This window comes from Chlamydotis macqueenii, chromosome 3 (assembly GCF_036417535.1).
Source record: "Chlamydotis macqueenii isolate bChlMac1 chromosome 3, bChlMac1.mat, whole genome shotgun sequence".
NCBI lineage: Eukaryota > Metazoa > Chordata > Aves > Otidiformes > Otididae > Chlamydotis > Chlamydotis macqueenii.
In genome coordinates, this window is record NC_141558.1 from 125,041,959 (window position 1) to 125,186,137 (window position 144,179).

General features: G+C 43.2%; 1 protein-coding gene across 3 annotated transcripts; it reads right to left on the minus strand.

The window, feature by feature from the left end:
• Positions 1-49,043: 49,043 nt before the first annotated feature.
• Positions 49,044-119,917, minus strand: CCDC85A (coiled-coil domain containing 85A). 3 transcript variants are annotated; one of them, XM_086745730.1, is made up of 5 exons: positions 119,236-119,917; positions 115,845-116,760; positions 66,995-67,071; positions 57,522-57,641; positions 49,044-51,075 (listed from the first exon to the last, which is right to left on the minus strand). In XM_086745730.1, exons 1-5 carry the CDS (start codon positions 119,452-119,454, stop codon positions 50,986-50,988), a joined length of 1,422 nt encoding a protein of 473 aa, XP_086601856.1. In that variant the 5' UTR covers positions 119,455-119,917; the 3' UTR covers positions 49,044-50,985. The 3 variants fall into 3 exon arrangements, with proteins under 3 accessions (XP_086601856.1, XP_086601853.1, XP_086601854.1); XM_086745727.1 differs by lacking the exon at positions 57,522-57,641; XM_086745728.1 differs by lacking the exons at positions 57,522-57,641; positions 66,995-67,071.
• Positions 119,918-144,179: the final 24,262 nt, after the last annotated feature.

Sequence of the window (144,179 nt, forward strand, 5' to 3'; positions counted from 1 at the left end):
GATTCAGACAGCTACAAGTGCTGCCTTAGTGCTTGATCAGGTGGCAAATTTGGAGTTATTTATTCCAATCATTCTTTTAATTTGAATTACAATGGAATCTTTCAAATAACTGAGTTCAACCTGTGCTTTTAAGGCCTGAACGCTCATACTGAGTCAGGCCTGTCTATAAAAGCGGTAAATTGAATATTCTTATTAGGTTCTTGGGATGCTTTTTTCTCCTGAGTTCAAACAGTGGCAACTTATTATGCGGCAGCTTCTCTCCTGAGCCGCTGGAAGAATCAGCCTTTTGTCAGTACACGGTACCGCCGGCACGCTCATTTTCCCCACAAAACTCCCTCGTTTCAAAATACCAGCTTGACTCACAACTGCACGCTAGATCTGGAAACCGCTTGTACGGCGAGGGTAATGAATATACAATATATGCACAATAACATACAGCTGATGAGTCATTCCCAAATTTGTCACACATTTCACAGCCAGTCTCCACTGGGGACCGGCAAGGTGGTGCTTTAGGAGAGCTTTAGAAAAACTCAGGGGACACACGGAGCTTCCAGCTTGTTCACCAAAAGCTATAATTTGGCAATATTGGCACTGTTCAGAAAACATCGGGTTGAGGCGTTTAATTTCTCAAGGTTTTCTTTGCCATAGTGAGAAAATATCCAGTCACCCAGAGTCGCAAATAAAATAGTACCTCAGATACGCTTACCTAAAGCTGCCTCCAAAACTACCACAAAAGTTGAATAAGCCTACAGAAGGTACTTTCTCAGCTTACTGGGATGTCTGATAGTAATAGCACAAATTAATTGGCTTATTCTTCCATTTAAAAAAAACCCCTCTTCAGCCTTAGCAAGCTGGCAAGTTGAAATCACTAAGACTGAATTCCCATACAAGCACTGGGCTTTGATAAAAATCAGAATATCCCAGTGACTTTGGGTGACAGCGTTTTGGTTTAATCCTCACTTCCTCTATCGCCTGTGTGCCTGAGTACATGTGCACACAAGGGACAATGACAGTCTGTTACCATCACTTCATTTTTAGCCCCTTATCCTAAAAAAAATAACGTTAATGTAAATACATTGCATGGAAAACTGACTTGATTATTTTCCTCACCAAATTTTGAGCTCAGTGCTCAGCTCCAACAAGATCTGTCTGAACAGTGGCAGTCTTCAAGGTATCATGTGGCAGCAGGAGGCTGCAGGCAGCTCATAAATGCACTGGAAATGAGAAATCCTGTTATTTACATCACCATTTATCAGGTTAGTTTGTTCGAGGATGTTTGCAACTATTTGTGCTGTACACTAAGACAATTTTTTTAAAGAGTAACAACAGCATTTGGCCCATGTTTCCAAGGTGTAAATACAAAATCTGAAAGGAAAGCTTTCCCCTGCCTCAAACACAGAGAACTGATAATGGCAATTAGTTAAAAATAGTTAATGTGTTTGTTGCCATTTGTTTTGGTTTTTTTTTCACAGAAACTCACCGGTTGCTCGCTCACTCCTATGCCTGAGTTCATGCAGGTTAGATCACAGATGGCCTGGCAAAAAACCTCATGCCTTTTATCACAGCGTTTTCACCCTGCAAGTTGGTGTCGGACAGTATGATACAGGCCGTTCTTCCCCAAATCTTATCCATATCAGCTTCAGTCCTTCTTCTGCAGGTCCATTTTCACCCAGTGGCGCTGCCGCTATCGCTCCCTCTCAGGCTTTGTTTATTCAGTGCCCTAGAATTAAAATAGCTTTATAGAAATAAAGGCTTTTCTTCTGGAACGATTCAAATTAGGATCTATGTTGGAGCATGTAATTATCCTACATGTGTCTGACATCAAGGAGAGCCAGTCAGATGCCTATCTGTTATTTTCACAGCATATAATTTTCAGATCACGCACATCAATATTATAATTGGGTTATGGGAGCAGAGGGTATCTTTATTTACATACACTTCTTTTAACTCACAGAAGTGCTGTCATTTCCCTTCTCCTTAGCAGATATTTTTCTCTCACAACCTGCACCATGTTATAATGACTGCATGGCTGCGTTTTGTGTTCGCGATGGATGGCCTATGGCTGTGAAAGCCCCGCTTGCTACATAGGTGATTTCATTTGGTCAATTCATTCTAATTGCAGGCGTATTTCCCGCAAGGCTTGTTGGATGGAAAGCTTAGTAGATTGAAATGATTTTGTGATTTTAATCAGAAAACATTCCAAACCTAAACATTCACAATTCCCAGAAATATAATGAGATTATCTGCTTAAAAAAAAAAAAATACAAGAAAAGGAAAAAAAACCCACAAGACTTGACTTGCAAAACAGCAATACATAGTTTTCAGGACCACTCTGTTTCAGGACTCGATGAAGTTCTGTTTCATATCGATTTGTACCTTTTGGTGGACCGACAGAGATATCAGTGGGGCCTTTTCCCCAGCTACATTGATCAAGTTTGCCAAAACAGGATTTTTGGTGTCCAGAAACAATTCTTACCGGAGTCTTATATTTGAGTTGGACTTTTCTAGCAGGTTACTTCCATCTGCTTAGTTTCACAAAATTTGTATAAACATAATCATTTGTGAGACTTTTGCTCTTCTTCCTTGTAAACTTTGGTTGGAAATGGCCAATGAGTTTAGAAGTTATAAACCTATGGAGAAGCAGGAGAGAGGCAAAAAGAGTTTTCCTTAGAAAAAAAAAAGGGGAGAAAAGATAAATGCACACTATGACTTCTTTGTCCTCTGGTTGCAGAGCTGTTAGAAAGTACTCAGGTCAGGTTATCAATTTGTTTTCAACGTGAAGACTTGTTATTTATTTTCTTGGGAAAAATGTCATCTTAAATTCAAAAGCCTCTGGAGCACGATTGCAAGCAAAACACACAAGAAGCCACAAAATGTTTGAGCTCATTAACAACTCTAAAATAGGTGATACACTGGTAGCATTTGTGCATACCTAATACAGTAGCCACAAGCTTGCTCAGCTAAGTTTTATTTCTGGTTTGTTCATATCTTAGTGCTACAGATTCTGAGATTATGTTAATGTTAGTGTCAGCTGAAATCACGTGCAGTTTTGGTACAAAATTAATAGTAATTTATTGGGAACTGGTTTAAAATAAAAACTGCCCAAGAAAGCAAAAATAATACCAAAAAAAAAGGACAAAAAGTAAAGATAAGCAGAATCTGATTTTTTTTTTTGTTTTGGCAAACCAGCTATACTGAGATTTCTGTGTGATTAAATACAGAGGGGTTGTTTTCATTCCAGCACCTATGAAAACCATATGTGCAAAGGAAAACATCATAAATAGAGCTGGGGTTTCTTTCGCTGAGTACCAGAACGATGCATTAGTCGCAATTTCAGATGAACCCATTACGGAAGATTTCCAAACTATTTTTTGTTTTTCCACTGTTCTGCTGATATTTTCATCGAAGTTTGCCCCTGCCTTTCCAGCAGCATGTTCCTTGCCTAAGGAGCTTTCGGCTCACCAAGTTTTCTAGCCTGACCTTACTGCTGTCCTTGCCATCTTGTGCATCTCTCACACAAGAGCCCATTGCTCTGATAACGCCATTAAGCAGATCTCTGGGCTCGGTAAACGACGTCTTTTTTTGCGGTGGGGTAACTCCGTGTCTAAATAAAATCTTCAAGATTCAGCCTATGCGGAGCATCTATCTGTTCCCAAATGTTACTGTTTCCCTTCAAGAAATAATGACTAATAACAATAAAGTATTTTCATAAGTGGTCTGGTTTGTGAAGAATAAAAATACGTCAAATCACGTCACAGAAGTGTGCCTATAGTGCCAAGTCCCATGCTGAAAATAAAAGCAAAAAACTCTTTGAGTAGTCTAAGCAGCTTTTCCAATGTTCTTGTTCTCAAAGATTTGGAATTGTCTTTCAATTTCATTTGGGTTTTCACTTAGAAATGTCCATTTTCTTTTATTTTTTAAAAAAATACATTCTTGCAATCAAGCCTATACCTTCCATTTTAGTTTGACTTGAAGCTGTTTTTGAAAATTTTTGAAATTCTTATTATGACATTCATAACTGCCAGTGAACTGAAAAAAAAAAGTTTCCAAACAGCTCTGATTCACTTATTGTTATTCTGCAAGTCTGGCTATTACAGATGTTTCAGAATTTTCCGCTGGGAGTCTCTGATCACCGGAATGAAATGATCAATTGCTCTAATTTAGCTTTTAAACTGAACTGAATCAGATTCTCTGTGATGCCCTTGTTCATGGGTTTTCAAAACACAGCCTTTTAGAAGAGGGGAGGGGAAAGCTACTTATAAATAAGAGGCGGCTGCAACACAGCAGGCCAATTTCCTGCCATTTAACATCACAATAGTGGAGTCACTGCTAATAACAAATTCAATTTATAAATCCATTAAAACAACAAAACAGCCTTATTTGCTATATGAAAGGTAATGGGTTTGTCCTAGAAGAAAAGATGTTTGCTACAACAAGAGGGGGAAGAGGGTTGTTCTTGCGATCACTGTCCTTGTTGCCCCCTCTGCTTATACAACACACCAGATTTGTAAATGTTCCTACTTCCAGCAGCTTTCCAGGGACAGTTTCTGCCCTCAGCTGTTCTCATGAAAACCTGCTCAAAGCAAGAACCGAGCCAACATCTAATTGACGGCAGAAGCTGACCCAGTTATGTTCAAGCAGAAAGACTCAGGGGTTCGGCAGGAATTCAAACAAAACCAGGAATAAGTAGCAAAGGAGGGACCCACGTTGGCGTGGGCTTTGTGCTCCCTGCTTGCCGAACCTGGAGGGGTTTTGCCCCGTCTGAGCTGCCAGTGCCAGAGGCTGCAACAAGCGCTGGACACACACGGCTCCTGCAGGTATCTCCTCACCAGATTTTATTTCTGGTGCAGCAGTCCCCATAGGCAGGGCACGGAAAAGTTTCTGCAATGCTGACAGTGATGCTAACAGTACAGTGGGTCAGAGTCAGTTACGGCTACAGATTCTGACTGCAGAGATTCCGTATTCAAAACATCACAGTAAAGATTTTGAAGGCAAATATCAAAACCCTGTATCATTTTACATGTCTTTAAGCAGAAATCTTTGAGCTTTGCAAACCAAATTACAGGAATGAAACATGCAGACATTTGATAGGGTAATTATTCTTAATTAGATTTTGACACAATCTTTGGGAGACAGGCATTTGAGTCATATGAAGAGATGTTCTTGTATCAAAATCCACAAAAACGGCAGTTATTGTGTTGAAAAGCCAAATACAGCAGTGCAGTGTGAAGAGAGATGATTCCACACAAGCAAGAGGTGAGGAGCCCTGGAGCCACCTCAGCTCCTTCCATCCCTGGGAAGCCCCTTCCTGCCCCGCCGCGTTCCCAGTGCAGCAGCAGTGCTGTCTTGCAGACTCCTTCCATCCCCTCCGCTAAATACCCCACGGATATTTCAGAGTCACACTCCCATTTTTCTCACAGTCCTGTTTGCTGCTATATGCCCACCTCATCACGGGTTTTGTGCTAGTCTGTACCTTACCCCACCCTAAAAACAGTCGTATCCTGACACCCGCAATAAACCAACGCAAGCATTCAATAACAAGGATGAGAACAAACGAGCGACCTCGTTATTCCAGGTGGGTGCCATGCCCTGCGCTGCCTGTGTAAGCATAGAAGGGGCATTTCCACCTTATAAACAGTAGAGAAAACACTGCTAGCATATAACAAAAAGCCAGCAGGTACTCATTTATCAGACCTGGACCAGACAAGCAAAGATGAGGAAAAAAGAGGAGGAAAAGGTAGATTTTAGTCCAAAAATCAGAAGTAAGGGAGAAAGGTTCATGCTTTCCCTCATTCCTGCCTGGCAGTGAGGAGGAATTCTCCACTTTTTATTCCACTAAATAGAATCATATTTTCATGCAAACTGAAAATACATTTGACCTGCTCTTTATGACTGCATATTCTAATTTCCAGTTTCCTTCCTTTATGCCTTTTGCTTGAATAAATTGCATGGAGTGGTTGGTTTAATGTGTAGTATAGACATGTTTTCCCTTCTTCATGAAGATCCCTCCCCAGGGAACACAGCCTCCTCATCTATTACTTTTTTTGGCTTTGAATAGCTGAGAGCCACATTAGCATCCCCTTGACTGGAGCGTGGACTGGGGCATCGCTCTGCTGGTTCTCACTTTCTTTCATCTGCCTCCTGAACAGCCTTTGGTAATCCTTCTATTTGAAACTTCCTTTTCAAGTGGTTGAATTTCCCTTTAACTCATTTCCACTCTCTGAGGAAGATTAGCACTGAGGAATCAGCCACATTCTCTCTTTTTCTTTTCTCCTGCCTCCCTTTAGCACTGTATTTGTTACCTAATAATTCTCTAGTGACTCCTGTGAGAGCAAGGGCAGCAAACACACCGAAAAAGGAAAGAGAAAAGCAGGTCCCTTTGCTCCGCCCTTGGTACAGAAGAGAGCAAGCAAAACTGAAATATTTGGAAATCCACAGCTTCACCAAGCCAGCCCCGCCAAGGCCTCCTCTTGCTTCAGACTGGAGATGGTTGCTTTCTCCAGTCATCTTCAAGCCTCTACCATGCAGCAGGGGCAAACATCCTGCTTGTAGGAAGCATCTAGAAAATAAAATACAATCTATGCACATACACGTAAACCCTGAAATAAATGAGCCAGTCATCTTTTCATGTCCTGCAGTGAAATAGGAGAAATTTTATCTCCTGTGATTAAATTAGTGCTTGGCCTGCAAAAAAAAAAAGTTGTAGCATATGATTTCCCTGGATTACTTCTGTGTAAAACACTTTTCTTATTTTCTCTCTAATTCCTCAGTTGCAACTAGACTCCCATTTTGGGACACAACCATGTACTCTTACACATGTCACTCTGCAGATTACATCCTCTCCAAGAGTTTCTAATTCATTGCAGCTTTAAGTGTATTTTTGTTTTCTAATCCATTTCGCTGCTACTACCCTAACATATTAGGAACCAAATTATCAAAGGTAAATAGCAAAGGGGACAAATTCAGATGTGTGCAAATGCTCAGATTTCTACATGTCACAGCAGGAGGTCCAGTAGAAACACATACATTTTTCAAGAGATCAATAATGCCGTTTTTGCTGCTTGCATTCTCAGTGCAGTATTTCCCCCTTATTCCCGTAGCATAGCAAAGGCTCAAGTCTTACTAAGGTACCACCAAGCAACAGGTGGATGTTTATGCGCAGGCTTCAGGGAGGTTTAAAACTAAGACAAAACAAACTCTTGTCTGACAGTAAACATGGAAACAATAAATTGTCTTAACACAGACCAGTGGTCATGGCCAGTGGAAAGTAATGAGCTTCCCTGTCTGGTTTTGAGGGATTCCCTAGGGATGCTATGTAACCAGCAAATGCTTTTTTGTCTAACCAAGAAAAATCAAGCTGCAGCCCTGTCAGCCTTTCCTGTAGAAAAAATGAGACAGAAATACTGAAATAGCAATTATCAGTAGACCCATGAATTATTGAAAAAGCTGAATGTTGGTGAGCCCTCCATTCACCGAAGTAGACCGTTTTGAATGCACTGACTTTATCACAGCTGCTCCTGCGTGTAACACCCAGGATAAGCATCCCATAAAGTCAGCCTAAGCCGTGCCCCGTGCTGCTGCAGATGCAACCTGTCCCCCGAATCCCACGTACCTGCTGGCTGAGCTGAAAATCTGGCCCGGCGTATTTAATGGGATTACACATGTGTGACTGAGGAGTCTCCCCGCTATACCCCAGTGCTAGCCAGGAAAAATGACAGACTCAATGGAGAGCTAGAAAAATTAAGACTAATTACCGAGTCTGACCTCTGAAACCCTGAAATGAAATTCCCCAGTTTAGCACCAGGCTGTCAGAAAGGGGCATAATTTAGCCCTTTCTGATCCATGGGTAAATCTATAGAAGTCATCGCAAAGTCATTAAAAGAGAGCAGCTTGAGTGCAGACCAATATCTTGAGCGACATTCCAACAACACATTTAGGCACAAGCTTTGCCTCATTCCTACATCCCCAAAACTTAGTGCTATGTCTTCCTGACCGTGCTGGCAAACCCTGGCTTGGCACACGATGCCAGCGGCTGCTTTCAGCTGCGTGACTGGCAGTTCGAAGGTGTAAAGCGCTATTTCTGCACTAACCTGATTTGGGGCTGGAATGAATTATATAAGGTTTGCAGATAGATATTCATCAGTGCAGGCTGACAACATTTGATCTTGCACAATTCCATAGCAGAAACTAATGAGAAATTTAAAAAAGAAGATGAAAAGGAAGAAAGAGGAGATAAAAGAAAGAAATTTACTGTTTCTTTAAAAAACAAAACAAAACAAACAAACAAGCAAGCAATAAGTAGAAAAACTGGAAAGTAAAAGAAAGAACATTTTTCTGATACCCTTTGGCTTTTTTTGTCCCAAGGTGTAGGCACTGGTGTTTGTGCCTCCCCTGAGTTTTCTTACCCTTCTCACTACCTCTGCATTATCAGTGTCTCTAACTGCAAAGAGCAAAAAAACCAGAGTACATTAGATCTGATTTCTCATTTCAGTCCATTTTCCCAGTATACCTTTGCAGACTGTATTATTTACTGTTAAACAATTTTATATTCAACACTTCAGGAGACATTTTCTTCAGTAACAGTTTTGTTTGTCACTCTAAGATGCAGCTGCTGACTTTAAAGCAGAGGGGATTTTACCAGCAGTCAGCAGTAATGTCACCAGGTATAAGTAACTCCTCCATAATAAACACAGAAAAGTCTCGTTAATTGGCATAGATTGGTAGAATCAGAGTGCTGGCAGCTAAGGGCTGTCCTCTCCGTGTAAAAGGGGAACATGTGGCAGCCAGCGGGAAGCGAAGGGAGGCTGGAAAAGACATCTCACGTTACTCTGCTACCCTATTGCACCTCTTACAGAGATGGGCAGTAAAGGGCTTTATTGAGTTGTTTTTCTTGTATGTCCTGAAACCAGTGTTGACCAGGGAACAGAAAGAGGCAACGAAAATTTTCAGGTACATTTCTTGCGGTTAAAAGCTCAAGTTAACGATGTCAAATAAAAATACTTCAATAACTTCTGCCAATGCATCTCTAAGACTTGGCTGAACCTGTTTTGCCTGTAGTAACCTTCTCTCAGGCTGATTTAAAGATGCAAAATGCTGCGCAGGTTTGGGTCCCAGAGGATCAGAATGATAACGGTATTGCGGGAAGAGATCCTACAAGGTCAGTTACTCCCTTCCCTTCCCCAAGGCAGGATCAGCTCTGCTAAATCAATCCTGACATTATTTGCTTAAAGCATTCTGAAAAACTAAACAGCAGACCTTAAATTTGCAATGCCAGAGTCTGATCTTTAATACCTCTCCCATGAGCGACTCACTGTGCGCAGCCTTACCGGTAGCTGAGCAGGACAGCGGTGCACCCCCCTGCAGCAGTAATTTTGAGGTGTTTGAGACTTCAAAGCAGGATAACCACATGGTTCCTCTAAAGACCGGCTCCCAGACAAGGGTGGATGTTTAGGACTTACCATTTGCATTCTGTAATTTTCTTTCCGTACTGTCATAATTATTTTTATCATTTCTCTGCTAAACAAGAAAATGCTTAATCCTTGTGTTAACCTTCTTTTGATATTCTTGGATTCTCATTTATTTCGGTCCCTCACAGCTTAAAGGCAACAACGAATAAAAAGCCCCATGGAACACTCTTAATGAAAGGCTAATGAATTTAAACCAGTCTCTGTCCTACAAAAGCAACATAAACCATAGGATTGATGCGAAAATACCACTAGGCATGTTCATACCAACAAATAGCTTTGCTTCGTGCAACACTTTCACACTTCAACAAAATGTGTCCATGTTGCAAGGCTGAGGGCAGGGGCTGACACCCTGAGGCCGGAGAGCGAGAAGAGCGTGTGCCCACCACTCCCCTTTCCCACTTCTTGCTTTTCCTGTCACAGCTACTAACCGGATTTGGAAAGAACTGAAAAACTCATTTATCCACCACACCAGAGCAATGGCTCCTACCAGCGGCTGCACACATGGAAGGTTTTCAGAGATCCTTTAAATCCCAAGAAGACTTAAAGTGATTGCAAAAACAAACAGAGAGAGGGGTTCAAGTACAGCTGTATTTTTCCATATTATGGCAGTAATAACTATGTCTCTTCAAGGCTGCTAAAATAACAGCAATGCTTTTTCTTGAAAAAGAGTAATGTTCAAATTTAATTTAAAATCACCCAATACACACTCAGTTAGAGGTGATAAGAAGGTTAAAAAGTTAAAGCAGGAAGAAAAAAAAGCTGATGAAAAATGGAGAATTCTACCAACTGTTGATAAAACAAATCAGTCATAGTATATCCATGGACTGAGGAGAAATTTCGTGTACCTTTGAGAGAAATCATAATGTTCAAACATTCGTGGACCATTTTGACGCTTCCTATCACCCCTTTTCAAAGTGACTTTGAGCTGATGCTTTTCACAGGTCAAATACACGAGGAAAAAGCAAGTATCAAACAAGTTTTCTGCTCCCAAGTGCTTGTGCATTAAGCTCTTCAGTCCATGAATATGTTATCCCATTCTTCTGTAACAATATCTGCTACTTTATCCTGCCCGTCCCTGTAAGGGAGAGAGCTTGGACAGAGGCCAGCCTCCAGCTGAGAGCTCTCCTTGCCAAGTCTGTCAAAGGAATTGATTTTCCTCCAAGATCTTTGGGCCTCTTCGAGCAAAAAGAAGCCACATTTTATCTCCTTTTTGCTCAAAAATCTCGAATCTGGACCAGAGGACACAAAATGCCACCCAGGTACCGCTGGTCACCTACAAAACTTTTGGATGTGGCCTAAGTTTGTCCCATCTTGACAGAACAAGCTGCTCACACAGACAGTTGCACCGTCCTCTGCAGTTGTGCTGGGCCGTGGTTGAGTTGTCTGGTCACTCAGGGGACCAGAGATGTCAATCAAAGTCCAGAAAACTTGCTATTCCTCAAAAATATAGTCAAAATCCAACGGGTGGCATATTGCACGGCAGCAGGTCATGAGCGAGGTGAGTCCCGGTGTATAAGTCTCCTCACGCTGAAGATGAACTGTGCTAACACAGCCCCCATGTCTGTTGTCCCAGCTGCTATCGAGCCTACTGTAAGCAGGATTTTGGGAACCTTTACTCCTGGAGCTGAAAGCTTGTGTAGACAGCAATGCTGTCCAGGACCAGCCGATGAAGGATCAGCTGTGAAGGATCTCACTCATTTCTGAGATACAAATGCATTGGTCTGCCTGCTTGTTCACTGCAGATATTTTTAAGGTACCATGCTTGGGGTTTTTTTTTTTTTAATTTTCCTTTCCATCATACAGCTGTTCCTCAGTTCATAAACAGTTCTGGAAATCCATAAAAATTAGTAGGCTTGTAAAAAAGTAAATTGAAGATATTTGTTGCAGCAGGGTAAGCTATAACATATCACTCTGGTGCATCGTTGCCTCAAGTGAAAATAACTAGGGAAGATTTATCATGTACCCTCACGAGCAGTGGAAGAAATAAAATCTGAAGCCAAAGGTTTTCCACTGAAAATACCCATATTTCTGCCTTTGTCCAGGCAGCTCTTATGACCTCTCCTGAGTGTTGCAAGAAGGGAAGCATAGTAAAAACAACAGCTTTCATAACGTAAGAGAGGTCACATCTCTGGTTTAAGGACCTATTATACCCCAGAGCTTCCATACAAGCTGTGGGGAGCTAATTAATGTAATTTCTATCATGCAATGGCTGTCAGTCCCATGTTTGCAATCACTCCTCGCCCTGGCCAGGGAGCGACTCCGTTCCCCAGGTCTTCAGCAAAACCTTTGCCCCAGCACGGCCCTTTGCTCAGTGGCACCAAATGGATCAATAAGCAAAAAGGAAGCAGCCTTGTAGCGATCCCGTTATTTTTACCATTTCAAAAGGCGTTGTGTGCCTAGTCCTGGCACTGCTCAGACTTTGGAATAACCTTTTTAGTCCCGATATTTCACATACAGCTCTTCTTAGCAACTGATTGCTGTGAAATAAAGCTTCCTATAGTCTTAATGCCTTTTTAATGGAAGTCAATGCTAAACACATAACATTTTAGCAGAAATACATCTGCAGTGTAATGAAGGAAGAAAACTAACCTCTGCAAACTGTGGTTGAACTCTAAATGGTTTTGTTTAAAACAAACCTAAATGCTTTTGTTTAAAACCTAAATGGTTTTGTTTTAATTACAATTACTGTTGCCAATTTCATTAGGACAATCCCTCCGCCTTCCCTGACTTTGATCTAGATTTCCAGAAACAGAAGAAATAAATATATACTCCCGTGAACTGCAGCATTTCTGTGGAGCTTTCTTCACTTTATGCTGAATTCTGAGAACTTCACGTTACCTCGTTTACATGAGAAAGGAGAATGAGCTATGATATCATTGACCGCACTTTGAACACTGCCAAGTTTTGGATCCAAGATTTTGGTTTAGTCTATGCTAAAAACCAGCTGTGAAATCTAGGTTTGCATCTGGGCTTAAATGTAAATCATCTATAGGGAGAGAGAGGGAAAGGTCATTTCATCTCAGCGTTTTACCTTGGATTTCCTACTCCCTCAGCTGGAACAGCAATCTGCTAGGTGTGATCAAAATCTTGTCTGGAAGCACTTAGATAAGAACAACTCACCACTGTTTATGTTACAAACTTAAAATATGATAAAGTATATTGTACCTTAACTCCATACGGCTTAATATGAGCTCTAATACTTCCCTTACTGATTGTAAATCCAGTCCCTGGGAGAGTTCAGAGTGCTCCAGGTCAAGCAGTGTATTGACCTCAGGAAGATGGTTGCTCCTGAACTCCAGCGAGTCCCTCAAAAGTGGCACTGGCAACGGTTGGGGAGGATTAGGGACCGATGCTTGGGCTCTGTCTTTCACGAGTACTGGGGAGAGCTGTTCGTGCTTTGCTCAAGCGTAATTTAGTGCATCAGCTCTGCAGGATGCACCCACTAATACAGTCTCATACAGACACAATATTTGCAGCTTTTCTATGTAAAAGCCAGGCTGATTCTTTGCCCCTTCAAATTTACACATCTGTCCATGGTGGGCATTGTGGAGAGGAGTAATTGGGAATGGTGAGGAATTAAGATCTTTTTCTTAATTACAGATGGGAAAAATTCCAGCATAAAGGACAGACATAATGCTTCTCACAGCCAGTAAGCAAAAGTGCTTGCAAATAGCCCTGCTCGTCCCAGAAACTCACCACTGGCCTTGGACAGGGAATGAATCAGACTTCTTCGAAGCCCTGTTCTCCTGCCCAGCCCAGGACAGACCCCGTCAGCAAGCGGAAGAGCTTGCAAACATCACCACTATCCTCTGCAATTTTGTAATTTTGCAATTGCAGAGGAATCAATCTATCCTCTGCAATTTTGTAATTTTTTGTTTTACATCTTCTGTTTTCAAAAGCCTTCATCAGAAAGGCTTGTTAGCAATTAATATGAAAATACAAGGACAAAGTTAAGCAGATTGTTGGTGCAGAGTAACACTGCCTGCTCCTGCAGAAGCTCTGCTTACAAGAAGATGCAGCGGGAGAAGAATGTGTGGTGCTCAATTACCAAAGTGTGCAACCACATAAATGAAACCACATTGCAATCACTTGGTGGACAAGGCGACTCCAACCCTTCCTCCCACACTTGGGAGGACACTGTTCCTCACCATGCGCAGACCCCCAGATCAAAGTGAGGACAGTCTAAACCTATTGCAACCATTCAGCTATTAGTGAAAAGCTTCCCAAAGCACAAAGAATTGGGTACTACCGATATACAGCACATTTACAACCTTCTAGAAAAAAAGGATGTTAATAAAAGCAGTAAAGTGCCATGAATTTTGTATATCTGTGCATTCAAGAGGGATGAGAGGAAAAAAACTTAGCACAAATGGTCATAAATCCATGGGCCAGATCTGCAGTTAGCAGATGTGGAAAAGTTTGTTTCCACCTGAGTATTTCAATGCATTATTACAGCCTTGACAAGAGACGGGATGCACAAGGGGCTGTCTCTGTTTCGGGAAACTAGTTGTGGACATAAAGAAAAACCAGCACAGATGGAGTTCAGCCATGCCTGAGTTCTGCAAAAGCTCCTTTGGGTAGTACTCACTGTGGCTTTCTGTAAACCGAGGGGGCAGGGATTGGATGCGGGGTTGTGGCTGCTGGTGGCCCCGCGTGATGAGGTGGTCACCATTATGACGAGCTGGCCAGTGTCCCTCCCATCAAGACAACCCTGCGGTGCAGTGGTGTGGGTCTTGCATCACGCTCCAGCCTCCTGGTTTGCATTTTCTGGCACGAGTCTGCTCTGCTGCTGAATCCAGCCAGAGCGCTGCGTCCAACGGCTGTGTTGCCAAGTGTGTGGAGATCAAACAGGTTTTGTGATACGCTCTGTAAAATTAGGCTAAATCATTGGTGCATTTGATCATCTCTCACTTGAAAACAGCCACAGCTTTCACAGACTGTGGTCTATTCCCCGGCCTGGGAATCACCGGCTTTCTGTGCTCTTCTCGGGTAGAAAGCGCGTGACAAAGCAGCAGGAAAAGCAGAGTGCTTACACCTTAAATACAATCATCTGCAGGAAGAACAAGTATCAATGGGTGTATTGAACGATTTCAGCTGTAAATTTTATGCTCTTTCTCCCCGGAGTGGCCCTTCCTTCATGGCAGCAAGTCTCTAGTCCCGTCCGAGACCGTCACTTCAAAGCCACGCATCTTTTGCGAGCACATCACGTCCCAAACCCCACTGCACTGCCTGCCACCGGCTCCGCAGCGTTAAAAGCCATTTACAAAGTGCGCTTTTTTGTGTGTAGCGCCCTAAAGCACTTATCAGGTGAGATACCATCCTGGCTTGTATGTGGGGGAAGTGGACCCTCCCCGCTTGAAGACTGGAAAAATGCCAAAATCACTTCTAATCGTATTGCATTGCATTGGTTGTATCTACCTGAGCGCGCACATTCATTTAAATGCAAGGCTGATGGCATTGATTTGCCTTAAAAAAAAAGAGAAGTGCTATAACAAGTCATAAAAACCCACCACCTGAACTGCGAGAAAAAAATTGGCAGAGATGTGGAAAGCTTGTCAGAGTAGATTTGCACTGGAAGCTGGGTGTGCTGATAGCCCCAAATCCGCTGGGAGTGCAGGTCAGAGCACTGCAAATAGGTTTCCTTGAGACACCCACTTTTCACTTGCAAAGGGAGAACATTTCGGCTGAGAGCAGGAGTGAAATAATCCAATCAGTCAGGAATAAGTGACATCCCTCTCCCACTGCAGATGCAGATCCAAGCAGAAATCTGGTATTTACTTTCAACAAAGACCACTTCCTCGACACAGCAGAGCAAGCAGAGTGATCCCCCACACATACATGTTGCCCTGGTATCTGCCATTTGCCGCGCTCAAGTCCTCCAAGCATGCTGATCACAGGAAGAATCACAGCAGGGCAAAAGGTGAGAGACCAGGAGCAGGGGATGATCCAAACCTACAGAGATCTGTGGGAAAATCCCTGCTTCCTTCAGCGCGTACTGGGTACTCCAAAGCTGGGTGGGCAGGTAACACCTCGGCATAATTCAACCAGTCCCTGCCCGGCACCTTCACTCTAAAAAGGCAACTCCAAATTGACAAAAACGTGTCTGACATTTTAACAAGTAATCCATAATGACAGGCAGGATGGAGGCAAACAGGCCTATTTTATGCTTGCATTCGAATAAACATGCACAATTTTAAAAGTATCTTTTTGTTGTTCTTTAGTTCAAATATTAATTAGCCATTTGGTGGAATATCATGCAAATTTCCTTTGCTCTGCATCTTAAGCAGCACCTTATAGTATACAAAGAAGGAGGTAAAATATTTAGAAATCACCATTGATTTAACACCATCCAACAGGGAATCTATGTTTGATTTGATGCAGTTTATAGTTTGCCCCATGCTTACTAAATATGAATACAAATAAATGTATTTTTAATTTTCTGTTAGATAGCAGCCTCTCCAGAGATAATCTTCATAAACCAAGGCGCAGTTTACCGTACCTGGCACATCAGTACAGAATGAGGCTTCGTGGCTGTTCAAGCCGATAGCTGCACGTTTGCTGTCGGGAGGGCAGGAGCCAGCCCAGACCTGTTCCCACCAGCCAACGCCACATCACGAGACCCAAATCTGCCCGGCGCTGGTTTACAAAGCAAAGCAAAGCTCCTTCATGAAACACCAACTCATGGAGAATTCAAGCCAGCCGAAAGAAAACTTTTATTTCATCACAGAACCTCACTGACCTCTGAAATCAGCTCCACAAGACAGCAGAGGTCAGCAGTTGGTGGAAACAAGAAGTCATTTAATGTGACTCCCAGGTAATAACAAAATTCATGTGTAAAATTCACCTGTAACAATAGGAGCAGAATGGAAATTGCCAACAGAAGTATGGAGCCCAGGCACTGCATATTCAATGTCTGTGGATTAAAAAAAAAAAACACTGTACAGTACTTTTCTTTTTTGCCTCTCAAAAATGTCAAGACCTTTTTTTCCCAAAGTATTCTCCAAGAGTTTTTTGTCTCCAAAAATGAAAAAAAGATTTCCACAGACAATTCTGTAGAAAGCTCATCACGGTCTTGCCAGCAGAACTGATTGCATATGTAATCAGTATTCTTTCCCTTCTTTAGTGACTGCAAAGGACTGACTTTCTCACAAGCCTCATGCCATATCAATGGCTGTGCTGCAGGAAAGGCTTTGCTGAAGCCCACAATCAACTATGAGGTATAAATCCACGAGCAATCAGGCTTTATTACTTCCCAGCTCAGGTAACCGCTCCTTTTTTAGCTGCCTTTGCAAAGCTGAGCCGAGCCCGGCGCAGCTGAAGCTGTCTTTCTAACGTCCCAAAGCTTTACTGATCTGCCATCCTGACGGCCCAGCATATTGTTCCCACCGTAGTGCTCAACAGCGTGGTTCCTACTATAGGCTGTCAGCATAAGGGAAAAAGTCAGAAACTTAAGAGATTTTTTAAGAGGTACGTATTTGGCTCAAAATTATTGATTGTTTTCTTAATGCACTTAATTTTGCATGTCTGTGTGTGTGCCCAATGCATGTAACCTTTCACTCTAAGATAATAACATAATATCCCAAGCTTTGAGAATGTACTGAAAAAAAAGTCAACTGTCAAAACTTTACTCATTTTCATAGTCTGTCACTATAATCAGATCAGTGTCTTCATCTCCCTGCACTATCCCTAAGTTTTGCCTTGACAGTAACAGTAGTTCATAATAACAACGCGCATCAGAAAGACATCAAAGAGACTCCGAGGTACGGCACAGAGTCCGTCCCCAGTGTATGGCTGTGCCCATCTGCTGCACTTCAAACCAGCTTCCCTGGGAACTCCCTGCGGAGGAGCGGCTGCGCTACTGAGGCGCTCAGGCGCATTTTAAAAACTCGAGCTTCATCCTGAAGTCCAAAATCCCTGGCTTTTGCAGGTTCAGACCACTGATGTTATCTTAATGCACTTTCCACTCTTGAAAATGTGTGGGAACCTTCTGAGAGCACGGTGCAATCCATTTCATCTCCTTCAGGTGGGCTGTGCCCACTCTATTCACCTTCTCCTTGCAAGATATTGGCTTGCAATGGTTGCTAATATGCCGGGCCTAAAGCACCACGATGCCAGAAAACCACCCCAAATAAAGCCAACACGCTGCTCAGTGTTCCTGTTAACAGCACTTCGGGACTGCAAGGGAAGGCAACCCAAGAGAGAAGGGCACTGACTCCAGCTAAGGCACAGGTGTATATTTAAACAGGCCCCAAAGTGATGGCTGAGGGCAGATTTTGGGGTGTTTCTAAAACCTCATAGCTCTCGGAGAATGACATAAATCCCCCTGAGGAGAAAAAAAAAACCAAAAAACGTTTCCTACCCCCAAACGCTTGAGCTCCAACAAGGATACCAGAAACAAATATATCAAGATTAGTCCCTTAAAAGGAGCTGCAGCTCCTCTTCCCTGCCGAAAGCTTCACCAAGGAAACTGGCTTTCCGAGACCAATACAAAATAATTTTGGTGAAAAGGGCTTCGCCAAAACATTTTTCAAATCTCTTCCTTGATGAACTTTAACAAGTAGACTGCAGATATTGCAGGCAGAAAGTGAGCAAAGCTCCATCAGACTCTCAGTAGTGGCAGATCTGACCGGTAAAGCCTTTGGTCAAAGGCCTGAGCGTTCATCAGCTGCAGCAGCGCAAAATAGGTGAGATCAGAATCAGATCCCATCTAACAAATGGCAAATATCCTTGAAAAGGGGGCAGAGAAGAGACCACTTCTTTGTTCAGCATTTGGCTTTATTTGTGGGAGACTCTTAAAAGAGCAGTTTCTGTGCACTTCCCTCATTGCTTCTGGGAGGGGAAATCCCTACGGACAAGTCTGGAGTCAAGCTGGGAGCACAGCCCAGAGCAAGAGTGAATTCCCCCAGCACAGGATGACCCTGCCTGCCAGCTGTAGGAGCCCATGTATTTCAGCAAGGTCTCTCCTTATTTTTCAAAGTGCAATAGAAGAATTAGGCCTATTGTTCACACTTTATTTTTTTAGCGCTCTGTGAGATATGCCTTCTTCTAGAAAGCATCTTCTTTTAACAAAGACTATTCCTTAGCAGAGCTTCTCTCTGATTCATCATTTTTCATCACCGTTTGTGGGTTTATAAAACTCGTATCACCCTTTAAACAATCATTTTGCCACCAGACCCTGAGAGTCTCAGCTCAATCCTTTACACAGATCTCTCTTCTTTTTTTTTTTTTTTTCCAAAGTGTAGAGCTCCACAAAAGATATTGGCTTAACATCAGAACGGCTTGAACTTCCCTGGCTTGAACAGCCTGGACCCAGCTGATTTCCAGCAGCAGCCAGAGGAAGCTGGGAAGGAGATCAGCCGTCCCAGCACTGAAATGAAGCTAACAGAGGCAGAGGTGCAACTCTCATTTAATCCAGCATCCTGTCATCAGGGGTATTAAGGATTCATCTTCAAGCACTCATGCTCTTTTATTTAATCTTCCCTTATCTCCCAAGTGGTCATAGAGCAGCTTCTTTGAATTAATAGGGCTCAGTGCTAACGAGCTGGGGAATCGCTCTGGAGCACACTGGTTTGGAAAGGTCAAACAAGACACTCCTCAGCCCTCTCCCAAAGCACCTAATGCAACCTCTGCTCTTCGCAATGAAACATCCACAGATTCAACTCCTACGCGCTCAGCAATCGCACTCAGATAATCAGTCGAAAGCAGAGGACAAACCAGCTTTCAGTGGGCACCCAGTCAGGGGACACTGGTCCCACGGTTGGCTGCTGCACTGGATGGGAGCAAGGGCAGCACAGTCCAGCGCCATAGTCTCGCAGAGAGTGAAGAGGCTGGGTGAAGAGGCTGGTGCCTTAAATCCCACGGTTACCGGAGATCTTTGGCTGGAGCATTTACTTCCTTCTGCTGTGGGGTGCAGCTGGGGTTGTTGGGTTTTTTTACCTCTATGCTTTAGTTAGGCTGCAAGGCTGCAATGTTTCTCTGCTCTCACACTGGGGCTCAGAAGGCAATTTCCCGGAGACAAAGCTCTAGTCAAAACCAGTAAATCTCTTGTGCTGGTTTCTTACCTCTATTAATACTAGCTGCTCCTCTTATAGCTCCAGCAAGAGATCCTTTTGGTATTACTAAAGCAATAAAGAGTTGGAAGAGAAAGACAAGAAAGGACAATGCAGATTTCTGCAAGGGGAGAGAGCAGGAAGGCAGTGCTGTCCTGGCACTCCAATGAGACACAGGAGAGTGTCGGAAGAGCCACGGAGGCACATTTTGGATATACCAGGCTGTGAGCCAGGTTTTATCCCAGTCCTTTTCCTGTCCACCTCAACGCTCCTTACTGTGGTTTGGGAACCTAGCAGCAGGTCTGAAACTCTTCTTTTGCTCAGGAAGGAGGAACAGATTTATTTTTCAAGTTAACACAGTTGAGTTGGGGAGGGTCCCGGATCCTTCCCCAGTGAGACACCATCGCACCCTCCACCAGTGCAACTGACCAAAAAAGTCATAGATCACAGACAAACAAAATATATATCCCAAAAACTCTCAGGCAGCTGCAGAAATAGCAAGGATAAGATAATTTGGGAAGCTTGTTAGTACACCTACACTCACATTCAGGCTACCTTCAGCAGCTGATCAGCGTGTCACAGATAACTGGAAGGGTGCCCTATCCACAGGCAGTAAAATATATTTATTCTTGGTTTACATTTCTACAAAACCTAGCACAAGAGAGCCGTGTTTCATGGTGAGGGCCATTCTGTACTACTGCAAAAGAAATACTTTAAAATAGATTTAAAACTCACTACCTACAAATCAAAGGTGTGTCAAAGGTGTGCAGAGCGAAATTCCCAAGCAACGGGGCCTTGTGCTCTTAGAGAGACTCGTTCTTCCCCTGAATGTAAATGATAAAGACATCACATAAAACAGAAAGGAATGAAAAAAATCCCTTCACAGCACAAAAAACCCCCGAAACTTCCAGTGACTTACTGGCAGGCTCAAGAGATAAGAAACAGAAGATGAGTGAAGGCAAGCACCTCAATGGTGTTTCCAAGTGTCAAATGCTACACCCAGGCTAAAAGAAGAAAATCTATGACTCTTCTTAGCAGAGTCACAGGCTCTCTACTCCCTCTGAGCACGAAAATAATGAACAATGTCTCAAGACAGAGTTCATACAGCTTAGGAGACAGATGGAAGAGATGTTTTGTCATTTTTATGTTGAACTTTTCTCAGCAAAGTCACTGTTTCACCAATAATTCACTTTTTCCTAGCATTTGTGCCCTGACCTAATATAGAAAAAGGATTTGTAGAAAATGTGAGAACACAGAGAGGCCTTTCAAAAGTAATCGCGCATCATTTGGCTGGGCATTGCGTCTCTGCAAAGACGCGGTAATAATAAAAATGCACATACGCAATGCTTTCTTCAGTGCTCTCCAAATATATTCCTACACATATTCACGCTGCATTAATATCCCATTTAAGACAAGGTGTAACTGGTTTAGTAAGTAAGGTGCTAGGTAGTTGTGAAGAGTGTCTGAATGCACTGCTAACCTGAAGCAGGGCTGTTCACAAGCCAGTTTGACAGGAAAAGGACAGAAATAGCCATCCAACTTTACATTTCTAGACCAAAGCAGTAAGTCATGTAGCAGAAATCCACAGGCTAGGATGGAGTGGTCTCTCAATTTTCAGAAAAATACCATTTAACTGAACTAAACCTTCTCCAGAAACATGTTCTACTTCATATGCTGTTGATTTTCTTAAGCAGAAATGGAAACAAACAGTTAATTAACCAGAGATTTTGCACAGCTTTAGTGAGGCTTCTCAGCCAGACTCCAAGGAAGAGGACGCTGAATCAAGCGCCAGAAAAAGCAATGGAAAAATTCCAGTTACACTGAAAGGGCTTGAGATGTAGGCCATCTCCTGTGCTCTCTGGGCAGAGCTATTCACACCTACACCTGTAAAAATATCCACAATTTGGGAAATACCCTTTTTTGTGCCTGCCATACAGTTACCTTTTCCCAGATACACTCTAGAAATATCCCATACTGACAATGAAGCGCATCACTGAAATTGTAGTCATTTAGACAAGTTATGCCATCAATAGGGCATCTGAAGTCAAAAGGAACTTTCTTTATCAGCTCCTTATCTACTTAATGAAGCAATCTACTTTCCAGCAAGCACATTATCACCTGCATTTCCACATACACTCCTGGGCATCCGAATAGAAACCAGTGTCATTCTGTAATTCACGTATCTACAGCACAGCTCATAAATTGGTTGTTTATTTCATAAGTATTCAAAATACAAGCACCTAATATTTCCTAACAAGGATGTTAAAGTCAACAAAACCTAAGCCCTACTAGCTCCACACAAAACCCTGGAAAGTTGGGTCCTTCATTTTTCCCATAATTTGACCAAGCATCTGAAATCGCCACCCTCACTGGTGTTTATCTCCAAAGTGGAGCCACCAGTTCACCCCACGGCCAACTTGTGCACCTAGGACTGTTCCTGGGCCTAGGAGCAAGAGCTGGTCTTGCATTGGTAAATATAAGCAAGGTCTTGGGCTTTGGGAAAAGTTATTTAAAATCTGATTAGGCTGAGATACTGCCGAATGAGAGACAACAGCGAAACAGTGCTAAGAACGCATGAGGGTATTGAAGTAGGAGATCAAGCAGCGGGTTAGGAAGAACTCCATTTTCCATCCACGAAAGGGAATTTATTTCACAAGCTAGTTATGGCCAAATCAGCACTTCAAACACTGAAAAGATGGCGAGAGGGCAGATGGAACAGCAAACAAATGTGATTTTTATGACATTTTACCCTCATTTTTTGTTAGGTTTCAAAATATTGATGTAAATTTCTATACATTTACTTTTAAGTATGGGAGTAGCTCAATATAATTCAGTGTCATGTAAAGTTAAGCACATACCTGCAGGATCAGTTTATCTTTATTTAGGAATAAAGTAATTGTTCATTTTTTCACCCAACATTAGATCTTCTCAGAGGATGTCTTCCTTAATATTCACCACTAGAAAGCATAATATATCTTTTTTTTTTTCCTTTTCCCTAAAGCGCTCGAATGCTATTATTGCTGGAATTTGTCCTACTTCTCTACTGAACTGTTACAGGAGACAAATAACATTTTCACTAGACTTAATTAAAACTCATGTTTATAAGCTAAAGTGTAGCGAACCAAATATAGCAAATATTTTACTATAAGAAAATATATGGTATATATTTTACTAGTTGTCTACATTTATTATACATTCACTATATATTTTAAAGTTAATATAAATAAGATGTACTTCTGCAGTCCCTGTGCTATCACTGGGTGCCCATTGCAGCTGATGCTGTGCTCTGTCCAACCACTGATTATGTCTTGCAGCACTTTGAAGGCAATTAAGTGAGATTAATTTGAACTGGCTAAAATGTAAGGCCGTATAGAAGTACCACAAATTATTAAAAATACAAACTACTACTAAAAGTACAGCAAATCATTGTTGCCTAGCGGTACACCTGGTTGGACTGGGAGACGTACAGGCTCACTCCCTTCTCATAATTTGGCCCAGTTTTCCCCATACAAACAACAAATATATTGACAGCTGGCAAAACTCTGCCTGGGTCGCAAACACATCTGCTTTTGAAGTCAGCACCTCATGCAGATACCATCTGCTCTGATGCAAGGAGTAAGCAGAACACAATAAACAGGTCTGGGATAAGCAGCCAAGCTCCTTCCCCATGCCTATTAGCTGCGGCTTCAATCACTCCTAGAAGCAACATTGGCCTGGGTTTAAAACCTGGGTTTCGGAGTTAACATGGTGTCAGGAGGAGCAATCACTCCTTGGTCTGGTCTATCAGCTCACCATCTCCTCCTCGCCCAGGCAGAGAAATGCACGCAACTCTTCATTTTTCGCATTTGTCCTCCTTGTGTTTCTCCAGGTTCATTCTTTCCACAATATCAAGATGCAGTGTGCCCCACAGTAAAGGACAAAAGGAACAAAACTTCATTTGCAGGATACATTATTTTCCTGGTCAAGCAGAACCCACACGAAGCCAGGTCTGGTTTAGACCTCAGTCCAACTGAACATCATAGGAAAAGACGGATTACATTATCTTTTTACCATTTTGCTGATTTGGGACCACTATCCATCAAGTTTTTAAAGCTCATTTGGACTTCTGCCCATCACACTGACCAGTAAAACAAACTAAAGCAAACACAGCCCCGCGGTATCCTGCTCTGAGGGAATATATCTGAGGTATATATTACAGGCTATGACAGAGGTGTATTGTCAAGAACATCTATATTGTTTTATAGGACATAAAGAAGAAAATGTGCTGTAATAAATTGTAAAAGTTATGCCTTTTAGCATCTAGATGGCCACTTTAGAAATTGAAGACCTCACCTTTAAAAAGCAAAACAACTAAGCTATAATTCTTATTTTTTTCACTCTTCCACTTCCCCATCAAAGATTTTCACTCCACAAGACTTTTTTTTTTAAAAAAGCTGTCAAGAATGTAAAAAATTTTGCTGTGAAGAAAAACACACCACCATTTCTTGGTGTCTTAAGATATAATAGCATATGTTTCAATTCCGACAGAGTTGCAGCCATTACATTTATGGAGATTATATTTAATGAGATTTCATCAAAATAGGGAATGATTGTTTTAGAAAAGAAAGGCTAAAGCTCTGGAAGGGATTCTGGAAGACAAATATTCCAGGAAGGACCCAGAGAGCCATCCCCACACTCTGGGCTCATCTCCTCCATGAGCCTGAAGCAGCCTCAGGGCTAAGCTTATCTGCTTCAGCCTTTCCAAAAGCACAATTTCATGGTTACAGGGTGGAAACATGTAATAGCTTGTTCAACTAATTTCTGAGCACATTGCACTTAGGTTCAAAGTGGTGGTTATTTTGCCAGTTCTACGCTTATGTTTTTGGTCTTCCAGGCAGAGGAGCACCTGAATGATGGACACCTCGAACAAGAAAAGTCACATCTCTCTTGGACCAAACCCAGGGCTTTTCATTTCTGCAACAGCCCACTTTTATTGCCGGTTGGGTGAAATGTGTTTTCTCACAACTCTGAGTATCTCGGTTTCTTTACAGAGCTTACACACTGATTTTTACTAATATAAAGCAAAACAAAGGCAAGAGTACAGGTTCTTCATGCTTCCTTTTTTTTTTTTTTTTGGGAAAGCAGAACAACTTTGCAGCTGCTTCACCTTGGATGGTGCAATGACTGCTTCTCCTGCTTCACTCAGTTTAACACCTGCAGAAGTTCATTGTGGTGTATATCACGGGTTCATCCCTGCGAGCCTGCAAACTCCTGTGAAACGCTGAGCGATACCTATTTCTCCTGACTTCAAGTTAACCCAGGTCATGCATATCTTTATAGGGGAATTAAAGCTTTTTAGGATTCCAGCTCTTCAGGTCCAGTTTTGCCTTGGGTAATAGAAACTGCCAAAGAGAATATGGGCTTATGCAGTATTTTATGCTTCCTTTACCAATCAATACACTATAAGATAGATACATGCTGAGGTATATGCTGAGAGCCAAAGTTTACAAAAAGTTACACTTGCACAACCCCAATCAGCCTCACAGCATCGAAGCAGAGGCTTTCAGTAGTACTTCAGCTTCCTTCGTGACTTTTCCCTGCAGAGTCGGTTCCTGTCGCGCCCTCAGCTGGAGGACAAAGCTAAGGCATTGCAGAGGGTTGCAAACAAGCGGCTGATTACGGTGCACAATTAAGCGGTAGCATGCAGGTCCCTGCAGAGTGGTGCATCGTGTAACTTTCCATGCTCAAAAGGTCAAAGAAAGGGAACAAGTTGGGAAGTTGGATTCCTCTTACCCAGGATGCTCCACAACGTTACAAGCCTGGGAAGGTGATAAACTCTTCTCCAAGGGTATAAGGATGTTCCTCAGCTGCAAGTGTGACTTGCATATATTCGTTGTCTTTGAGACATCTGTCTCATAAACACAGCCTTTGCACCACAAGTCTGACACGGCTCTCACTTACGCTACATTTGCAGCACTTTTCTGCTGAGTTTAACGATACTCTAGTTCGGAGAAGCAAACCTCCTCGGGAGTTTTCAGATCTATGCCCTTCCCCATTTTAGATTACTATCTGAAATAGAGGCTTACCGGATTACAGCCCTGTGTGACCAAACACAACCACAGAAAATAAAAGCAAAATGGTGAACACACAGTTCTCCCTAACACGAGCCCAAATGTATTTCATTCTACCTGCAGATCGCTGGTTCCAGCTGTTACCATAAGATCGAAAACTGCGGCTGACGCTACAAACCTCACAGGTTTTGTCTCTGTAAATAAAACCAGTGGTATTTTTTCTCTGAACAACCTTTAGCAGCTTGATCCTGCCTCCAGGAATGATATTTCCCTACCAGAAAGCAGTCTGAAGGATAATTCACACAGAACCACTAAATCCTGAGGAAAATCAACGGAGACAGTAGACCCTCTTGCACCGAGTCTGCTCCGGGAGGTCATTACCACTCACTTTGATCTGCAAATCCTTTGGCTACTGGTGAGATCCAATATAACCTAACATTTTGGCTCCATTTCTGCAAACTTCACGCGCCAAGATCTGACCTTTGCTAGATTCACTGTACATTCACATAGACTGTTCAAGGAATAAAGTTATACAGAATTTCCATTCTTCCCTGACTCTTCAAGGGGTGATTTTCCTGGGTTTGATGGAGTCTGTGCTGATATTTGGGCCATCTGTTGCCAAAGGATTAAAACTGCAGAGTAACGCACAAATCAGACTAGAAATAGTGGGTTTGCATAGCCTGACCAGAGAAAGACAGACAGATGCTCTCAAAAATACTTCTGCTGAAACTTTCTTCTCTGTCTCAGAGGATTAAAGCATTTTTCAATGAGGTTGAATTTCCCGTTTCACGATGCCTTCGCTGGAGAGGGACCACTCTCTCAGGCTCCAGAGACAAAAGATTAAAAAAAATCTTTCATGTCTAATTTCAGTTTAACTTTTGTTTTGACTCTGTCTCTGGCTCTATACCAGGATTTCCTTTGCCTTCTGAAGCAGGAGTAAAGTCAAGTACTAAACAAAAACTTCTCTTTAAAAAGAAAACAATTGAACTTTTTATGTGTAAATGTACACAGTTGTTCCACAAATTTAAACTTAAGCTATCGTCTCTCACATCTCTATCAAAAAATCACGCTGACTGAAAGTGGATTTCTTCCCCTTTTATTGTCCTTACAATGAATAAATGCAAAACAAGAGACAACTACGCACACACAATATAATAGAGTTACAGCAACCAAAGAGTTAATACTGAAAAGGTGATTTTCTATTCATTTTCTGAGCCTGAGCTCCTCTCTCATGCTTAAATATCTACATTGGACTATTATTTCACGAAGACTAGAATTATGCAAACACCGATCCCTATGTGGCAGGTAGGCAGGTCTTGTACAAGTACGACATGCTGAGACACCCTCTGGCTCAAACTGTATGAAGACTTCAGATCTAACAATGAGAAAATAGGGACCCAAACCACTCAGATGTGGAGGCTGAGCTCCTTCCAGCCACGCTGAGACCGCTCCATGCTCGTGGCAGGGATTTGGGCACAAATACAGCAGATCATAGAGGAACAGATCTGCTGAAGTGGGCAGTGAGATATGCAACCTCCACCAGTCACTAGAGCTGCATTGCTGCTAGCCTGTTTAAAGATTAAAAAAAAAAAAAAAATCATACTCCATTAATTATATTTTTCTGGAAGTTGCAAATATTGGCATGTGTGTTATGTAAAAATCATAACAATACACTCCTGACATGCCTTTAAAAAAAAAATCTTTTATACTACCTAGGACCCGAAGTATGTAGAAGGAAGTTTAAAATGCAGAAGCAGATGATGGGTGAAACTTGTCCTGTTTGTTCTTGCCAGAACAATGCTCCAAATTCCCCAAGAAATAAATTTCCTTATAAAGCACAAGTGTTATATTCAAATGAGCTTAAAATCCCACCAGGGCTCAACAGACGCACATATGCTCAGAGACACAGAGCCACAAAATGGCAGGGAAACTCCAGAAAGATTTGTAGTGTATTTTTTGCTCACAGCATTGTATGCAAAGCCCACAGCCCATTTCCGACGGCACTTGTACGAGTGTCGAGCCCTGTTCTCACATCCTTATCCACAACGTGGCAAGGCTGACTTCAGTGGGGTGTTTCAGTTACAGAGGAAGCAAAAGCCCAACATCCCTAGCACGTTTCCTCCCAGGGCAGAAATCTGCTGTTATTCCATAAACCACCTTATTTGTTTAGGTAACAACGGCCCAGAGCCAAGCCCCCAGCACTGCCTAGCCCCAAGAGCAAGAGCATTCCAGGTACGGAATACAGGGATACGGTGTAAAAAAACCAGTAACTTCTGGCTGTGTAATTATAAGCTGCATCATTATGCATGTGCACGACGGAAGGAGAGGACAAACTGAGGTTACCCAGGAAATTTTGATGCTAGCGTTTCTTCACCTCCAAAGTGTCTGACTTTGCAGCTTTAATAATATTCTTGTCATGAAGGGGTTTTGTTTAATTTATATATAGATTATGGGTTGCTGTCTATTGGCAGACACCCGCAGTATTGGCTGAATGCAGTTTAAAACAGCAAACCTTCCCTCTGTTGAAAACACCTTTAACTAGAAGGTAATTTCATTGGAGGTGTTACCTACACTCTGAATGAAATAGGAGCCTAATTTTGATTCTGTGATATGCTCTGGGACGACATAATTTACTGTATCCATCAAAAGTTACTAACTTGATCATAACTGAAGAGGGAACGGTGCAGCTGACCTTTCCTTTAAATTACCATCACAGACTTTTAATGGGTTTCTCAAAAGTTACTGTTATTAACATGAATATGATGGGAATGAAATCAGCCTGTTAAAACCAGTAATCGCAATGCTTAAACAAAACTGATCCCTGCGAATAATCTGCTGAGGCATCAAGAACTGTCTTGTCCCTAAAGAAAGACCACATTGAGACAGATATATTGACTGGTAGAGAGAATGGTAACTGTATCAAAAGAGTTAATAAATTGTTTTATTGAAAGTAATAGAAATAACGAATTGAATGGGACAGAATTTAATTGGGGATATGAAGTTACTTTACAGCGTGTCCTGTAGTTGATAGGCATAAGCTGATCTTTTGCATCTTCCACACCTGGTTTGTTTGTGATGGATATCAGCTGTACGGCGCGGGGTGCTGACCTGTTACGTATGCCGTGAACCTGCAGCTATTGCCACGTGAGAGCCGGCAGCCACGTATTGGTGTTAATGTCAGATCTGCGGGCAGGCTTAGTGAGCAACACAAGGGAACAAATTCCTAAGCCATGCTAACCTCAATGGTAACTGAATCTTTTTGAAGATGCCCCCTTTTTATTCTTATTTCTAAATGAGAAGTAAATAAACTGTTCAGTCATTCAAGAGGAAGGAAAGAAACTCAGTTATATGTAACTCTCTGTTAGTTTGCCATTAGTCTTTTTTTAGTACCTCCAGCCACTAGGATCAGTGCTCCGACGGGCCTCAGCATCTGCTCTGTGTATATCACTTTTTTTCTCACTGGAGGAAAAACTACAGTAGTGGGTCTGGAAGATGGAAGAGGTGTAACGCACACAGTGGTGATCAATACTTCCCTAATAATCTCCCTTTTAAGCACGTCTCAGTCCTGAGCTGACGGGACCACCTCTAGGTTCAAGATGAGTGTTTGTGCTTTGGCCTTTTCTGCTAAGAAAGAGGCTGGTTTTGATGGTGTGCAGACTTTTTTATAGCAACCTCTCATTTCTTACGGTCCTCATGAAGAGTTACCAGATCACTGCCAGTATTCCTCAGCAAGAACAGAGCCCCAGCTGCCCTGGCTGGTCCAACAGCCCTTTGTCCAATATTCCTCTTTACTTGATCTAATATGCTACATGCCATCTTGTGAGCTTTACAGAAATCAATGTATAACTAAGTTACTAAACGTATGAAATTGGCTATGAATAGCAAAGGCATTCTTCCAACGAGGATTCAAATTTTTTCTACCGTGCGACAGTTCCCAGCTATTACTGCCACTTCTTAAGTATAATTATATACAGTTGGTGCTCAGCTAAGTTTACAACCTTCTGTAATTCCCTGTTCTCATTTATTTTTCTGCCCCAACAATGTATGCCAATGACAAGAAATATCTATCCCATTTACAAAGAGCGAACCATTATATTTAATTCTACAGATGTATCAACTTAAATACCCCAAATTTTAGTTCTGGGCATTGGAAAAAGACACTTACCTGTGTACTATACTCTTTACACTGACTCAGGATGTGCAATGGCTTTGTAATACAAGTCACTGAAGACACCAAAAGCTCCTGGAAATGGAGCGTATCTGGGTCTGTGAAGCACCGTGCCAATAGCTATTATCTGCCCTAGCATCCAGCCTTTTACCTGGTGTTTGGCCAAACCTAATAAAACTAATTATCATGAGATGTTTTTTTACAAATGGAAACGCTGCAGTTAGATACAATCTGAGTGCTCCACACTGAGCACTCCGCATCAGGCGAACAAATGACTGCCAATTTTTTTTTTTCCTGTGGAGAAAGTGGCTATTTGCTCCTGCTCACTCCAACAGCGAAAGTCACAGCTCTGTTCTCTGGGTCTGCTGCTCCTGGGAGACAGCAGCAGAGAGGATCTACCTTTTACCACTACAAAAAATAAGATTCTCTCAGTGGTCTCTATTGAAACACTTACCTGCAGATCCCCTTTCATTATATGCAATTTCTGGTTGCTTTTTGCAGATTACTTTTCACACGTCCTTAATAACGTTACTGCTGCTGAGTTCCATCTAGTCAGGTCCAACACGCAGACACACAATTTTCGGTTACAGAGAATCCCACGGACTCCTTCAAGCCAGCATTTATATAAAAGCTTTTTGGTAATCATCTCTCCTCTGCAAGAGCTATCACATTTCACATCACAGCCGCTCATACGGCTTACGGTCTCGCTACACCTTGCTTTTGGCCCGTGGTGGTGGGTGACTAGCGTGACGCAGGGCTCCTGGCAGGGTGAGCAGAGGCACAAGCAAAGCTGCTAAGCAGCTCCGGTGCCTCCAGCCATCGCCCAGGATGGTCTGCAGCCACCACCAAAGCTCATCCGGATGTCAGAGTCAGCATTGCGTTGGCACCAAAAAGCCTTGTTGATATTTGCCAACCCTCTGAAAAATCAGTGGCAAAGGAAATGAAATACCAACAAGGAATAAGAGTTTCTGTTTACTCAGGATGACAAAACCAGGAAGGGTATTTGATGAGGAGGGTACATCTGTCTCCTTTGCAGCTGGTGATATTTTAGATGGCACTGAGAAGCCATTTTCACTATTCCAGAGACGCTCTTTTTGGTCTGTGACTACAGACAACACCTTCAGGGCTATCAGATACAGCTATCCTATCTCAAGTTCCCACACAACTCCCCTTGGCACTACCACAACTGTATGTATGACAGCAAAGGGGCTGCATCACCCAGTGCCTGAATCCAGCCACGTGCTTCAGAGTCTCCCAGGTTCGGACTGGGGCTGCCCACTGCTCTTATTTGAGAATATTTACTGGAAGGTGCCAATGCAAGGAATTCCAGTTTTTTATGTATTTTCCTTAGTCGTTGCCCACATCCTGCACTGAGTCCTCCTGGGAATCCATCAGAGAATGTGTCCTCTCCTGTCAAAACCAGCCCAGGAAAAAGTGGCTGGTAAAAGGCAAAAGCCATCCCACAAAGTAAATGGTGAATTAATAGCAGTGTTTAGCATGAGAAAAACACCAAAGGTCCTTCTCCTTGAATGAGAGGATCTGCATCTGAGAACATGTATCTAGCTGTATGGACAGAAAAAACAGTGTGGTACAAGGAAGGACACGCAGAAGGGCTCCCAATAATGTTTTTGCCCAAGAAGGAATCTTTCCCTGGGAGTCTACGAAAAACATTTTTTTGCCTTGCTTGCTGCCCCATTTACTATGCCGCTGTACAGGTCAAGAGAAGTCAGCTCAGAGTGCTCAGGTACAACTGAACACATTTTTCAATCACTGGTCTGCATTGCACCACGCTGCCATGGACACCTTCAGACCCGGGGGCTCAGACCAGGCTCTCTCGCTTCTGCAAAGTTTCAAGGGTGTTCCCTTCCTCTCTCTGCGTGGTACAAAGAAGGTTGCTGGAGCAGATGACTGCACCATTTTGGAGCGCGTTTTTCACTGCTGCAGGCATCTCTGCAGACTGTGAGTACTTGGTCTGGAGTTGTCACCAAAGTCATATGAATTTTGAAACACAGTGACTCTGCAGCCTTGGCCAAGGATTTCAACTGCATTCCCCAAGCGTTATGCTCACTGTACTAAAAAGCACTTGCAAAGCATTTCTTTGAGATATTTACTTTATAAAATTAAAGCACAGGGAGAAAAAAAAAATCATTTTCTTTCTGCTACTCCTTAATTTGCATAAGCAGCCGATTGTAAATGTCAAACACCAGCGGTGCATTAGAAAAGGATCACACTGAAAAATTTCCTCTTGGAGGCCAGAGCCAAACTCCTTACCAGCCCCAAAACCGCAACATCTTACACCGGGACCATGTACAGTAATGCCTAATTTAGCCATCACAACTCCAGTAGCGTGGGAGTTTAGAGACTCCAACAGCACGTGTGCGGAGGCTTCAGCCTATGCTAAATTTTAGGCAGTGCCCCTCAGCTTCAGATAGCTCTGTCCAGGTTTGAAGGGGTGAACGAGGAATATTGTGCGATTCGAGCTCATTAGAGGAGCAGGTGGGGATGTCTGCAGCTGAATAAGCAGGTTGCTTTGGGAACAACATGAAACAGATGTCCTGTCTTCGCACTCCCTGAACAGTTTCTTCAAATAAATTGCAAGTGCAGGGTTTAAGGCTGAGTCTGTCATTTATCTCTTTAGCAACTTCTGTTTTCTTCTGCCTGCTTTCATTCAGGATAGCAAATCTTTTCTGTAAAAGGATGCCTTTAGAAGCCAGAGAGCAAAAAATGCTTTTTGATTGAGCAAGGGAAATGAAGTGCTCCCTGCTAAATGAGTCTACTGAAGTTTCAGGGAGAGAATACCAGGAGGTGCTCCGCACATGGTCCAAGATAGGCACACATTCAAACAGTAGCAAAGCTGGGTGAAGAAAACCCATACTAGAATTTACTAAAGGGATTTCCCTTCAAGATATTTTCCTAGCAACGTTTATTGCTCAGGTTGGGAAGGGAGTAATTTTTTACAAAAGCTAACTACAGCTTGTGGTTCGTTATTTCAGCACAGCAATGCACGTAGTCGTATCACACGTCTGAAATAGATGAAGGGACACTGGTTCTGATTACATACCCAAGTCCCAGGAAATACTCAGGCAGGTTTAGAACCATTCATAGTTACTAAAAACGGGCTCACCCATGTGCTTACCAAAAATGTAATCTCTTTCAGTAAGAGATTACTAAAAGCACATACAAAAGCAAAAGAGACTTGATTCTTCCTCATGCATGAAAATTTTACTTTGAAAGACCAAAGCACCCAGCCTTCTACAAACAGGCAATGTTTTGGGATGTTTTCTTTTTGGAAAAAACACCCCAGCCTCCACCTGGAGGCATCTACCGATCATCAGAGTCCCTACCACTCACCATCTAGAAGTGTCTCAATGAGGTTCCTTCCGGTTAGGCAACCAGTCCCCTTTGTCAAGGTCCAGGATTTAGATTTAAAAACACATTGTGCAGGTAACATACACGGGACTAAAATAGGCCACAAACTTCTAAGACAGATTAATGGAAAAAAATGGGATTTCCAGGTCCATTGTCTTTGCCTATGATCAACAACTTAACCCGCGATGTGATGTAGGAATGCCGTTTACTGTACTCCACTGCCTGTGCTGCTGGGATAAACTTTCCTATGTGCAATGCTCTTGACAATGTGCGCAACTCAGAACCGTGCAAAAGAAACTTCCAAAAATCTGCACAGAGAATTAGTTCAAGTCTCAAGACAAAGAGGCAATAATTCACCAACTCCATCAGCACTACCAGAAGTTAATGCAAAATAAATTTCATGGGAGTTTGCAAAAATGTCAGATGACAATAATACCTTCGTGAGGCAGGGCATATTTTATGCATCCTGCTCATTAGCTGTAAAGTCTGTCTGCATGACTGTTTTTTCTCATTTGAATTAATCACACTGTATATTATGAAGAGACCCGCTGAGCCCTTTAGTACATAAAGCATTTAAAAGATGTTATTAAAAAAGTTATTTTTGAAATTTGCAATTACACATCTATTTGTACACTTGCATTTATTGCTTCTCTTACTGTCAGTCCGCGTCAAGCTAAAGACATAGGAGTCTCTTTACACAGATGGACATTTGGAGCCATTATAGCCATGCTTACAATAAAGTAACAGTATTATTCTCCTGAAAGTCTATGAATTTTAAAACCCAAGTTACAGAGCAGCTGTTTGGCGTAAGTAGATTTGTCAAACTATTTCATATTAAGTTTATACAGCGTCTCAACTTTGATATGCATCCCAGTTCCAAAACCAGGAACCCAGAAAATCCATGTTCAATCTCAGCCACGAACAGTGCCAACAACCTCAACACGATGCCGTGTATTGAAGCTCCTCTGCGTGCAGTATCTCGGTTAGTCTGGAGCCTTAAACATTTAAGGCACAGAAAAATCCCTTTGCAAGTCAATGATCCCAACCGTCTGTCTACCGATGTACATTCTCTCACATGAACTAAGTGTCAATCTTAAAAAGAAATTCAACTTTTTGCTTCACCCTTTCTAGGAAGACACGTTTGCTAGCCCGAAGCCCTCTTCCAATTGATACAATAAATGCAGCCACTGCTGGTTCATCCCCATTTGCTCCTGCACCAGACAGCTCTTCTGCCTCTCTGGTGATCACCCTCAACCTATTTATAGATAACAGCATAAAATGTCCAGCCAGCCCTAAAAGTAAGACTTGGGCACTGATTTTTGGGCTGCAGCCTTGGTTTTGTGTACAAGTCACACAAGAATAACTTCCGCACACAGGCGCCTTCACTCTGCTAACATTATTAAGAGAGTATTAATTTAACAGCCCTAACAATCTTATGAAATTTGTGAAATACAACAGACAAACAGGTTTTGCTCCGGCACCCACGGGCCGTGATGGCAAAGGCTGACACAAGGGCAGTGGATTCCAGGGGTAAACGGATAAAATGGCATCCCCAGCAGTTTTTCCCTCATTCATTATCAGCGCATTTTTAGAGTCACCACATAACCCTGCCCACCCTTCCCCGCAGGGATACCAGTATCAAGTCATTCGTCAGCAGAATATTGTCACATTTTACAATATCACCCTTAAATACAAGAGCCCTCAACAGGACAGCACTGGAGGTTATTGATTTTGAACCACTGACGCAGCAGACAGCATCCCCCCAGCAGGAGAGATGCCCAAGGTCGAACGCCTTCTTAAAATACACATTTGGCTACCAGGAGTTTCATTAAGTTCAATAAACCATCAGGTATTGACTGGCGGCACTATTTATAAATAAGCAGCCTGTACAGTGCTGACCCCTTTTTTATTTAATGAAATTTATTTTCTGTTGTCAGTGTCAGGTATTTTGAGTTGGCAAAATGCTGTGACCTCTCCCACGCTAAAAATGAAACTGTATATAAAGACTGTCATAAAAGCCCTGCAGTAGCAACAGCTCCCGGAAACAGAATATATCTATTTAGGTAATACAAACAAGATGTCAAGTCTTTAAAAGCGTAAGCTGTTAAACCAAGCGCCAAACCATCCACAAACGTTTGCATACCACAGAGCGAGCGTGCGCTCTCTCCTTCATTCAGCCTCTGTAAAATAAATAATAAATTACACACGAGCAAAATTTCTGTTATTGCAGCAGCGACAACAAGTCGTCTTGAATTAAGACGTTCAAGAATTAAAGCTGTCCTTCTTTGTGTATTTCCTAAAGGAAAAGAATTTCCTAAAGGTAGTATTTCTTGCACAGGAGCTGCGATGTCTCGGACCACTGTGGGCCTGGTTGGAGGCTGCTCGCCAGGGCTGGGCTTCAGCAAAGCCACGCAGCTCTGAGGTCCCAGTGCAGGGCTAACACCCTGCTGCGCTCAAGCCCCCACGCTTTCGTAGTTCAGCATTGCTTTCTCCTCCTCACCCCAGAACGGGCAGGAGCTTTACTTGCTGTAGGCTAGCAAAAACTAATTTTGAATTAATGGTCCTTTATTTCCTTATGGACTTTCCTTATTTCTATTTCTGTTCTTCATGCCGCGGTGGCAGAGGTAGAGATCCCACTTCCTCCTCCTGCCCCACTGCTGGTTTGCTCATCTGACCTTTAAGTTCTCCTGCACCATCCATAAGGGGAGGGGAAAAAAATCACAAGAAAACGCAGGAAACATAAGCTTGTAACTTCAGGCAATACTATATTTAGCAGTTCCCTGATGTGCTGCTATGTTTTTAATTGCTGTTGTCAGGACATATGCGGGAGATGAAGCTGCTGTTCTATGAAATAAGAACACTTTTTACCCTGGTGCCACCCGGCCAGTTAACGGGAGCAGGAGCTGTCAGGGTCAAACACAGAGTCAAGACCCTGCTATTTGCCTGCAGCACTGCACGGCTATACCTGCCACGAAAGTTGGTTGGTTCTGTCTCCATGCATGCGCGCACCCATTCTCACAGAAAGGGGTGCAGTTTTGATGTGTATCTACATATTTATACATATTACATTGCAGCACGATGCTTTGATTTGCAAGCGAGCAGTGCTCAATGATGTAACGTGCAACGTATACAGAGAATGGATTGATACAAGCAAAGATTAAAAGTCTTTGGTTGATCCGTATTGATTTTATTTTTGCAGTACTGCCTGCCTGATCATACATCTTCCCATTTCCACCCCGCTGCTGGGCGGGAGGGGGTGCAGGATTCGGCGGAGGCTGCAGAGCGCAGCATATATCTGTGTAGCAGAGAACCAGCCGCCGGCATCCTTGAGTGGTTACAAATTACAGCCCTCTCACTAGGGGACCCGACTGGAGCCAGCATCCAGCTTTGAGTGTGCCAAAGGCAAACAGAGCTAAATTACGCTCTCATCTGCGTTACCAAAGAGCCACTGTGGCAGATGCAGTCTCCAGCAGGTCCTCGCCCAGGGCCACCTTGCGCGGCCACGTGCAGAAAGCACGGAGGGGCCGTGCTGCGAGGGGAGACCCTGATCGCGGTCCGTCGTGCTCACATCAAGTGCAGCCCTTGTACAACTGCACGCACGTGTGTAACAGCCAAAAGCACCTCAGGAAGCAAAAGCCAAGTGTTGCTCAGTGCAAGTGGTGAGTGAGAGGGCAGGCATCTCCACCAGCGGTGTCTCTGCCACTGCACCAGTGCAGAAGTCCCTCCCTTTATTTGTAACCCAATAAAAGGGATCCAGAAGCATCTCCTGTGTGACCAGCCGTTCCCAGCCCTCCTTACTGGCTGAAAAGCAGCAGATTTGAAAGCAGGAAGCAAACACACTCGCACTGCCTTTCCAACCTTGTTAGCTTTTGCCAAGCATTATTTCAACCCTAACATTATAGATGTTTAACAGGTCCGTACTGAAGGTCTGTGAACCTTGCAATCAATACGACCGAGCCACTGCACAAAATTTCCCATTGATCCATGTTTCACTTCATTAAATGTTAGTTTTACAAGGTTCAAAGCGGGTCTTCTTAAAATTGTTTAACAACCTGTGGTTGCATCATCAGCTCTAAATGGCCAAGCAAGAATGACCGCAGGCAAACTTGCTAGTTAGTTATTTCTTGCCCTACAATATAAATTTGGCAAACTCACTTGTCAAAGTTTGTAACACGATCAGCAATATTCACTTTAAGCTCAAGTATGCTGACGATACTGTTTAACAAGAATCCTTTGTGATTCAGACAAGGCAACATCACATCCAGCTGTCCCCAATGCACGCTCACCTGTACACTGCAAAAGCGGTGCTGCAAATACAGATTAATTACACCCCTGAGAAGCTGCTGCTGTCCTAACTGCGTGTCAGCTGTCTCCCCCTTATTAAGGGAGGAAAAGGCAGTACAAAGATGGGACCTGACCATATGATCCTGAGGTGGACTGCGCCGTACAGATTCGCAGCAGTATTAATGTGCACACTCAGCAAATTAACAATCAGTTCTGCTTTTTGGCTTCTCTTTCTTGATCCACTGAGTTAAGCGCGAGACACAAAATCTTGGTTCCTGCTACACCAGGATGACTGAGAGCATGTATCAAGCCCTTGGTCTGCAGGCAACACGCTGCATGGGATAAACTATGAGGGCTGATAGCAAACTATCACTCTCCCACCGCTGCTAACAAACATTGTTATTTATCTTCTGGACAAGTTTAATATTTTAGTGCAAATGGATTTATGTACTAGTATTTCCTCATTTCTATGGCCTTGGGTCACCAGCCTTTATATTTTCACTTCCACAGCCAACAGCTAGTAATGGAGAAAAATACTATACATTCATTACAGAGGGGAAAAAAAAACATCACATCAACATGATTCCTGAGTGCTCTGGTTAAAGGTTGGACTTTCCTCTTTATTCTCATCTCCTCTAATTTATTAAACCCTCTGCCACAATACAATTAATAACGAGTCTTGGAGTAAGTAAAAATCTATTTATGCAAACAATTAATACACTGCACAAACCATCTGAGAAGAATCACCATTCTTTAAAATGTATATATATATTTTTTTTCTTTTTTAATGCATATCAGTTGCTGAGGAACTTTGCCACTTGCAGAGTACCGCAGCAGTCTGGGAGCTGCTTTTGCAAAGGGAAATCTGCTCAAGCGTTTTGGAAATCACTACTCACTTTTGCTTGTGCTGAGAGCCGAGGTGACAGTCCAGCAAACCGGAGCTGTGACAACGCCTGGGTGTATTGCTCCTCTCCGTGCAGCACTGCGGCCTTCAGAGGAAGCGTTCCTGTTTAAAAATGAGGTGTTAGAGAATTAGGTTAGGTTATAGCCCAGAAATAGCAGCTCTCTTGTTCACAAGGCAAGTAATTAGACACTGCAAAAACCATGGAAAAGTCTCATTTTTACACTGATACTTCATCTTACAGAGCTGTGAACCACCCAGTACCGAAATCTCCTAGATGCCGTTTCTGAGGTGTTACACTTCAGTCGTTATTCATTCCCCCTGTCAACAAATGAGAGCCGCCAAGTTTTGAGGGAAATCTCTTTTGGTTGCTACAAGCTCCATGGCCAGGAGAGCGACACACATATGTATGCTGAGATTTGGAGGGCTGCACCGCACACAGGGATCAAAACCACCTCTGCAATTACATCACAAGGAGTTTCACAGCACCCAATAAAGTGTTACTAGCAAAGGCGTTAAAAAAATTCTTCTCCTTTGTGCATTATTTCTCTCTGTCCCCTAGTTTTGCTTTGAGCGGAGAAGCCCCGCCAAGGGCAGGTGCTGGGAAGCAAGCCCTTTGACTTTACAGCTAAAGCATCACACAATATAACGTTTTTGTTGTCACTGTCTGCAGGATAAATGGTATTTCTTTGACAGACTGAAATTCATACATAAAATAAACAGATACTCCTACAGGATAAAAGGAGCGGAGAGCCGCTCCGCTCACAGATCGGCATCATTTCGCAAGGCCCAGCAGCCTCTGCCAATTTGCCTGGCACAGCCACAAAACCAACTCCAGCATCAAGGCAGGAAAGGAGAAGGACTGAGGCCAGCTCTCATCGGCAAAATTTTATTTCTCTGAGCATCAACAAAACGCAGATGGTCTTTCCTCTGAGCGAAGACCATTCTGCGCCTGGAAGACTCAAGTCGGGAAGAGAGACCAGAAGGCGAAGGGGAGAAATCCGTTTGTACAAGCGCTTTGCTTCGCAAACTGAGCTGTTCCCCTCTGATCAGCAGCAAATGCTCCTGTGCACAGCAGTAGTATGTGCAAACCAAATGTGAGTCGCAAACAGATGAAGGCATTTCTCTTCATGTAAATAAAGAAGTATTTAGCGTTTAAAAAAAACCAAACCAACAACACAACAAAATAAAACAAACCCAAAATGCGCCTATTGGAATTTTTAAAATAGAGGAAAAAATAGTAGTAGTGTTAATAAGGCTGGCTGGGACATGCCTTTCTTTTCTTTAATTATTTTGAAGGCACGGGGATGAAGTCAGAAGTGGACTGGAGGTTCCTTCCCTCAGGAGCAGAGTTCAAAAGCAGCGTTTCTCCAAGCAGTGTTCCCGAGGAAAGGCCATCAGGCACTTGCACACATCTGCCAGTGGTACCATAGAAAATGATGCCACGTCACGTACTAAGATAAACACCAGGCTAAGACCAAATAAACTAAGCGTGCATTTTAGCACCAGGGTCACCAAGCCTCACACGGACTTCCCTGTGGCTACCAAGAATTTCCCAAGCGCCATCACGGCACATGTTCAACAGCGTTATCCTTCAGGGTGTTAACAAGTCCCATCTGACAGATTCTCCTCTAACGAGACACTTTCACAAAGCACCCAGTGAATCACAGACCAACATGAAACGAATTTAAGTTCTCACGAGCAGAGGAACACCTTGTCCAGGCTGGTGCCTTATTAACGTAAAACTGTCCCTGCTACATCTCCACTCCCTCATGGAGTTGTTCTGAGCTGCGTAAATTAGTTACACAGGAGTGAACAGGGATGGGAGATACCTGACAGATCCTGCAAATTCCCTGAAGCCCTTTGAAAATCTAAGCTTCAAAATGAGGAAAACATCTTTTAAAACTCCTTTAAGCTGATTTTTAATTGCAAAGTATAGATCACTGCACTTCACTCAGTAGATTGGGTTTTTTTGTTACTACATAGCTGTATTTTGTTGTAATTCAACTAGAATTGTATAGTTTGTCAAGTACCATAGCAGCAACTTTTTGATAAATTCCTAACTGTTCTACTAAGCTCTACTATAGTTAGTTACGAGAGCAAGAGCACCTGCAAAGTACAACCATTTCTGAGCACAGCAATTAGATTCCTACTGTTTATGGACCAAATTTTCCTAGGAGGTGCAGAGGGGGAAAATCCACTTACAGCTGAAGTATATCAAATGGCATTAGTTCAGGAGCTTACCTGCTGTATTTATCTTTTATTGGAATAGCTTTGTCACTTCCTTTCAACACGCGTTATCATTTTTACCGTCGCTACAGGTTTACAGTCTCTGGTTCCCTTCCTGGCCCTCAGGCCATTCCCAGCCGCTGCTAACAATGGCGATTTATGATTTACCACAGTCACAAATGATGGACACTTCATTTCCACCAATTGTGGTGACCACTGCTTCAAGATAAAAACTGTTTACTATGTTTTCACCACAAGAAGGGACTTGCAAGGTTAAATTAAATTTTAAATCTTTTTTAATTACAAAATTTGACAATTTCTGTGTAATCTACCTACTCCTCAGGAAATCAAAACAGACACCAAAATGAGAATAGAAAATGCACCATTTGGAGATAATTTTTCAGTCATTTATACCCATGAAATCCCAGTTAACAGGATTGTGTCCGTAAAGCAGCATTAGAAACATGAAGGGAATCAGATCCTTTTTTTTTTTTAAGTGAATGTCTGTCCAGCTAAACCTGTGCTACCTTTCCCAGTGGGTTTAAATATCGTAAAGATTGCTTAGATAATTGAAAACTGAATAAAAAACTGGTTTTGTGTGAAGTTATAGTTCAGCTAAGGCTGCAGCATTGCAGTCATATTTTTCCCGCCCTTTGATCATCTTTATTTTCCTGTAAAGAATGAAAACTTACAGGACACATCTGAACAGAGACCAAGTCAGTGTTATTTTGGATTGGTTATACAATGCTCTTCTAATACCATCCCTTAATTAATATAATTTTAGCTCCTCTTTCAAGCCACCAGAACTCAGAGCCTAATAACGTGTGAAATAGGAATTACAAATGTGGTTAATAGGCAGTTTAGTCAGAAATCTTTTTGGGAACATATTTAATTATTTCTAGGAAAAAAAAAAACCCCACCAACAAACCACCAGTCTGCCTAATATTTCCTCTTCATCCTTTGGGGAGGATCATTAAACTAAGTATCTTTCCCTCTTGCAATCACTCTGATTTATGGACTTTGCTGTTTATATAGTTTCAATTATGACAGAAAACGAAAATGCAGCAAGTATGACTGAGAATGCATTTTTTCACAACATGCATTCAAGAAGTTTTTCTCACTCTTTGACTCTGATGACTGCCAAGCATGCACAGTTGTATGTAGCAAGCAGACGAACAAATTATTTTATGCTGATGATGTCCAGCCTAAGAAAATAATCTGTTACCTCTGGAGAAACACCCATGGAGGGTGGGCAGTTTGGAGAGGGAGGAGCTGGCTCTGCCCCCAAGGCAGGCCGGCCGCCATGTTCTCTGTGCCAGCCTTGGAAGGGGCAGGGAGGTATGCAGCCCACCCGGGAAACGCAGACTTTCTTGTAAGATTGATCCACCTTTAGGGACAAAATTCAGGTGGGGTTTTTAATACATATCACGGTTTTTTATATATATATATATACCTGCGTTAGGTGAGCGCCCAGGCGTTGGCTGTGCTGTGAGGAGCGGCGGGGGCTGCCCCTCGTTCCCGCCAGGCACGGCCGGTTCCCGCCGGTTCCAGCCGCCCCCAGCCCAGGGCGCGGCCTCGCCTGAGGGGAAGGAGGCTGAGGAACAGACAAAATGGCGCCCGGCTGCGAGGCGTGAGGGGAAAAAAAAAAATGTGCGAAACAGCCCCGCGGGAACGGAGGGGAGAGGAGGAGGAGTGGGAGAGGCGACCCAGCCTTGCTCTCCTCCTCCGTTCTGACACAAAAAAAACCCCAAAACAAACAAACAAACAAAAAACCAAAAAAAAAACCAAGCAAGTGTGACTGGATCAGAGCTGGCACCTCAGGGCATGTACCATGCTAAAAGGCAGTGAGATGCAGTCATGAGCCACGCAAATGTCCTGACACGGTCAGCTGGTCCCAAAACCACAAAGCCTCCAGCCCCACAGGGCTGACCCCGGGACGTGAGAGCCCTTGGGGTCGGCTAACAGCTCTCCAGGCAGAAGACCTGGGCAGGAACAAACCCCTCGGTCACTTCATCAACAGCCCCGGACCCAAATAGGAAATTTTCAACTAAATGTGACTGAAGGATGCTGAGCATCAATTATTTCATCAAGATCAAAGATAAACCCTTATCTCTGCTAGTCTCAGCACCCCTCAGTAGCAGACCAGATCACTTATCAAAGCCATCTTCTCCCTATTGTTCCTTCTTCCTGCTCAGGCAGGGATATTAGCAGGGAAAAAGGCAAGTATATGGCCACATGGACCTTTCATCTGAGAAAAGGAAAAGCTTCAAAGGCCGAAGTAGTTACTACTTTTTTTTTTTTTTTTTTTGGCGAGGCAGTAGCTGTATCTTTCTTTAATCAGAAAATTTCTCCAAAATTACTTTGGAGCAGCGTGTTTATTGCACATTGCTGGCACATACCTGCCTTTACATCAATCTCAGTTTTCCATTTTCCATTAGCCCTTGCAGAAACATTTTGCTGGACGCAGTAAAGCTATTACTCGACATAAGCACATATGGTTTATGGATGCTATATATGAATATTCCTGTAGTTTCCATTCTGCCAGAGTACCAACATAGCCTTTGTGGCCACAGTATTCAAACACATTTCATACCTTTACAAAACAGAGCTGCTGTGGGAGATGATCCTTCCCTGGCACTTTGCAATGGTGGGACATTCGGAGTGCTGGGACCAATTTTTGGGGTCCCCAGATGGACACGGACGTACCAGAATAAACCTTTGGGAGACCACCACGATGGCTCGGGGCTGAAGTGCAAGGCACGTGCCTCTCCCCAGAGGTGCCCAGTGAAAGGGCAAGAGGCAAATGGGAACACAGGAAATTTTGGGGAGATATAAGGAAAGGATGAAGCCTGCACATCTGGTACAGTCTAGCCTGAGGGTCCGGTCCACGCAGCTCCCTGCTAGCGCATGCCACGGCCAACGGCAACAGCTTCCCCTGCAGATGATGGCAGGCCACTCCTATCCTGTTTACTTGTTATGAATTGTTTCAGCATGTTTTCCACAGGCTGATTAAACTGTGGTAACAGTTTGCCTGTTCACAAGCGGCTTGTCAAGGTCTTCGGGTGCCTGACCCCTTTCCTGCGCTGCCACGTGTGATGAGGCCCCAACGTGTAATCACCAGGCAGACCTGCTCTGGCAGACAGCTAATTACAGCCACGTGCCATTGGGGTCAACGCAGAATTTAGAGACTGAACTCCAGGTAACATATGGCATAATTTACGATTACAAAAATATACTAGTGGCTTCCTGCCTTTCTCCCTATCTGCCCAGTTATGCACGTGGCTGCAAACCACATGCATCAAGCCCCATCAGCCTTTTCCAGGCAGGTTTCGCTCTTCTAGTGAAGCCATCTCGGAGCATATTGTCTTCAACACCTATTTCATTTCCCCCCGAAGTTATTTAATAGGATTTATGGAGACAAGGTTTAATAATTCATCGTTATTTTACCTTTTCTCTCTCCTTTTAAAGTTACTAGCAAAACAATTAAGATGAACGCTTTAACAAAAATTTCTAGCTGTAATTCATCTCCGAGACAAAATCTCTTGTTTTAACACGTACACATAATTTATTTACTGTGATTGAATTAAGAAGCTTGGCGTCCACTTAGCTCTAAGTTACCTCATATGGACGTGAGATGCTCAGCCTGTCTGCGGGGAGCAGACCATCCCAAAGGAGCACGTTTTACTTAGAAATCACTCATTCAGATGCCACTGAATGCCAAGATACAAATAAGCAGTTTGGCTAGAAACCTTTTTGCCTTTGATTTTACTTTAGCCATAAGCTAACCTAGGTCCTGTTTGTTTCTGTCACCTTCAAGTAGAGCCTGGTGTGTGCGTACCTGCATGCAGAGCCACAGAGCATGTGTGAGCACCTGGGCAGAAGGGAGGCTGTACCGTGCTACGTATTGATCCCGACAACTAGGAAACTCATTATAATACCATTCTCTTACTGTGCGTAGGTTCATTAGCAGCTCTTAACTCATGCATGATTATGAAAGGGTCAGTGGCTGTTTTAGAGGTCTTCACGCTATTTGTGATATCTTTTTCCCACAGAGAGAAGATTTCTTCCCACGCAGTGGAAGATTTGTCTTTCTAGATGGCACCACCTGGAGCAGAAAGCCTCCAAGAAGCAGTTTTTGCTGTTAGGCATATTCAAATCTTGATGTAAAGGAAAGCAAAACCAAAGCAATCGCTAGGACCTGTTACACAATGGTAAGAAGCAGCCTTCAACCCCAGCCAGTTCCTACTCCATCTTTTCATCCACTTCCCACAAACTTGGCCGCACATACTTATAGGTTCATTATCGTGACCACCCTGTCTGAACATCAGTGACTCCAGTCCTGCTGCCCAAGCGTGGAAGGTGGTTAACCAGGTCTGAGAAGAATGCGCTTCCGGCATTCCAGATCAAGGCTTAAAAAAAAAACCAAACAAAAACAAGAGGAAGTGTAAAAGTCACAATAAAAAGAATGCATTGTTTTAACATCAGTGTAAGGTAAGAATGCTTATATAGAAGGCTTTAAAATGGGTTTCAATCTGCTGTGATTTAATGAGAGGCATTATTCGAGACACCATTCATCTTGCACTTAATCCTAAGCACATGTCAGGGTTCCAGCCTGAAGCAAGGGGTTAATTCTCCAGTTATTTCCCAGGATTACAGCTACTTTTATTTTCCCCAGGAAATGTAGTGTTATTGTGAAGCCCATCCAGACATGCTATTTCATAATTAATACTAAATAAAAAGTGAATTCTCTCCTTTGTCTAAATAGTTTGCTTTGGCTCAGCTAGGAGCGGCAATTAGCAAGACAGCCTCCCTGAACATATTTGATCTGCTACAGAGTTTCCTGCTGCGTATCAGAAGAACAAACCTGATTCCACACAATCCGTGGGGTTTATGTTGGCTGGATGTGCTATAATTAAAGTGATCTTTTTTTTTTTTTCTTTTCTTTCTCCCTTGAGAGCTTTGTTTATATGCTTGTGGTTTTTTGCGGGGAGGCATGCACGTACCTAATTTAGCAGTTTTGCTGATTTACACTTCTGGTCTTTACTGGTTCCTTTTGTAGCAGTCACCGTTTGTAGTTTGGTGCAGAAATTGGGACCTGTTCTCATTCGTGTTGTAGGTCCGTTTTATGAGCAGGAGTAGAGGGACAGTTCCCATGGAAACGTTTCCACGTTTCATGGAGTGCTTTTCCTGGGATTTTCAAGGTTGTGTAGGGTGGGCTCTGGGGTGTTCTGGGGCTTTCTAAATGGGCACATGCAGCAGTTTGTGAACACCTTTAAAAAAAAACCCGTATTTTTAGATTGTGTATTTCCTCTCTTACAAAGTCTAACAGAGCAGCTCCACAGCCCCATGCCACAGATTGATGTCCAGGCCAATTCCCACCACTCAAGACAAAAAAAAAAAAACCAAACCAAAAACCAAACCAACAGATCCTATCTTGAAAGGCCACCTCAAAGCTCCAGTGTTTTCCTTTCACTCTCCAACCTTTACACTTAAGCCATGAGTGATGCTACGGTTTAGCAGGGCTCGGCACACTCGCCTAAGCCAAGATGCCCTCATGTCGCTAGAGACTTTCAAAGCTTCTTGAAAAAAAAAAACAAAACCAAAAACCACAGCATCAGCGCCCTCCTGCTCTGTAGCCAAGGTGTCCAGGCCCAGGGAACACTGCTGCTCACGGGCCAACCCTGTCCCCTGGCATTTTTCTGGACCAATACTATAAAAATAATGGCATGTGAAAACGTTAAACCACCTTCTCTCTCGCACAGCCTTTCTCTCAGACTGCTGGGATTGCCGTACGCACAGGTGAGTTGCACAGCAAACGGGTTGTACCACTCGGCCCCTAAACACCGATCCTGGCAGGACAGGTCCCCATCCCCCTTCCCTTTGTCTTTCTTTCCAGAATCTGGGGATAGGTTCCCAATGTTATTTTTAGCTTCACTTTTTCATCTGAAGATTTTTTATGAATAAATTATTTTTAAAATTTACTTCAACCTGGCAACTGTGGGGAAAATCTACCAAGCTTCAGAGTCCGAACTTCAAAGCCTTGGCCACTGCACTGAAGAGATAATTACAACCATTTCTTATTCAAGTGGAGAGTAATTATCATGTTCTAACAAATGTATTAAATACTTCATTATTATTAAGATTTTGGCAGTTCTTTGTGAACCAGGTGTTTAGGAAGCTGTTTCAGATGGAAACATGTAATGAAGTCCCCAGGGTCCTTCCCCACCAGCCGGTAGAATGAGAACCACCACTACGGCTTGGACAGGGCTGGAGCTACCCCAAGCCTGGCTCCACCACCAGCATGGCCAGCAAAGACCTCGTACCAGTATCAGAAGATGCTATGGTTTTATTGATTTTTCGTCATTCCCCATGAATATTTCTCAGCTTTCTCAATTAAGAAAGATTCAAGTAAGGTTTGTGTGTCTGGTCCATATTATCTCTCAAGTTTTTAAAGCATGATAACTATTTCTATTTATGTAAGACAATTTAAAACTTTATTTTCATTCACACTACCATTTTTGGGTTGCCTGATGCCCCACCAAATCAGCAGGTGTGCCCAGGAGCATCCTATGTGGTCTTACTAAGCCTCCCACCTCCTCTCTGATCTTTTTGTGAACTGGCCCCACTATTTGGCTTTTCGTAACAACTAAAGTTTATCTTCCACATATTGAAAAATCTCAGCCACACCATGTTATTTCAGGGGTTTAAAAAAAAAAAAAAAGAGTTTGGAGTCACCAAGGAGGAGGGGAAAAAGGCTCTTTTTTTTTTTTTTTTACCATGTGGCAGCCCAGCAAGTGCCTGTTTGGTGCTTGATTAAATAATACAGAACCTCGGTTTATTAAATCCAGGCAGAGCTGCTGCCGAGTCAGCTGTTCTTACCTCCAGGTTTTTGGATGGCCAGAGCCACAGAGCTAGTTGCTGGCTTGGGGACATTCATGGCCAAGGTCCCTGGGCACGTGGTTCACCCCAGCTGGAAAACACAAGTGTGGAGATACAAGGAGGTCTTTGCATTACATACCTGGCAGCTGCATTTGCTACTCTGTTCTGCAGGAATTCGAAGGACAGCCTCATCAAGGTTTTTCCCCTGCAGAAGTGGGGAAAGAAGTGCCTGAGCCACTTTCTTCTGTATCAAACTGGTGAGATCAGTATAAAGATTCGCATCACCCTGGGACTTAATTCAAAAACATACAAAGAATTAAACGAACTGGTGCCCTGGCAAGAGTGCTATCTGTTGGGCAGGAACCCCACAGCAACACAGAAAGCCCAAGGAGCATTCGGTGTTTGAGAGGTTGAGGCAGCACAAAGGTGCGCAGGGCCGGGTGCCGTCCCCACGCCGCAGAGGCTGTTTGGGCTGGCTGTGCTCAAAACGTTCGAAAGAGCACACTGTGGCTTCACGCCGTGCTCATAAACATGTCCATCAACTGCAACCTTCAGGGAACGAGCTCTACTGAAACCATTCACTTGCTGGAAAACAAACTGCCTTTCTTTACTTTCCAACCCTTCAGCAAAGCAGCTTTTCTCCACCCCAGAATGTAAAATCCACTCACTACATCCGCTACGCGAGTGCTATTTAAAATTCACTCACACAGTGAATTTTATAGCTCATTCATGCTCAAACTCAGAAGCTAGTGCTAGAACACGTGCAAGTTTTCAACTGAAGCAGAGTTACGCTAAAAACAACTGAATGAGGAGTCCACGAGGCTTGGCGTGATCACATTTTATTGAAAAACTCCTAACCGCGTGGGCAGAGAGCAAGACAGAAGAGATGAAGGTCCACAACTACCACAGCAATTTTTGTTAGCGCAGAGACCAGCAGGCTACAGGAGCCCTTGAGAGCTCTGACCCTCTTCTCCACACGCTGCCCACTTTCTCCTTTTAGTAAGGAGCCCCTGCAGGATATTTTAGTTTCAAGATATTGATTGTACTAGGTTTTTTTTTTTTATTCCCCAGAAAATCCAGTGCAAGTTTTCTGCATACTGCCTCAAGCAGCAACAGGCAGCCCTTTTGCTGCACTGTCCCCCAACACGTGCAGCCCACGAGGGGACGAGGGAGCCCGCTGCCAGGGCAGAGATGTGGTGGGACACAACCAGCCTACCCCAATACCACCAACGCGCCTGCGCCTCTTACCTGAGCGAAACAGCTCCAGGAGCTCCGTGTCACCCTGTCCTGTCTCAAAGCCACGCTGCACAATAAGTGGGGAGGAAGTGCCCGGCGCAGGTGCCCCGGGGCCGCCCCTGCAGCACAGCTGAGGATGTAACTCATCGCAGCTGGGGCTCAGAGCTGGTGGCAACCCCACTGCCAATCTATAAATACAGGCAGCAGCTGCCTCAGTTAGCACAAAAGACAGAAGTCAGTCCACATAGCTGGGATTTTTAAAGACACCTGGAGAGAATGTGAACAAAAATCCACAACACGCAGCTAATTTCTCAACCAAGCAGGAAACATTTCAAACCGCTCCTTCCAAGCAAACCACACGTCAGCCCCAGCACCTCGCGGCTTCAGTCATTAAAGGAGAGTCAACAGCGGTGAGATTCTATAATTTATTACCGTTGCTAAGATAAACACAGATACTTGATACCCAATCGTATGCAGAACTGTAAAAAAATAGTTTTAATACAGTATCAAAATTTACAGAAGTGTAGTGTCAAAAGACCAGTGTCCCTCAAATTAGCCGCTGCACAGACGTACTGCGGGCACAAGTACATGTTTTACATTTTTTCATACATATATATAGATATATAGGAATACAACAATTTAAGTTTAACTAAGCAAACAATATGTATGGGAGAAAACAACATGTAGAGGTAACAGACACCTGTCTGGGCCGGGTTATATAGAAGAAGTTAGGCAAGAGTGCAACGTTTCAAAATGGAAGGATGGATTCTGCACTTCCAACTCAAGGAGACGGAGCGAACAGGAGTTTTGCCCAAGAAAGCAACGCTGGGTCAGAGGCCTTACGTCAAATGGTACCAAGTAAAAATGACAACAGAAACCAATATAATTACCGCTGCAAAATTAACACACTTTTTCTGAAGACAGTTAGATTTACATCATACTCCTATTAACAAAGGATTGTACAGCAACCGAGCCACGTTCCACTGCAAACAGCCCACGAGTACAGCAAGTTGCAAGCTCAGAGAAAACAGAGGTTCTGACTTTGGCTCAAATCTTCGTAACCAAGAACAAACCAGAAACCCAGGAATTGTTGCATTCCTATTTTTTTTTTTTTTATTTTATTAGTCTTTTTGATGCTCAGCTATGGTAAAAAGTTAAGCAACAGCATTCAGTCACAAGCCTGTTGCACATTCATACAAGAAACTATCATTTTTAGATATACACAAAATAGCTATCCTTGCAATTCAGTACACACAACTAGTATCATACACGTAGATAAAAATAAACTAAGCACATCTAGGGCGCCGTCTGGTCAAATCTCAGGCAATCTGAACAAGAGCTTTCTGCCTTATAACAATGAAAGACATGCTCTGAGTATAATAAAACCTTTTTCTTTGAGAGAACGCTACAGTGGCAAGAAAAGTTTTTTTTTTTTCTTTTTGTAATGCAGCACAATCTTTTAGATCCTTACAGACTCTTTTTTAAATAAACCAGCATGTCTCTAAATTAAACAGGAGAAATTAGCATCCTGACAACTGGAAAATACTTTGCGCAAAAACCTCTGCTGGAAATGCTGATTTGAGACCTGTAATAGCGATACCCAAGTATTCCGTTCATTAAAGGGCTGCGAACATCGTACACGTCTTCAGAAGATGTGCATCAAAGTGAATCAAAAAGAAAGCTATCTTTACTTTCATTTAGAAAGAAATTGTGTTTCACTACAAATACTGTAGTTATGCTACACTACTGGCTGGTTAGGAGACTTTATGGTCTTTTAGCACCTCCAAAGGCAGGTATTCTACCAAAGCAAAAAAAAAAAAAAATAATCTGGAAATCGCCTAAGCACCATTAACCGATATTTTGCAGACTGAAGTGTGAGTTACTAAGAAGTGACTTTCTCAAAACTGTGGAGACCAAAGGCACAGTTTCTCAGTGTCTCTCCAGTCTGGTGAAAAGCCTCTGTTAAATCCAGTGGAAAATTCGTTCAGACTTACTAGAGATTCACTGTAACCAACCAAAATAAAACTCAGTTCATGTAACTCCTGCAGAATCCCAGCTATCTTTTGGTTAGGGTGGAAATACCTCAGTGCTTCTAAATGTGGCGTGTTGAAGTGACGAGGCGGCGGCAGCGTTTCACTAGCCAGGATACCGAAACAGCAGTATTTGAGGAACGCTGACAACAGGCTCCTCTGAAAGACCTCTGTGCAGAATCTCTACTTGTTTCCAACGAAGTCTCTTGTAGTGCATACAGACACCCTGTCGTCAGCGGGGAAGTCGCTGCGGACACAGTTCTTTCTCTCCCATCGGCAGCTCGAACGCTTTCTCTTCAGAGAGAGGACTTGCTCAGGGCCTTTTACATAGGTCCTTTATACTGATTTCCTGACAAATGTTGTCTAATTCCAGGGCACGACCCTGCAGCATCTCCAAGTTTCCTCCACACAACCTAAAGGGAGAGACAGAAAGCGATCAGTTAAGTTTATCAGCAGTTAAGATGTGCGGGCGTTCGTATCGGCATGCATCTGGGAACGCCACACGTTCACTAAGCAGACCATGCAGCACAGGTCAGGACAGAGGGGAGCGACACACAAGAGGAGGAGAGAATATTTCTCAAGGGATACAACATTCCTTCTGAACACAGAAAGCACATGCTAGGTAAAAATGAGTAAAAACAGAGACAGATGAACTAGCACGTGCATCCCCAGGGTATCTGGTGCTTCAGATACAAGACTGAGAACATTTACAGGCCTCATCTGAAACTTTGCTCAGCTATTTCCCAAACCCAATCTCTCGCAGAACACAGTTCAGAAGCACGAAGCTCAGTCCAGAGGAGTCTAAACATTGCCAGTTTAAAAAGCACACAGCAGTTCTCCCCTTTTTCAAGGAATTTACTTGTTCTTCTAAAATCAAGCAAAGCATTAAAAGAGTTTTTCATTTGTTCTTCCTTGAGATCGGAGGAATTGTGCAGGTAGTCACACAATTTAGGAGAAGTTAGCAGTTTTTTTTCTTAGTGTGGGCTATAGGTTCTAAAGGTTTCCTTCCTCCAACTCACCTCTACTCCCACTCATGATCACAGAACATCCATGTTACAATTATGGAATTAAAAATGTAGGGATGTTATAAAAAAAAAAATCAAGAGAGTATTTTGTAATGATTTATAAAATGATTGATTATGAGCAGGAGAACCAGTAGTAGCTTGTGTCGTATCACCAGGCATCTCTTCCAGGGGCCACCAGAAAAAAAAAGTGGTGATTTCCACCAGACTGTGTATTGCAATTTAAGATTATTTCTGTTTAATAATAATCAACTAGCAACCAACTGAAGTATAACTGCTACTACACCACTCACTAATCTCTGGAGCAATAGCAATATGACTGTCAAGAAAGGCAAAAACTGTTTCCCATTGTCATTATTTATTATTTGTATTTTAACAGAGCCTGCAGCCCAGCAGTGAACAGAGACTGGTTTAGCTGGAACTGAATAAACACAAAGCAGCTGGATGCTGGGAAGCCACACCCTGAAAAGACACCACCAGCCCCAGTTCCTCCAGCTGGTGAGCAAAGACAGAACAACCCCAGGGTCATTCTGTGCAGGAGCTGGGAAAATAATCCCATTCCTCTGAGCCTTTGCTGAAGAAACCTGAGTGTAAGCATGAAAAACAGAAACACTCCAAGACTGGAAGGAGTAAGACTAGTCTCACTCCACAGGGCCAAAGTGAAGTCCTTTAAAGGGAACTGTCTTTAGTACAGGAAAAATGGGTTTTCAGTGAGCCCTCCCAAATCAGCTGTCTACGGCTGAGCCACGGGAAACGGCGGAGGGCTGGGTTTGATGAGACGGGTGTTTCTTTCCAGCGTTTGGTTGCTGATGTCCCTAACTTCCTATTGTCAAGAAGACAGACCTGTGGATAGCTTTTGTGAAAGCACATCGTAGCTACAATTTCAACATTTTTTTCTGGTCAATAAACATTAGACAATATTTACGAAGCAGCTAATGCTGATACAATCATAAATCCAAAGGTGACACTTCCCAAAGTCCTTTATTTCCAGCTGAACAAATGACCCCTGATGGCTAGGAAGGGACAAACGCATACAGGACAGCCCTGGGAAGCCAACATCCTAAGCAGAATTGACAAGGTGGGGTCAAAAAGGAGTACTCATGCCTTTTTTACGCGAGGGAAATGGAGAAGTCTTTATCAGCAGCCACTTTTGTTTATGCATACGGTGCAACAGATACCTGGGTCTCGAAGGCATCGCGGTAATTTTATTTGCCTCCTTTTCAGAAACATGGGATGACAGGGGCTAAGTTTCTGCAGATCTATCACCAAACTCCCCTTTTCTGCTGGCATACGTGCAGTTCTTTGCCCAATCATGACAGCTGTACATAGCACTGCCCTTCTGTGCACGTATGTATTTGGCTCTCTGCACTGTGCATGCATTTTGGATTTGCACAGAGGGTTGTTTTCTTCTCAGTTCACTAGTTGAACACTCACTTGTCACAAGCAGCACTAATGGAATTATCACTCAAGAGAAAATGTAATACTTAGGCATTCCTGAATGTGTTTTAAATAGTTATACAGAGAAAAAAAGCCCAGTACCAAAAACTTCACTCAAAATCTCAGCAGAGACCTCGACTGAATAAAGGGCAGCTATGAGGTTCACAATTAAGTCACGACGATTCATTTCTAGCTTGCGTCCAGCACACAGGAGAGAAAGGATGGAGAAGTCTCCTCCCTGGGAGCCAGGCAGAAGCCTGCAGCTTAACTGGGGTGACAGCAGCTCCGTCACCTGCCGGCTGGGTAGCGCTCGAGGCCCACGGTACTTCCTGTGCAGCATGAAATACTGGTGGGGGTCTCTGGGCTCCCTGACCTCCTTCTTGCCCATCAATCCCATGTGGACTATCCCATCTTCCCTTTGGCTCCCAGCCCCAGGGAGCGTGCTGCAGCCCTGTGAAGAAAACTTACCGGTAGCCTGAGGAAAGTCATGAAGAACAAACCTCCAGACTTAATCCAAACATTCCTGTGCTTTAAAATTACCTCCACGCTCACTAATACATGATAAAATACCTCTAAACCTGCTGCTACGTATTGCTACGTTCTAAGACAATGCAATTATATAAACACAAAGCAAAAATATTCCCAAATATATTGTTGATGAAGTGGTACCAACACCATATGCACATCCCGAGGAGAGAATTCCCACATGTGTTATCTTGATAAAGTATCAACGTGATCGTGGAACACCATAACGTTCCTACACCGTGAATTATACATCGGAATTGCATTTGGGTACCAGTCAAGACTATGCACCAGAATTACAGAGCCCAGAATGCAACTTGTCATCATTCCACTGTTTTCACGGGCAAAACGATGCCGTGGCAAATGTTTCACGTAAAACAGCCACAGCGCGTAAAGCTGGAGCAAAACAGTGAGCTACAAACTGGAAGGAACTGCAAGGAGAAATGCAAGAGAAAAGAAATATTATGATCAGGTTATCACAAATCCGCTGCACTTCTAGCAGGGACTAGATGAATATAAGAAAAAGTAAAATCAGAAAGGAAATAATCAACTACTTTAAAAGTATAATAATATATCAATAGTCAAATCAGACATAGATCATAAAAGTCAGAAGAAAAGGTAGCATTTCAGTGCCAGTGGCAGAGCTTTGAGTGGCTGGGGCACAGAGACAAGGCAGAAATCAGGTATGTATTTGGGATTTACAAAAATGAATTGATAATGTCAAATTTAGTATATTAGCATTTTAGAAGTAGCATGACTTACATGATGAGAAATTTATGGATTACTATTAAATATGTATTAGTTAGAAACTACTTTTTTATCCATAAATTGCAAAGCAACAATGTAGGTGAGAAAATACATAGGTGCCATTGTACAGATGGGGAAACTGAGGCTGCCAGACTTCGCACTTGCCAAATTTTATTCCTATGAAGGACAAATTCAGGGCAGCTGAGCCACACAGTACTTTATCCCAGATATATTATCACATATAGATTTTTCTGATCAATACTGACCAACATGTTAAAATGTTAGTGTCCCTAATAAAACAGTAATTGCATTACAGAAACAGTAATTGACTTGATTTCCATATAAAACCTTCAAGGGCATATTGTCAGCATTTAAACAAAAAAATACGTTGCATCTTCAGATGTTTCCAGGCTCAATATGGAGTATGAAATTAAACACCTTAAACTTACTCTGCACATTTCTCCAGCCACAGCTTTTTCTGTCTCACTAAGGTAGTGGCAATAGTATTTAACAGCCTGATGATTTGTATTTTCCTGAGCTTCCAAGACACGGGGATGTTTTGGGTTTTTTTAAAAAATTAAAAAAAAAAAAGAAGAAGAAAAGAGAGAAATTTTATTTTACAAATCTGTTTTGCAGCCACAAATAAGAGGAGTAGTATACTTAAGCTTTCATGGGTCCTTCCTGAGTACGGACATGCATATATAACTGACCAATTGTATTTAAAGATAATTAGACTGATTACAGTGCTCTGGATTTCAGGGCAGAAGGGATCATTAAATCTTCTTGCCTGACCTCCTGGGTACCACAAAACACTTACTTTTCTTTGGGCTTCGATTAAAGCATACCTCGCTCTAATTTACAGATGGCACAGTGGAGCTTCCAGGAGGCGACACTGAACGCAGGACGGGAAATCCCGGTGCTGGTTTGGCAGGTAAGCCTCGTCATTCCGTAAAAATGAACCCTGGTCTGCAAAGCCAGCCTGTGCGGAATACGCACACCTCCGTGCAGCAGCATGCAGTTTGGTCACACACAACTCGTAAAAAGAAGCCAACACGTCCTTGTGTGTCTCTCTTACCACTGTCTGCACCAGCAGGAGATCCACAGGCAATTAATATTTATTTAAAAGTCTCCTCATTACTCAGGAGAAAACCAGCACTATTTTTAGCAATGAGCCCCCTCTGTTTTCTTACAGATCTGTCCTTTTAAAATACATTCCTGCTCTTCAGATTCCTTGCTGTGCAGAAGGGGACTGACCTAACGCTGAGGCTTTGTAACAAAGACTATTTGGTTTTTTTTTTTCAGAAATTCCAAATTGCCAAATTTGTAAAGAAAAGCAGGCTGCTGCCATTGGCTTGTTCCTCTTCCTGCATCCGACGGTGCTAAGCGATGCAAGCGGGAGCTCTGCGCTCCCCAGAAGGGCAGGGTCAAACCCGTATGCTCCACTCCGGGAAACAGCATGGTCTCCTCTCCGGCCGGGGACGGGGGAGGCTGGGCAGTCTGCTTAGCTGACAGCTCACTTCCCATTTCAGATACAACAGTATCATTTATAGCTATTTCTGCCTGCTGCAGTACCTCCTAGCAAACTAAAAGCTGAGCTTTCACATCATACTGAACCAAATTCTGTGTACTTCTTATCAATCCATTTCAGCAGCCGAAGTATCAGCCAGTGTTCAAATATTTCACTTACACCAACCAGCTATTATGGGTTGTCAAAAGCGTGTTGTTAAATGTTCCATTCAGGAAAGCGTCTTTGCCAATGGCTATTTTGAGAGAACTACAGAAAGCCTTTTTTGATAATTATATATGATCTCTTTACAAAATTACTTGGCATAGCTTTATTTTCTAGGCAACAGCAGGGGAAATATATGGAAGATGCACAGAGGACCTTGAGTGCTGCTGGACCGGGTGATCCTCAGCTGCCAGGAACTGCGGTTCATCGTCCCTCTCCTGTACGAGTTTTATGTTACAGGAAGGAATCTGATTGCTGTAATTTGTGCACAGCTCACTTGCATAAACCTATTTCCTCAGGCTTCACAGAGGGGAAGTCAATGTCACCCAGCCACGTGGAAGAGAATCACTCTGTGCATAAACTGAGATGTCCATGCAAATCAACAGCACTACTGAGCTCCGACTGTGCACTGCATCTCCACGAAGCTCAAAACCAGAGCAAATGCCTACAGAAGTCCCTCCCCTGAAGAATCCAACCATACCCCTACCAAGCAACCAGCATGGCCCTGCAACATCTGTATAGGTAGGGAATAACACCCACTTAACCAAATGAGTATTAAAGCAGTTTAGCTATTGAGTGAAGTACAGGAAACCAGAAAACAATTGTGTCAGAGCCAGCATTAGGAGACAGGAATACAAAGTCCCTGCTCTCTGCTCAGCTCACCCTCAGTTTTTAATCCTCTCCAGAGGAGTGTGAACGCAGCTGACCCCCATGCCGCAGTGGGGCAGCAAACTCGGCCAGGCCTTGATTCAGATCACCTGACAAACCATGGCATCTTGTAACAGCTTCCTAAGGTTCATTAATTGCAACAGTTTCACTGTTGACAGAGGCAACAACTTGCAGATTTGCCCCTCTTGATTGCTTGTGTCAACTGCTGGTCACCAATGCCACACAGGTCTTTGCAATCCAACCCTGACTTCAGAGTAAATCACATCTGCTCTCACGGAGGTTTTAACACTGACCTTGGGATCCTGATGCACAGTCTTCAGCCCAACGTTCTACTATTTTTATTACGAATATACCGTGCGCATTGGCTTTATCTTTGCGTTAAAGTATTTCTCTCTGCATGGGTTACAGGAATTCATTCTATGTCACTGGAGAACAAATACGCATCCTAGATGAAGTAGAAAGGCTTCCTCATTCAGAAAAACACCACTTTCAGCTTCAAAGAAAAAGTGTGCAAGCGCAGGTGATGTGGAGAGCAGCTGCAGCTGGCATCACCCCCGCTGTAAGTGCCGAGGAACACACAGTCCACAGATGCAATGAGTGACAAACAGAAAAAACAACCCCGCTCATGACAGTAACATCCCAGTGGCGTCCACAGGAATGTTGCCAGGACAATACGACACGTGTTGAGGAACAGACACGACGTTTCGCGTGGACTGTACCGGAGGAGCGTTACCTTCAGAGCATTGACCACTGAGTCAGACTGCTGAGAGGCTGAGCCATGTCCACTGACGCTAGCTGGCTCGCTGGCAGAGCAGTAACTCCCCTCCGCCCCTCCGGGCATCCTAATGGGATCCTTCGCAAAAAATTAAACACTCTTTAATAAAGAAAAGGGTTGGTAACTAATTAAAACAAATGTCAGTTATGTATTGCTGTTTTTCAAAAGGCTGAGAAGCACTAAAGGCATGTTTTACACCAAGGTCCCCCTCCTTCTGTGCCACAGTAACCAAGATCCACGAGAGGCAGCTCGAGTGCTACTGCTGAGCGTCACCCCAACACTCTGGCCCTCACGGGTGTCTATCTGGAAAATCAGGACACAGTAATAAAATTTCTTAGGTATGTATGTTGCCTCATAACAGTGCTGTGAGGTTCAGAGAGATGTTTTCAACTCCAGAGGAAGTTTTTGAAAATGTCTAATTTTATCCCAATAATTCTGCAGGTTGTTCCTTCAACAAAAAAACCCCACATTTTGAAATGCTGCTGCAAGGTTTGCAGCACAAGCTCAGCCGCAGGCGACGAGGAAAGGAGCCGGGAGCTCCAGGCTGCCAGCTCACTCCTTCCCAGCTTCTGGCTGCCCCGCTGCGAGGGCAAGTCCCCCCGCTCGCCTGCGAGATGGCGGCTTACACCCAACAGCGACAACCTCAAGGGCTTTTCCCTGCCAGCGAACACCTGGAAGGGCTCTTCAGGACACTGCCAAACAAATGCAAGCTACCTAAACTCCTACAGCTCAGCCACCTCAAGCTTTTCAGGATGTAAAGCATCTCCTGGAGCGATTGCAGTGCCGAGGTAACCTGAGCCCGCAGCCTGCTTCGGAGGAGCGCTAAAAATACCCCGGCTGCATTCGCGGACAGCAATGGGATAGCTGCAGCGACAGAGGTGGCCCGAGGAGACGCTTCCGAGGTGCTTTCAACCTGACCTGCTCTTCTAATGTGATCCTTCACTGTCACTCTACATGTAGAATTTTGTTAAAGAAAAAAGAAAAAAAAAAAAAGAGAAACAGAAAGAAGAAGAAAAACATTTCAAAGATTGAGAAAGGAAACATTCCTTTCTTACAGAGTAAGAAAAGAAATAATGTAGCAGTAATTCCTGCTGGGAAATGCATTTCTGAAGGAAAAATTCTGACAGTGAAAAGAGCCTCTGATCCGAATCAGTGCCGCAATGCACTCTCCTTTGCCCTGCTGAGCAAGCACATCGCACATCCCAGCCCTTTTGGGGGTGTCTATAACCTAAACAATAGGGAAGATGAAGGTGGGTGTGGGAGAAGGGCACAGAGAGATGACATGCGGCTGAACTTCACAGATCCAGTCTGCCTGAAAGCGTTTAACCAAAAAGCACCCCGGTCCAAAGCGAGTTTGGATGCTGTGCATGACTTCGTCCAGATGTGTAACGGCCGTGCCAAAGGGGCGCATCGGAATCACCGAATGCGTTGGACTCGATCCCAGCAATCGGCTGCAGGATGGGACCTCACATACTCAAAAAAACCCTAAAAACAATTAAAAAAAAAAAAAAAAGAAAACACTGCATACACTAAGCCCACAGAAAAGCTACACTGAGTCTGAATATGAAACCCCATTTGGTACAGGGACTCGTCTTCCAGCGCTGCCCTCCTGCCAAGCAACGGATGCAGCGTAAACCGCAAGACTGGGCACTAACGGGTCTCGTAACCACGCTGACGATACCGGCACGCGCTGAGGGCAGCGCGCAGCGTATCATCCCACAGTCCTCCGCAGCAATGACTATTATCAATTTGCCGTGACGTAGGGAGGGAGATTTAGGACTTATTTTTCTTTGGGAAGGATTTATAGATCTGTTAGTGACTGGGCAGACTTAATGGTATACTTCAGGAAAGGAAATGAAAGAGGAAGAAAAAGGGGTAGTAAAGCAGATTGGGGCAATTCTAGTTTAGGATAAAGTCCCTCAGTCAGCTTTGGGTTTTTTAAGTCAGAGTATTCTGTTTCTTTACTGACTCCAGGGCCAGCAAAGATTTTAGTTAATTTTGAATAGTAAAATATAAATATTGCTATTAAAAGGCTGGGAAAATCAGTACAGATCGTACATCTAAAGCCTCCTGAAGATGAGAAAATCCCAAAGTCCTGTGAATTATGCTGCTGTCAGAGTTCAGGCCTTCCTCCAGCCAGCTGTCCTGCACAGCCTCTTCTGTGGCACGTGCAGCACGTTTCTGTCTCCCTTCATGAGAATGAGAAATTTGTTGTGAACACAGTGCTTTAAGCAGACAGCATTCTTAACACACATTGGCAGGAGACTGAAAATTAGTATTTCCCCAGTGGACATCCTTCTCCCTCCTCTGCCTGTCCTTGATAAAGGACATAAGTTTTTTTTTTAAAAAAATAAGGCAGATTTTTCAGCCCTGAAGCCCCATCCTCCAGCTCATGGACTTCTCATCGCAGGTGGGGCTGCCACAGAGGCAGTACAGCCTCTGCTTTCTTTGGAGGAAGCTTATTCCAGCAGAGGATGGGGACGGGGCTGGGACCAGCCTGAACATGGGTCTCCTGCTCCTCAGGAAGTCCTGGGAGCCTGGAGACACTTCATCTCTCCTGAACGCGTTACGAGTTTTTGAGGCACTGAAGCAAAACAAGAGGAAAAGGCACTTTGCCAAAGTGGCGGTGTTTGAAAACAAGGTGCCCTAGGAGATGAGATAAGTGTGCTTTTCAGACCTGTCGTCACAGCTGCTGCTTGCCAGTGGAGAGCACGGCGATGTTTATCCTTCCATCAAAACTTGACCTGAGTTTCCTTCTGCTGAATCCCTTCTCCACCACCGCCCAACCCAGTTTGCAACTGGATTCTGAGCAGAACCTTAAGGATGGGAAGAGAGACCCTGTTCCCTTCCTCCTCCTCTCTAGCTCCACACACAGTGCTTGCATTCAGCCACTCATAGTAGGCATCCAACATCTTCACGTGTTTTGGACAGATCTTTCCATTTATTATCCAGTAGCAAAGCTGTGGAAGTGGAGCCAAATCAGACAGAAGGGATGAAGCTGTGGCTCCATAGTGCTGAAATCTGTATCCACTGTAAAAACCTTGAGTCATTTTGAATAAACGGTACTGCACGACATCAACATCTGGGAAAGAATTGGGGTTTTTGCTCGTCCTGCATTGCTAACCTTTCCTACTGCCCCTGTCCAGCCCTTGTGTCCAAGCTACAGCATGCGTTGCACGTTGCATTCTCTGAGTCTAACACGTACTGCGTGCAGATTGCACCGCTGCAGAAAGTGCACTGTCTGAAGCAGGTAAAAACCAGCTAGTACTCACTGCACATTTTGCCACAAAGATAATAGAGAGAACTGCGATCACTAAACGCGCAGATCTCTTTTCTATTGCAGGTAAATCTACAAAATATCTAATGCCAATATAGAACTCTAGTGAACAGAAACCACAGGAAATCTGACTCGACCTCATAATATCACATAACAGAAGTTAGATGAACGGAAATTTAGCAATCTCCCTCACATTGACTGCAAAGCGTTAAGGATACTCAGGCCATTCTCCCGTAGCGCCAGAGGCAAACCCTGCACTGTACTCCGGTCACGGGGTCACGGTCAGAATAAAGACCCCTGTGTAGAGCAGAACCCCCTTTGATGGGGAGATCTCATCGTGAGCCTTTCTACTTGAGCCAGCAGAAAACATCATTTTTCCAGTGCACGCTGTTGATAAGGACAGTCATGAATGAAACCCACTGTGGTGCAAAGCTCCAGTCAGTGGCAGTTTCTCTGCCAGCCCCTCCGGAGGAAGCGTGCCGCTTGCTGCCCGGCTCGCAGCCTCCCCACGGCACAGGGACAGCTGAGGAGAAAAAAAACCCACAGTCCATCTCTGCCCCGAGGCCACTTGCAGTCACCTCACCGAAGCCTCTGAGAGAAGATGATTTTCCTGTCCGCTGGGCACCGCTCTGTTCACTTTACCATCGCAGACCTGCCTCAGCAAACACACAAGAGCTTGTTCTCCAACTGCCTTTTATCCCAGGGGCAAGCGCTTTCCTGGGAAGTACGTCCTTCCTGCTGGGTAACTGCCACGCCAGTTCAGTCGCTACCTGATTTCTGCCGATTTCCTCAGGCCTCAATTTCCCCGTTAGCTCAAAGAGAACACGGGCTGTGTGTGTCAGCTTGTTTCAAAAAGGCAGCAGAAAGGAAAACCAGAAACCAATGAGCTGCAGTATGTTGCTCTGCTAGGTTAATAACGCACTAAACACAACTGCAACCATTTTTTAAGGGAACATTCAAGTCAATTAAAATATACAATTTTAAAATGCTGCAGTTATTCAACACAATTCCTGTCCTCAAAGACCTCAGCGGAAACGTCCACTTCTGCACACTGCTGCAGAAATCCACGCATCCTCACAGCATAGCTGAAGCACACTCACATTCCTGAGTGGCCAAAACCATTGCTAGCTACACACCTCCAGAAACAACCCCTTTCAGCAGGCCCTTCATAAACCTCTTTTGCTAATGAACCTGCAAGAGAAAAAAAAGCTTTGGGCTGTGGCACCTCAACATTTTGGAGGCCACACATATAAATACCACCACTATTTAAAATCTGGAAGATTGAGCGGACTCTGCTAGAAAATCATGAGTGCAAAGTAACTCCCAGACTTTCAGAAATTACTCTGGGGAAAAAAAAAAATATAAAAATAAATCTGTTCTTCTCTCTGACCTACAACTCCTTTTGTACATCAGGTTTTGCTTGACTTTGGTAATATCAAGCCCACAAGCTCTTGCCCGTGCCCACCAAGATGGACGTGCGATGCTTAGGACACCCTGAGACCAAGGCTCTGAGCAGAACCTCAGCTGCTGTAAACTGAAGTCATCCCGTTAATGACCTATTAATTTAAACTGAGGATTTGAGCACATGAAAGAACAGGGTGGGTGGACGCTGTTGATTCACTTTCGGCAAATATTTGATGACAGGATTAGGTAATGATGACATGAGTTTGTTCAATGGGTTTTAATTACATTTTGGTTGAAGGATTCCCTGTTCTTCTGCACGCTATGGATGGGAGGAGACAAACAGTACTGGACTGAGAGTGACACAGATTTTGCAAAAAAAAAAAAATACTAACCAAACAGTTCCCATCTTCTAATTAGATTTGTAAGTAAAGCCGTGCCATGCAGGGGAAAATAAACACAGATCTCAGCAAAAAGGTTTTTGAAAGATTTGGAAATGAGTTGAAATAAAATCTAATGGAAGGGGGAAGAAAGAGGGAAATAGAAAGCTTAAAAATAAACTAGTGTGTGCCTAACGGTCACATCTGCCACTTCACACTTCAACCTTCCAGGACTGGGAAAGGCTAGCAAGGATGCGAAGCCCCCAAAAAATTGCCAGAAGCAACAGTAGAAATGAAAGAAAGACAACAAAAATAGATGGAAAAGGACCAAAAGACTTTCCTGTAAAGGAAAGAATGAGGAAACGGAGGCAGAAAAGCCCACGTGAGGGGGAGCAGAGGGCTCTGGTTCAGCCCCGCACCACACCTGCCTCGGGGCTTTGGTGCTGCACGCTGTGGAAGCCGGGAGCTCAGCTCCTCGCACCAAGCTCCGGCCCAACCGACCCATGCCGTTTGTTCGCTCAGGAAGCAGCGTCCTGGCAACACTTCCTTTCCCCCTCATTAAAAGGTAAAGATAAATTACAAGGACAAAGAGTCAGAAGGGGGAAATGTCTGACATTTCTCCATCTCCGCCTCTTGCTCCCTCCTCCCGTGAAACAAATACAAACTAAAGCAATTTAAATCGGGTGGCTTGCCAAGTATATCTTTTGCAAATGCATCCCCTGTCATTATATGACAGATGTCCACATTTCCGTAACATTTCAGCTGAGCTTATCAGCCCTGAAATACTACCCCTATGAACAATCAGGGATATCTTCTGTTAATTGACATGTGGATGCTGGATCCTGATCTCGCTTCCCCCAGCGTAAGGCACAGCCAGGTCTGGAAGGACACTCCTGTTTGCAGTTAGCTGACGTTACAAACTGGCGTAACAGAACTGTCACAGCCCGGAAGCTGTAACTAGGATCTGAATCCATCGTTTGGCCCCTATATATTTTCTTAATTATTGCTGAGTATCTTCATTACAATACCCACAGACACTGTTCTGGATAGAGCACTCCATACTATCATGTTATTGGATTTTTTTTTTTTTTTTTTAAATGTTGGCAGCAAAACTCAATCCCCAGTGATGCTGTAGTTTCATGGTTTCACGTACATTATGAGGCAGCAGAAGGCGGCGGCACTGCCAGAGCCCACATGCTGCCGAGAACCTTCCTGCCCAAGCCCCACAGGGGAACGACTCTGACCTGAAATCCATCCAGCAAAACAGAACTGTTCTCGCTCAAATTCTTTTGCCTCCACGCGCTGCTGTCACGCACCCTTACCTACACGAGCATTTGAGAAGCACCAGCGCAAGCTGCACGCCCCTTGTCTCGGGCGCAGCCAGCACACTTTGGCATTTCCAACAGGAGCCCCAGCTGCATACCGTAAATCTTGGAAAGTATCTGCTTTCTTGCACAAAAATCCTATTTGTGGCCAGAAACCGAAAGGGTCTGGATCATATCTTGTTACATGCTAGCTGAGGAAGGAAAAAAAAAAACAACAAAAAAAAGGAATAGCTAATTACACAGCAAACCTACAACCCATCTAAGGCTTCTCATAACTCTTAAACCCACTGCTGTGCTATACACTGCCACCAGAACAACCGTGCAGCACAGGAAGAGACATTAAGAGGCTTAAGTGAATACGCACATTTTTATACCTTTCCTATTACCTGCTCATGCTAAAATATTGACTCCGTGGCGGTACTGCATTTCCCCTGACAAAAAACCCTTCGGTAGAGCAGAGTGAACTAAAACTCAGATTCCATTTGAACAGTGATGGCAGCACTTAAAACCATTTTCTCTGGAAATGTTCTTGCCACTAAATATTAATAAAACCTTTACATTAGAGATCTGTGGGTTTTGAAAGGAAAACTAATACGCATGGAGGGAGACAAGCACAGCAAAAGAAATTGGAAAAGAACCACACCTAAGTGATAGATGAAAGGGGTGATTTATCTGAAGAGGGTTTCAACAAAGGTGCTGGTGTGTTTTCTCGAGCGACACATAAGGAGAAAAGAGGGGAAAGAAACGATATGGAAAGCAAAGAGGAACAAGAAGAAAAGCATGGCAGGAGAAAGAAAAAAGCCTCAGAAAGCAAGGCAAGGACACTTCAGTAAAGATCTAGCAGAGACGTCCCACTCAGGAGTGCGAGTGGTCACCGCTCTCACACTAAGTGCGGTCCTGCGACTCCCAAACCCTCGCAGTGCCCCAGAACGCCATCAACGAGGGGCTACGCAAAGAGCGAAATGCCCTCTCCTACTGAAGCACTGGTGAAATGTTAAGGCACAACACTGTAATTGAGAAAGAGCTGTGCCAGAAACCTTCATCAGTTGTGGAGCTCGTTTATTTTCAGCTGATTTGTCAAAAGCACTTGGTTTGGTTTAACGCCCAACAAACTCCCATTCCTCCCATTAAATAGAATCGAACCAGTGCCAGGAGCTTATGCATTTCCATCCCGTGTCCTTGTCTTTGTGACAGGGCCTGATCACTGCTGATAGCACGTTCAGCGTGTTACTCACAGGAACAACAAACCCCTAAAACAAACTCATGCAAATGTAACGTTGAGGTAATCAAATGCAAAGTCAGAATAAGCCTGGCGTCTACGTTTCCTTCCTCTCCCCGAAGCAATGACTTTCTTCAGAAGGAAAGGTGAGTAAGACAGGCCAGGAAACATGAACCCTTGTCAGTCACTGTTTCTTATAATACAGCACCCAGAGATATTAGGAGATTCTTCAGAATTCTACTACAGATCCTTGCACCAACAAAATCAAACGTAAGGCAAACTCTGACCTGGGCATTTAAAAGCAAAAAGCAGTTAGCAGGCTTGCTCACCTAGTTCTTCCCCTTCAAAACCCCACAATCAGCTTCTCTTGTTTCAATTACTTTTGCAACAGCTACCGGCTTACGTGCTGTTTTCACAAGCACTATTTTCTGGTTTTGACACCCCATCTAAGACACTTTCAATGAACTCAGCATGCACAATGTGGGTGTTCCAGTCTTTGGCAAGACCTGGTAATGCATTTCATGGGTGTCCACCTGAGCACCTCAAACCCCAGACAAATAAAACAAAGTCTCTTCTCAAGATTTTGCCCACAAAGAATGTTCTCCACAATTTATCCCCCAGTGTTGTTCCAGACCCACAACAAACCACAATAGTATTTTTCAGGCAATTTTGTTAACATTTGCCCTGAACACCGTTCTCAACAAGAAAATAATATTGTCTGTCACCACAGATGAACCTCGTTCTTGCTGTTCTTTTCCAGATAAAAAAGGTTGGGGTCCAGAGAAGTTAGATAAATTGCTCAAGGTCACCTAGCAAGTCAAGAGCTACCCAAGAGCTACAGAGGCCCTTCCAACTGTCATATTATAGATGAGGGAAAAAAATCCCACACTTAAAATGTGCCTTAAGAAAAGAAATTCTTAGCCTGGGGCTGAAATCTTCTAACTAAGCTCAGCTTATACAAATGAACATACCTGAGCCAGTGGATTTTACTTTACTACATTTCACAGCTATTTTGGGCTTTATATTCAAATAACAGTACTAAGTTAAAAAACACTTTTTCTTCTTCAGACCAGTATCTTCATTTAAACTAGTGTTTGATTTAAACAAAATGCAACTTCTTTCTTCTTCCAGTGGGCAACTTCATTTGCAGACTTTATGGATTTTCCTCAGGGTTACTCAATGAAATATACAGAAATATGCACCGGTATGTATGTGTATATATTAAAAGGTACAAGTATCTGATTCATTCTTAGTGAACTTCAAAATTGTTCATTCTTGAAAAACATATGGGGAAAACCTTCAACTTCACATTTGCTTATTTATTCAATTAAACTTGTCTTGCATTTCTGTATCTAATATAGTCCTCAAAATCTTAAAAATAATCTAACACAATTATTATTACTTAAAAGATTTGCAATTTTAGAGCCAAGTATTTTGGTTAGCTATAAAGAGTACTTGGCAGTTTAATAAGAAGCAGCTCTCGGAATAAAACCAGAATGTAAAGGGTCAGTTCACTGTGAATATCAATCTTTAAATTAATTAAGTGTAAGTAGCAACTTCCAGTGAATTTTTCTTCTTAGCAAGGTATCAACACCTGCAAATGAGAAAATTAATGAAAGCATTGTCATAGTCTTAAATAAACACTCCACTCAATCACGAGCAAGATGAACAAACAGATGTGAGTGCCTTTGATTGTCCAAACGATCAGCCCGAGCGTTCAAACGCAGTAACGTCAAATGACAAGTAACACCGGTTTTATGTCGAGCGCAAAGACCCCAGCGTTGCTGTCTAGCTGCTGGCTACTGTTCCCACCAACAGAAGTCACCCACCTGGGGCAGCATGCGATTTTCCTCCTCCAGCTGTCTTACTCTTGCCTCCAGCTGCCTAACATAGGACAAGGTTGATTCTAAAAATCAAAGAGAAAAAAAAACTCACATTATCCACAGAGATCTGCTTGTGTTAACTAGTGTCAGAGCCCGTGCCACATTCTGACTTGTACTCACAGCAGACCACCTCTCTCAAACGTCCATTAAACGTTCAGCTCTGCTCCTCTCAAGGGCAGTGCAAAAACTACTGATACGAGAATTAATCCAATTCCTTGTTGCTTGTGATTCTTAACTGCTGCGCTTTAAGGTGGCCCCTTCTCAGGCACAAGGTATTACAGAAAGACAACATGGACTTGAGTTCTTCCCATCCATCTCCCAAGCTCTGTGAGCTGGTACTGTATTTTGGAACGCATTATCCCACCAAGTCACCACTGAGAAGCCCAGAAAGAGAAGACAGCCTTCTGCAGGAAAACAGTCAAAGCGGTCCCTCCAGTGTGGAGATCTGGTGATGCCCACGCAGCCGGCCCCCGCAAGCACCGTCTCGCCTGTGGGGAACACAGCGGCTTGTTGGCACGGAGCCTCGAGGCTCAGCCAGGGACGTGCTGTCACAGCTTGAGCCTGTGTGGAAACCAGATGTGTGTCCCCAGGGCCCTGAGAGGGTCTGGAGCCCGGCTGACAGCACGAGGGCCCGGGGCACTGTGCTACTCACAGCACATACTCCTCACCCCGAGCAGTGCTGCGCTAGGGCATGCTCTCACGGTGCCGCCTTGCTATGCGGGCTTGGTTGAAGAGCAAAATCCCACCCACTCTTTTCCCAAGTAACCTCACTGACCTTCATAAGATAATTTGGTTGATTATGGAGAATACGAGTCACTCCTAGTCTGCTCTGTTCCCAATAACTTTATATAAGAAGAGTAGGTCCATGAGTAGGTCCTAAAAGCATCCAAGAACTGTCTTATCGCACATTTCTTGGGTCGCACAGCATTTCTGCTACTAAAATCCTGTACGTAAAACACACACCTGAGAAAGTAGCACTGGACTGCAAGCAAAAAAATATTTTCTCAGTCCAGAAACACTGCTGTGACTCTTGTACCTCCTTGGATATAGGATGGAAGTCCACCATGCACTCACTTCTGACTCAACTTTCTCCAAGATGTCAATTCCAGTAACACATTTGTACTCACACTACCATGTAACCAGTAAAATTCTCTCTCTGACGACAAACGGTATGGAATCCATGGGTATTGGGACAGCACTATCAGCTGATGTGACCCTGCAAAGCTGCATTGACAACAGAGCTGTTCACTGGTTTCCACTGACAGACGAATTTGTGCACCAGTTTCCTCTGATACCTAATCACAACGCCAGCCTGCCCATAAAATAAAGGTGATGGGAAATGAGGTGTCATTTACTGCTCTTAGGAGACTGCGATAGGCTAAAACATGCACGCACAGATAGTGCATGGGAATTTACACAATATGAAGTAATTTGTCAAAAATGATTAATCCATAGCAAGGCACTGGATTAAAAATAGCATTGCACAATAAAAGGCAGAGAGGTAATCTGAGGTTCTGCGCGCTCTGCTGCATAAGGATTTTCATAGCTAGTGATGGGTGCATCTCTGGAGCGCCGCTAAGCCTAGCTCAGATGAGCACTTAGAAGATGAACAGCTTATTCAATTAACCGTGTACGACAGGGTCCCTCCCACCAAATCAGCCTCCTTCCCAGCAGCAGCGCTTTCGGGAGGAGCGCAGAAGCTCCCGCACTATTATGGCCATTAGCACAGGCAATAGCTCCCAGCACATCCCATCTCGTCTCTCTCTTGTTTTCTACATAAGATGGTTTCTGTGGAGCCATCTTTTTCGAGGGACCGAAGTAGGTGCTTTCTTTGGCACTGGGCATCTCTAAATTCACCGGTTACACGTTTGAGCTTGGGCTTGGACTTCATGCTCAAGTTCGCCTTCTCAGCTGTGCCCACCAGCCCAGTTCACACAATCTCCCTCCTGGGTTCTCTTCGACTCTGGGTCTTCTGTAATTTTCTGGTTTACCATTTATTATGACGTATACCTCTTGGCAAAGTTTGCCTCTCAGTTTAATTTCTTCACTTGTATGTTGGAAGTCCAGAGCTGAGATCTCTGCTGCTTCAAACCACACAACTCTGCTGTCCGTTCACAACTACCTAATGCCAGTTCATACCAGCTAAAGATCTGCTCTGAAATCTCTGCGCCTGTTAACCCTTCTGAAGTGTGAAACAGTTATTTAAATCTCCTTTTGTAATCTGATTAAAATGGAGAATTAGGTCATCTATCAAAGGCTTCATCTAGCAAATCCTTATTTATGTGAGTCTTCTTGACACATAGACTAGGTGCATATATATTTCAGTATCTGTTAATATATTTATGCTGTGATGCTATGAGCTTAAAAGAAAAAAAATGAGCAGAAAAGCCAGTCAAGGACATAAGAGATAGCAGAATTGAAAATACACAAAGTGAAACACTGTCACCAAACTTAAAAAAAAAAAAAATTGCATCTTAAAAGTATTTATGAGAAGGCCTATATGATCCACTTATTCTTAATCAGCACAGAGACCAGCAAAGAGCTCTACATAAAGAGCAAATCTTAAAATGCCATCCTGAAAAATAGTTACCTGATACCACTCCCATTGTCATTCCAGGCAAATTTTCCCAACACAATTAAGCAATTTAAAGCTGAAACAGAATGAAGTGATGATAGTAATGCTTCAGCTTCAGTATCTGAGCTGAAAACAAATGTCTCCCAAAGGAAAACCAGTACCAAAACGTAGCAGCACTTCCATAACATTCCCATTGTCTTATAATAAAGCATTTAATAAGATGCTACAGCGTGTCAGGCAACCACCGCTCCGAAACAACCTGCGCAAACACGATGATCCCTAGCCGATGTCATTAGTCATAAAACCTTTTTGTGTTTTATCCTTCCCCAAACAGATTTATCTCACACTGCTCATTCGCACGAAGCTGCAAGCACACAGAAAAGCCCTCCCTTATTTGCAGAATCTTAAACTTGAGTTGCTTACAGATAAACTTCCAAACACAGATCTGCTGCGCTTCCTCTGCCGAGGAGACAACCAGGGAAAAGCAGGGTCTGTATTAACAGCGTAAAAGCTCAACTGCTGTGTTCTGGGTAAGAGCTCGGAAACTGTTAGCTGTGTTGAGATCAAACACTTACCCAAACAAACACAGACAAACAATTTGGGCCCACATCTAGGGAAGATCTGACCACAGAGGCATGATGCTGCAGTAGCCAAATGACCAGTTCCATCACCTGTGTGCTTCCTGGTTACATTATCTCCGCTCCTTCCCGCCCTCCTTCGCTAGGCGCTTCTACGGGAGCAACAGTTCTGAACAATTCCCATTCTCAGGAACAGACCCCTACCAAATGAGCTTCCCTGCTTGACCTTCCCGTGCTTTTAGCACCATTGAAAATTTGATCACTGTGTGGTGCTTCATTCCAGGGTTGAAACTAAAATTCTTTTCCAAATTATTAGCGAGACAGTAATATCTCGCTTTCAGGGAAATTCAGTGACAATCCACCCTTTCTCCACACCTGTCACTCTAACATGTTCTTGGAGAACATCAATATTTACGTAGTTGATCTCTTTTCCTTTTGGAATCCACACTCTTAAAGCTAATAGGTATTTTGGGGTTACGTCAAATTTTATCAGATGCTTATGTTGCTGCCAAACGCACACTTGTGCCTTGGCTTTATCCATTTTTGTGTGACTGTGCCTCATCTCCGCCTATCAAGCACATTCATAATGTTCTTTAAGCTAGATTATCCTCTGCTATTTTAGAATGCTTGAGAAATGTCACATTAAATTCTGATACTTTCCTTTTTTTTCTGAGTTTGTTTCTTCGCAGAGACTGAAAAGGTTACAACTCACAGGCAGCTGTGGGATTGCACTGGAGAACTTGAGGACTGAGGCCCTCTACCCGCCTCTTTTCCTGCAAAGCAAATAGATCGGAACCCCAACAGAAAGCAAAAACTCAAGGGTTCACCCCACACTTCTACCTGCTCAAATGCGCTTCAGTAAGAAGGACAACACAGCAGGTGTAAGGGATTTTACGTCACGATTGGAGGAGTGTTTCAGGTAAAGAAAGAGGAGGAGATTCAACACCTCTCGTACCGATATAAACTCGGCAAGTAACGCACAAGAAGTGCATTAACTCAATGACTAAAATTCCATTTTTCTGCATTTTCAAAGAACACTGATTCCAAATTATAACAGTTGTCTGCAAAAACTGAGCATGGGGATTGCACAGACCTCCTCTCGACTAACTTTAAAGGACAAAGCCATCAATGCAGATGATGCTACTTGCGTAGCAGTAGCATCTCTGGAAGAAGCAGAGCAAAATCCTCCAAGCTGAAAATACTTTGAAGCCTGGAGGTATTAGGAGAAAAGAGTAAAACTGTTTGCCTTCATCCCTGGCCATTAACTGACAGCCAGTATGCAGAGAAGATGCCACACTGGACAGAAGGCTGCCCTGAAGCACCAGCAGTCGGTCTTTGCATCCTCACAGCCAGAAGACAGACAACCATGATGTCATGATAATGCAAACATCACCTCAGTTCTGTTACACATCAACGTTTTCTCCTTTCACTGGCTCAGCTCTGTTTGGTATTCACGTTCCTAAAGGAGGTCACCAGAACCTGGAGAGCTGTCACATCCCAATACGCATATTTTAAACACTTACGGTATGAAGGAGGGAAACCGCCAACAATTTACTTCAGCAAAGTATTTAGCATCTTATGGGGAGTGATACTTTGATGTACGGCAACAGAGGTTTGGTTAAGGTAAATTCAACTTCGGCGGGGAAAGGCATTTGTTACGCTGCTCTGCCTGCACGGTGCTGGCAGGAATATAATAATTGCATATCAAATCGGATTTTGGTCATTCAAATCCGCACGCAGCATCTCACAATGAAAACCAAATGATCTTTCAATAAACGGAAAATGAAAAACAAGGCCATGCAAGGGCTAGTTGAAACCCTCCTGTGATTACCTGACAGCTCCATACGTTTATGACAGGGTTTCTATGCTAACTGGGGAGCAGATGCAATGCCACACAAAGTATCTCCCTCTCCTATAATGTCTAGTCATCTGATTTAATTACTTCAGTATTAATATTCATGACTAAAACATGTTATTACTGCAATCCATCTCCTTTCAGCTACCTTGTTTGAATATAAGAAAAAAAAAAAAAAAAGCACACTTGAATTTACACTAAGGCAAATTTACACCATCCGCATCTCTAAACTGGTGAAGCTGCTCCGTGAGTACACTGGCAGCAGCCAGCCTCCCAGCAGCAGGATGAGATGACCTCCGAAGGTCATTTTTAGCCCTGTCTTCTGTGATTTTCTGTTATGGTTGCACACCTTACATAACGCTCCTATTAAATAAGGGCTGGAGAACTTCTTATTAAAGCGCAGCCAAATGCGGCGACATTCGGATTAGTGCTATCATGTAGACAGAAAGATGTATGCCTCAGGCTAAATTTTATTAAGCTCACCAGAACGTTTAGGAGCTATCTACCACTAAGGCACACATTCTCGGAAGGTTTTGGGATGGCAAACATCGTAGCACTAGCAATAAGCCAGAGTTTGTATTTCTCAATATTGCTGTTGTCTGAAATTTTCCCACCCCGAGCTGAGATTTCTTGTGATTAGAGATCCAGCACTTCTTCCCTTCTCACTGTAATTAAAAAATATAATTAACTAAACTTAGCTAGTTCACTAAGTATTTCAAAACTAGCAGAGGGAAAAGCTTGCATATGCTAATTCAAGCATCCAGAATGCAACGTTACCCCTGCCACTTAGTTTCATTTCTCAGGCAACACGTCCCGCGTTTCCCCTCTTCAACACACGTTACACGCAGACGTGCTAATTACATTATCTCTGTAATCAGACATTTTTACCTAGGTTTCATATAAAAATAGTGTTTTCTCAGTGGTAGCAGCTTTTAATCACAAAGTATCTACTTATTACACGAAAAAAAAAGACTTCTCATTGCCTCGGGGCAGCCCCAGCCATGCCTTTAATGACTCATTGACGCTGCCCGACTCCAGTTGCCAACGTGTTTGCCTTTGGCTGGATTTAAGGGACACCGTGGAGCATTCAGTTGCAGTGCTGCTCTGCACCCGGGGGTTTCACTCCTGCTGAGGTCACCCAAGGAATGCCCACGACACCCAAATGTTGCCTGTGACTCAACCTACTAAAAATATAAGATTGGCTTCCACTTAAGAACTTTATTGATTTAGGTTGGCCTTCGTTGGAGCTTTTACTGCATGTTTAGCTTTAGGGTGCAACAAAATTTTCAGCTGAATTAATCTACAAAACAATTCTAGCTTAAAACACTCTCCTAAAGAAAGAGGATTCGAGCACAGAGTAGCTAAAAATGATATCAGATGTCATTCCTCTTTCTCTGAAGGTATCCGTAACACTCTTGCTAACAGCTAGGTAACGCTGTCACGCTAATGGTCTGCTGTAACACTAACCTTGGTTTGTTTGGGTTTTTTGCTGCTAGAGGTGACAAAGGCAAAGCTTTCCTTGCTGGCCTGCTTGATATCCTGTTAGCTCCACTTCAGCCTGCGCTAAATGCATTTGCCGCGTTATTGATGAAAACTGAGAAAATCAAACCCATTATGCTATCGCTAGAACCTTTCCCACCGGCTGTTAGCTTGCTCCAGTATTGATTTTGTGTATTTCACGATTGGTAAAATCCTTATCGGCTCCGCTTACTTAACCGCTTGGGTTTGTCCCTCTGCCACCGCGCTCTCATTTGCGCATTTAGGAGCGTCCCCCCAGCACGGGCACGTCCCCCGGGGCTGGAAGTGCAGCAGCAGGAGAGGAGGGGCCTTCAGCGGACTCCTGTCCAAAATCAAAGGAAAGACTGGAAAAGGCAAGCTGAGAATAGTTCTGCTTAGGGAAAGAGGGGAGATGAGGGCACTGGCTCGAAGAGACAAGTAAGGGAGGGTTTCAGTGCTGGTACATAGAAAGAAAACTACAAAAAGACATTTCAACCTTACACCACTGCCCCCGATCACGCTGATTTGCAGCTGTTAAGTGGTCCTTTGCTGAAAAGCCCCTGGATCCCCTGCAAACACGTGGCCGGTGTGAAACCATGAATGTGTTCACAGCCCCACGCATCCACAGAGCCACCTCCAGCTTCTCCCAGTTCGGCCGCACCCATGTCAAATGACAGTTGCGGTACAATGAAATGAAAAACAAAAAAAATGAAAATATAAAGCTTCCCAGCAACAGCAGTATTAGGGAAAAAAGCAGAGGACTAGGGGGTCAAATCGACTGGGGTGCCAAATACACACACTAAAGGTCCCCTAGAATCCCCACAGATCATAGAATCATAGAATCATAGAATCACATGGTTGGATGGGACCTATAAGATCATCTAGTCCAACCATCTTCCCACTACCATTGCTGCCACAGCTACTAAACCATATCCTGTAGCTTCTCATCAAGCCACCTCTTGAATACTGCCAGGGACAGAGACTCCACCACCTCCCTGGGCAGGCCGTTCCAGTGCCTTACCACTCTTTGAGAGAAAAAGTTTTTCCTCAAGTCCAATCTAAACCTCCTCTGGTACAACTTGTGGCCATTTCCTCGGGTCCTGCTTGTTGCCTGGAAGAAGAGGCCAAACCCCTGCTCATCACAACCTGCCTTCAGGAAGCTATAGAGTGCAATGAGGTCTCCCCTGAGCCTCCTCTTCTTCAGACTAAACAATCCCAACTTTCTCAGCCGCTCCTCATAAGACTTGTGCTCCAGACCCCTCACCAGCTTTGTTGCCCTTCTCTGGACACGTTCCAGGGCTTCAATGTCTTTCTTGTAGTGAGGGGCCCAAAACTGAACACAGTACTCAAGGTGCGGCCTCACCAGCGCCGAATACAGGGGGATGATTACCTCCCTGCTCCTGCTGGCCACACTATTTCTAATGCAGGCCAGGATGCCGTTGGCCCTCTTGGCCACCTGGGCACACTGTCGGCTCATGTTCAGCTGAGCATCAACCAACACCCCCAGGTCCCTTTCCTCTTCACAGTCCTCCAGCCACTCCGCTCCGAGCCTATAGCGCTGCATGGGGTTATTGTGGCCAAAGTGCAGGACCCGACACTTGGCCTTGTTGAACCTCATGCCATTCAGCTCAGCCCAGCGATCCAGCCTATCCAGATCCCTCTGAAGGGCCTCCCTACCCTCAGGCCACCCTTCTCATCATGTAAAATTGTATTCTCCAGGGTCAAATAATCAGATGTTGAAGAAACATAATGCAGAAAAGTTAGTTTGGTTGAGAATTTTAGTATTGGTACAGCAGGCTCTAGTTAATTACATTGATTTCCTCTTAGCAGACTGCAATGTAGGCCAAAACCGAAAACTGCAGCTCCAGGAATTCTAAAACAGATCAAACCTATGAATCATTTTTATGCTCGCCTGCTGCCTTGTTAGGAGGCAGTTATCCAACCTGCAAACCCCCTTTTCATGGGTTACTATTTGCGTGACTCAAAACCAAATTCAAATGATGCTCCTGAGAGAACAGAAATAGAAGCTTTCGCATTACTTGAGCCACTGAACAACAGCACACACACTTTTTCCTGCTACAACTACACCATAGATGCCAAAACGCAAAACAAAGATCGACAGCCACATGAATATGCAGAGAAACAACCGACCCACGCTCTTCCTCCTTGGTAAGGTATCTCCTTGGCACACCCTTAAATAAACTGATCACCATGGACTGCAAGCGCAGGGCAGCAGATTTCATCCCGCTGTCTACAGGCCGCAGACCACGGCACACAGCAAGTTGTGGCAGGGAGCCCTTTCAAACTTTTTGTGGCTTCTCTGATTTTTAAGTGTTCTAAACCATTCCCGCAATACAGTAATCCGGATGGCAGCAAGGCTTTCAGAATGCAGCATGCTGGACAAAAAGAGTAGCATTTACAGTCAGCAAACACAGGAAGGATAATAACCGTCTCAACCAAATGAAGAAATCAATTCCTTAACCAATGTCAGAGAGGAGAAGGAAGAGGAAGGAAACAGCAAGCCAAATGCCAAGACGCTAAATTTAGATCAGCTCTTATTCCCACTCCGCAAGGATCTGCAGACAAAGAACCTTCACATCCCGAGTCGCCACTGCAGCTCACGCAACCTGAAACTCAGAATTAAAGCTCAGGTCCCAAACACCAAGTGAAGTTACAACGGCAATCAGTTCTGCACAAACCCACCAAAATACGTCAAGCTACATGAATTAACCAGGTAAATTAAGAAACTAATATCCCAGATGTTCTTACTGGGAACAATTCTTACCGGGAATGTCTCCCGGTTAAGTGTGAAAGTAAAAATATGAGAAATTTTAAATGGTTCTGCCATTTGATCTCAATCAGCACTCAAATGACAGAGCAGAAATTCTCCCGCATCCAGCTGCTTCGCTCACACACGCACCTTGCGGATAGCCACCACAAACGTTATGGTCCTTCATTGAGAAAACCAAGTCAGTACGCAGCCCGTAAGCCAGAAAGGAGAGAAGAAATTCAATGTATTTATAGAAAGCTTTCACTTTATTTGTAATAGAAGATCTCTGAGTCTGTTTGTAATATCGTGGTTATGAAATAAACATATCCCAGTATTTGATGAATGATGAGGAGTCGATAAGGGATATCGTTATTCAAACAGACATACAAGATAAATGTATTTGGTAAATAGTGATGAACTGCAGAGATGTTTTGCTGTGATGCTTTAAGTTCGTACTTCAATTTGCAACCATAGAATGGCAAGGAAAAAAAAAAAAAAATTATTTGGGTTTATTGCCAGAGCTGTAAACATTTCCAAGAACGTCTTACTAGCTGCGTTAAAAGCTCTGCCAGTATACAATTTCATATCGGAATCATGAGTCATACCTTCTAATGAGCAGTAGATCTACTTTTGCATTTCAGACCTGTCCATCAGTGTCCTCCCAGCTACACGCCCCTGCCTCGGGCACGAGGCATGCCAGGTAACACTCAGCGGGAAGGCGTCACGCAGCCTGCAGCTATACACAATGCCTGCCGCCGGGAGGGCTTGACCGCGTCACTAAGCAGAAAAAGAGAGTAAAGGGGGACGCCCACGCCTCTAGAAACAAAGGCATCAGAACATCCAGTGCTTCCATGTGCCCACAGGCATCTTCTTGCCAGGGCAGGTTGCCTGCATGGCTGAGGTCTCCGTCCAAGCAGCCGGTCACTGCAGCAATCAGCACTTGGCAGCAGCGCAGCATCTCTGTCCAGATGCAGAGCATCGGCAGGAGAAACAAACCACAGCAGGTCACCACCGCGGCACCAGGACATCCTACCCACCCAAAAAGAAGTGGGAGAATGTGCTGCCCAAAATCCGGAGTGTCTTACCATACGATGGATATTTACTGGGAAACACATGGGGGAAGATGACAGAAACAGCAGGTCTCCAAGGGAGAGAGAAGCTAGACTTACACATTGTCTACCTCTACGGATGAGGATGACGGGCACCCTTGTGATCAGGCAAGAGCAGAAATTAAGGAACTGCCAGAGGAAGACAAGCTAACGCAGGAAAATCCACTGAAAATTTAAAATTATGAGAACAAAAGAGGTTTTTGGATTAACTTCTCTACACAGAGTGATTAAGATGTAGTAAAAGATGTTGCAAGATTAAATATGTCCTCGAGACTGAAACCACCCTCTTACTTCCCACAGCCCATTAAAGAGCCATCACAGAATAACACCTTCCTGTCTCTACTGAGCCTGGTCACGTTTGCGCAGGAAAGATAACCATTTTGTAAAATTACTCCACCAGCAATCTCAGCACAGAACTTAATGCTGAGGAAAAATTAACTATCTGTTTCACGCTGGCAGCCGCACAACAGCAGAGGAGAAGGCTGGCTGTATAGCCTCTTCTGTAAGACTATTTTTGGGCTGACTGTAGAAGGGAGTAATAAAAAGAAGTATTCAAATGACATGGCTTTTAAGCCAAAATCCGTCAGTGTGAGTATGCCTCTGGATGTAGGTACTCCATCTCCAACAGCCTGTCTGCCAGGGCACGTAACACAAAAGCCCGGGCTTCCTCCTCCTCAGCTGGAGCATCCATGTCTCCAGAAAAAAAATCTCTGGGAGTGGAAAGCCCCAAAAGGGATCTCAGGGATCAGGAATCAGTCTAAATATCCAGCTCCAGCTGAAATCAGTACCTTCCTAAACTCCTTCAGCACTTTGGAAAACTCTGGAGTTGTCTCCTGCATCTTCCACACAGGTCAAACAAACCTGAACCCAGGGGCACAGAGATGCCCATACGAGAGCAGAGCAGGCACCCACCTAACGTAGGATCCTGCCCAGCTTCACCTCTGTATTTCCTTAATTTTTGGAGATCTGACCCACTGTCTCTGGGATCCCGATACGATGCCGAGATCTCCCAGGAACAGAGTTTAGGCGCCTTTTACACATTTCCCCATTCACGTGGTCAGATGTATGGTTCTCTCTACCTTGCGCCCACGTTTTTCCCCGCCTCATCGCCCTCCCTGCCTCCCTTGAGATCTCTACGGCTGTATCCTGCACTGCTGCTGGGCCCTAGAACTAATCGAAGATTGCATTTTATTCTGTGAAAGTATACAAATATAAACACCCATCATTAAGTGATCCAGAACAATAACACTTTTGAGAGGCATAACACATGGGAAGCTATGTTTTTTTGGGTCTTCAGAGGAAACCAAATGCACCACGAACAGAGATTTCTGGTTTCTCAGTCTCTTTTCACGGTTATTTCACCGCAATCATAACACGCTGCTATTATATTAACATGATGCTGATTAAGAGACTAATAATTTAAAAGCAATCCCAAACACAAGTAACAAAACACAGCACATCTCATTACTGACAGGCTGCACTATACGCATTTGTCAGCTTTAAAGCTATGAACTTAATTTTATAACGCTACACCTCCTAGACCCAACAAACAGGAAGCACCCTAGAACCTGACAATGGTAAACAAAGCGTTGCAATAATTCTGCGAGTCTTTACATCAACTGCGTGCCTTTCAGCAGGGCTACAGCACGTTGTTCGGCCGTACAAGGGGTTTCGACATCCAGACAAAGCTCAGAACGATTCGCGGAGCAGTCAAACTTGAGAGCTCTCCCAGCTGCTTATCTACATCATCGGAACAAAACAAATACTTTAAACAAGGTCCCCTCTGTTTATTTCCTGGTTACTTCACTAATGGGAAAGCAATTTACGTACTTCCTCTCCCCAAACATATAAATAATTGAGCGAGGATTTTGGTTACAAAGGCTGTCGGGAACTCGTGTCCTTCATGTTGAGATTTACACAGAGCAAGCCCTTACAAATCCTTCCGCCCCGGCGCAAGGAGAGGGGCTGTGCGACCTCCTGAGGCCGCTTTCTTGCCCCGTTCAGCATCAGGGTTTTTTAACAGGGTTTTTTGTCTGCTTCAGCAGACAAAAAGACAGAAGAGATTTTTTTTTTTTTTTTTTGCTCCTTAGCTGAGCATTTCCTGAGCAGGTGGTACAGTACAGTCACAGTTATCATGTCTGATTAATACTACTAATAAACTGAAATATAATAATGTTGTGAAATATAATAAATTCTAGAAAAATAAAAAATACCAACATTTTACTCTCCCAGCAGCTGCAGACTAGGAGCGTATCTCCTGAGACTTTCTAGAATGAAGACAAAAAGACCTAATTATTCCCGGAGTTCTGGGCAATAAAAGACGTGACTGTAACTACAAACTGAAGGAAACCTACAAGTAAAACAGTTGGGGGAGGAATCACAAATCAGATTATATTACACACATAAGACCACTGCGATTCATGTTAAAAAGACAACGAAACCAGAGTATCTGCTATTTTATTACACAGAGCTGAGCTCAGATAGTGCAGCGCTGAGGACAAGGAAGGTAGAATAAGGATATAAATGAGCTGCCAGGGCAGCTGCTCTAACAAAATGCAAGACAGCAGTTGAAATTTCTGAAGAAAATGGAGAAATATAGACAGCCTCAGAGGTTTAAGGCTAGAAAAATGCCATTAAAACAATGCAGTCTGGCTTCCTGCCCTGTGGAGACAAAGGAATTTTGATAATAATTCCAGGAATGCCCGGTTTCCTTTTCGCTGCTGGAAGTGGATATGGTCAAAAGGCAGCTGTGGGCTTTTTCCTCTACAGAAAATTCTGTCATAAATGGAAAAACTATCAGACCAAAACTAAGTTTATTAACAACATTTTTCATGTGACTTAGGACATAAACATAAGATCCGTAGTAATAAACTACTGCAGGAGAGTTATATTCTCTATTTCTGTGGGGTTTGTGACACTCAACAACCAGTTCCAATCCATCTGCATTTCTTCCTGCCATTCACTGGGACAAGCTTGCTTTCATGTCAGGTTCAGAAACAGCAGGAGAAATCCTGGATCGCTTACCCTCCGTCGCTTCGTTTGCATCACGTTGCACACAAGAAGGAACCCTGTCCGCCCCTGCTAGCAAACCACTCGCCGGAGGACATCCCGCAACACGCCCTCCATCCGCCTGCTTCCACAGCACCAAGATTTGTCACGCTACAGCGAGGTGTTAACAAAGTGCCTAAATACGACGAGAAATCTTACACAGACGACGAGAAATCTTACACAGATGATGATGCCCAGCAACGCGCTGGTATTTCCTGGATGGTGACAAGTGTCCAGCCTCCACCGGAGCTCAGCAGAGAACTGTCCTTAGCCCTGCTCTGGCAGAAATTGGGGTTTACAGCTTAGGGGCGGGCTTTCTGCAGGGCTTGTGCCGCTGGCCATGGGGAAGGCAAGTTTTTGCTATAGACTTGCTCACAAACTCAAGAGAAACTTCCAGTCTTAAAGACTAAAAGAAAAATCTCAAAGCATGGGACCGGAGAGTAAAATGAATCTCCTTTCCTCCCATTCTTCTAATAGCAGCAATTACAGCATACTGACTCCAGAAACAGTTGACACACAAAACAAATTATTTCTGGAAGAGTGCCAGGAGCTCAAGAAAATTATAAGCTTGCCTTTTCTGTAGCACAAACACATTTCAAGGAGGCTCCGCAACAACAACAGCGGCAGAATTATCAGGCAGAGCAGCCGCTCTGCTGCCAACCGCCAGCGCAGCCGGGCCAGCCGGCACTTTCCAAGGAAAACGGCATTTTCTCGGACAGCTGAGAGAACTTTTTCTTGAGTGCTCAGGATCCAACGCTGGCAGAGTCTGAACTCTTCCAGCGAAGTGGCAAGTCCCATCATTTCTCATCAGACAAACAGCATTTGGTAGACCAAAGCACTTGGGCAGCAAATGGAGCTGGAAGAGTAGCAATGGGAACTGCCTGCACTGTTTGCTATGTTTCTTGGGTTTGGGTTGGTTTTTTGTTGTCTTTTGGGGGTTTTGTCCCATTGTTACAATCAGGCAGAAGAAAAAGCATTTAACGCATCTCTAAACCGCTTCATAGGCTGGAAAGTGGTAGTGAGTTGTCATTTTTTCTACCTCCATCTCCTCCCGTTCCCATATCTGCTTGTTACAAGCAGGTCTGTGGAGGAAGTCCTTCCACTTCAATGACTAATTTAATTTTCAGTCCTTGTTAAGGGAACGCTTGCACGCAAGAACAATTTACACTGTATAGGAGAGTGAAAAAAGTGCTATGGTTGCAGAATATGTGTGGTGACTAGAGGGAAGTTATTAAAAGGCCATGGGCTTTTTCTGGTTTGAACGAAGTATTTCCTCTAGTAAACGATACAAGGATGCTATGAAGGGTTAACTTCGCTGATCAGAGCGCAAAGCTGCCATTTGATACTGGAAATGGACAGAAGGATTTGGTTTCTGTATTCCCCACAAAGGGAATTGTTACCTGCTGTTACGACAGCAGGGAACACTCTCGGTCTCTCAGTTTTGTTTTGGTTTTCTATAAACTGACTCAAATTGCTCTAAGTGGCAAACCCTGGGTATCTCAGTAACACCCACAGTCCCAGGAACCCTGACTCCAAGGGCTGCTTCCCATGATCAGAGAGAAAGGAAAAGCCCGAGACCCAACAGTGTTGTCCCAGATTTACCCAGGTGTATGAATTTGGTAACCACGGAGGAGACCATAAATAAAAAGAATTAGAGTTGCCTGGGCAACATTTTAATGAAGCACTCATGACTGTGTCACCTTAACATCAAGAATGTTATATAAGCATCATCCAAACACGACTGAGTGCTGTTGCAGTTGAGGGCACCATTTTCAGCCAAACAGAGAAGAGGTACAACATGCAGCAACATCGTTTCCTCTAAGACTCATCTGCCCTTAGCTTCTCCTGGTTTTGATCTCGCACAAGTATGGACTCCAAACATGGTGCTGATCCTGTGACCAGGACACTGCTCCAGGGCAGTAAAGGATCAAAGACCACCCTTTTATTTGAGACCGGTCACTGAACAGACACCAGCTTTCCTGACAAGAAATACCAGTAATGAAAAGAGGCTTTTGTCAACTTCCAGATTTGCTTGCCATTACCATCCTTACCGAGGACTTTTTCTATTTTGATGAAAATGCTTATACTCATGTTAAGCACGAACACGAGTCATTGTTCTGTCTGAGAAGAATACAAGATTAAAGGTTCAGGTCTCAAAAGGATTGGATCTTTCGGTTAGAAAAAGATTACAGGATAAACTCACACTTGGGTTTGCAGCTTTCAGAATGGAAAAGAGAAAGAGACGGAGGCAGAGAAAGGAAACTTGACCTCAATTTGAACTAACAAGTGAGACAAATCTCTGATTGTGGAAGTCAGAGGAATGCAGACCTGTTTGGAAAAGTAAAATCAGAGGAAGTAAGTACTAACCAGTAAACTTATTTTCAGAAAATCACCTTATCTTTACTGCTGTATTCTTAACATGAACACAATGTTTCTTACGTTATGGTAAAGAATTCCCTGAAAACTTAAAAATAAGTGATTTTTTTTTTCCTAGACAGTTTTCTTCAAGTCATCCATTACCCCAAAGAAAGTCTACAATCCCTTCAGCATCACAGCATTTGCCACTGAACGTGTTAAATGTTGGCAATAGCCGATTTTGTTTCAGAAACGCTCACTATACAACCTCAATTCCTACTTTTCTCTACTAGCTCTTGTCAAAACCCAAATAACACCCACTGCTGGTGCCATCTAACCAGTTTCTCTCCTCAGCTGGCAACTAAGTACATTCCAGAACCATAAAATAAATATATTAAAATAAGTCAAAGGTGATTTTTGTTGAACTCTCTTACAACTGTGCATTTGTTAAGTGCCATACTTACTGCAACAGTGCTACCAAAAGTGACATTTTACTCTGTTTTATTAAAAATATTTGTGTTAGCACATAAGGTATTTAACAACTCTAGTCAACAGTGTCAAAAACAGAAGTCAGTGACTCTTCTATTGTAACTGAGTTCTCAAGATAAGACAGAGAAAGCTGAAAAAACCCCACAACTACATACTCTGCAACTGCACCACGTGTTTACAGTAAGCATTAGCCAGATCTAATCTCTGGCTTTTTGATCAATACAGAACTTTCATCCGCAAACTATTTTTCCCCACTTCTACATAAACGTTCACACATATGAGTAAAAATGCCAGCAGAACTGACTGCTCTAACTGAAAACAAACTCTGTTTCTCCCCAAAGCACATCAGCAAGTGTACTTGTTCAACTCCATAGTAGTACAGTAACGGTAAGGGAACATGCCGTAGGGCTACTGGGAGTGACTGTGCCTACTGCTGACATTTGGACACGTAGAAATGTCCATTTCTGTGAATTTTATAAAGATCCATCAGCCTACAACCCCCAGGTGTTCTGATCCTACCTATCTCGCAGGTATTTCCTAGGAACAGGACAACCCACCACAGACACGTACTGCTTCAAGATCCAAATCAGCTTTCCTCATCACTGTTTAAAAGTTGAACATGCTGACCTAGGACTAATGCAAGACACTTGCAATTTGACTTTCAATTTTAAAAAATACTCATGAAGTTGCAAGATGCTTTTTCCCACAAAGGCAAGGTTAAAAGTCAGCCCATGCTCAGCCTATTTACGTAGTCTTTATCTTCATGTTGTAAGAACATTCAACTAAATCTGCTGATTCAGGTAAATGCCTTAACAGGGAAAAGGATATTTGTCCTTTGGAATCAGGTTTGGAAAATATCACAGAAAACACAAGTTTTCACAAATTATGTAGTAGGTGCTGATTTCTGGGGAAATGTCTTTGCAAGTTATTATTTACTGCTTGGGGATCATATTTGAGGAAGTTTCACATCACAGAAAAGCTTTTCCATACTGTAAAAAAAAAAATATAATTTCCCGCACTGTATATTGCAACTCTTCTCAAATTAAATTCCTTTCCCTGGAATAATGGATCACATCCATACAGTCTACAGTTCATTTAGTGCACTGAATAGATCACATGTCAAGCCAAAGTCACTTTGATCTTAAAGGAAAAAAAAGGCTTGAATCAGCAGTGTCATACACTAGATTAAATTCGCTGCTAATCCGATCAGATACACCACTTACTTTGTCCTACATGTTAAGCACACTCTCCCTTCAACCTATTAAAGGCGGCGTGTTTCATTAAATAGTGCTGGTTCGTAATTCACAGTTAATGTCTCAGCACAAATGAAAAGGGAGTTGAAATTCGACTTCCCTTTGCTGATGTGTATCTTTGCGATCGGCTGCTTTGCCACCCCTGGCAGGGCGTACTGCCACTAATCGCTTCCGCTTTTACAGCGCAGTAAAACGGCTCATCTAGCTTTGGAGATGACTGATATCGCAGCAGGGATGAACTGAGACGCAGCGTAACTGGGCACAAACCACGAGCCTGGCCAAGCCCGCCGCCCAGCTGGGCGTGGTGACGCCGAGGCAGAAAAAGGAAGGAGCTACCCTGTGCTGCGATGCTCAGCCAGGTGAGCACAGCACAACTGGCACAGGGGTGCGTGACCTGCTCAAAGGTTACTACTACTCCTGGGCAGAGACAGAAGGACGAATAGTAGATATGTATGCTTTTGATATTTTTATTATTTATGTATATTCTGCAACTCAGCAGAAGTTCAGCTGCACGCTCGCTGCTGTCCATGGCAATGCCGCCCGTAACTCGATGGGTCGCATAAGACCCTGAGGAGGCATGGCTCTCCATGTGCAGAATTTACATGTTAGCCAATTTAAATACCCAAACTGAGGACAAATTTGGACTCCCCTTCACCCCTGCCCAGTTGTTAAAAATAAAAAGCTTCACAGTGTGAGCTGCAGCCGCAGAGCAGGGGTGGGGTCAGCTCTCTCACGACAGTTTCCTCTTCTTTGCCAGCAACCTGAAATCAATATTATTGGATTGCTATATCCTTTCATCATGCTGAGAGCATTTCCCAAACACAAGTCTTTACTTGCTAATTGTTAAGTTTACACTTTCATCACTAATTGGCTTTCACCTCCTGCTCCTGCTTCTACAGGATTTAAGAGACCTGAAACACGTCTTACCAAGAATTCAGTCTAACCGAGCATGGCGAGATGCTTCACAGTGTAATTAATTCTTCCTGGCCCTGTGAACCACAATTCAAAAGTTATTCAGGCATAAGAGAAATTAGGGATGTTGTTACTCAAAACATCCAAATTTTACAAGTCATATTTCTTAGCTGTAAGATTATTTCATGTCTGTCACTCATTTGCTCTAGCTTCGCTGTGAAAAGACTGCAGAAAAATTATGTTTATTTGAAATGTCACCTTTAGCAATCTTCATGGCAAGTTTAAGCTCAGCAAGCTCATACCACATCAAGTTGAAAAGCTGTTGAATGAAAGATGAGTTGGAACTGCAGTTTTCATAATGTAATAGCACATAATCAAAGGTAAGATAGCTATCCCCAGCAGAACTCTCTCTAGTAAAAAAAAGTCCGTTTCACGCTAACAGGATAGGTTAATTACTGCTTCCCCTCAATAAAATTACCTGTACATAGCTTTTGCTTATTGCATTAGAACAAACAATGTATGCACATTTTGAAATATGATTTCTCTCTTCATGAAGGCAATCATAATTAGCAAATTCCCAAGTAATTTCTCAGTTTTTACTCTGTTTACTTGAAGAAACTCTAAGAATCACGTCGTCTTTTGATTTTATCCCATTCTCACTACTGTCATTGTCTGAGAATTTCTGAGACTGATAACTAATAAGCAAGTGTTTTCCTTACACTGCAACTTCCTTACATCTTCGTATCATCCATCAACATTACTACTACCTTGAACACTTAGAGATATGCCAGCAAAAATACCTGAAAGCCCACGGAAAGCAGTAAGAGTGGACATATGTCTCCAAGTCCTCAAAATTTTGCTTCCTATCTTCTTGTCAAACACCTCTCTTATTTGACATGTTTATCAGCTGGATAAATATGCACATTGTCAAATTTCACACTCGAGAGCATCATTCTGACCCTAGGGCAGACATTCACGTTGTGTATTTTCACAGCTGGAGAAGCCAGAGAAGACAAATACGCTTTGAAAAAGGCAGCAAGATCGAGGTCATATGAATGAAGATTTAATATTATTATTTATTTAAGCAAAACAAACTTTTAAAAAATAATAAACAACCCAAACATAACATTCAAATGAAGTTAGATCCTGTTGCAAAGGAAAGTCAGAAGACAAGTTTCAAAAGAGTGAAAACGTCCATTTTCAAAAGTGTGCCATTTAGGCCCTTTTTCAAAGTGCTACCATACACACAGAAACTTTTTGAATGCTTATATAGCTACATTTAATTTCTAAAAAATACGTACCATGTCATATTAGTATGCTGCAGATGTTGTATCTGCTGTGAGAACAGCTCTACTGCCAATTCCCATGAATTAATTCAGTGTTTCACAAAAGTATCGGAGGATGCAATATTTGACACTGAATACCGAGATTTCATCAGGGTATTTTGCAGATCTGCACAAGACGTTCTTTTACGCCAGCCTCAGCCGATACGCAGCTTACAAGAGGGGCAGGGCATACGAGGGCGCTTCAGGATACGTAACACCCACCTGCACACCAGTATTTCCAGCCCAGGGCTTTCACAGCACTTTCATTTCCAACCAACAGTTTTCCCTCACATGTAGAACTCGCCACACAGCTGTAAATTCAGGACACTCAAGGGTGGATGAAGGAGTTCAGTAAAACTAACATAATCTGAGCCAAAACAGCGGCTGACGTGCTCTTTGGCCTCACGAATCCAAGCGACAGGAAACAACTCACACCGCCAAGGGAAGAATTATCTAAAAAGGGCAGAGGGTTGCTAGCACTAGCAAGACAGATAACAAGACAGAATATCTGTTTTTTAACTATTTAGGCTGATAAAATACGATGACTTTACATCACATTCCAGTGGAACTGAAGAAATTTATGATATCCAAGTTAGTTGATCTTGAATAAGTTTGTTTTGCCATGGAACACATCTTGAGTCAGTTTGTTTTTCCAAGCATGACTCACATATTAAGCAAACACTTGTCCACAATGTGTTTGTACTTCCAAAGACATTTGAATCAAAAAAGTGATGGAAGGTCAAATATTTGAGACCTCCTCTGGGGAAAATCTTTGTTCAATCGCTGCTTTACTTGGATTTTCTTCCTGTACTCCTCACACCTTGGTTGTGAATTCCGCAGATGCTCCCTTTGTTCTCTCTCAAATGTCACTCTCTCTTCGTGTCCCAACCATTTATTTAAAGATAGTTTTCTTACTTGGTAAAAGGGCATTTGAAGGCATAGCAGCAGTCTAACACCTTCAGTTCCAGTCCTATACTGCGTCAACTCATCACTTGCCTCTAAAGTCCTTTTACTCTTCTTGTTTAGGAACCTACAGACATGTGGCAGGAGTCATCTAAAGGCAGACAGAAGTGACACGTGGCATGAGCTCAGAGCAAGCTCAGAAAAATCAACAAGGTAAGGTTTTTCACCAGAGGTAACAGTGTGAAATACAGTACTAAAGCGTCCCAAACACAATCGCAGCACTTCCTGCACGGGTGCATGCACTACAAATAGCTGGTTTTCAGGTGACAGACAGGTCAAGTCCAGGCGAGGAGTGGCATTCCTCCTCAGCTGAAACGCCAGTGCTTTCTGTAGTTTCACAGGCAAGTTCACAAAAGGCAACTAATCGCTAGAAGCATGCACCAGCAAGGAATCAAAAGCAGCTCCCATTCACCAGCAGGGTCAATACTTTGTTGGTAACAAAAAGTATTTTCTGTGTGAATTTGTAGGTATTTATTTCCCTGGTTGCTCCTGCACTGGTACAGCAAGAGCCAGACCTATCCAGACCCCTATGAAGTCCAAGCTGCAGCCGAGAGGCTCAAATGTAAGGAACACACCTAGCCCACTCGCTGTAAAATGCTGGATATTCTATTTTAATCCTGTACTGATGCTTCTTTGCTAAAGTTTTCCTTTTATCATTCCCAGGAAACACTGAAAATTCTGACACCTTTTAGTAAGCTCTGGTTTTAAACCTTTAAGGAACAAAGCTGAAAATTAACTGTGTTTAGGTATAAGCACAATAAAAACGGCATCTGATAAAAATCCCTGTAAAAATGAAATACAGCCTATTCTTCTTGCAACTTTACATGCAGCTTGCATTTCTTCCAAAAGCTTCAGAAAAGGCCAGGAGACAGACTATTTATCAGAAAACCATCAAGCCAGAATTTCAAGTCAGGCTAAAAAGATCCCAGCTGAGCTGCCCACTTATAAATAAAAGAACCCATGAAGTATGGTATGGTGCTTGATTTCCTTAGCTTTGAACCTCAGCGCAGAATGGTCAAACCCAGAAAACTCTATCCAGAGTTCAATTCATCTTATTTTTAAAGTTCTGCTGCAGCATCAATCACCTTTGGATTTGCTATCAGGCCTTTCTTGTGCCTCAGCCTACAAAATACACACATGGCCCTACAGCGCTACGGAAACACCCCCAAAGCCATCCTTCCTGCGTGGGCTTCTGCAAGAGGAGGCAGACAAGCAAGTGTTTGAGGTCAGCTATGCACACCAGGTGCCGTGGTAATGGAACGAAGGGGTTAAACAAAAGCACTGGAAATTTAACAAGATCCACGTTACGTACATGGGATTCCATAAAACAAGTTCAGCACTGGTCTGCTTTCAGACAGAGTTAAGGCAGTTACAGTTTTGACAACTGTGGCAGAAGAGTTACGGATACGTTAATATCTCACCTTGCAACTAGATCTACTGCGTATACACAGCTTTTGTGAATTCTGTATCAGGAATTACGTAAGATATACTGGCTGAGCTTATCAGTTAAAACTGACTTTTTTATTTTATTAAGCAGTCAGTCAGAGTACAGAAGAAAGATGTGAAAGAAAATCCCATGCATGACTGGGATGGCCACTATCCAAATCTTTGCAGCTTTCATAAGAGCTGTCGTTATTTGATGTAATGTATGAAATGGCTTGAAGATCTGAAAATCCAAGCCAAATTCTTAATGTCAGAAGTCTGTTGCATTATGCCACCTTGCATTAGCTAAGGATTTGGCATCTCATCCCTTAAAATTTTAGACTTTTATTTGGGGATTTGGATCACCAACACAAACTGGTACCCACTCCCTATGGCTGCAGGGGGCTGGTTGGATGGAGTCACGTTCACAACGGCCCCTCACAAGGGAAGGGGAGATTTAATTTTCACAGCTCATTAGTCAGGAATCATTTTCTTCCCTTCTCACTACAGCGTCTTTGCATTTCTTAAAACTCTTTGGCGAAGAAAAGAGAAAGAAAGTGAAAGCAGCAAGATGTATTAAGATGTATAAATAAGTAAACAACAAAGTCTCTGTTTTCCAGTTATTACTAAATTAGATTAACCTAGCTCCTGTAGCCAGACTCTTATTGGAGAAAGAAGCAAAGAAATGGCTGTGAGATAAGAACTGGCCTCAAGAAAAACATCATCATTATTCCCTTTCCACTCCAAAACCTTAAACATATTCAGTCTTACTTGATTTCATCAAGATACTGCCAGGCAAGTGAAAAGATTCCAAAAACAGTGTCAGCAGCAAGACTACTTGCACTGCAACATATTCCCGGACACTTTCCTTCTGATCTATCCCTTCTGACACGACATCCAGAACATCACTGAGGCTTAGCATCAGACCGTGGCATTCAGCATCTGACGCTGCAGCAATTCTCGTGTTACTGTGATTGAATGTCTCTCCCCCAGTAATCCCCACAGACTGGTGCTCGGCGTGAGAACTTGACTTTTGAAGAGAATGCTGATCTTCTATGCTCTGACACGGGACGTGTTCCCAGGTCCTGCACACTCAGCATAACTCAAAGCAGCCCTGATATGAATTTCAACCAGCAGATTAAACTTCTGGTGTTCTGCAACCTCTATTTACCTTCGAAACAGCTACTATTTATGTCTTCTACCTAGACAGAAATGACCCTCAGCACATCCCATTGCTTCCTAGCTTTCTCCCCTTTTCTTGGCTCCAGTATGGTATCTTCCAAATCGATACCCAATCTGCCAATTGTTTTAACCACTCATTGCATTATCTGTAAGGAATATTGCCCATAAACTATCTTGCACTTCACGCGCACTAATGGATTTGTTCTGAATTTGGTTTGGATTTCCAACACAAGACAGACATTCATTCCTTCTGTACTATATTTTGGTCATTCCTCCGTCACCCAACTGGGAGAAGCCAAAGTGAAGCATACAGTGCAAGGTGAACACATGATACAAAGTGCAATATATCCTTAGTGAGGCATCAAACCCAAATCCCGCCTTGGGATGCAAGCACAAAGCTTCTGCAGGTATCTACGGGTGAGAGAACTTTGTCAAGATTTAAACGAGATCACAGAGTCGAAGGGTAATGCTCAAGTCACCCCAACTGCCAGAATCGGAAGCTGGAATGATGCCTGTGCCTTTTGGGAATGCAACACCTTGTAACACCCAATGCACATCTCCAGCCAACCTCCCTTCCTGGTCTCACGGACATCTAAAGCCCAGGCTATGAGGCCTTCATTGCTTTATTTTGCAAAGATTTACCCTGTTTCAAGATAGCCTCTCATTCTTTGCTGTCTGACAAACACTTGTTGCATTTTAGAAGTTTTAATTCTACTAATTATTTATAGTCTAAAAAGTAATGTTTTTGATGCATATGCTGTTCTTGGCCAAAGGCTTTGTTACCCCTTTTTCTACCCACACGGCCTGCGGAACCATTTTCATTTTGCTAAAATGCCCAAAGAAAGGACAGTTTCACCAGCATTGAAATACACAGTCTCCTTCTTGTCCTATATAAAAATTAAGCCCAGCCTGCCATCTGTTCAATCTGTCACATCTAACACTTACTGCAACAGAGAGCTGGCTTGATCACCACCCATCCGGACTTTGATAGAGTGATCACAGGACCCTGTCTAAAGGACAGTTAACAGATTTTAGTGTCTCTTCTGTCAGCAACCATACGGTATTTTACACCTATGCTGAGATTCAGAATTATGCAAAATTTCCCCTATTATTCATAACAAACAAAAAAGCTTTTAAAAATTATTATGACTTACGTGGTAAAGACAGGGAGGAGTACACCATGGGGACTGAAGGGAAACTGAAATAGTATTTGCAAAGGAAAACAGTAAAACGTATTCTACCATTGACAGCAAAACCAACGCTGAGTGCTTCTAAGGCAGGACACGTACAGGAAATGTGGGAAGCCCATACCAGGGGAAAGAGCAAACAGATCTCAGATTTGGCCAGGCTTGCTCTGCTCTGTCCACACAGTCCCATACAGTACAGCCAAGTTAGGATCACTTCCAAGAGCCAGTAAAGAGCCCACAGAGGTCTGGCTGCTGAGGAAGACAAATAAAATTATTTTTGACCTAAGATGTATTTCTCTAATACAAAAAGATTTTTCCATAACAGAAGTCAATAATTGGAAATCATTGGTTTATGACTACACTGAGCATGAAGTTCTTGACAACAAAGTCACGTCTACCCCAACATCAACATTCGCTCGCTTTTTACAATTTTTCCAGGGGTGAAGACTGAGATGCCAGCAGCCCTTTCAGGAAACTGTCTCTTTCATAACTACAGTTGTTCATCAGACAGTCAAGCCACATGTAAGTATGAAAGTCCAAACAGCGATTCTGATAAATCCAAGATGACAGATAACCAAGCGGGCAGATGTAGAAAGAATAACCACGATTGATTTTTACCAAACAGAAAATTCCCCGGTTTGTTGCACTGCAGGGCTTGGCATCTGTAATGTACAGCAATCAGCTGTGAGCAGCTCGGAGGCAGAGGGCACCGCGGTTGTTCTCACATATCAGAGTACGCGGGATTGCAGAGTCACCTGATGGTTATTTACCAGCCATGAAAGGCTGAAATCTGGCTTACATATTCTAAAATTCCTTAGCACTAAATTCTCTGAAGATGTGCAGGGAGATGTAAGGGAAATAGCACTTCCAAGAGAAAAAACAGGTCAGAGAATGGAATTTTCCCCAGAATGAGAAAGATCTCTTCTTGACATAGTCCTGGACCATTTCCATCCTCAGCAGGCATCTTTGCTTATAATTAAATCTACTTTATCTTCCAAAAATATAACACTGAAAAGTGGCAGGGACAAGGGGAAAAGAGACAATATAAGACAAAAGACGGTTGTGATAAACAGAGTAAATAGGTGCTGTGATGAGAGAAGAGGAAGTGAATCTGCTTCAGGACTCGAAGCAGACAGGCACACAGGGCTGTGTTTGCTTAGAAGCGCATCGCAGCATCGCACAGCAGTTTCTGACAAGAAGCGAATGGTAATACATTCTACCACCAATGCTTGCAGAGTGCCTTGGAAAAAAAAAAACAAAAACAAACCAAACAAAAAAAAAAACTTTAAAGCTCTTGATCTTTGGGACTTCAAATAACAAGCAGAAAGAATCTCAGCTTAATATTTCAACCTTTACCCTCACAGTATTTATGACTGACTCAAAAGATAATGGTTTTTCCATCCCTAACACACCTGTGTTCTTTCCAGAGGTTAAAAAAACCACGTAACGACCCAGACTGACCTTGCGCAGCTTACAAAGGCTGAGAAGAGCCTTGCTTGCAAAAGTACAGCTTCTTCTTTTTTTTTTTTTTTTCCAGATAAATACAGAATTAAACGTAATACTGAGATTTTGCTTCTGTTAGCTAAGACACCGCTGAGCTCTTATGCCACTCTGGAACTGCACAAGAGCCTATGTACAAAGGAGGATTATGAAACGACCTCTGAACCAAAGTCATCAGCTCACCTGATCTCTGTACGGCAAGGACCAAAACTACTAAGCACCTGCAAAATTTCACCTAAGCCTAATATTTAGGTGTTACTGAGACTGTCAGAGCGCGTATCCTATGTTGCCTAACTCCACAGATTTATGAAGCGTGGTTGACACCGATGCTTCGACCAGCAGACACGTACAACCCTGAAACCTGATGCCGCTGAGCTGGTCTTTACTCCAGCAAGATTCTCGGAGATGTACTGCTCACCTGCAGGATCCAGTGCGCGCCATCAGCTCATTTTATATATTCAAGATTACTAAAACAGGACTTCAGGTGCAGGCTAGCCGTATACATTTCGGTAGCTCTCAGTTAACAAGCCTCAACAGGTTACTCTCCCCAGAAGTTAGAGCCAATCCAAATACATTAGACAGAGCTGAAAATCCCCCTACTGAGCAAGCCCTGCTGTGGGCATTTCACCGCACTGGTCTCCCGCTGCCTGGGGTTTCAAACGGAGCCCTGTCAGCCGAGATCAGCCCAGAAACTGCCGTGGGCAACAAAGGACCACGCAGAGAGGGATGATCTATACACTTAAGCTTAAGCCCATCCTCTGAGAGCTTTAAAGCGTAAGACCAGTAGTTTGATACAGAATGAGAATAAAGTGAGCTATGACCATCTTTCACTGGATCAGGTTTGTAAAACATCTCATGGGGAAAAGGGGGGCATTGCTGTAAAAAGCACAATTTTAAATCTTCCCATATTTTATTTTTGAGTCTGTTTTTTCAAAATTATGTTTATCAATCAGGGGCACAAACAAGTGATAACACGAATAATCCACCGAAAATTAATCCTGTGTGTTGGTTCTACAGTTTTTTAAAGGTAATAAATCATCAATCACCAGCACAGGACCACAGCACCTATTTCACGCATGAGGCAGCACTTTATCATGGCAAATTTTGCTGTGTCTTATTAAACTGCCTGCAGTCTCTGGCCAGCTCATAGAACCTGAATAGGTTTTCACATTATATTCCTCAGATTTCAAGCTAATTCAAGAAGTCTCAGCTTCATGTATCTACGTGATTTTTAGAAAATGACTTAACCATTTCAACTACTGAACTACTCGGCAAGCGTGTGTTTACTTTGAGGAGTAAAAGTTCAAGGAAAATCACTCCTCAGCCCCGACAGCTCCGGCATAACAATCTTACTAAAAATAAAAAGTTCATTTAGTCCCCATGCAGTCAAGTAGATTGTTATTTTTTGTTTTGGGTGGAGTATTTTTTAAGTGTCAGTGCATTCATCTATGCCAATAGAAAAGCATAGCATCACAGGCAAACAGTGTGGCTATATCTTGTCCCTTTAGAAATCAATGGCAATATTCCTACAAGAGGATCAAACTGTGTCTGATCAATTTCTCATCCAAATTCATTTCTTCTTGCCACCAAAAATGAAATTAAAGCAATTTAAGCTTTTTCCAAATCTCCCTGTCCCTTCTCTCCATGGTTTACTAGTCATTCTCGTCTGGAGGAAAATTAATTTTCTCCTTTGTTCATGTTCTAAAGGATGTATTATGTATGGCCAACTGTGACAAGGTTTCATTCCAACTCCACCTGTTTCCTTCACTGTATACACACTGATTTTTCATACTTTAACTACTGCGGGAAGCAAAGATTTAGGGAAAGAATTGGCTATCACGTATGAAACATATGTTCCCGTGAAAATAAAATCAAAAGAGAATTCTTGTGTGACCAGCTCTTTACAGCAAGATAAATTTCCCCTCTCCTTCTGAGATTCCATTTTTCTTAAAAATCAAACCGGGGCTGAACAGGCTGCAAACAGCACTTTGGACCTACCCATGTCATCTGCTAGCCTACAGCACCCCAAGTGCTGCGAGGTCAATTGTGGCTCCTGGCAAGCCTAATTCTTATTCCTGCTTCAAGGACTCCACTGTTTGGCAAGAAAAGAGGCCCAACAATCTTAGTCCAGTATTTTCTTAATTCTGCTCCAAAAATATCTCCTCTGTGCGTATAAGAAAAAACATAGGACGTACTTGTATACACATTTCTCTTATTTTTTACATCTTTAGCAAAGGAGGTGACTGAAAAAGCGTATTATGCTCTCTTCATTCAAGAAGCTTAAGCATCAGCATGTTAAGATACATTCAACAACTTCAGAGTTCTGTTGGTTTACCCTCCAGATTCTGGGCTCATCACTCCAACACGTCTGCTACCGTGACGAACACAGGGTCATGGTACTTGGATCTGAAATGCTCATCATGCTGACAGTCAGAAGCTACCAAAGCATATTTGAAGCAACTCTCTTGGGTTTTTTTTAATCTGAGATAATTAAGAAAAATAAAACTTTCAAAATACAAGTCTCTGATAAATTTAGAAACACCTTTTTCATCACTTACAAAGCTTTGCACCTGCCACAAATTTCTGTTTCCCTGTCCTGTCACTCTGCACTGGTAGGTAAGCCCTGCTCTCACGGCTTTCTCCATGTGCGTACTCCCATGCCAACTGTTCAGGAACAGGAGTCAGTGACAGTCTTTCCACCGACTTTAACCTCACCTAAAGTGATGACAGGAATAACTGCAGCACAGCAGAACCTCATGTAAAGGCTGCACAATCCTGTACTACTCACTCTCCACAACTTCACCAGCAGCCATCAGCAGGACATTTCCCCATCTAGCTCTGTTTTCCTGAAAAGCAGTTAAATACTTCATGCAGTTCCTTAGCTTACGAGGAAAAAGCTCTAAACCACACATCCAAAAATGACATTCACAGTAATTGTGACTTTTAACGTATCAACGACTAAAATCTGCGTTTCCTCAAGGAGAACAGTTGTCAGTTTACCGTTATCTATTTAGCAAGCAAACATTGCTGGCCCTTAGCTGTCAGCAAAGCAATGTCAGAAGGAAACAGGCAAAAAAATTATTCCAATCTCCAGAAATGTAATCACAGCTCATGACATAGCAGCTCAAGTACTACTCACATACAGTTTTCCTTTTGAAGCGTAAGATATACCCTGGCACACAGCAAAGATGTCTCATCGACTTTCATAATATCAATTTATTGCAGAGAGCAAGTCTAATTTCCTGCCCTCGGAACAGTAATAGACTGGCAACACTCTTGTATTAATTCTACTTCCTCTCTTATTGTTGAATCTCAGACAGCCCATATCAAGCCTATTTGTATAGCTACAATATAACCTATAGGTTACCCCGCTGCGTACCTTCTGGCACTTGAGCCTTTTGAAATAGATTTAGAATTTCCCACAGATAGGTTCACATCCTACCTGGAGTTCTGTACACAAGCAGATATATTGCATGGAAGGAAGCGGGGTGTGGGAACGTGTCTACGTATTTTCCTCAGAAGCATGTATTACCTTAGAATGAAACTGGAAATATAAAAATCCTCTCTGATAAGCATCTTAACTTTTCACCAAATACCCTGGCAGTGGCCAGGCCCCTGCACTGGACTGCTCTCCGCTCTCTCCGCCTCAAGACAGAAGTTACACTTTTTTGAAACAGAAAGGCAATTTCATCTTAGCTCTGTGCAACTAAAAACATTTTTTAAAAAAATCTATTTCTCTACTCAGTGACCTTCCAGGAAAGTTTTCAGTCCCACACTACCTTTGGTTCATGTTAAATTTATCAGAATTACCATTTAGACAAACTTGAGCGGTTAAAGGTACTAAAGGCTTTAGTTAGGAAAAGTCATAAGGCTAAAAATAAGCATTACAAATGATTCAAGAAAGCTTTCAAATCTACTGCCTTTGTAAGACTATTTAGCTAAGTTTCTTCACAATCTTGAAAACAAAACAAACAAAAACCTCAAGGATTGGCCAAAAATTTGTAGTTTAACATGTTATATGGTGCCTTCTATCTATGTAACATATAATGAGATGATGATCAAGCAACGCAGGGCAACCCTCGTAACTGAAGTTAATTCACTGCTTTCACTTGAATTCATCTGATATGATAATAGGTATATAGATGGATAATCCCATTTGTGCAGTTGAGTGAAGATTTTCTTTTTGATTTAAAAATGAAAAAAAGTGGCCCTCTAAATTAATAAATGCTACCACGTATGGACCCGTGTAAAACAAATCATCAGATTCTTCGCCCATTCTGTTAATTTGAGATTTTTTTCCAAGCCCAGGCACCTACAGGAATTCACACTGCCATAAACTTCACGCTGCCATATTAATCAGACAGCACTCTGTCATTTAAACAGCTGCTAGACAAGGACTAAGCAGAGGAACCAGGAGGAATTCCTGTATCTGTCTCCCTCTGAATAATATATCACCCACTATCAAAAATAAATCAAGGAAAAACAAACATTTTGGAAGAGTCACATCTTTTTAGTCACTGGCAGATTTGCAGTGATACATCTCAGCGTTGGTGCGGGTGAAAGTCAGCCTTCACGGCAACAGGCACGGCGCTGCTGAAACTACAGAAATTATGTCAGCTCTGGGGATGATCCCAAGTTTATCTGACAAACTATTATACAGAGGTGCAAAACACACATGCTAAGCTTTCACCAATATGCGAAACAAATTAAGCCTATTTCTTACTATGCTGCATCCAAGGTATAAAAGGAAGCAAAATATATTCCTCTATAACACCCAAACGGCAAACATTAATTAAGTGCTGCATTAAAGAAGCACTTGGAGGACGACACCGTGTTTACAAGGACAGATAGTACTCGCACACCCAACTCTCAGCTGGGTTTGTGTTGTGTAAGAAAACGAGGCCAGATCATTCTTCTTTTTGAGGATCCTGGTCAACAATACTTATGACTTTGATCTACATAACGTTTCTTTCGCAACGCCCAAAGCATAGTTTCCAAACTTAGATTTAATTAAAGTTTACTTATCAAGATGGTCTGAACTTCGGGTGTGCATCAGACTCCCTGAACCACGATCTCCTGTACTGCCAAGTCTAATGAAGAATACTTTGCCCTTTAAAAGACCAAGTTCTCAAAGCAGCAAATGCTGCTTTTGTACTTAAAAGGAGGAACACACAAAAAAGCTTACAGAAGACAATAGCATCGCTTTAGCACATTAGGTCAGAGCTGTTTGTAAGTGAACACAATTCAGGGCCAAAGATCTAAGGCCATGCATATTGAAACTGCAACTTCAATGCATTAAAGAGACTGCAACCAAACCTTTCTACTGAGGTTTTTTTTTTTATTTCAGAGTAATGTGCGTTGTTCCTGGCCCGATGGATCACTTTGATTATGCTTACATCCACATCACTAAGCTTTTAAGCAGCTCTACAATGCTGAAAGAGCAATGTAGTGTAAGCCATCTGGATCTTCCACCAGAAAATCTTTATTGGATCCTTCTGTACTGCTGGACTCAACCTCTTTCGCCACATTGCTGAATCTGTCCTATTTCACCACTGAATCTTCAATCAATTTCCACCAGATTAAAGTGGGTGCAATGGATTTTGCACTTTGAAGAGAGACAGCTGACAAATTAATTTTTAAGAACATACATTGTTGCAGCAATAAATTATAAAAAGAGAAGAACGTAGCTATTTAATAGTAAAACTGAGAATCTAAATAATTGGATTACCTCCATTCTTGTCTGCAAATAGTCTAACGTGTGTTTATAAAAGGCAGCAAGAGACCATCTTTGCCCCATATAACTGACAGAGAAACTAGCAGTGCAAAGTTTTTAATCTCACGTTAAGACCGCTAGCTGGTCCTCCAATGTAATTGCTTTTCCAACAGCAACAATCATCAAAGGACTCATAGTAATGACTTTCACAAATCGTTAAGATTAATTTACTAAAAAGCGGATAGAAAACATATTTTGCTTTGTCTTTCTTAAATAGGAAAGCTCAGACTTAGTAGCAGAGTTCATCACCTAACACAGACTTTTCACCGATGCCATGGCAGCAGTTGTTTGAAAAATTAAACATTTAATAACGAAAGACTTCTGCCTTCCAACACACAGGGGGAAGTCCTGCTTTACAGAAAGCTCTGGCAGAAAAGTAGAGGGTATATGACAAGAAATGTAAATTTCTATACTGTTAACTGCTAGGGTTGCTAAACTAGCTGCAGCTGTACTTCTCCACCCTTCAGTAGGCACCTCAAGTGCCCAAGACACCAAAAGCCATGGAGAGCTCAGAGATGCTACAGAAGTAAAACTCCTGAGCGCCCCACCGTGAGTCAGTCAGGATCAGTGCTGCCGCGATGGCAGCTGTGCCGTGGCTGGCAGACACTGTAATAAACGCGCTATTTTTCATCTGACAGCAGAACCAGCGGGGAAAGATATCAAACCACTGTCTGTGATGGATTAAAAATCTGCATAGTCACTAACAAACCCCTTTAATTATAATATTTATCACCCACTAAAATTATATACGTGGCCATTACCTACATCGTTTCCTACCATTTCAAGTTTGGAAAGGCTGGGGCTTTGGTCGCCCCTGTAATCTAATTCTGCTCGCCTGCACCTCTGTTTTCTGAAAGCAGGGATACTGTTAAAAACCAGTGCAAATTCACCACAATCCACCTTTGGGTAACTGGATTATGACATTTTCCCTTCTTCAGAGTCCTTCACTTTACACGTATGCGCACCTTAATACAACTCTGAATCTATCTAAGCTCATCTAGCTTCTTTTTCTCAAAAAAAACCCTCAGAAACTACAAATCCTCTTCTGAGCAACATTATCTGCACTCACTAGGGTGCAACTCAAACCTTCACCATCAAACACAGCCTGCTCCCATTACAGCTTCACCACTACCTTCACATCTGAGCAACATGTCCCTAGGGAGCAGTCAGCTTCTGCACCCAGTTTCAGGAGTGAGCAGAAAGGAGATCCTGCTCCATTTGTCCTTCTCTGTTCTTTCTGCTTCCAGCAATTGTGCACTTGCTACTCCATCTGTAACTCCTCCGGGGAAGAGAGCTCTCTGCCTCGTGCTCCAGCTCCCTGAGCACAACTTGTGGAGCCACGCTCGCTCTCCTCTCCAGGAGGCTCAAGATGCTTCATCCCTTGTAGGCTTTTACAAGGTTGTCAAGAGTGAGAGCTCTGTACTTGGTTCAGTATTTCCAGTGCAGCAGCAAGGGAGACTGGCATGCTTCCCCTGCTACCAAAAGCTGCAGGGGCAGCTCCTGCTCCTACCGCGTCTTCAGTGAGGGCAGGAGCCCAGCCCTGGGGTGATCAATGAAGGCAGCGCTGCGGGGAGAGAAAGGCCACAGCAGATTTTTTCAAATCTCCACTGAGCATCTACATGTCGAATTTAATCTTACTGAAAACATATGGTGGAAGAATACAACTTCTTGAAAGAAAAGTTGCAAGATTTCCTTCAGATCAGAATTGTGGGCAAAAAGGGATTGCTGCCTGCTTCTGCTGGAATGAATTTCTAAGTCCCAGCTCATATTTTCATGACACCATTTTAACAAACCCCCTGCTTCTAAAAGCCTGTGAACTCAGTGGGAACACGCAAGTCTATAATGTCAGCCACCTGCAAAAACAACAGCAGTATCAAGCCCTGAATGATTTCATTAGCTAGATCAGTACCTCCAAGATGACAACACAGCGAGCCATTTTCTTTTCAGAAGATGCAAGATTACAGCACATGTATCCACACACACATGTATTTGTACAGAACACAAGAATTTAAAACTGGCAAGCAGTCATTTAGTTAAGTAGCAAGAGGTGTTCCAGGTGTTGGTTTAACACAACCTGCCTATATTCCCAGAAGGCATGCTAGGATATTTTCTGGCAGCTTGTCTTTCAAAGTCTGCCCAATTCCACCCTTACGTGCACTCAAGCTGCTGGCTCCCGGATAACGCAACTTGCTGGGAAGCAAAAAGGCAGCACAAGTCCCTGCCGTCAGTCTGGCACCAGTCCTACACCTCAGAGCACTTCCTAGAGGGGCAGCTAGTACAGGTGATGCTCCTCGCGTACCCATATCCTGGCAATTTACCTTACTTCAGGAGGGCCACGTTAATCAGAATCCTTGCTTTCCCACCACTATGTGAGAAGAGTCATTTTGGAGCTGCGTCATTCCCTGAGATTTGCTCATTTCTAAAAAAGTTTATTTAACAGGCCAATTAGCCTCCCATGTTGGATAACAGTCTAGCACTGTACAGAAGTATCTGGGTTATTGTGCTTCTCTAAGTTTTCCAGCTATGCCAAACTCCTCAGCTTCAGAAAACTTTTCAGTTTCCCTTCATTGTATACAGATGAATGTGTTGCTACTTTATACTTTTTTAATACATGTTCATGGCTCAGGTTTCACGTGTCTCAGGCAGAAGAAACATCATTACTTGGAAAGTGTGTTCACTAGAGTGAACATAAAACATGAGACATAACCAGCTACCAGGGGAGTATTCTGGACACTGTATTAAAGGATTCCGTGTCTGCCAACTGTCAGTGATATCCCAAGAGTTCAGCTTAAGAATAAAATTACTATTTTTAGCCTTTCAGAATATCTTTGAATTTCTAACCCTACTTACCGTTCATTTTTCTTACTCAAGGTTCACAGTTCAAATTTCTTGACCTACATCCAGTAAAACTTTACAATGGCAAAAACATGATAATCCCATGCTGTAGTTATAAAATTGGTTAAATACATTAGGAATGTTTTTACAGGAGAAAATTATATGGCCCTGCAGAAAATTTTACAAGCGAAGATATTTAGACAAGTGCTACATCAGAAGTAGCGCCATATGTTCCCATACTTAAGAATGAAAGACAAAATGCCTGTAAAATGAAAAGCAATGATTTCTTTCCAAAAGCTACTGCCCTGAGAACTTAAAAATATGCACTTATTTCAAGTACCGAATAATCAGACCAATCTAATTAGGAAGGAGATAATTAAAAGACTAACAGGTTGCTAAATCATGCTCAAGACACACAGCCTGGTGTTTGCTCTAGTTTATAAGTAAGATGAAAATAGAATCGGTACCAGTGCCTCTCTCATCGCCGCACAGGTTTGAAACATTAAACTGCACTCCGAGCACATTTCATCATAAGGAGTGCCATTAAAAACTCACTGCTTAGCATGGCAGGAAGCTGCTGTAATTGCAGTAACTTTCTACTCATAACAAGGATTGTTACTGTCATCACATATCACCGACTGGAAATGTTTAGGCTGTCATTTTTGCATGTCAAAGCCCAATACCCCACTGAGCGCACATTACTATGGAGCTTTAAAATCCTGGCCTGAATTCCGATCCGTGCCATTCATAAACAGTTTTAGAAATGACTCTGCTACAGTTGCTTTGTACAGGAAAGCTCCATCTTTTGGCAGGCAGCAAGAACCTTTACCCAGTCTTTCCTCAAACGCAGCCACTGCTTCACACGACTTTAAGTAAGCATTTCAGACTGCAGTATTTGACAGAGAGCAGCAGCAACCGCCTACCTGCTAGAAATGAGTCTGCCGGCATTCAGCCAAAAAAATCTCAAAATAAACTAGTTCACCAAGTTCCTATCTTACACATCTGCCAAGTCACACAGATGTTCAGACTGAGATTCGTCACGGAGATTGATATCTGCTAAGTACCACTTCCCCTGCTCCCTGGTGTATTCACAAGATGCCTCACTATTGATTGATACTAAGGGCCAGATGAACCCCTTCCCGAAACACTGTGTTCTCATTTTTTTTAGTGCATAAGAGCTTTCATTTTCAAATTTTATTCTGATGAAAGAGGAATACCCCTTTTGATTGTACCAGTTAGCAACCTGAAATCCTCAGCTGATAGCTGACCGCACCTCGGATTCTCATCAGCATCCTGATTTCCCAAACGAAGACAACCACAGGCATCCAACTATTCTGCAACAGGAAAGCCAGGCCACAAGAAACAAGACAGAAAAATATAGCTTCCTCTAGTAAAGCTATCACAGCACTTTGCGTTTGGATTCATTGTGTGCAAAGACATTTTGAGCATCCCTTTAAATGCAGAAGGCACATTAACATCCAATATGCCTGCTACATACAGACACACACACACACAGAAAAATATTAAAAATAGCTTTGTTCCCTACTGGCCTGGTTAGCATAATTCAGGAAGGAAGGAAACATTGCCTTTAAAGTTGATTTTGAAAGGAAACACATTGAAAATGTTTGTACCAAGCTAATTGTTCCTGAAGGTGTTTTCTAGGCACGTGAGTAACCTCAGCCCCAGTTTTTACACCACACTCACAACAGCCTAACCTAAGAAGAAGCTCTTCGAAAAGTGGTATGATGCAGTGGAACAACCAGTAGCTAAAACTCAGGAAACCTGGGTTTAAGGTTTAGTGGCTGATTAATCCTGTCTCGTCATTTGTTTACTCATTAATCCTGTCTCGTCATTTGTTTACTCATTGTTCTCCATGTGCAAGATGACAATTGCAATTTTTGCTTCCTTGGTAAATTGTTTTGAGCATTACTGATAAAAAGTTCTAAGTAAGAACAGGGCACTGCTAACAGGTGTAAGAGTTTACTCAGGTTAACAGCGCATCCATAGCTCACTACGCACTCAAGGTCTCAACTCCACAAAGCCATTTTTCCTGACTTTGTGCAACTGATATCTTGGCTGCATTCACACGTGTAAGTCAACACGTTCCACACATTGATGCTGTCCTGGTCAACACACGAGACATCTCCAAGGCTAGAACAGCCATGAGTTAATCTATCTCCATGTGAAAAGCCAAGGCTCTCTACTGAGAGCTGCTTTATCTCCTAACAGTTAAGCAAGGCTGGTCCCCAAGCCTCCGCAAGCTCAAACTTCGCAGTCAGAAGCTGAAGAAGAGGACTTTCTGATGGCTTTTCACAGCAACCAAGTGAGCAAAGAAAAACAGGAGCACCCTTTCCTGCTTTAGCTCCCCTGGCTGGTACCACAGCCCACATCTCTGAGATCAGACTTGCTTTGGACTTTTCAGAAGCTCACAGGACTCACTGAAACACGGAAGCAAGCTTATGCAGAACGAACCAGAGCAAACGTTTTCGGTCCAACAGATTGAGCTTGAGAAGAACGGACGTATTGCAATGGCAATTTCCAGAAGATGCATAAGTGGCATTAGTCTGATAACAAAAACGTTACATATTTTCAGCCTTTTCCTCTGCCAGATGTCCAAGAATTCAGCAAAATTTAAACATACCACAGATACACAAAACAGACACCACCAAATATTTATTTTGGTGGCTTTCAGATCTGATATATACTTGGGTGTGGGTTTCCAGAGTTCAGCTTTGTGGTTTTGAGGGTTAAGTTTCCTACACAAAACACAACTGAAAACATGTGTTCACAAAATCAGAGCAAGATAACAGGACACAAGATCTGATGACCCCGCTGCAGTGACGCCATACCAGCAGGTGAAGGGAGCCACCTGAGCAGCGAGGAGCATGCGTTGGTTTTGAGGAGGGCAGAGGATGCTCAGATCTCTCTCGCGGCACTCCTCACCCTATGGGAACAGGCGTTAGCAAACCTGCACGCTATGAAATCGATACCAAGTGTTATCCGACTAGCTATCACTAAAATCTCTCACCTCCACAGTCAGCCTCCAGCCCAGCTGACTGGTTTGCAGCTACCACATCTTGCATAGCATGGAGGATACGCACAGACGGAATTGAAAGCAGACAGGTCCACAGATGACAGCTTAGTCAGCATTACACCAAGCCAAAATCTACAATCTCATCCATCCCTGGACCTCCACAGATTTGCAGCTGGCTTGAGCCCTGCATTAGAAACACATGTGAACTGCTAGAGGGATGCTGTTTACACAAGGAAGAGAACTGGGCCTGCAAATGGTAGGTCAAAGAGCTACTTCTGATTTACACCATTAAAACAGAGAAATTATGCCTGTGGAAATATGTTTCTTTATATATGCAACAAATGCCTCTGGATGTGGCTAACACTGAGAATGTTCTCAGCTTTATCCTCTCCTGAATCCTGATCGGACCTCTGGAGCAGCTAAGAAACTGTCTCCCAAAGAACCTTTCCCACTGAGTTTCACCAGATATAATGGGACACAACTTCAGTACTTAGTAAGCACTGTATCAACAGTCACGCTAGCTGGTTTATTCATCATCTAACACACACAGCTAGTCACACTCCTGAGGCACCTGAGTACCATGCTGATGGGTAAAAAATGGACACGGTAAGGTTCAGTGTTTGGAATTAAGATGCTCCTGGTTCCCTGGGAAACAGCATTTCCTAATAAACAGAATACAAAGATTAGCTGGATTTTTCTCACTCTGGGTAGGGAAAATCTACTAATCATGTTCATCTTCCATTGCAGATCCTTTCCCATGAGTTTCAAGAGCCTCGTGCTTCCTATGCATCACAATGTATTTCTGAGCAGCATTGCAAAAACAAATAAATTAAAACCTAACAAAATTTGGGGGTATTAAAAGCATAAAAGCACTTAATTTAAAAAAGTTAAATTTGAGAGCAAGCGTCACTTGACTGCATCTTCGCAGTCAACACCCCGTTTCTCCTGTAACAAGGACAATGAATATCCAAAAATCTCCCATTAGGTTTAAGTGACACGTAGGATTGATATCCAACATCAATTAACTGAAAAATACATCCGCTAAGCGCGCTTCTACCAAACACAAACAGACAGAGCCAAGGTTTGCTACATTTAAAGTACAAATCTTTTCATATTGATAAATTCAACAGATATTTTGCTCCAAAGCAAACAAAGTATTTCTCATTCAAACATTCTTCACTAACCCGTCAACTATCCATTTTCCAAACTGGTATCAGAATCAAGTCTGTCGATTTTGTTAGTTAAAAAAAAAAATAAAACAAAACATCAAGCAACAGAGGTGGAATAGAGTAGGTTGCCCAGGAAACTGACTCTTAGCTTCAGTGCCCAAAGCACACATTTCCAGGTAGCAGCTGATAAGCGCTGGCTTGTCACTGAAGTATAATACACTTAGTTTAATTTGGATTGCTGCAGAATAATCATGAAAGAGGGTCAAGCAATTGTGCGACATCTCTTTTTGGACTTCCCCAAGTATCTTTTCAGTATTCCATGGGTCTACAACGGGATGCAATTGCAGTAGTGTGATCAATACAAGGAGTTAGCACTATCCAGCTCATTCTTGACAAAACCAGGATGATGGAATGACTTGAGAGGATAAAACTCTGAAATCCAAGCTTCCAAGATAGTCTGATCAGTCACTTCCATGCTGTCAGGCAATCCAGCAATTCATTTGTATCAGCCTGAACACAATTTTTCAGTACACACTAAAGCATTACGAAATATTTCCATTTTATTACTTTTACAGAGAGGGTAAAATATGCAAATAGCAATGCCTTAATGTTGAAATCAGGATTTCTTCTGATATGCTTTTTGTCCTCCTAGTTCTCCAAAATATTTGCACGTACTATGGCTGCAAGCAGTCAAAATGTAGCATTCAGCAACACTGATTGGAGTGTAGATCGGGTGTCAAGTTCCAACAACAAGGAATAAATCAAAAAGTTCTTAGCACCTGCACCTGGAGGAGAGACAGATTCTGGTATCTTTTGTGGTTTAGTTAAGACTGCAGAGCCTTTGGTCTTGGTGGCTGGAGAGCTGGTTAGGGAAAAAAAACATTGCTGGAACACTTTGGTTTCATATTTTCTTTATGGACCTAATGATATTTCAAAAACCTAAAATTCAGTTTAACTTCTGGTTACAAAAAAAAAAAAAAAAAAATCCTAAAACAGATGGAAGATGGATGACAATAACAGACAAGTGTCTTCATTCAGAGCACTGCAAGAGCATGGATATTTAAGCATCTTGCTTCTGTCTGAGCATCCAATTTCAGTGCAAGTCAGGTGCCCAACGAGGAGTGAAGTGCTGAAATACTTCGAAGGATCTAAGCCAATGTTCAGATTCTACCTCATAACATTCATATGCTTGTGCTTGATGTATCAGCTGCCTTCAGCGAAACATTCTTTTTCTCTCTCACAATCAAACAGTATTTTTAGATATCCATCTTAATGCCATCAGTGGTGTTTTCAGACCACAAAAATCATAAGATGGATTTTTAACACCGTTAAGATTCATCTACAGTAAAACAAAAACAGATTCAGAAGCCAAGAGGGGATGTGGATCACCAATCAACGCTTTTCTCCAGGCATATCTGAACTTCGCATAAATGTGAGCTACCTAGTGATGAATTGGCCCTGTAACCTTTGTAAAAAGCATATACATTTTTTCTTTGAATCCAGGTTACAAGTACATGCTCCAAAAGCCTACAGCAAACATTGATCAAGGCAAAGCTTCACAATTCACAGGAACTGAAAAAGACGCAGTGAAAAAAATCTATGAAGTTTTGAGACCAAATATTTGAAAGCGGTATCTCACTATTGATCAAATTAGAGAAGTTTGATATTACAGGCATAAGAGCTCCGGAATAATTTGGGTAACCACGAGGAAGTACCAAAATGGAGACCGTTAGGTGACATTCAATACTGTTGCTTACCACACGGCTCCCAGTGCTCCTTCAGCTACAACATAACTCTTAATCTTGACAGTGCTTGAACAGGGCTGTGTTTGATCAGTGTAAATAACCACTTAAATCATTACATGGACTTTTACAAATCAGTATTACAAACCTTGTCACCATTTTTCCCCTCTGTAGCCTGATGTAATATTTGTAATAATTCAGTGCAAAGTTCACATAAATCATTAAAAAAAGGAAAGGTTGAAGAAACATGTACTTGCTGAAGTATACAGGTTCCTTCCTCTTCCCAAGAACGCACAGAAACAGTGCAAATCTGCCAGAGGTTTTATAGTAGAATCGACAAGTTGAACTAAGACTACTTGTTATTCACAGCCTTCACATAACTGTTCATCTTTTAAGACAGCCTTGCTCAAGAGAGCAGCTTTCCCATTCACAATCAATAAATTTGCAAACATTTTCATGCTGTGTACCAAATGCTCACGGACAGATCTCAAATCACGATCCTGATTTCTTTTTTTGTGTATCTTGCAGAATTAGCAGTACTAAAAATGTTTTTTTAAAAGATATTTATAAAAGTATAGATATGCACAGACTATTATCATTACTGTATTTATTTTTTTAAAGAAGACTTCAGCAGATATCCTTCCCCCCACCACATTATACTTGTGTGATTAATTTCCTTGAACCAGAGTACTGTTATTACTAGTACATCTCACTGCCTTTCAGTCTCACTGTCCCAGGCCTCTTCCAGGCTAATCCTTCCCTTTTCTCATTTTGTTTGGTATCTTTCTGTTAAGATACTGTTTGAAAATCCCATGAGAAGTGATCAGATTTCAAATGAAGAAATACCACAAAGAGGGCAAGGAAAGAAGGGTGAATTTTTCTCCTCGTTTACTTAAATACAGTTTTAGATTTCTTGATTGTGAATGCCCCAAAGATTATAGAAGATTCTTAATTCGTGTATGCAAAGGAACCAAAGAACATTACTAAAACCCTTCAGAGTACCTCAAGTTTGCACTAACGGTGAAGGTCACATTATTAAGTCCTTGAGAAATATTACAAGCCACAGCTGGAAAATGAATGTGTGGAAAAACTGCATCCACATACAAAGGAACAATGACTAAAAGAATCACCTTACAGAAATTAGAAGTTGCCACACTGGATCAGACCAACGCAATTAATATTTTATCCTTCCCCCTACCTCAACAGGGACCAGGACCAGTTGCTTTAGACTTCTGCCATTAACAGCAATGGAACATCACACCATCGTGAAATTCACCCTCAGTTTCTCTTACGTAAGAGCCGATATTCATCTCAGACCAAACGAATCGGATCTCTGCTTCCAAACAGCAAGGATTCCCGTCGTATCTTTCACTTTGTATTATCCAAAGGAACATACGATACTTCTTAGGACTTCAACTGTTGTTGGGCTCTGTGCCACTTCACAGCAATGAGGGTCTGGCTAAATCTGCCAGTGTGGCTTACGAGTTTAGTTCCAGCTGAGCATCCTATTGAAACACTTCTCCAAATTCCACGGTACAGTGCTCTATCCCTCTTTCTTCACTAAGGCTTAATGCTGCAGTTATCTTCAGACAGACAAGAACACTGATGGTTACACAGTGGACTCTTCTTGAGTCAACCTGATTCAAGTATCAGGTTGTGGTAAAACCAGTCCCAGCACCAGCACTGTATCACTTGGTTTTAATCTCTCCACAAGTATGGATGTGGTATATTAAGACGTACTTCCTTTAAGCAGAATTCAAAGCTCAGCATTCCAGTCCCAGCTGATTCTCTTAACAGAGCCCACCCTGCAACTATTCCAGACGCACATGCAGACAAGATCTATACCAAGAGCATGACCTGAAGATGACTCTCGATGCTCTCTCAGTAACTATATATCTGTGTATATAACAATAAGATCTAAGATAAGCTGTGCTTCAGTTTACTAATTAAGACATGACTTACTAGCTCAGAAGCCAATAAATTTTCATTGCTGGAGTAATTTTCATATGTACACAAAGCTTTATTATATCTCATTAAATACCCTATAATTTGGAATGCCTCACCACCCTTGACTCCTGTCAACATCTATGCCCTTGGCGTGTGAGTGGTAGCACTGAATTTTAACCCCACACTAATACTGACTGCTATGCTTTTCCCTAATTGCTAGCCAATGCAGCTGCAATCCCTGCACAACCTGCAGCAACTCTCCATTGTTAACTTCCTAATAGGAAAAAAAAAATAAAATTGAAAGAGATCCCATTAATAGATAGAACAGAAAAGACAGGACACCCTGTGATTAACACACATAGTATATACCCTACAAGGCTGAAGTTCTTAAACAAGCAGCACTTACCAAGAGTTATGATATTCTAACTCTGCATTATAACTGCCAGAGTTCAGAGAATCTGACAATTTAATCACTGTAATATTTCTAAAAACATATTTTACTGCCATAAAATCATAACACTAACTCAGAAAGCTGTGCAAAAGACTGTGTTACACGAGGTCCTGTCCTCAGGTTAAAGGTCTTCTCTCCAAGCAAAGACTCAGACAAGGCTTTAATGTGAGGACTTTCCATTCTGGCACGAATAAAATAAAATAAAAATCTGCCCATGTATTTCAGGCAGACTAACAGTCCTGTAAGCTCCTGATGAGCTTTCAGAAGTAAAGGGAAATGTCTTGCATCTTGATCCAATCACCATGAAAAAGAAATAGCTTTTCTATTGTCTTCAGTACATACTGGACAAACTTCCACTCACTACTCAGAAAATACATTATCCTTTAAAAAAAAAATGAAATAAACAAAACAATCCAAAAATCAGCGTGTCAGATCCACCCCAGGTGCAACACCAGTAAAGTCAGGGGAGGCGCACAAGCGCTGGCTCACAGCATGTTTGTCAAGACACCATCAATAACAGTCCTGTGATTTATTGCTAGCCTTTGCCTTCTGGAGGTCTGTGATCAAATGTCAGTGAAGCTCCAACAGACACTCAAAACAAGAGATACGGCCACACATCTCAAATGAATCAGCCAGCCGGCACAGCTGCTAACCTCTACTTCCTACTGGTTAAATGCTGGAAGACAAGGGCACTGTTCCCAGGTCTGAAGGGAGTTATTGAATGGGCTCTACCAGCGCTTCCGTGTAACTGTGGTACGCCACATGAACTGGGGGAAATGAGGAACTGACTCACTGGCAGAAGCTGTGTAGTCATCACCAATTCCCTCCCACCTCATTATCACACACACACACTCATCACGGACTAACACAGACCTTGTTCTAAAAGACAGGCGGTATACTGGTGACGGTTTAAAGATAACATATCTATATTCCCTACCCTGATTCTTGCTTCTGTCAAAGAAACACTGAATTAGTGTCAAGTCCTTACTGCAAAACAAAGTCATCTGTGTGGCAGGATATGCAACCTAAGGAAAAAAGAAAAAATATAAAACTTGACAGTAGTGATTTCACGGAAAGTGCGGTGTTTCACACGTGGCTGTGGTATATTCCTAGCCCTGTACCACGAGAGGCTGTCCAGCCGAACCCTTCCTGCACTTCCCATCGTAACACGCAGTGCCTCTGCCTATCTAGCATCAAACAGACAGGTATAGAAGCAAACCTCTGGAGTCCGCACCAGTCTGTTTGGCACTTCAGTCATCCACTGAACTTTTCAATAATCAGAGAGCCAGAACATCCATCTAACTCTTTGAAATAGGCAGGTTTCTTTACAAGGAGAGGCATTAACATAGCAATACTTTTGCTGGAAGGATGATCCACCTTACCCTCAAAACATTCAAACCAAAACTGGTTTTGTCAGTGAAGTTAAGGATAAATAAGCAAAAACTTCTCCCAAAAGCCCTACAACATGAGCTTCCAGTAGGTTAATTGTTTTGATATTACAGTAAGCCACATTATCAACTTGATAAATTACTCCACAAGAAATGAGTTTGGTAATAAATACAGCACGCTCTAATCACATACATATTCACATGTCATGCCCCAGTTCTCTTACATGGTGTAATAACTAAAACTAATTTGCAAGTCTGATGTTAAGCCTATGGAATTCAATTGAAAGACTCCCACCAACAAAGTTTCAGAGCTCTACACTTAAAATAATAAACTTCTGAAAGAAATAGTAGATTACTTCATCTTGGCAAGCAAAATAATTCTATCAATCCTGTAGCCTTTGTTCGAACAACAGGTTACTCTCAAGAGTAAGTAATGCTGTATCAGGCTCCCAACGGCAGATGTGCAGTGGTGGGTGCCATCAGGAAAGCTCAAGTCACACACAAAGTATTGATGACAGGTAAATTATTTGCATTTCAACTTTAAGAAACCTAACACATAAGCAAACCTACATCGAAACATGACATCATTTCACTATTTGGCCAGCAGGATGTGAGCTATTTCCACAGAGAGGATATCAGTTAACTCTAACGTTATTATAAGTTTTTTCTCTCTGAAGTCAGACTGCTTTTCCCCTTTTGACTCAGCGCAGTATTTTATAGCACATTTATAGCAGAAATTGTTCAAAATTTTAGCTGAGTCTCCATTTAGCCTACAATCACCTTTGCTCAAGGAGAGGTGCTGTTGCAGTTGTTCTGTAAGAATGCTCACACCTCCAGCAGTACACATAGTGTTAGTCAGCAGTTTTACTTCTCTTCATTAACAACCTCAGCGGGAAGCAAAGAGCACATATGAAAGCCTTCCGATACCTCCCTTTCACACAAAAGTCAAAGCTCAGAGTAAAACAAAGGGCTCCTTAAAATAGAAAGTTTACAATAAATTGCTTAGACTAAAAACCACCATTTAGATTGCAGATGCTGAAAGCACATTAATTTATATAGAGGCCCTCATACCCCACATATTTGTGTCAGAGTTAAACTGTCATGTATTATTCCAGGTTGCATAAACATTCTCCTTAAAATATTTTTACCGCTGGTATTTTCTCTTCTAATTTCAGCAATCTTTCTGTCCCAAATACTTCCGTGCTCATTACCCAGAACATTTAGGCGTGAACATGGCAAAAGGCGTGAACATATTTTATTTGGTTAGAGCCTTTAAAATGAAATACATATGTTTTCAATTAACAAACATCAAGCCAAATTTAGCTTCCATCCCATTTTCTGTCACTCCAAAGGTTGACGACATCCATTTCAGAAAAATATATAGAGGAACTCTGAGGTTTTTTGTGTTTGTTTTTTTTTTAAACTTTATAAATCTTAGAAATCAAAGCTGACATGTCATACGAGAAGATATATCAAGATCAAACCTTTGAGCATAGAAAATGAGAAGAATTATGAAATGAAATGTTATCACCTCATCCTTTATTCCTTCAGCTGTGCCTATGAACCAAGGACAGCTTCAGACTGAAGTAACTTCCCGCATACCTCATGACAGCTTAAAATATGCATGAAGCCCAAATGATTAATGCATGTACCATATCCTGTAAAGCAGACTACGGCTACACATCATATTGCTGATAGCACTGCAATATTATATTGCAACTGCTTTAACTTTAGCTTAAGTATTTGTCAGCAACCTGCAAACACTCCAACTCCATTCCCCGCGTCTTTACACACAGTCCAAGTTCTGGTATAGATAACTGCACCCTACTGAACACATCGCTTCCCTGTGGTCGCTGACAACACCAGAACTCTGGGTAAGTGGAAGCTGTTAGCAGCGTACAGAAGCTCTCACTTCCACAGGCATAGCCAGGCTGTTTGCAAACATGCTTTCCAAATAGGAATAGCAATTTCAGGCAGACAGTATAGTACTTTTCAGAATGAGGTTTGACATGCAGAGGAATACTTTCTCCTCTCAGACCTGATTCTGAGTCCAGTTAAGACAGACAGGCCTGTATTGAGTCTGGCAAGTTCTGATCACAGAGTTAAAATACATTATTTCATTTCTTTATTTACAAAGGAGTCAAAATACATTAGCCTTTGCTATTCATCACGTAGGATCACAAACACTTCACTCCTGCTGTTCAAACAACAGTTCACAAGTACTGCAGTAAGGTTAGAAGCGTCCTGCAAAATAATCACACAGATGTGCAATCCAACATTACTAGCTAGATATACTCCAAATTTTAAAAAATAAACTAGATTCCACCAACATGCTATAGTACACTTACTACATGATTTGGGGATAAGAATCAAAAATAGCATCCTTTTATATTGCTCAGCACAGTTTAGAGCCAGGTTTCCATGCTACTTCCTAAGTCACGATTTCACAATTGCACCATTCCTTCCAACAGATGCAAAAGATCAGGATTTTCATTCAGCTCAATGCACAGTTCCCCATCTGTACTGGATTGGCAGGTTCATGTATACAGGTATACACAGAACATGCAATAAAGTCAATAAACAGACTCCCAAATCACCAGCTGCCCTCTCCAGCATCTTGTGGCCAGAGTCCAAACTGAAGACAGTTGAAATACTCTGCACAAAAGACGCTAGTCACCTCAGGTTTAAAGTAACAACTGCTTTCACTGCACCGTTAATAACATGGCTGAGTTCTTAACAGTGCTATTTGGACAAAAAATAATAATGAGAAAGCCCATCCTGTTGGAAACAGAAAAACCTGTACCTTTTTCTGTGAAGGAGTTTTAAAAATACATACTTAAAACCTTAGATCACCTTTCTGCGTCACCAGTGACTGGACTGATGAACATCATGAGCACAAGTAAGAAGGCACCTTTAGGAAATCTGGTTCCATAATCCACACTACTTACAGCCAGGTCAATTTTAAACAGAAAGGACTGAACGGAGAAGGAAATACAGCATTTAATGGAAGTTTTGTTAAGACCAACTTTTATAACTTATGTATTACACATCTTCACACAGTTGTCATACACTCATCTTATTAACCATTTTAAAATAATTAAAAAGCGAAGTCTCGACACTTACCACTTTGGGGTTCGTCAGCCCTGCCAAGCACACACATTTCACTGAGAGGAATCTGGGTTTAGCACTACAGAGCAGATTAAGTCAACTGAAGGCATTCTGTAAGTTAACCACGACAGGCAAACGGATCGATGGCAGAGCACGATGTGATAAAAGAGGACAGCACCTGGCACACAGCTCGCTGTCTCCTCCACCTCACAAGCAGATCCAACAGTAAGTGGTCAGTTCCACTGACGTCAACACAACTTCTCACGGCTGCTTATAAAATGGAAACACATGAACTCCATCCAAGGCAATTTACTTAAGCAAAATCCTCACTTTCTTCACTGCTTGACTTCAAATCTAAGTGTAAAGTTCTAAGAAACGGGTTTTCAGCTATGATGCTAATTTCCTTCATGAAAACATCTCAAAGCACATAGAAGAAACAAAATGGAGCAGACTAGAAATTCTGATAAGTCTATAAAAAGTTATTTCTACAACATAGCAGGATGTTTGAACTTTGGTTTTAATCATTTAATTTGCTGTATTTCGTTCATTTCAATATGTTGTAGCTGCTTATCTTTCAAAATAGCAAAATACTTAAATTGTGACTGTCTTAAAAACTAATTAAATTTCAACCAGTGAGGATACACAGCTCTTAAAAGCTAGGCGTGTTTACTGAGTATCTTTCTAAAATGCAGCAATAACAACAACCAAAAAAAAATTCCTTAAGATCCTCCTTAATTTTTAATTTGGTATAATTAAACACACGCAAACTCAAGGCTTTGAGAAGCTTTAGGAGCTACCAGATTCATTTATATTGAGCCTAGCTCTTCATCTGGGGTCTTTCTCAGAGTTTATGGAAAAGGATATAAGGAGCCTTCCATCAGTAGACAGGAAATTTTAAAACCTTTAAAGCTACAGACAGAGTAGGTTAGGAACATGGAAATGAAATTGGAGACGTTCACCTCCATTCTGCTGACTCAAATATAGGCAGGACAAGAAACATAAGCAATTCCACTCTGATGTAAACAGCAGTCTACCCAAGGGACACAGTTCAGATCTACCAACCACAGAGCGGGATCAAGGCCAAGAGCTGCTTCTTGACAATACACCAACACTCAAGATGCACGTCTCCTCTACTTTTTTAATCCACTCAATGCCTGCTGGACGGACAAAGAGGTATACTCCGATTAAATCACCTGCTAAAGGAATAATGCTGACTTGCTAGCTTTCACTTCACATAAAACATTATTCCTTTTCCAGAAACAGCCAAAATAGCACTGAAACTACCTCAGTAATTTTCAAAGTGAGGTTTTGCTAAACATATTGACCCACCATTCATTCCATTGTATATACTTCGGTGGTGAGGTGACAGGTCATCCGTTACTTGTCTCCTGAGGGTACCTTCTCTGCTGCCTCCACCAAGATGTTTGAGATGCTCTGGGCTCCCGCCATAGTGTTGTTTGAGATGCTCAGGGCTCGTACCCCTCACTTTGTGGAGATGTTCTGTACTCCCACTCGGTGTGTGCTTTTGAAGATGATCTGGGCTGCCGCTGCTGTGCTTTTGATGCTCAGGGCTACTACCAGGCCTCTGCTTTTGAAAGTGTTCAGGGCTACTACTCAAAACGTGCTTTGGGAGAGTTTCTGGGCTGCTGCTGCTGTGCTTTTGTTGTTCGGGTCCTTTGACGATGGTTTTGTGATGTTCCGGACTCGGTCCTTTCAGGTGGTGATCAGGACTGCCAGAACTCCGAGGCTTCTGGAGATGCTCTGGGCTGATACTCCTGTGTTTCTGATGCTCAGGGCTTCCTTCACCCCGAGGCTTTTGAAGGTGTTCTGGACTAGTACTCGGATGGTGTTTATGATGATCTGGACTGTCTGTACTTCCCGTGCTAGAAGTACTACTGCCATCTCCGACATCTCTTATGTAAGTACTCGTCGCCGTTAACTGGCACAGGCTGATCTGGCTGTCGATAGAGCTCCGGCTGCCTGCTCCACCGCTTTTCTCCTCATCTAGCAACACACACAATTCTTTCAGCTCCAGGTTTTCCTTAACCACTTCTTCTTGTCTCACTTCCAGTTCTTTCAGCTTCTGTAAGTATAAGGCAACCTCTTTGTGCATAACACTAGCGCTGTACCTGCCCAGTCTCTGCCACTCACGGGACACCTTCTTGCCTTTCTGCCTGTCATCATCCAGAAAGCAGCAAAGGTCTCTCAGTTCTTGGTTATCTTCTTGCAGCTTCTGGTTGATATCCTTTAAAAGAAAGACAATCATGACAGAGAAGTGTCTAAAACAATTAACGTTAGACTGTTACCGTTGTACAAGCCAGTGAACAGCACTGCTATAAACCCATCATCTGAGCACTCAAGTGAGGCATCAATAATCGCGTATGTAGACCTGGCATATTGTAACAGCATCATGTTCCAAACAAACAAAGCTTCTGCCCAGTAAAAAGTGACTATAACGTGGAGCTAATCTTGAAGGGTTCAAAGACTAACACAAAAGTTTCAGCTGCTTAATTAATTTTCATGCCAAGTATCAGAATAATTTAGCTCCCAAACTGGGCAAAGATCAGAAGCACTCTCACGATGATCTCACTCCCTTGAGAAATATTCACCTGCAAGTTACTGCTGAATAAAAAAACCTGCAAGGTACATAAGAAATTGTAATCTCACTTAATTAATTAATTATTAACATTTATACTCTCTGTTCCCCAAAGCTTACTCACATCTAAAGATGAACGTTTTAGAAATTTAAAGTATTTGGGTTTTGTTTGATTTTGTTTGAGATTTGCATAGAAGAACCTTGTCAGTCATCCCGTGATCAGAATTGCTTCAACCACTCTGAAATGAAATAATCTGCTTTAATAGATTTTTCACTCCTAAAAAAGTGAAGTACATGATTCCATACCCTTCTCTAAGTGAGGAACATTCTGAAAAAAAATGTTCAAGCTATTACTACAGCAGAGTAACATGCCAAAGAAGACATGTTCAGTATGTCATCCTCCTAGTTTTACTAAACTGGCTTGTGACCATATTTATCTTTCTCCCATCTAAGTATTCATTCCTCCTTATATATGATAACAGAAGTAGAGATTAGCCATAATTCTTAAAAACCTAGCCTTTTGAAAAGACCATTTTAGCAGTCCTTCTTAAGGAAGCTTTTGTAACTCCATGGGATTTTACGTGCATGCATGCGTTTGATCTTTGTCTCAAAATAACTTTGACTTGACCAATTTCAACTCCTGTTTGAAAAAGGAGAAACGTCAGTGAGGCTACAAGGTAGCCTTAGAAATCTGTGCCGGTGAGAGATATTTAAAATGACTCCATGGTGGAATAAAACAGTTTGAGTGGAAGCCCACAATTCATGGCACAGCTGGCCATTGTTACTCATTGTTACTGGGTTATTTCACAGGGGACAAAGGAGGTAGATGTCCAGACACCAAGACAGGACTCAAAATCTCGCTCTCCCACATTCCTTTTATAAGTTCCAGCTGAGGCATCCCAACAAAGGGTGGAAGTTAAACATCACTTCAGGAGTTCAGAATTGAGAGAGGAATTTGTCACTCCTTCCTACACACCTTGGTGTCTTTTGTTACTTATCTGGAAGATGCATAAATCCATATGATGCCACAACGCCTTTGCACATAACTGGGAGAAAAATACTATTGTTGTAATTTAACTTACATTTTAAATGTAAGCTTTCTTTTTACTACAGCACTATCATTTATGGGTCTTTCTTCACCCCCAGACACTATATATTGCCAAAAAGAGGGAGAGGACACACACACTCTCTCATACTTTGCAAAACAGGAAAACTTGGAAGACAGGAACAGTCTTCCCCCACATGCTATTTATTTTATGCCACGCTATTATAACAGACACTTTCTCAGTAATTTAGTTGTTTAAAGCCATTCAACACGTCAAGAACACTCTTCTAATGTACTTTCATGTAACCATTCATCTCCATCTCTCCTCTCGTGCCCTCCAACCTCACCTCACTGAAGGAATTTCTTAGAAACAATGTAATTTCTCAAAGAAACAAGACAGAAAATGTTTTGCAGTCATGCCTACTTTAAAATAACTTTCTAGGTCTATAATATACGTGTACATGCTACATCAGGGTCGTTATCTGTAGACAGTCACACTACCTTCCCAATCCTCACAACTGGGAAGGAAACATTAGGGACTATGCTTCTAAGCCAACAAAAGAGTTAAATTAAGAATGGCTAAGTCATTACAGTCTTGGTCTGCCTCTCAGTGTAGTCTGCGGAGAGCGAAAATGGTTTGACCAGAGATGCATTTTCAGATAACAAACTAGGGGCTGGTTCCGATCATCCCGAAACCGAGCCCAGGGGTTTCCCATCACCTGCCATACGCTGCACTGTGCCCTGGAAATGGCCAATGCTCCCCAGCAGCCTACCAGACTGCCTAGAGATGGGCAAGTCATCTTAGAGCAGCGACAGAAAACAGCTACACAAAACCTTTCGAATGTCTCCAGCTCTGCACACTATCCTTTCACACGCGCTTCGGACAGGATCATTTAACCTTACTAAAAACCAGTGAAGTCTCACCCAAAAGTGACCAGACTTAAGTGTTTTCATCGCCCTAAAGTGTCGGTTTAGACCCATCCACCTGATGCCATTGCTCCCGGCGGGACGGGCGGGAGACAGGGGCAGAAACTCCAGGGTGCTCCCCCCCGCCCCAAACCCATCCCACTCCCCGCTACCTTGAGGCCGCGGATCTCGCCGAGGTGGAGCTGGAGGCGGCGGTTCACCTCGCGGATCAGGTTGCTGTGGTCCAGCATCGCGCTCATCTTCTCGGCCTCGGCTCGGCGGAGGCTGCGGATCAGCTCCTCCTTGCTCCACTTCAGCAGCTCCTCGTCCGACACCTTGGACAAGTCCTCGGTCGGCGCCGCCCCGCAACTTTCCGTCGCCGCTTTGGACATGGTGGCGGTGGTGGTCCGGTAACCCGGGTGGTCCCGCCGCAGCCCTCCCGGGGCCGCCCCGCCGTGCGCCGGGGAAAGGGCAAGCCCGGAGCCGGCGGGAGGGGCGGCGGTGCCCCCAGCTCCAGCGCTGGCTGGGGGGAAGGGGGTTAGAGGGAAATCACTCCTGGCCCCAGGCAGCGGATCCTGGAAAAAAAGGAGGAAGAGGAGGAAAGGGTGTGGAGGAAGCAAACTTCCCCCGTCGAGAAGGAAAAAAAAAAATATAAAATAAAATAAAAAACAGGCCGAGGCGCAGGGAAGCCCAGCTCTTTCAACAGGTCAGCGGCAGCAGCGCTCGCCCCGTCCCGCCGGCGACGCCGGGGCTGGCCGGCGCTGGCAGCGGCGCCTCTCACGGCAACCGGCGCCGCTCGGCGCGGGGAGGGTGCGGAACCCCGCGCCAGCGCACCATGGCCGAAGGGAGGGGAAGGGAGGGCCGGGATGCGCGGCCCGGCCCGGCCCGGCCCGGCGGCGGGAGGAGCGGGGCGGGCGGGAAGAAGGGGCGCGCGCGCTGCCGGCGGCAGTGGCGGGCGCGAGGCGGCTCGCGCCTTTTCAGCGGGGCTCGCGCCACGTGCGGGCGGGGAAAGCGGCGAGGGAGGGAGGCGGGGAGGGGGGAGCGGCAATGTCCCCGCGCGGCTCGCGAGCGCCACCTGCCGTCCGCCATTTCGCGGCGGCCGCCATCTCGGGCGGGGGCGGAACGCGGCCGGGCCCCGCCGCTCTCTCCCTCCCGTTCCCGTTCCCGTTCCCCTGGCCGCTTCTGCGGGGCGTGCGGGAGCGGAGACATCCAGCGACCCCCATCCCTGCACCAGGGCGGGCGGCGGGAGGTCACCTTCCACCACCCAAAGCCAGCGCCGCCTCAGCCTCCGCCGCATCGCTCGTTTACGGCGAGAACACCTCAGCCTGACGGAGCTGTCCCCAGACAGAACTCGATGCGGGTCCCCACCGCCGCTCTTTACTCAGGGTGAAGGTCACATGCCATGAAACGAGCTCCCCCCGGGACTATGTAAGACTGGGATATTCCTATTTCTTCCTTGAGAATATTCAGTCGCGGCGCTGCGAGAGCTTTACGTTTCCCCATTTGCTTGGAGATACAAAGACTCTACATAAATCTGCCTTGCAGATGATTTGAGAATGAAACTTGATAATCCATTCATGCTGCTTGCAAAGAAAGATGATACGATATATCTCAGCGGCACAAGTGGATGAACTGAAACTATTAGGTGAATAATTTGTTGAATTCCCATTTTTAAATCGCCCAGTTCCCCCTGAACAATCCCCCGCAGGCAGAGGAGGTTGCCTCACTTAATAGGCCCTTACTACCTCCAATTTTGCAATTTTATAATTACTTAGCATTAAAGAAGATTCCTGATTCTTGAGGGGGAAATTGAAAATACTTAAAAATTTAAAGTACAGGGGCTGGCTCTGCAAAAGGCAGCTGGAGAACGGGCCCCCTGCCTGTCCCACCACCACTGCCGCAGCTGGCTCCGGTGGTGTTTTCCCTTGGGCAATTCTCTGCCCTGCCTGCTGGAATGCCGATGCCACAGCACCAGCCAAGGATTATTTTCTGCTTTGGTCCTATTTAAAAGCTGCCACAAGAGTGGTTAAATCCAACGCTATTCCTTTGATCTTATTACTTATCTCCTTGAACTATCAGCTGTCGCTTTATCGCCATGAAAGTTCTGCTCCTGTCCATCTCAGGGTATACTTTGCATTTTCACCATGCCAACAAGTCCAACATATTTTCCCATTCCGAGCACCGTTCTGAGATGTTCTTTCAGCTGGTCCATTTTTCATGTTCCTCCAGTTTCCCAGCCACACTCCAGACCCTCTGATTCCATCCCACTGGGTCCCAGGACAACCCAGCAAGGGCAGCCCTGGGAGCCCATACCGGCTTCCTCCCAAAAGGAAGTTGCTCCCTCAGGATGCAGGAGAATCACCCACCACCCCTACCACAAACAGTACCTGTGCCATGGAGTGAAGCGTAAGAGGATGGGCACGTTTGCTGAGCTGCAATATGGATCCTGAAGTCCATCACTGTCAACAAGAGTTTCAGCAAAGCATGGAGCTTTGCCATCACAAAATCCCATTTCCCCATCAGCACCAAGTATTGTGTGAAAATTTTATTTTCTCTGAAAACTCTATCACTCTCTTAAATCCTCTCAAAATTTTTCCATTGTAAAGAACAAAGCTTTAGATAAAAGCATCTGACCAGCCACAGCAAAAATACAGCAGAAGGCCATGAAAAGGAGCTGTCATCTTTTATGCCCAAATATATTCAATTCTAATGCAACTAAAAAAGAACAGCTTGTGGAAAAGGCAGCAATAAATAAAAGCTTTTCTTATTCTTCTAATTCAGCAGTGTATTAGTTGAAAGGTCACATGACATTAGGTCTTTAAAAGTTCAAATGTATTTCTTTCCAAGTAATAAATAGTTGACTGAAAAATGTCTGAAAAATTTTAATCAAAAAGCTCCAGGAAAGAATGTCCACTTGCCTCAACTCAACATTAACGGTGTTTCTCAGGAGAAGCGTTTCATAGCTTTTGATCACGGGGTGCCACAGAAAGCACGGCTCCAAGATGAACAGCCTCTGGGGACACCGCGTTCCCCACCAGTATGAAACGCCTCCACGCTTGTCTCTTCAGGAGGCACAGCTTTATCGGATAAGCACAAACGTGAAAGGAGAATTCATAAAGAACAGCCATCAGAAATAGTTTAATAAAGTCAAACTTCAAAAGTTTGGGACAAACGTAGCTCTAATAACAGAACCAAGAACCTATCAAGTGAAACAAATCTGGAGCGTTTCTATAAGGAGAGGATCTAATTTCACATTCACGCATGCTTGTGTAACAAGATCAAAACAAGAGTGGGAAGCGCGACATAATTATTCCCATCTCCTGGCAATTTTAAAACTTTACTTTCAGAAAGTCCACACCTGATTGCTGAAACGCCAAGTACTTCCCTGTGCCTGGGCTGTTGTCAGTAGTGATGACGACAATTCCCCCGAAACAAACACTTTATTTTTCACAGTACCGTCTTACTCCCCCGAATAATTCTCTTTCACAGGCTGCAGTGAGGACTGCTTGGGGGTGACAGTGCTGGGGTCGCTGCAGCTTTTGTCCGGTGGCAAGGGCATGGCAGTTCCCCTTCCTTTCAATTCTTTCACACCATGCGCCAAATGCTAGCAGCAACATGGACCTGCATCCAATTAAATCTCCGCAGCTGACCACGATTTGCCAACTCAGTAACATCTCCACTGCTGTCTCCCGCTCGCCCCTGGACGTGCAGCCCCCTCTTGCCGGCAAATCCTCCTGCAAGTCCTTGGGGGCTAGCACCGGCTTTTCATTGCCACTATCTAGTGCTTTAAGTCTCCGATTGCTGGGCGGAGTCTCTAAGCCTTATTATAACCAATAATAATTATACACCGATTTTAAAAACACTTTGGGACATTTCCAGTGAGGCCCTAAAGCTGTTCAACAGCTGCCTGCCAAAAATGTGTCATAGCAAATGAACACTTCCATAGCAGTCATTTTACACAAAGATGGCTAAACTGTTTTTGTTCAGACTTTCCAAAAATACTTTTGAGAAGAGTTCAGACTTGAAAAATGTCATTCCCAAATTGGAAGGAAGTAGAAAGAGCTTTAAAAATGAGAAGTTCAAGTAATTTTAGTTATAGTTGCTTCTAGATGTTCTACCCATCATTCATGTGTCCGTAGCTGACACCCAACACAGCATCACCCACGCTGGCTGCTCTCTAATCCTACTCCATTAGTCCTCTGCTGGCTCATCCCCGTCCCTGCACAGAGCTCCAAATTTCCAATTGCTGACAAAAAAAAAAAAGATTACTTCCCCCTCCTCGCCTTCCTGAAGAGCCTCTGTCCATCTACAGCAGCACCCCGGTCACGTGAGCTATCCCACCACACCTCCCTGATCCCAAAGAGACCACAGCCCTGCAACTGCACGCAGACCTCTAACTCCTCCTGTTAGTTCCCGTGCTGCCTGCGTTAGCGTACAGGCCTTTCAAAGAGGCACCCAGTTGTGCTGATTTCCCAGGGAAAGAAGTAGAGCTTCCCCTGCAATGCTGTCCTCTCAGCACCTCCTCAGTTAGGTGCATATGCTTTAGGTGGACACTCTTCAGTCCTGTCTGTCATTTCTGATGTCTCTCACCCTCATCACCTTGCATCATTGCTCACCAATCTGGTCCACTATTTCCTCACGGGTCTGTTTGTCATCAGCTCTCTCCTACCCATTCCTAGGTTAAAGTTCTCCTTACCAGGTTCGCCAGCATGTTGGCAAAAATACTTTTGCCTGATTTGGTCAGGTGGGTCCCACCTCTTCCTAACAGTCCCTGACACCCAGAGAGGGTCCCTTCGTCATAAAAGCCAAATCCCTGTTGTCAACACCAGCTGTGCAAGCGCTCATTGACCACAGGATCCATCCACGCCTCCTCAAGCCCTTTCACCATCGTAGGAGACTTCATTTTCCAACCTGACTGCACAGACCCTGGCTGCCCCTCCTTTATTCACTGTACCACTGCATGTTAGATCAATGCATTTGCGTAAGAATATTTTACAATACAATATAGAACAACTTTTCCTACACAGTGTTCACAGAGTGTTAGTACATATAAAAATTAATAGGCTGACACTGGGCAATCCATATATTTTCTACTTCATTGCACACCCACTTCCATCGCACAAGGGATATTAGGGACAATGCCATCTCACTAAAGCTGGCCAGAAACAAAATCCTTCACTAGACACCTTGGTATCCACAGCATTTCCAGACAGAATCCTCATCTTTTGCTCCTGACTCTCAAATAGGTAAAACTAAAGAGCCAACTTGGGACAAACCCAAACTTCATAATGTTCACAATCCAGTGTGAACTATACTCAGATTCTCTGGCTTGAACCTATTGCTTAGGCGTGGTTTATTTATCCTCCATCTCTTAAAAAAAAAATAAATCTGTAACAGGTAGGGATATGCTAGCACACTTTTCAGCTTTAAATGAGATTAAAGACAGTATGCTATGTGAAAGGGAAAGTGACTCAAAACATTGGTTGGTTTTCCAAAGCTCTCGTGCCCATGCGCCCTTGGCATTCCGGAATGCCTCTCACCATTCTCCACTTTGAGAGGGTTTCATTTGTGAACTCCCTCCCGAGCAACACCGGCACCACAGCAAAGCTGACGCACCAGTAACAGCTGTGGAAAGTGAAAAGTGAGTGGAAATAGCAGAGCCTGCAGACCCCTGCGACAAGGCTGGCTCCATGAGGGGCCGCCGTGCGATTCTTAAACCCTCTTGCTGGTGTTTCAGCTTAACTGCAACTTAGATGACAAAATTCCACAAATATACTTTCCAATACAACTATGAGCTTTTTTTTTTAAACTAGGCAAAATTTTCTCATCCCAGAAATATTTTCGAGAGGAAAAAAAAAGTTCATGTATTCCCAACTACGAGAAAATGTAAAAGAAATCTAGAATAAAATGTTTTCAAATTAACAATCTGAAGAGGGGAAGAAAAGCTCATCTTGGTTAGTCATTGGGCTTTTTAAAACTTCAGAAAGTTCCAACTTTAAGCCCTTTAATTAATTACCTATGACAAATAGCTTCTATTTATTCTGTAATAAAAAAGTTTTTTTTTTCTTAAGTTGTTGAAAAGTTTATGACCTTTTTTCAAAACTAAGAATTTCTCATGAAACAAAGTTTGCAATGAACTTCCTCCTACTGCCACCGACACATTTCTCATGATCTAGCTATCACACAACCGTGTGGTGAGCTGGATCATCTTCATGAGTCAATGAAAAAAAAATAAATTAAAAATGAACCACTTAAAAATAATGACTGGTTCTCCAGCAGATGATTGCACTGATCCGGCTCACAGTACCGATATCGGACAGCTTACTCACAGGAGGTGCCAGGAAAAGGTACTGCCATTCAAACTGGCTGCTTTCGCAGTCTTGGCCAATACTCCTAAACCCGTTTGGTAATTTCAGAGAGGAACATGTAAACGAACATGCTTTATAATCTGCTCAAGGTCAAACAAGCTGTTAGATGACTGATCCTTAGAAACAAAATGAAATACAGAAACAGGCACCTTTCCAACTCAGCAGAAAACATACCTGAAACAATAACTTACAGGCCTCCAAAGATTTTAGAATGAAACCGTTAATTATAAGATTTTTATGAGGTTGATTTTATCGAGAAGAGCTTGGCAACTTTTCTGCACAGCTAACAGTTTGTTCTGGCTGGGATCCAAGATAGATGCATAACCAGAGCATCTGTGGGTTTGTTTTAATTGTACTCATGTTTATCATTCGGGTAACACCGGACTTCGTTTTGTGTTCATATTTGATGAGCGAGTTAATAAGGAGCCAGATGCTTCTTTCCACTATTGCTGATGGAAGAAAAGTAGATGACTATGTGGTGGGAAGAGAGAAAAGGCGCGCGCCCTACAGCATAATTCTTTGCTGCCCTCAGCCTTGTAGAAGTGGCAAATACTGGCACTGTATCTCCAGGCATGAAGATGGAGATTTTGGAAATTAGGCAATACCATATCAGGAAGACAGGCACCACTGTCTGGAAGGAGGAATACGGAAAAATCCCTCGTCCTGATGGACACTGGGTACTTTGCATGAGCTTTTTTTCCCCTCTTCTCTTCCTTTCTATGTCTTTTTTTTTTTCAAGTGTGAGCTCTGGTATCATAAATGAGAATTGACACAAATTGACTGGAGTAGTGGGTTCTTTGAGAACTATACAAAAAACAGCAATTGCAGACTTCGTGTCCTTTCACATGAACCATCTCACCAAATAAGCCACACTTCCTACGTCCCAAGAACTGTGATCCAAACCAGCTATCTAACGAAGTGAAGAGGGAAGCCTCCATACTGTATCATCATTTCCCTGAATCTACAGCACAAGAGACTATTTTCAAGCTAAAAGCTTCTTTTTTTTTTTTTTAATGTCTCTTTAGTGGGGTTATTGTTACTTGTTAATAAACCCTTTTTATGAAAAAGGGATTATTCATTGTATTTTTACAAAGTTACGTATGCTTAAATAAAACTAATCTACAACAGGAGTATATGGGACAGATCTCCAATGGTTTGTAACGCAGTACTTTTCATTTAGAATCATCTTCATCTATCCCAAAATATTTAAATCAACCACCCGCCCACCCATTCCGGCTGCTGCATGGCTACACAAAGGCTTTTTCCACCAATCTCCTTCCTTGGTAGGAGAGTATTTTCTAAATAGGCTCTGCAATTTCAACAAAACTCCCCAAAATTCAGTTGTTCTCTGCAATAAGGTGGGCTTTTGTGAGATCATCAGTTATTTATCCATCACTTATCCCTTTGCCAGAGGGAGACTAGCTGTCGCTAAAGGCGATTTCTCCCTGGATCTTGCTGTGTCACAGTGACAGCTTACACAGTGGGGCTCAGTGGGAAACAATTCCAGGGATTCCCAACTTAACCTGACTTCCCACTCTGGGGTCTTCACGTCTTTACTAGGATTACCTATTTACAGAGAAGCAAAATTAGATTCTTTTGAATATTTCACTTTAAATACTAGAGTAGCTTAAAAATACAAACAAAACTATTCTTTCCAGCCAAGCGTTGGTTCTCGAGTACAAAATTAGAAACCAAATAATGAAAGCAAAACAAAACCAAGGAACCCACACTAAAGGCATTCACACATCAGTCTGTGTCAGTCTCATGTCCTCACTGCAACTCTGAGTTCACCCACAGCACTTCTCAAAGCCAACACTCAGACCACAGCATCCAGAGCGCTGTTTTTTAGAGCAACTCAGGAACAGTTCGTTTCCTAACGAGTATTTTTCAGAGTTAACCTGCAATGTTGCATTGCCAGCCTCAAACCCATGCTTCATCTAAGGGGTGCTTTGTTCTGTACAGCTCCTTCTGCAAGACAGAATCCCAGGACAAAAACCCTTCAACTTTTATCTAATAAAAAGCAGCAGGAGTAACACAACCTCTTCAGCAGATGTGGCTGTGATAACATTCACTTCCTTTATACCAACTGCAGCTCTGATAATTCCTGTGGAATTCTGTGGAACTGGGCTTTTTTCTCATTCCTATTTAATCGGAAAAAACCAACAACAAAACAACAAAAAACCCCAAACAAAAAACAAGCTAGAAGAAGGAAGCTACCTGCTACTTGCTCAAGCCTTACGCCGATACCAGTGGCTCTAGCGATTAGAACCGTTGTGGACATAAGGCACTGAGCTGTAAACGAGGAAAATGACAGAAGTATTTAAGTCCGCAAAGCAAGGGCGGTCCTTCTGCGAGTACACCTCAACCTGGGCAGCCACAGGGAGATCTGCGGATGTGCAATGGCTGAGAGAAGAGCGGCATGCTGTCCCAAATGACAACAGCTTTTAGGAGTTAAGACCACAGGGTCTGTAGATATTGCAGGAGAGAAAAGATCACTGCCTTCACACAGGCTGTGTCCTCGTATCGGTTCACTCGGGATGGCTGAAGTGATTGCTTAGCTGGTGCAGCGATGCCAGAGACGGCCTTGTCAGTGACACCGTGCAATTGGCCTGGACTTTCCTAACAGCATCTCTGCTGCTTGCACTAGGTGAAGTTCTATAAAACATTTTGAAAGCGTACCGTTGGTGAAAAGCGCAGAGAATGGCCCACGAACCCCATGCTTGCAGGCATCTAATCTGTTTGTGTATCACTGCTAAAATAATCTTCACTCTATGTTCCACTCTGACTGTTTGAATGTCTTCAAACGATGTATCAGCTTCAAACTATGTTGTCAGTTCAGCAAACAGTAACCAACTTAATATTTACCATCATGTCATGCAATAACACTTTGAAATGCTTTACTGGTTTGGGGCCGCTGAAGCACGTGTACACGTATTCATACAGGCACCACCACACTTGGAAGAGACGTACACAGCGAAGGGAAAGGCAGCTCACGAGGCTATCGAATGAACAGCGATCCACACAGATCGCCTTCCTCTGCAACCTTCATCTCCATGAGCACGCTCTTTAGTTATTCTGCTGATTCCTCTCAGCAGGAAAAATCCATTAGATATTTAATTAAGCTGTGTTCAATATATTAGGTAAGTGAAGTATTCTATCTAGTGCTAGCTTAACATTACATGCTGTATCATAATGTTCTGCGTTGCAATGATATGCAAATTATTGGAGATTTTGTTCTGTTTGCTTACGAACAGTAAAAGCAAAAAGAAAATGAACACCTAAATTAGGATTTCTAATCTAAGGGTACTCCTTTTAGCTATTACTAGTTAATCAATTCAAGAGGAGATGCAGGGACTCTAGAAACTGCTGGTGCTCTAACAGGCGGGTATCAAAGTGCAAGGGACTCATTTGGGTTTTTCAAGCAGAGCAGAAAATCATTGGTAGAGAAAATCCCTCTGTATGGCTTGCACAGCCACAGGCATGCCTGTGGGAATTCTAAACTGAATGAAAACAGAGGTAAAACAGAGAGGGGGGCAATTTGGAGATTCCAAGAAATAACATTTAAGTTAAGTACAGCACAAACCATTGCTTCAGAACTGCCAGCAAAATCTTGCCAACCTCGGTCAACTCCCAGCAATCAGGGGTGACATACCGTAACGTTTGGAGTACGCAGGGAGGGGAAAGGAAAGAGAATCAAATTGCTGTACACTTTGTCACAGCTGACGTATGCTGATTGCCAAGGGCAAGTGTTTCTGAAGATAAATTGATAGGCTGCAGTTGAAACAATTGCTTCCAACAAGGAAATATTAGAGGCCAACAAAAAAAAAAAACAAAAACAAAAACAAAACAAAACACCACAACCCTGATCTTTGGGGAATGAGTATTTGCTCTGTTTGTAACATGAGATAAACAATGTGCACAAAGCAACATCACTGCATAGGAAAATTTTGCAACCGGGTTCAGTCTTACGACATTTGAAGAACTGGGGATAAGGTGTCACTACATAAGACCCCAGAACTGACTAACAGAAGGCTGTGATTAAAAAAGGGGACAAACCTCAATGTATTTTTTACCAGGATCTCCGGGCTATGGAAACAGACAGCAGCTCGATGTTTTACAGTTTGTCCCCAAACTCACTGGCTTCAATAGGTGACTCCATTATTTGCAGGGCGTACTGGATTGGTACCCTGCTCAAGGACTTCACTATCAGCCTTATTCCCAATCGCTTATTAGAAGCAGGATGACATTGGCCCAGAGAAAATGACAGAAAAACAAAAACAAAACCACAGAAGAATGAAATAGCTAATAAAAAATAGTTAAGAAAAAAAAATCTCATTGCCTACTTTTTTCTCTTGTCAACTGTAATCCTCTTACAGTTCAAGTAATCCAAGTGGTAAGTGCTTCCTTATAGTGCCAAAAATGCAAAGATGTTCAAGAGAATTTTGCAAGTCAGACATGTATCAGATAATCTCAGCTGATCAAACTTTGATGAATGCCTTTTATAATAAGAGCAAATGTATTCCCTTTTCCACTGTAGTGGGTTTTTTTTTTTTTTTTTGCCTTTTTTATTTTTGTGGTATATTTAAGCAGGGGTCTAAACTAAAACCAAAACATCCTGAAAAATGCAGAACACAAAGCCTTGTTGCAAGCAGACATGGGAAGATTTGCCAGCTGCCCAATTACTGTTTTGGAAACAAAGCAGATTCTGGAACTAGACCATGTACAACTTTCCACAAACCCAGAAAGTCCCTGATCTTGCAGGGGAGCAGGGGGAAGCAGTCTGGACCAAACTGAAAGGAAAACCTCCCAATGTTTTTTTTTTTCCTAGCGGACCAGATGCTGATGCTTCTCTCAAAAGCAGTTATTTATTTATAAAGAAATAAATAAGTAAGGCTGAAGAGAAACAGTTATTTTCCATACATCCTTCTGAACCACAAGCAAAAATGAAGGACAAGGTCAGCAGGTTTCATCATTATTACAGACATGGAAAGAAAAAAAAAAAAATAAAATAAAAACGACAACCAGATAATGTTAAAGATACTGTTGGTTTAAACCCAGCTCCCCCTCTTCAAAGGCTGACAGATTCTCAGGGAAATTGAGAATCTCCTCATCTTTGTGCCATAATCTTCTTGTTTCTACTCTTCCAGGGCCATAAATCACTGCGTAGCGCCCTGGCACATCCTTCTGTAGAAATACCATCGCTAGGTCGGGCTGAATGTGTCCTCTCCTGGTCTTAGACAAGGATAATTTTAGGGGCAAGGGAAGCCATCAGATGCACACGTTCATGTAGGAAAATATAAAAAGATTTAAGTATCCACATGAACAAGCTACTTCTCTATTTGTACGTACGGGCACTGCAGCCGATCGCTTCAGCAGGATTCCGAGGATGGCATTTGTTCCGAAATCATATCCTCTAAGTTTGCATCTCAATAATCCAATTAAAACGTGAGAGAACTAATTAAACTTAGTGGATAACGACAGTAACAATAGTACATAGTAATTTATAGCATTTTCTATCTTCAGTGCACTTTACAGGCATTAACTAAATTAATGGATAATACGAATTTAAAAATCAATGCATGAGCACAGCATATGATTAGAATTAACATTTCAATTCCTCTCCTACTCACCGCTACATTCACAAAATGCTTATTTCTTTGTATGTACATGTAATAATTAAAAAGGATTCTGTACAACTTACTACCAAGTCATTCTAGAGTTTCTGAACCATGCTCTACACTCAAGGAGAAACCACACCTGCTCTTATTTTCCTCGATTTTCCGCCTTTTTCGTTGATTTCCACAGACCCCCTATTAATGTCATCTCTTTTTATTAAACTGTGCTCATGCACAGGGGATTCTCTGCAGTAACTACAGCAGCTACGCCACACCAGAAACAAGGTGAAGCTCCTCAGGAAAAGCTGTCGGAGCTGCCGTTACCCCGGGACTGAAGTGCTCACGTGCAGACGCAAAAGCTGGATTTGGGAAGCTCCAGGACTAAACCGCCATCGCTTCTTCCTGTGTGGGAAATACTCTTACCTAACTCCCAGGGATTGCAGCCTTCACCGATATACCTCAAAAATCGCCACTTTAGCGCCGCACCAGAGCGGCACAGAGCTTGCCACAGGCTCAGACCGCCCTGGACCCGCTTCATGGGCCGTTGTTTTTTTTTTTTTTTTAGCCTGAGCCTCCTGATTGCGCCACAGCAGTCTGAATGTAACGCCAGTGTATCTGTGCAGGGGCCAAACGGGGAAGTCTTCCATTAGGAGGAATTGAGGCTTTCAGAAATAGCAAAACAAAGACACATTTTGGCAACTCGTCTTCCCCTGCTGCCAATTTAAATCTTACAGTTTAGAATTACTTCCTTTCAACATCTGGTGTTTTTGTGGATAACGGACTGACCTTTTTGAGAAGGGAAAAGTTCCTTCTGGGTTTTCTCGCAGACCATTGGTCTGCAGGGATGTCAGACTGAGCGCCTGGACAACTCACGGTTGTTAGATTCTTCCAATGGTTTTCAAGGGTTTTCAGGTACAAAACCAAGAATCCGCAAAGCCGTAAGAGCCCATATACGGTAGCTGTCATACACAAAAACCTCTCTCAGCTGACAGGGTAAGTGCATTCACCTTTTCTCCGCATCAAGAATATGCAGCACAAGGTGTCCCTGCTGATGCTGCCCTCTCCATCTGCAGAGAGTTTCGGTTTGTCCTCCTGCTGCTCCACAAACCTTTTTAATGAAAATTAATTTATATTGCAGCATTTTCCCTGCTAGTTATGTAGGCTGAGACTCTCTTTGCTCTGTTGTTCTCCGGCTTTCTTTATGGACGAATGCAAATTACCCAGGCAGAATTTCCTGTAAGAATCTCTTTTTTTTTCTCCCCATATCCCTGCGTAATTGTCAGGCACTTCATTTGAACTTGTAAGGGTACAGGGACAAAAGCATTTATCCAGCCTGATCGTTTCCTCTTCAAATGACTCTTCTGCTAGTCTTAACTCTTTAGCTGGCTGTAGAAGCCTCTACACAGCTGGGATCCAGTCTGAGTTGTTTTTTGGTGCTAGTTACATGTTTCCAATCAATGAAACCAACAGCACACTTCTCATGTTCTCCCTATCGCATAAATAAATACAGATCTAATGCCTCCAGCAAACAGGCCGAGGTGCCAAAGAAAGGGGAGCACAATAGGGAAAACCAACAGAAATCACTCAATCCCTGCTGAATAAAGTTCTTACTAGTAATTCAATTATCAGGGTTGTTTTTTTTTTCATATATATTAATAAAATACCCACAAACTTCTAGCAGGAAGGGCCAGCACTTATTTTAATCCTGCTCATTACATCACTTGCTTCTGACTAACAGGGCTGCAAATATTCATTCTTGTGTTAATTATTTTGTTATTAGTCTTTAAAATGGACTATTTCTTTCATTTAGAGAGAAACCAGCTGGTGGGATCTCCATTGCAATATTTCAAGCTCGTTACATTTTACTTTCAGCTGTGAAAAAAAGTCTGTATAACTATGAAGACAAGTGTCAATCAAAATGCAGCTGATCGCTTCAGAAAAGCATTTCTGTATACGCTGCAGAAGATATTTATTCAGCATTAATAAAGTTTTCTGGACTCAGAATGGAAATTCTCATTGGTAAGTCTCACTAGAGGGACAGTCCTAAACCCTTACTACTATCTGTGAGGAAGATTTTGTAATAGTAATAGTGAGGCAAAGGGGATGAAATAGGAAAAAAAATTCCAGGGCCACTACTGCCATACTGAGACAGAACTCTGAAAGTTGAAACATTTGGCTGCTACAATGTAGGAATCAGATTTAACGATATAATTTTCCAGGCAAAATAAGAGGCAAGCATTCCTGGTACTCAGACAGGGAGCCCACCCCAGGAATCCACCCGAATCTATCCAACGTGTGCAGCAACTGCTGCTGCTGCTATCGCCCCGTGACCTCTGAAGAAGATAGCGAGGGAAAAGCACAGGAAAACATTTTTAGAAGAGCAAGCAAGTTCGTCCTATCTCGGTAGGCTTCGGAGAGTTGCTGAAGAATAAATGAGCACTGGAGGGGAATAACGCTCTGAGCCTAAGAAAAGATTTTTCGACAAGATTCAGGCATCGGCCCTGAGTCTGAGGAAATTTCCACTGCTGTTAGTGCTGTACGTCATCTGGAAAAACAAAGGCTTTCCTAAGCCATCCCCTTCCCATTGCCTTTCAGAAGTGCTGCACTTATAAAGCAGTAAAAACCTGAAGACTGCAGGAAATGCAAAGTATTTCTCTTTTATAAAAGCGTTCTAAAGGAAAGAGGTATCATATGGAGAAATATTTAATAAGAAATTACAGCTTCATAGCTATCCCATTTTGATTTTCCATTTATCATTCCTACCCACCTGTTCTCCCACCCACACATCCCCAGCATTATTAATGCTTCTGAAAGAGCGTAAGTTTTTCATAATAAAGAATGTTTTTGTCCATTCTCTAGAGAATAATATAGCTCATTCAATATGTTCCCTTGGAGGAAAAAAAAAAAAAACAAAAAAACAAACAACACTGTGGTCCGCTGTAACTAGACGCTGTTTCTTGGGACAATACATTTCACCTACCTGATTTTCTTTTGGATTTATAAGGGTACAAACCAGTTCTGCCTGGAGATGGTGATTTCACCCACCGATGATGTCAGGTGTGCCGTTTGTTACACATCAGCATCCTACACCATGAGTGAGGTGCAGAACAAGGAGATACATTTTTGATCCTAAAAGCTGATTCCGTTCTTTTCATCTCATTAGCGAAATGGCAGACATGCTAAGGCTCGGGTTTTTGTACCTAAAACTGTTTCAAGAATATGCTTTACTGCCATTTATTGTTTGCTTCTGGAAAGTTCTTTGCTAGCCAGAAATTCAGTGATGTCACTAAATCATATACTTGCAAAATAACCTAAATAATAAATTACTTATGGTAAGGTTAAGGCTAGACTACAAATTTGAGAGTCAGTTGTGGAGCAAGGGATTTCACCTGACAGTGCTTTTACCCTAACATCTACGAGCTTAACGTTAAGGTAAAAACAGCAGGAGCATCTCGGGGAGGCAAAAATGTTTTGGCAGAAAGGGGAGAGGCAGTTCTTGAGGCAGCCGGTACTCATGCAGTTCAGTGCACTCTGAACGGAAACCAAAGTTTCAGCGTGCCCATGGCAGCAAAGCGACAGCCAGCGCTGAACACGGAAGCACTGGTACAGAGTCAGCCTATAAAATTGGTAGCCACCTTCAGCATTACCTAAAGGTACCGAGCGGTCTTGAAGGGTAAACAGTCCTCTGTTATTCCACTTCCAAAAAGTTTGCACAACCCTGGGTGATGGAAGCTAGATGTACCTGTGCTGAGGTTAAGGCTGCCATCCAGGAATTCAGGGCTGTTGACGTAACACAACAAGGCTGTGGAGTACTGCAACCTCTTCAACCACAGGAGCTGCCATCAGGGAGTAGTTAGCAAGGAGGGAAAAGTCCCCTAAATATCACTCCCTCCAAATGAAAGAAATGATTGCATAGCAGCCTCATCTGTCCATGAGAAGTACTGCACGAGAAGTAGAGAAATACTCAGCAGTGGAGCAACTTCAGGCAGCTTAGTGAATTTGGGGGATTTGTTATTTACTGAGCACTTATTAAAAAAAAAAAACAAAACAAAAAACAAACCACATATCAAAAATGAGTTATTAACTGAAATTTAAAAAAAAAAAATATGATTGTACTGATAAGCCAGAGCTACATTCCTCTCTGGCTTTTATCTAGTTAAGTCAAATACAGCCTAAATAAACTTTATCTGCACCCAGCTTTGATTAGAAATGCTGACCCAGACCTATCTTCCTTAGCTTCTGCCACCTACCTGAACGTGCTCACATGGAGCCGATCATCCTGTGTGCTCCACGGAGAGAGAGACACTCCGGGACAGAGGATGGCTCAGCTCTCCCTGAGCCCTATGGATGCATCCCCAGGACACAGATCCCTAGGGACAGCAGGCTACCTAGTCCAGGCCAGCTGCAGCCATAAAAAAGCAGGGGTGAATCCAGAGCTTCTTCCCAGCTTAGGAAAAGTACAGTCCATCAGAGAGAGTTCAAATAGCGCGTGACCTCCAGCACCACACACCACAGACAAACTGTGAGGATAGACGGGGATACCAGAGAAGCTAGTGATGGCTTCCCTCAAATGGGATCACCGCCTGCATTAACTCAATTAGAGATAACGGAAGATGACTGGGTATCACACCTGAGAGAAATTCTTCACAGAAAGCAGAGAGGACAGCCTCAGACAGCTCAAATTTTCATCTGGGGCTGAAAGCTTGGCTCTCCTTTGAGAAACTGAAAATACAAGGTGGGACAAATGCGCACGAGGTACAACACGGCATGGTCAGATCACCCACATTTCAAAATACCTTTAAGCCTCCGCCAGCCGGTGCCCTTGACCAAACAGCGGCCACGTTTGTTCCTCTCTCAATCAAACCTCCTCACGATTCCCACTCGTGGGATGACCTGAGGCGTGGATGACAGAGGCTGCAGGTGGCTCCATGTCCCGCGAAGGAGCCCAGGCCCGCTGCCACCGACCGACCGCGCCCTCGGGAGGAGCCGGGGCCAGAAAAGCCCAAGGCGGCCTCCCGCCTCAACCGACACAGAGCCCCGGCCCGGGGGAACCCAGCTCCCGCCTCAACCGACACAGAGCCCGGGCCCGGGGGAACCCAGCTCCCGCCGCCCGGCCCCGCGGGGAAGGCGGCGGCGGGGCCGGCAGGTGGCGCCCGCAGACAACCGGTCCTAGGCCGCGGGGCCGGTCTGAGGCCCAGGGCCCCGGGAGGGGCTGGCACTGGCAGTTACAGCAGGCCGCGGTCTGAGGGCCCAGAGATACACCTCTGTACACATAGATACACACATATACACACATATATGTACACATATATACACACATCGGCGCTCCCCGGCCGCCTGAGACCGTCCCCTTCCATCTCCACAGAACGAAGGGGCTTCACCCCAGCCCGTGCCTCTGACTCCTTGCTTCAGCTACACATTGTTCGCCCACCAGCATCGCTATGAGTCAATGTTGTTACTTTTCAGACAGAAATCCCTGTGAACGTGGGCTCGGAATGGGTAAGGGCATTGCCTCAAGCGACAGCAAGCCATGGCTGAGGCGGGGAATGGACAGAGATCCCCACAGGCGACTGCTGCTCTGACCATGAGGGCCATCACCGTAAAAACTTCCAGCTGATCTTCCTCTCTCACTCTCTTCGCACACGACTCAGAAGAGTCTGTTCAAATACAATCAAAGAGAAATAAAAAACCCCAAATCAAACTGAGTTTGCTTTTACTGCCCAGTGAAGTGCCCCATAGAGATTACTGGGCAGTAACTCACAGTTACGGCTCTCAAGACGTGCTGAAGAAAAACTTTGGGATGTTTCCTGAAAGGGCCACAGTCCATCGGGCTACAGCTCACAAGCCTGAAAGCAGCTGATAAAGTAAGCACCAAGAAAGTCAGAATTTCTATATCCTATAGCCATTTCAGCCATTTGTGCCGAGAACTGTGTTTGGGAAACATCCTTCTCCCTCAGCGCATTGCTTTCCTTACAGGAGGGCAGGAAGATAATATGCCCCTGCAAGTGCTGTATTTTCCTAAATACAGTAGCTAGATTTCTGTAGAATTGGACAATTCACTTTTGAGTGATGCCGCCTCACACTACCTGCACAGGGATTTCTGCCAAAGATTGCTGGCACGGGTACCTGACAGGCTCATTCATGCTCGTGGGGTCGAGTAAGTTCATGAAGCTTACAAGGAAGAACAAGCGGAAATGAAACTGCACACATCGATGTGCCCTGCCTTAATTAAAATGTACGATAATCACACAGCTGACATCCAAAACATTACTTACACAAAGGAAGCACACATGCCCCTCAGTTAATAGTGCTTTATTTTCTGTCAAAACTTTTCAGGCAGGGGTTTTTGTTGGAGTGCGTTTGGGATTTTGCGGGGGGCAGTGTCTCCGCACCATGTGGAACCAGGTCTCATGAGTTTCTGGATGTGTTTCAGAAAGCACTCGAAAAGTCAAGGTTGTCAAGATAATAATTGGAAAAGATGTGTATCTTTCAGTGAATTGGTGATATTTTTGTGATCAAGATTTTGTGAAATACTGTACAAGTACTGATCATCTTTTCCTCTATTTCCCATTTTTGTAGCTGATTGCTATGTTCATACAAAAGTAAAAGATTTTATGGAGTTTGAGGAAAAACAGAAAATCCCAGATGATGTCACTTGGATTTTCCCCTGCCTATAGAGCCTCTCCAGCTACACAAGGACATACAAGGACCAACCATTCCCATAGTACAGAACCCAGTGGCTTAAAATTTTCCTCAGCATGACAGGTGCCCTGCCCTCTGCCCAGGAGTTGTAGCACCAACCCTGACAGCGGTCTCCCCTTAACTCCCTTCTCCAGCCTGCTTGGAGACACAGGAGACTCTGGTCAAGCCTTTGAATGGCGATCATAAAGCCAAGGGAGTGCTGGCACGTGGTTAAGAGAGGATATATGTCTATACGGATATACATCTCAACATGATCAAGACAGAAGAGCAAAGGCAGAACGTGCTAGACCCACCCCAGCAAGAGCACGGCCGTTGGCTCTTTCGTCTTCCACCCGTTCTCTGAAAGGTCTCTCCTCACAGCACTCCATCCTGCGGAGTGGCCGCCGAGGGAGGAAGCACGGAGATTTAGAGCGCGGACGGTTTGCTAGATGAGCCCCGTGGGACAAGCACTCTGTGTTCAGTGTCAGACACACCTGTGGCACTAAAAACACTTTAGGGAACAGGAATTGAAAAGCAAGTCAGATGTTTGCTGTGAAGAATTATAGGACAGAGTTTTAAATTGCAATGCTACATTTCTACTTCAGAATAAAATATAAGCAGCTGACTAATTATATAGGTTTCTCTCCAGAAGGGGGAAAAAAAAAGAATCAGTCCTGTGCTGCACTTTTAATATTGCCAGACCACAAGTAATGAATGTTTGCCCCGGGTGTTTCAACACTGCTCTGTCCACTAAGTGTTCGTGAACATATGATACGCACTTTCTTCTGGCAGCTAATTAATTCATTCTCGGATAGAATCAGCTTTCCAAAGGGGAGCTGAAATGATTTATGCAAAGAAGCATTTTTGCCACAGCAAGTATAGCTTTAAAGGAAATAAAAATTTCACTTGGAATATGGCAGCAAAGCATCTCATCAAGCAGAACTGTGTGAGTTTGTGTTGCTTCTGGGAAGAAAAATAGAATTGTATTTTTTCCTTTGTTCTATTACTTGTGATATAGAATACTTAGATTTAATGTTATTTTTTCTATGCCCGCTTTTATCAACATGATATCTTTCCAACGATCTTGTTCATTCTGGCTGCAGAAACCGTGGCATATAAATGTTGTGCCATTTGCAACCCATTACGGCGTGTTGTTCCAATGATTTGCAACAGAGTGCAATATAAAGCTGTTTATAAGGCAGTTACGTGTGTATATAGTTTAGCACAACTAAAAGATATTGAAAAGAAAGCCTCCCAGAGCTGCCATTTTTTTATTTGCTTGTAAAACTATTTTGGAACTTGAATATTCAAGTGTAAACTTAAGCCAAATTAAAGCGCTGAAATGTTTACCGAGAGTCATATTTTAGGAACAAGTAACTTCCAAAGTATTAAAAAAAAAAAACCCCAAAAATAGGATCTGAAGGCATACCTCTGCACAGAAGAGCAAAATTCAAACAGTATGGTTTAGCCAGAAAACAGTGCGTGCAGTGAAAGCGAGGAAGCAATGAATAACCCTCTTGTAAAGGTGCTTCATACTGACACATCCCGCCGAGCACCAGGGGCTGAGGGACGTGCTCAAGTCCCTTTGAACGGCAGGTGAAGAACCTAAATCCAACGTACGTAACCCTTCCTTAACAGAGGCAGATCTTCGGTAGGTAAAAATAGTTGCACTTTGCTAATTTCAGTACGGGACTTGCAAGTGGTTTGCGAACGATCTGGACTCGGCCACGCTGCTGGGAAGCAAGGCTGTTATTAGGCGCACTTCACAGAGAACAGGCATTAAGCAGATTTTTTGCTATCGTATTTTAAAACATCAGCCACGAGGGAGGAACAGTTTTGAAGCACAGCTGTCCTTCACGAGCTTTTAGGTCGGCTGTGCTGGAATGCTGAACTATTGGTCCGATCCAGTACAATAATTTCTGTGTTCCCAAAATTGAGGCAAGAGAGGCTAAAAGCCGTCACAAAGTGTACAAAGGCCAGGGAGCAAATTCTTCTCTGTTACACTGTGAGTAAACACTGCCTGCTTACTAATAACCCCGAGGCAAAGGGAAGCTGCTCTTGTGACGGACACGCGTATGAGCAAAGCAGACGCAGATGCTGAGGGGGCCAGCACGGACCGTAAAGCGGCGGCACACGACGGAAGGCGTCGCAGGCAGCGCTCGCCTGGCGCTAGGAGAACAGTTGCCCTAGCCGGAGCGGCCCTTTTGGGTGGTATCGGAGACCGAACCTTCTGGGAGGCGGCAGCGATTCCCTCCCAGGTGCTCTGGGGTGGCGTTTGGCAGTTCTGTTGCTTTCCACATCTCTCGCTCTTTTGCATTACTGAAAAAAAAGGCAGCATCAAGTGGAAAAAGCAGTTGTTTGCAGAGAGTTTATACAGTACGCCATGCAAGATGGCTCAAGTATTTTTCTTTCCCCCAAAAAAAGATTCCCCTGAGCAAGCCTTAATTCACAGTTCCAAACTGACTGGCAACCATGAGTGCTCCAGATCACGCTCCATCACAATACAGTTACAACTACTTAAAACCCAATTAATTCTCTTTCTAACTTTCCCATCGAGCTGTAAAGTTCCAGTTGGCAAAGCTTTTTACTTTGATTTTGAATTCCTGCTTGGAAGATTAACTGAAAATGGATTTGGCTTGAAAAGCTGCACCGAACATATTTTGTTTTATTTTGTTGCCATCTCAAATAACAATACTTAGCACTCTTCATCTTCAAAGCATTATACAAATACTGAGTCACATCCCCTCACAACAATCTCGTGACATCACCTCCTGTAAATAAAATCATTCTCATTGCAAAGAGGTGGGGAATAAGCGAGAGATCCACAATTTGTGCAAGGTCACAAGAGCCCTCAGCAGAGGCAGATGTAGAAGCCAGGGGCTCACGGGCCCCTTCTGGTCCTCACTTTTTTACTCTCCACTTCCACAGACACACGTGGGTTGTGTTGGGGTGGTTTTCTTTCATTTTTTTTTCTTTTTCTAGCTCTGTTCATCCTAAGGTAACATCCATGGTAGCTAGTAAATGCATGCATGAGGCTGCAGGCACTTTCTGCTGCTACGTGCCCTGCCACCCAAAGCTGAGCACACACGGCTGGGTCTGTGGGAGGGCGTTCCCTTTTCCCTCAGTGACTAAAAGGTATTTCAGGCATGCTTGTACGGAAGTGTGTCTTTCCCCTCAAGTCACTGAGGCCCATATATCCAACTACATCCAGCCAGGGATGACCATCCTTTTCTTCAGACGCACTCACGCTGACAAAGCAGCGAGCTCCTGAGTTGACTGCCTGTGTGGAGAAAGCAGTGCCAAGGCAAGGAGTACTTCACTTAGCCTCGGGTGGCAAAAAAAAAAAGCAGCCTTGACAGCTCCCTAACGTTTCCTGTGCTGAGGAACCCGACCACCGCTGCTCTGTGGGTGGACTGGGAGAGACATGAGAGTCCAAAGTGTCTATGCCGGCCCACGGTCACTGAACAGGAGCGGGGCACCCCAGGTTTGCGCTGGGCAGCCTCTACTTTGTTCTTCAACTGGCTACGGACATGGCCTTCCCTGTGCACGGTCTCTGCCTTCCCACCATCAAGGGGGTGAGGTGAGGAGGTGGACCTTTGCCACACTGTTCCCTGTGGAATGGGGCACCTCCAGCTGGGACCTGCATCTCCAACAATGGCTCTGTCTTCTCCCAGCTCCCCCAGTGCACTCCCAACAGTTTACTCTCAGTGAGGAGGTCCCACTCCTGTGATATGAGATGAAAGAGAGTTTCCTGACTTGTAGGCTGAGTGGAAGGTCCCCTACCTCAAAAGAGCTACAGTCTTGCAAGGTTTGGCAAAGCCCCCTCCCTCCTCACTCAGTGAATACGGGTTTACAGCGAGGACTTCGCTAGGAAGTCTCTGCCCTCCTCAATGAATGAGAGTTGTGCAGGGCCCAACGTGTTTAACGTTTAATCAGAGTATTATTTACACAGGGCACGTGACTCACGTGCCTAAATTAGGAGCCTCAGGTCGCTCTGAAGTCAGCGGAGAAAGGTACGTCCTTTCAGGGGGTAATTCAGAGACGTTAATTTAGGCTCCGCTGACTACAGAGAGAGCCTGTGCTCCTGAATTAGACATGTAAATCAGTAGCCTGTGTGAAGCAGAAGTTGTGTGAATACATCCCTATAAATACATATTCTCTGCAGTGCCAACTCCCATAAAGTGAACTCACATCAAATGTGGAGAGCATCTCGTTGTCATGGCTTCCTTCCTGAAGAAAAGTGACAAAGAAAATCTGCTATTTGTGCTCCTTTGCACATCTTCTTTTGCTTCCCTCCTTATTTGGCTTCTTCCTAACTATCTAAAGATATCTTTCGGATTAAAAGAACTGGATTATTCTCTCTAAAAACATGACATTCTCTAGAGAGCCCCTTCCCAAGGCATTCCAAGGCACCAGCGAGGGAATTGCTTCTCCCAAAGCATGACAGGTATGTGGCAACAAAATCTAGAAGGTTTTGTTGAATTTATGCCTCTTTGTGCGGTCTAGCTACCTCGTCTCTGGACTGGAAGGAACTGGGGAGAAATGGCATCACAAGGAGGCTGAATCATTCAGCAATTAAGACACTGGCCTAGGGTAACTCCCAGGCCCATTACTCCTGCAGCACAGCTTTAAACAAGTTATTTCACCTCTATCCCTGTTACGAGGTAGCCTTGATCTCAGGAAGCACCATCAGATGCTTCCTATATTAAGTTCTAGAGTCAGTTTTTTGAGTTCACGTGAAAATTGTCCGTAGAAGTCCCAACAGCGACGCCCGCAGGGTGGAGCGGAGGTGCGCTGGTGGGGCAGCATGAATGGGCTTGCACCAACAGCGCTGCGCTGTCCTTCTCTCTTGCAACATTTCAAGCTAGACCTCCCTTAAGCTTTATTCTGGATCACCTTCGTTCCTTCTGAGGCTGTACTATCAATTTCACATCCAGGGACTGAAATAAACCCATCATCCGGACTATACTGTAGCAAGTGTGTAAATAATTCATATTTCCATATTTACCATCCATCTACACACATTCTAGCTGCAGAATGGTAAAATATTGCATGACAAACACTGTGATGGGAGAAGCAGGAACAAAGTCTTGCAGTGTTCCTCTTGGACACACTTCTGCGCAGTGAATGACGGGGTGCAGAAGGATGAGTTGGAAATTGGGATTTCTCATTGTGCTGCTGAAGTTAACAGAGTACCAGCGCTGAAAGCTGAATCAGAGTCAGACTCCCACTGACATTTCAACGTGTGACATTTTAGACCTGCCGTTAACCACTGCTGAAGGTTCAGGTGCTGTTTCGTACCAGAACAGTGTTTTGTATAACCCTCACTTCAGAGGAGCATCGCTGTTTTTCAGGTATAAGGAAGTGATGAGATTTGGAATAAAAAGGAAGAAAATAGTCAAGGTAACAATCTAGATACGAAGAGACTGGATGTATTTATTGCTTCAAAGAGAAAACAGTGCAGACAGGAAGGGGAAAAGGTTCCGCAAAAGCAGTTTCAGCAGAAGAATTTAAAATTATTCACATATTCCTTGGAAAGAATCCATAGCACTTCCATCTGGTGATAGTAGCACCGTGTTAGGAAACAGCACCTAAATTCTGGATTAAATAGCTATCTTGTAAAAATCAGTCCTAGTCATCTATAACCAGAATTAAACCTCTCCATTGATGTGCAGCAAAGGGCACGTGTTAGGAGGAACAAAAAGTATTACTGATACAAAACAGAAATGTGGCGCTCATTATTAGTTTCCTCCAAGGGTGGATTTGCTTGGATTTGCTGATGGTAACACCTGAGATCATAAAAAGGAACAGCTTCATCGCGCCGACTGCTTCCTGTGCAGCGGGTGCTTACAGACAACAGCCGATGCTAGTAAATGGTCAAAAATGGAAGAGTCCTGTCTTAGGTCCACACTTAACCCTTGGAAGTTTCGCACTTCCACCACGCTCCTTCACACTTCTACAGAATCCCTCGAAGCCGTGTAAAGCTAATAATGAATCTGCACGCGGAGCTGCTGCCTGCATTTGATACCTCGGCAACCTGCAGCACAAAGGTCAAGATCCTCGCCCGGGGCGGAGAGGAAAGCGGTGATAACGAGCAACAAAAACACGCGTGCAGCCAGAGCCTCAGCTCAGCCACAAGTCAGTGAAATTAGCAGAATTTTACAGTTTAGGACAGCTGCCTTCCTCCAGTGTAAAGAAGTGCTAATGTTGTGTGTGGGGGGGAAGCATGGGAAGAAGAGGAGAGAAAATACCCCCTGAGCAGTCCAGAGCTGAGAGGAAGTTTTGTGGACCGTAAGAGCACAGATCCCCTCCCCTAAGGAACAGCTGTAATTCCAAATTGCTCCTGAAAAGCACTTTCATGAAAATTCCTTTGCTAAAAAAATAAACAAGCAAGTAAAATGACCACCATAAATATACAAATAAAGATTAAAAATACACAGGCGTATGTATTAT

Excerpts from the sequence above, each read along its gene's own strand:
- CCDC85A (XM_086745730.1), bottom strand. The coding sequence starts at position 119,454 with ATGTCCAAAGCGGCGACGGAAAGTTGCGGGGCGGCGCCGACCGAGGAC. Across the intron at positions 67,072-115,844 it reads TATATACAATGGAATGAATG|AATCAACCTTGTCCTATGTT; the intron begins GTGGGTCAATAT and ends TTTGATTTTTAG. Across the intron at positions 51,076-57,521 it reads CAGTGGTCAATGCTCTGAAG|GTTGTGTGGAGGAAACTTGG; the intron begins GTAACGCTCCTC and ends CTCTCCCTTTAG.